Source organism: Cupressus sempervirens, chromosome 11 (assembly GCF_028749045.1).
Source record: "Cupressus sempervirens isolate cs-2001-9-10 chromosome 11, ASM2874904v1, whole genome shotgun sequence".
Classification (NCBI taxonomy): Eukaryota; Viridiplantae; Streptophyta; class Pinopsida; order Cupressales; family Cupressaceae; genus Cupressus; species Cupressus sempervirens.
Window position 1 is genome coordinate 361,637,005 of NC_143128.1, and position 144,179 is coordinate 361,781,183.

The 144,179-nt window shown below is 35.1% G+C and overlaps 1 protein-coding gene across 5 annotated transcripts; it reads left to right on the plus strand.

Moving 5' to 3' along the window:
* Positions 1–25,799: 25,799 nt before the first annotated feature.
* Positions 25,800–96,982, plus strand: LOC149529565 (cyclin-dependent kinase C-1-like). 5 transcript variants are annotated; one of them, XR_016359259.1, is made up of 14 exons: positions 25,800–25,958; positions 26,046–26,162; positions 74,602–74,683; positions 74,914–75,004; positions 75,160–75,189; positions 75,314–75,423; positions 75,538–75,610; positions 75,733–75,853; positions 75,956–76,073; positions 87,851–87,990; positions 88,292–88,349; positions 95,627–95,697; positions 95,810–96,460; positions 96,667–96,982. XR_016359259.1 is itself a non-coding variant. In XM_089811846.1 (13 exons), the coding sequence occupies exons 2-13, from the start codon at positions 26,053–26,055 to the stop codon at positions 96,333–96,335; spliced, it is 1,530 nt and encodes a 509-aa protein (XP_089667972.1). In that variant the 5' UTR covers positions 25,800–25,958; positions 26,046–26,052; the 3' UTR covers positions 96,336–96,982. The 5 variants fall into 5 exon arrangements, 3 of the variants coding, with proteins under 3 accessions (XP_089667972.1, XP_089667973.1, XP_089667970.1); XR_016359258.1 differs by having other exon boundaries at positions 25,800–26,162; XM_089811846.1 differs by having other exon boundaries at positions 95,810–96,982.
* Positions 96,983–144,179: the final 47,197 nt, after the last annotated feature.

The window sequence follows — 144,179 nt, forward strand, 5'->3', positions numbered from 1 at the left end:
CAACAGACCCACAAATTGAATAAGAAAACCAATTTAAAAGACAAAGAACATAATCAAACTCAAAGGGTCAAAATCTTGAATTCACGTAACTTGATGAATTCGAAAGGGTGAATAACTTAGATACTTGTCCTATATTCTAGGATAATTGGCTTAGGGTTAGGATTTGGACTTGAGAACTATCTCTCCTCTTTACCATTGAGATATTGTGATAGGGCACACTCATCCTAACCATTCAGGGAAGTTGATGCCTGGTACCTACAATCTGGATAAAAGTAAAACATGTACATATGCACATATATCTAAAATAAACAAGCAATGGTGGGAAGTGGTAAATCGTGTAGATCTTGTATAGTAGGTGACTACGACTCCCTCCCTCAACCTAATTAGAAATCTCAAACATAAATTAAAATATATATGTACATCATGCACGTGAAAGTATGGGGTAAGTAACCATAAAAACATATATAAATCATCCATCTAACTGTCATCATAAAAACAACTGAAATCACTACATGAACATACAAAGCATCATCATCGAAAGAATAACCATGAACACATGAAATAATTGATTATCAAGTACCTCATCAAATATATAATCTAAGTATGAAATAACATCAATCAAATTAGGTAGCCAAGTATTACTGAATCATAACACATACTCATAAAAGCTGGCCTAAAAGAAATTGACAATATAACATGAAAAGTAAGCTAGGGATAGACATTACACTTTTCATTTTACTAATGCTTATCAATTTTTCAAAGTTCACATGGCATAGCCTCTTATGCCATAACCAAATATCTTCACATTGTGCAAATAGACAAGTATCTTCAGATAGGTCTAGACAGAAGAAGTTACCTCTTGTTTGCTCTCCACTTCCAACTAGTTCTCTAGTAGCATCATAGATCTTTATGTTTTTGTTATGGAAATCAACTATGTAGCCTAAATTTATCAATTGTGCCACATTCAAAAAGTTATATATTTCAAACCATCAATCCAATATGCATTTTCACATTTGATCTTTTCATTCAGTTTAATTGATCCTTAACCCTTCACATAACATGGTGCACCATTATGAAACTCAACACTACTTCTATTATAATGTTCTAGCTTATCAAACTTACTTGTATCACTAGTCATATGATGTGAGCAACCACTATCAATTATCCATCCATCATTCTTACTCACATGTGAGATCAATGCAATTTTCTCATCTTCATTAGAATAATCTTTCATTGCAACATAAACAACTCCTTCATCATGATCATCAAAATTACTGTCAAAACCATCCTCTTCAACAATATAACAAAATTTCTTACCTTTGTCCTTGTACTCTCTCCTGTCTTTGTTTCCTCTATCATCTCTCCTTCCTTTGTACTTGAAATATTTCCTTTCCTCTTTTTCATCTTTGTTAGGGCATCTAGCTACAATATGACCAACTTTGTTACATGTAAAGAAAATAATAGGAAGTTTATTCTTGTATTTACCTTTACCTTTAGCAAGTCTTCTTGCCAACAATGCTTCAAGTTCGTCAAGGTCATCATCAGATCCACTATCACTTTCTACATACTTATTTTCTTCTTTTTCTTATATTCATCAAGAGTTAATTGAGCTTTGAATGCAGATTCAATGCTTGTAGGTAAATAAATATAAAAATTAGATAATTCAAATGCAGCAAGTCTACCAATCAAACTATCTAAGGTCAGATCATTGCCAGGTGTACACCTCAATTCTTGAATTGTAGATAGTCTAATTGCATAGATATGAAGTAAATTTCCCCTTTAAGCTTTTTTCCTTTCCTCTTAACACATTCTTGTCTCTACTATGGATTTTTTCCAAGTTGTCCCACAATTTCTTTGTAGTGGTGCATTCCTTCACATCATCAAATTTTGCATAACTGAGGGCTACTACAAGTTCAATCATCATTTGGTTGTGCTCCTACTTCTCTTTCATTTATTCAAATATCATAGGTTTGGGCACCTCAATGTATTCATTGTCTAAGTAGTAAGATGTGGAATCTCCAATACCAAATAAGTGCAATCTTATCAGCCTTTGCCATACTAGGAAGTTCTCTCCTTTTTTAGCTTAGGTATCTCTCTTTTGTACATCTTTATCTATGGCTTGAGTCCTTCAAACTTTCTTGGCAAGCACCAATGCTCTGATACCAATTATTATAATGATTTAGAGTAATTGAGGGGGGGAGGGGTGAATCAATTATCCTTAGGTCTAGATGTACCAATTCAACTTTTAATCACTTCAAACAACTTAATCAAACTCAGATACCCACTCGATCTCTATAGCATATCATCACGAATTTAACATTTCATGCAATATCTTAACTCATTGTCTCTATATGCGTTGTCTGATAGTAAATAAACTATTGTAAAATATAGCATTCAAAATAATAACATCCACAAATGAAAATACCAATTTGACACCATGATTTAACATGGAAACCAATATTTCACTCTTTTGAAGTGAGCTTGGTTAAGAGCCAACCGTATTAAAGCTTATATAAAAACTGTTAAATGTGACCCTATTAAAGGATTTAATCACCCTTTTAGGAGTGGGCTAGTTAGAGTACTTTAGAACATTCCATTAGAATGTCATCTTGATTAAAGGATTTACAAAATGATTGTTAGGTCAACCTTGATTAAAAGATTTTGAATTGATGCAAGGGTTAGAATGTAATAATAGGTTTGATCTGTGTATAAAAACTTACTTTGAAAATTTAGATCTCTATCCACTCATCTATTAGTTCATTCAATGGCCTTCATTGGCATGTCCATCTCTGATATGTTTTGCATCTCCTCAAGCAATCACTCTTCACACTTCACCTTTGTTGTTCTCCTCTTCCCAAATTCTTCTTAAGATTGCCAATCAACAACAAACCAACCTTAAAATTCATTCCTTATGCCTCCTTAAATAGTTAATTTTGATCTTTTGTCGCTTAAACATTACTGTTGATCTTAGGGTTAGGTCAAATTCATCTTATCCTTCCACCTTTTTTGTTCTCCTTCTTCTTCTTCTATAAAATTTTGATCAAATCCTTACCTTTGATTGCATAAAAAACTCTCATTATGCATTAAATATGCCATCTTATCAATCCTTATCTTTCATGTCCTTTGACTAATTCAAAATTCAAACTATGCCAGCCTCAAAATCAAATTTTCTCAAACTGTAACTTTTGTTGTAACTTAGCAATCATTGTGTTCTTTAGTTTGGTCATCATTGTGTAGCTCAATAGCCACTATATTGTCTCACTCGAGATCAATGTGCTTGCTCAACCAATACTACGCTTGGTCATAACTACACTTCTTCATATATTTTTTTACTAATAACTAGCGCTCAACTTCTACTTAAGTTCCTTAATCTTTTGCTTAAACTCATTCATTGACCATGCAATACTGATACTCAGTCAAGATTATCCTTTTGACTTTTTTTAACTCTTAGCTTCATCCAACTATCTTCTTCACTTAATGTATTGATTGAACAACACATTATCTTGTCAAGGACTAACTTATCAAGTGCCCACTGTATTTCTAGGATACTTAACACATCTCAACTCAACCTTTCACTAGGTCAACTCATGATGTCTTCTTTTCAAATCCTCTCCATAAATCAAATGATATGGCACTGTAGACTGTTAGTAAATGTTTCTCTAGTAGGTTTGACACTCTTTCTTACCAATAGACTTGACACCAATGACAACATTATAATTTCTCCAATTGTAGTTTCCAATAGACATTGGCTTAGTATGTAAGGGCAAAGCTACTATCTCATGGTGCTACTATCAGTGATATGTGCACAAATTAATTCCTACAACTTAGGTGAACAAAGTAACTATGGCTCCATCTCACTTCATACCAACACCAACAAGAAAAATGCATAGCAATAGTGCAATGCAATTATACACAACATATAATCATATTGACATTTCAATTGAGTTGAATCATTTAAATAAACCATTTCATAACTATTCTAAGCTTATATCAATAGAATAACAATTGAAATACCCAATAACATATATGGCACAATATATCATAAAATCCCCCTAATATAAGTTCAACAATTTTAAATGCAAAATAAAAAATAATAATCTCATAAGATATCATTATGCAATATGATCAAAATACAAATAACTAATAGGATCTAACATATAAATCAACACTACTACAGGAACTACAATAAGGTGTAGTAATCAAGTACATCACATAGTGCAACCATTGATCACATCAAAATGGTGCTCATAGAGTAACATTGTAGTAACTTCCAACTCTAGGTAACCACTAGTGCATACCTCAATGAAACCTTTTGGATGTATCATAAATCTCATAAGTTAGATACCAATCAAAACCATAGTAGACATAATCTATCAACTATATAGAGTGCATTTGATAATGTCTCATAAAAGCACAACATCAGGATAATCACCGCATCATAAGATTAGCTCAAATAATCACATAAGAGTAGAAATATACATACAAAACCAATATAAGACATATTAAATTATTTACCTAACCAACCAAAGAAACATGGTTCACGCAATAAGATATAATGCATAATAGTTGACTGATGTAATAACATAAGCTAAATCACCCTAAAGATGAAAACCACTCATGGGTCTAGCATGATCATGGAATAATAATGAACATCAAAGTTTTATCCAACAGGTTGACATTCAAAATGCAATGAGAGAAGTACTACACCATCCCTTCCAAAGACTATGCATACTCCTAGAATCATGTAAGTCAAACAAAATGAAGCACACCAAATACATGATCAAAACTAATAAAAAATAATTATTATTATCTGAATTCTCCACAAGTCTAACCAAATTTGTCCAATTTTTTAACAACCAATGCTACAAAAATAAAAATTATTAATCACACATGAAAGAGTACCAAAAACTCTCACCAAATCATCAAATAAGGAGTTCAATGTAGGAAAATACATCTACTAATAATCTTTACAATGAGAGGCATAACACAAGCCACTCTACCTCATTACGAGGTGTCTAATTGCAATATAGTGCCCACCATGATCTGTACAAAATCCAAGTACAACAAACTTACAAGTCAGACTTGGGATCATCAGGAAAAATCATCCCAAAATATTGAAAAACACTACTATACCCATCTGGAGCATTCTTAAATCCAAATAGAATCCCACTAACTCACTTACAATATCAAACAGGTCAATATTATTTATAAAAATTGCACAATTTGTAGGATTGATACATTTAACTCAAGGTATCAAGAGATATAAGTGTAGGTCAATTTGTATGACACAAACAAGATCACTCGCAACACATAGGTTCAATAGTGCACTCCTTCTTTCAAAGGGATATTCAAAGCACAACTAGAACACCAAGTATAGGATAAAATATGGTTACCATAAAGTTGAAAGCTCAACTCCATAATAAATCACATTAAATTAAGAGATGCTTAAAGATACAATGTCCTAGCCAAATTCTAGGAATATCGCTCTACAAGAAATCCTCTACCAACTTGATCTCCAATGTAGAGTCTTGTCAAGAAGGGATAAGTTAATCTCTCTCTCTCTCTCTCTCTCTCTCTCTATATATATATATATATATATATATATATATATATATATATATATATATATATATATATATATATATATATATATATATATATAATGAGATATAACTATGTGTTGTGATGTGGAGCCTAATTAGACTAGGAGATTAACTTCTCCCACTTTATTCGTCATAGTTTTTGGCCCATATTATTACTATGAGGGTTTGGGGACAACTCCCCCAAGACGAGGTTGAGGAGCACCACCCTTGTGGGTGTTTTCGAGGGTAGCACCCCTAAAAGCTCAAACTAACTTTATTATTGTAAAAGGTGTCAGTTGTTATTTTTTCTATTTGATGAATTATTCTAGCCCTAATTTTGTAAGTGGCAAAAAATATTGTATAAAATGGCTTAGGGTTAAGGATTTTATAATGTATGACGAGATTGTAGCTTCTTGTGGCAGTATTGAGTTATAAGGGATTGTGGATTACAATCACTGGATAATATTAATATTGGACTTACTGTTGGTGGATGTAGCCTGGGGATTGGGTGAACCACATGAAATCTTTGTGTCTTGTGTTCTCTTCTATGCTATTTATTTTTCTAATACTGGTTATATTTTCATGTAATTGTTAATTTTATCCATGGTTAATCCTTACAAGTGATATTAGAGTGAGGTGTTGTCATATTTTTAAGCTATCCTTTGCAAGAAGTTCTCATAGTTGAGTGGGAGTCTCACAGTCGAGTGGGAGCGATGGTATATGAGGGTAAGCTTAAGGTTGAGAATTTTAATGGGAAGAACTTTTAGCTATGGAAAATGTGAATGGAGGACTATCTTTATTAGAAGGATTTATGACAACCATTAGAAGGAAAATCTAAGAAATTGACAACTATGACAGATGAGGACTAGGATAGTTTGGACAAAAAGGTAATTGGAAGTATTCATTTATGCCTAGCATAATGGAATTTAATATTACAAAAGAAAAGATGACTTAAGACTTGATGCAAACTCTAACAAGGTTGTGTCAAAAGCCCTCCACTTCAAACAAGGTATTTCTCATGAAGCATTTTTTTAATATGAAGATGATAGAAGGTGGATCTATTGCAAATCGGTTAAATGAGTTTAATACAATTACCAGTTAATTATCTTCTGTAAATGTTAATTTTGATTAAGAAATTAGGGCTCTCTTGATTTTGTGTTCTTTGCCTAAAAGTTGGAATGGTTTGGTGATGATTGTGAGTAATTTTATTTATGGATCTAATACCCTCAAATTTGATGATGTAATTGGTGTTATTATGAGCGAGAAACTCATAAGAAAAGCTTAGGCATAACTACATCAAGGAGTGCATTGAACACACAAAGAAAAGACATAACGAATAAGTGAAGAAAAAAATCTAGAAATCATGGGAAATTAAGAGGAAAATTGAAGGGAAGATGTCTCAATCTAGGGGACCAAGAGATTGTTAGTACTGTGGAAAACTAGGGCACAAGAAGAAAGATTATTGGACTCGAAAGAACAATGAAGGAGACAAACAAGATGGAAACAAGGAAGCAAATGTGGTAAGTAACAAATTTGAATAGGACACTTTGCTTCTTTCTTTACAAAGTATTGATGATTCATGAGTTTTAGATTCTGGAGCTTCATTTCATGCTACTCCCTATAGAGGTTATTTTATTGATTGTGTCCAAGGGGATTTTAGGCTAGTTTATTTGGGCGATAATGAACCCTATCAGATTATTGAAGCTGGCATAATTAAGATTAAGTTGTAGAATGAGAATCATTGGCTACTACAAGAGGTAAGACATGTTCCAAGATTGAGTAGGAATGTAATTTTAGCTAGGCAACTAGGAGATGAGGGTTGCATAGTTACTTTTAATGATAAAAATTGGAAGGTTTCAAAAGATTCCCTTGTAGTAGAAAAAGGTTTGAAAGTAGGCACCTTATATCTTTGTACAGGTCATATTGTTCCTTCTACTTTAATTATTTCAAAGAAAAATGAATGTTCAGGAACAATTGGTACAATTGAGTAGGGAGAACAAACAGTTGCTATAGATTCTAATACATCTCTATGACACAAAAAACTTGGGTACATAAGCAAGAAAGGTATGAAATTACTTCATTTAATAAAAATTTTACCAGGTCTGAAATGTGTCAATATGGATTTCTATGAATTTTTTGTGTATGGAAAAAAAAAGAGAGTGAGTTCTATGAAAAGTGCGAAGGAAAATAAAAAAGAGAAATTAGAGCTTGTGCATACAAATGTATGAGGATAAACTCATGTATCTCCCCTTGGTGGCTCTCATTATTATGTTACATTTATTGATGATGCAACTAGGAAATTATGGGTTTATTTCCTTAAATAGAAATATGATGTATTTCAAACTTTTAAAAAATGAAAATGCTTGGTTGAGAATGAGGATGGTAAGAAGATAAAATGTCTCAAATCTGATAATGGTGGTGAGTATTGCAATAAAGAATTGGAATATTATTGGTCCACTAATGGTATTCATAGACAAAAAACTATTCTAAGGACTCTGTAGGAAAATGAAGTGATTGACTGCATGAACAAGACAATAATGGAGCATGCAAGGAGAATGAGGTTGCACGTTGGGCTACCCTTAAATATGTGGGTAGAGGCTATCAGTACTGATGTATATTTGATCAATATAGGTCCCTCTACTCCTTTGGGTTATGGTATTCTAGAGGAAGCATGAATTTGTAAGAAGGTGAGTTATTCTTTTCTCAAAACCTTTGGTTGTGAAGCATTTGCACATATAGATTATGAAAACAGAACCAAGTTGGAAACTAAGTCAAAGAAATGTGTATTTTTTGGATATGACATTGATTACTTTGGTTATAGGCTTTTGGATTTTCTAAATTGTAAAATTGCAAGAAGCGTGAATGTCATATCCAATGATAAAGTGGTGTACAAAGATCTATTACAACATCATGAGAAGAAAGAAAATGATTATGTAGTGTTGGATGATACACAAAAGGGTGATGTTCTAGAAGTCCCTCATGCTCTACAACAACAAATACCACACACCCCAATGAATACTAGACACTCAACAAGGCTTAGTAGACCTCCATAAATATTTTCTTCCTCATTGTATTCTATTTTATTAACAGATGTTGGTGAACCTGAATGTTATGATCAAGTTGTGCAGGTGGATACAAAGATTCTATGAGAGTCTACAATGACTAAAGAAATGGAGTTCTTGCTGAAAAAGTAGACTTGGGATTTATGTGAGTTGCTTGCTAGTAAAATGACTTTACATAATAAATGGGTTTACAGGTTGAAAGAACAAGATGAAGGTAAGAAAAGATTCAAAGTCAGGTTGGTTGTAAAAGGATTTGCACAGAAAAAGGGAATTGATTTTGATGAGATATTTTCTCTTGTTAAAATGACTTCTACTCACATTGTTTTAATTATTGTGGCTATTGAAGATTCTCCATTGGAGCAGTTTGATGTTAAAACAACTTTTCTTCATGGTTGTTAGGATGAAGAAATATATATGGTACAACCATAGGAATTTGAGGTCAAAGGTAAGGAGAACTTAGTCTACAAATTGAAGAAAAGTTTATATGGCTTGAAGCAAGCTCTTCAACAACAATATCTTAAATTTGACAGTCTTATGCATGAACATGGATACAATAAGTGTCATTCAAATCATTATGTTTATTTTAAGAGGTTGGATAATGACAACTATATTATTTTATTCTTATATGTTAATGATATGCTTGTAGATGGGTCTAGCATGGATCACATTAAGAGGTTAAAAGAACAGTTAGCACATTCATTTGCTATGAAGGATTTGGGGGTAGCAAAACAATTCTTGTTACGAAAATTTGCAGAGATAGGAAAAATTAAAAAATTGGCATTATCTTGGGATAATTATATTGAAAAGGTGTTGCAGCATTTCTCTATGGAGAATGCCAAAGCTGTCAACACAGCTTTGCCTGGTCATTTGAAATTGACTAAGGAGATGTGTCTAAAGACATAAGATAGGGAGAATAAGATGTTCAATGTACCTTATGCTTTAGTTGTAGGGAGCTTAATGTATGCCATGGTATGTACTAGGTTAGATATTGCACATGCAGTCAGAGTTATTAGCAGACATATGAGTTATCCTAGAATTGAGCATTGGAATGAAACTAAATGGATTCTCATATATTTGAGAGGAACATCCAATAAGTGTTTACACTTTGGGGGCTCTACTACTGACTTATAGGGATATGTTGACTCAGATTTGGCACGAGATATTGACATCAGGTAGAGTACTAGAGGTTATGTATTTACTATTGGTGGGACAATAGTGAGTTGGATTTCTCGGTTGTAGAAGGTTAATGCTTTATGCTCTATAGAAGAAGAGTATGAAATAAATATAAAAGGCCTCTACCAATTACTTGTTACACACACAGGTACTTTAATATGTTTGATTATATTGTAACATATAATAGTTATATTTTTCTTAATGTAAATAAATAAAAATATAAAAAATAATTTTTAATTAATAATTATAATTTTTTTCTCAAAATTCATTTTGATTTTATTGAAAAAATAAAGAAACATTGCATAGAGTGTGTAAGTGTTTCAAAACCAGCTTTAGGCTTACAATGATGGATTTATCACTATAAATAATCCAACCAAAAGCCTAGCAACTATACTAGCTTACATACTCATTCCATGAGTTCTACCACTGTCATTACACAAATATTTATAATTTAACATCACTTTCCCAAAATTGGGAGTTCAATGAAGCTTTAACACCACAAAAATTAGAGAATCATAAAAACATACATTTCATCCTTGACAATTAGAACTTCATCAATGATAAAATTCTTCAGACTTGCAATATACATAAGTTTCATTCCTTCTTGATTGTCTTGCAATTCACCATTATGCAATTTACCAAAAAAAGGGATCCAATCCCACTTCTAACCAGTCCTTTGTAAAATGCTATAGCCCATCAAATCTTCCAACAACATAGGTAATAAAACTTTTTCCATGAAGAGTGGTCTTCCAAAAATCCAAACCATTCTTACACTTCAAAAATAGCCTAGACTACTTAGCAATTTGACGGTTTTTACAAAAGCTTCAAAGAAAAATAAACAAGAGACATCATCCCAATCAAACCAAACACCAAAACATCAAAGGGAGAAGAGAGATCGTCCATACATCACCTAAGGGCACAAGGGACAAAGCCCTAGATTCTTGCTCTAAGCATGGCATTAATTCAAGCCTCAAACTAGTCTTCCTCACCTTTGTTTGTTTCCTCCCTTCCATGCCTAAACTCTTGAAACCTCTTTTTATATTCTAACCATCCCATGTGGGGCATCATCTGTGTAATTTCCTCATCAATAATCTATTGTATAACCAATAATTTAGGGTAAACCACACTTTCCTTACCTCCTTGAATCTTTTATGCCCCAACCTTTCATCAAACCTCCAAACAAATGCAATGTACTTCATGCCTATAATTTTTCAATTCAACTATGCTTCTCTCCTAGGTTAATTCCAATGCCAAGAATTGAGGCCTCAAGATTTTCATCTAAACCTAACGATGCTCTAGAAGAAACCAACTTTGTCATCATAAATCTAACTATGTCTTTACCTTCACCCAATTATAGTGCCTATGCCATAATCATTGAATAAATGTCTATGTTGGTGTGATGCCGGTTTTCATGTAATGCCCACTCATAGTTTGCTTTTCTATTCTAATTGCCAAACTCTTTTACACTTATTTCATGCATGTGCTAGTATTAGAGATATTTTAATTACAGTCATATGACATTATTCTGTGGCTTAATTTTATATCAAGGTTGATTACATTTCATAATAAAGATGCTTTAATGACTTCTAGTTAGTGAATGCAATTTCTTTCATGATGATGTCTTATGTTGTATCTTTAAAAGATGATTATTGTGTATTTGGAATATTGTGTACTTGTGAGTATTTATGGTACTTACCTCATACTTGCATGTGTATGGTGTGCATGTCTAAATTGCTAGGATGAGTGTACCCTATCGCAATAACTCAATAGAAAGAATGAGGAGATTGTTGGGTACAATTGTTAATTGTGTATTGTCTTTGATGTTACACAAATGTCATATCAACCATCAGACAGAGTCTACCGAGCTCAGATGGTTAGCAAAGCAATTTATAGTGACTACTGAGCATTCCTAAACATTACAAAATAGGTTAGCTTTTACCGAGCTCACTCAGTAAGGGAAGGAAGGTTAGCTTTTACCAAGCTCACTCGGTAAGTGAAGGAAGGTTAGCTTTTACTGAGCTCACTCGGTAAGCGAAGGAAGGTTAGCTTTTACCGAGCTCACTCGGTATAAGAAGGAAGGTCAGTGTTTACCGAGTTAACTCGGTCTCCGAAGGAAGTTGCAAGGTTTGCAGTGTTTACCAAGCTTCACTTTGTTGACATTGGGGAAACCATTCTGGAGCAGTGGTCACCAAGCTGGGTCGGGCAACAAAGAATTTTATTGTTCTAAAGAATTAAGTTTAATTGTCTTGTGCAACCGACTGATTTATGTTTTTCAATTGTTGTAACTTGTAATTGAGCCGACTTGACAATCTGTAAGGTATATATGAAAGGTCAAGTTGTGAATTTAAAAGGAGAGTATGAATGTGGATACATAAGAGTGTGAATGTATGAATGAGCGAATACTGAATATATGAGTGAATGTTGAGGAAGGATTAGATGTCCTTATGAAGCTGCAAAGTTGCATTCGATCAGTGAAGATCTAGTGAAGCTGAAAAAAGATCTGTATTCAACAAAGATAAGTTGCATATATTTCAGATCACTTCATTGTTGCTTTCTAATCATTGTAACAGTGATTCAAAACCTCTCAATAGAGTTGGTTTGACAGCTATTTTGTAAATCCTCTAACAAGGTGACAATTCAGTTGAATTGTTTTAAAGACCTCTAACAAGGCCACTTCTAACAGGGTGATCAAATCCTCTAACAGGGTCACACCTAACAGTGTGTTTTGTAACCTTTAACAGGGTTGGCTCCTAACAGGGCTCACTTCAAAAGAGTGAAAATTGGTAACTAGTTACTTGGTGGTTTTTCCCAAATTGGGTTTCCACGTTAAATCTGGTGTCTCTTGTGTTCATCTTATTTCTTTATGCATGCATGTTAATCACTCTAAATGCTTAATAAGTTAACATAACATCTATCAAGTTTCAACATTTATTTGTGTGGTTACCGAGTGTTAGCAGCAACTTTATTTTAAGACATCTAAGGATCTATGGATTCATTTTGTTGTAACTGATTCACCCCTTCCCTCTTAGTTACTCCATCTCTATTTCCAACAGAGATAATGTTAAGATCCAATCCCAACCATAGCGTAATTACTTGTTCTGAGAAGGATTTGTATCTGTCTATCTACCATTTTTGAAACCCATGAGTGATCTTTGCATGTGTGGTTTGATGTTGTATTCTAGTTGGTTTTGCTCATATGGTTTATTGGTAGATGACTTAATTATGAGGCTTGGATTTAATCTTAGATATTTGAATTATTAAATGTTATTTGGTTAAAAAGGAAAATATTAAAATAAGATGTTATTTTAATGCATTGGAAATTATTTAAATATATGTTTAATTTAAAAGTCTAATTTAGAAAATTAGACTAAAATAATTAAAATATTAAATAATATTAAAATATTTAATTAATATTGATTTAATAATTAGAGTTGCATTGAAATAATGCACTTTAATTATCACCATTAACTAAAATAATAAATATTGCTTTTAAAGTGCTTGCATTAAATAATAAAGCGGGGAAATAAAATGAAAGGATATATTAATTTTAAAAGTGGGTTAAGTGTGCATGAAAGGACTAATTAATTAAAGTAATTATTATTTTATGGATTTTTAGAAATTAGAGGTAAAATTCCTAGTTAGGGTTATTGTTCTTTATTAGAGGGTTCATAGGTCATTTACACACACAAGTTTTGGGGAGCAAAGTTTGGATTTGAAGTAGAAGAATTATTGGAAGCTCGAAGGGTTTTGGATTAGCAAGGGTTTCACTAGATTGTCCAAGTTATTAACATCATATTAAGGTAGGGTTTGAAACTTGTGGCAGTAAATTTATTTGAAAAAATCTGTATTCTTTGTCTTCTTGAGCGTTTGCGATTTGGTTGTTTGGTTTACTATATTAACTTGGATATATGCACATGATAAAAAAATTTGTATCTAGATTGGAGGAATTGGAAAACTTGTTCATTATGAAACCTTGAATGAAATTCTACAGAAGAAAATTATAGAGAAAACAAATTAAATTGATTAGGATTTGATTCAAAAATTCCACAAATCTAATCTACAGATTGGTTGTATCACTTTCCTTAAAATTATATATATACTTTCAAAATTATGAAACAATTCTATGACATATATATGGAAAGTTTTTTGAGAAATAAAACAACAATCATCTATTTTATTTAAAAGAAAGATGCATGATCAAGTAACCATATTTTTAGTTGTAGGCAAGAGCCTACAACACAACGGTAAATTGCAGCCTCTTATTGAAGAGGTCTTGGGTTCGAACTACTTGCAAATTAATAAATAATAATAATAATTAATAACAACACATAATAATTAATCTCGGCTACGACCTCTTACCGATAAAAAAAACACCATATTTTTAGTTGTGAATTTATCATCCTTTTTAATTTAAAATATTAAAATAAATAAAATAAATAAAAATATTCATTTTCTAAATAATTTTCTTTTATCAAAGAGGAATTAAAAGGCATATTTATCAGGTTGACTTGCAATTCAAAATATAAGGGGGTTTGAGAATAGTGGGGAAATCACCTTACTTAGGCAAGACTGAGGGTACTTGGAGGAAAAGGGAATAAGGGTCATCTTCTTTATTCTATTCATAAATGTTTTTTAGACCATGCCCGCATACTAGCAACTAACCTTAGACCCAAAATAGGTATTGGTAACTAGATATTGGTTCGCTTTTATTCTTTGATATATGAACATGTTAGTCAAATAAACAAATATAATATATACACAAATATATACAGTTCTAAAATAAGGTTTTATAAAAAAAGAGGCCAAAACATACTATTTATGTAGTTTGGAAATAATGCACTAAAAATAAATGTGGGGACTTTAAAAAAAATAGATTTAAAAATGAAACTCCTTCCGTATTTGCAATTTGTTTAAGTGTAGACATTTTTCCTTTAATTGGAGGGATTGGTTTTAGCGAAAATAACATATAGAGGAGTAATAAATAAAGTGCAAATTTTGTATAAATATACCCACTTCATTCTCATGTGGGAATGAGAAGGATGGGGTGGGACCACCATCCCTCCCAAAAAAAAGTATTTATTTTTTATAGTAAAAAGATAATTGTAATATTTTTATCATATGAGATTAATACATGTTTTTAATTGTAGTTAAGTTTGTTAGATATTTTATATTGTAATATTATTCTATTCTTATTTAGTGTAATATTATTATTTCTTACCTAGATTTTCTTTTTTATTGGTAAATGTATATATTATTTTAATATCAACAAGAGAGGATTACACTAGGATTGCCATGCGAGCCTTGACCAATCTGACTCACACCTCAAAACCCACAAGCCACCGCCATGACTACCCACAAATACACAAGACTATTTCCAATCACAAGCCATACATGCCAAAATATGGTTGGAATTACAAACATTAGACCAAAAATAATAGAACCACAACCATGAACTTCCCATAAAAACCAATGATATCGAAAACCAGACAAACCCGACCCACCAAAAACTAGAGGAAATGTGGTCGTTTGAACCACTTTGTTTCATCATCCTGAGAGAAATTGGGAATAACAACACCATGCACAAACTTTCCTTTTCCACCATGGGTACTTGCACAAATGGTAGATTCACCCTTGTCCTCCAACAAAGAGATGTCGACCTTCAATATTTCCTTCTACTCTTCAACCAAGCCAACGACACCTTCCTTACCCTTTTCCTGCACTTGCCTTAGAGGGATTTGGTGATGCACCATAGGCTGGCCCCACTCATCTCTTGGCACTATAGATTTCACCATTTTGGACTTTCTCTTTTGGGAGTTGGTTTCAAAGTTAAGAGCCCTAGCTTGAGCCAAATAGAGCAAGTAGAACATGGGTTTCCACCATCCACGTCAAGCAATTAACATGTGTACAATAGGAGGGTCCTTTGAAGACCAAATCAAGAGTGGTTGGAATTCATCCAGCTCATCACCTATCATGCGCCATGGATGATTGCCCATGTACAGACCTAACCCAATCTCAATCCTCTGCACAACATCCTCGACCCCCTCATCCCACTTTGTAACGAAGCAATCTTGAGCCATGAGCTTGAATTTCATCTTTGAATCAGCTACCATCAACCCCAACACCAAGAAAAAAGAGGAAATGTCCAAGTTTGATTGTGGTTTGAGATCATTATTCAGATACTCCTCACTAAAGATCAACTGGATTGCTTCCTAGAAGATATTGTCATCCAATTTGAACACATTGTATAATCGTTTGATAGAGATCGCATCCTTGAAGGCTAGAATTTGACTAGTAGTCTTCAAAGAGAAGTTTGATAAACAGAGAATAAAAAATAGAGCACAGAGAACAACAGCTGAAAAATAGAGCAAAAATTTGGCAGCAGAGTTAGAATAAAATGAACAGATATGGACACTAAAAGAGACATAATTTTATTAACAAGCACATTGCAATATTGTTTGTTACATCCATATGTGAGGAGTCTTTTCTTTTATAGACTTCCAATAGACTTCTAGAGAGTTCTATAGAAGCTATGGAGAGAAGGACAGAAAGATCTAGAGCTAAGTAGATATTTCTAGAATTTGCAATAAATGTTCAGTTGTCGATCACTTTTAATAAACATTATTCTAACGCCCCCCAATAATGTTTATTTGGAGAGGATAGGAACTTCCTTGAGTTGTAATAGATCTCTAATTTTAGTAATTTTTATAATAAACAATGCTTTTGTAAATATATCAACAACTTGATCTTTTGTTCCACAAAGTTGAAGTTCCATCTCTTGACTTTCAATTAGATCTCAAACAAAATGTTGATGCACTTCTATATGCTTGGATCTTGTATGATATACCAAATTCTTTGCTAGCTTGATAATACTTTGGTTGTCACAAAATATTATAGTTGGTGAGCCTTGTAGATGGTGCAATTCTTCAAGTAATCATCTAAGCCACAATGCCTCTTGAGATGCCTTTGATGAACCAATATATTCAGCTTCTGTAGATGAAAGTGACATCGTTGATTGCTTCTTGCTGCTCCATGAAATTGGTCCCGATCCAAGATGAAAGATATATCCTGAAGTTAACTTTCTATCATCAATGTCACATGCATAATCAGAATTTGTATATCCAACTAAGATAGGATCTCCTCCATATTTGTATTTAATGCCAAGCTAGTAAGTGCACCTAATGCATCTTAATATTCTTTTGGCTACTTTCCAATGTTCAATATGTGGATTTTCCATGTACCTAGATACAATACCAACTGCATATGCAATATCTGGTCTAGTTATGGTAAGATACAAAAGATTTCCAACAAGTTGCCTATACAATTTTCCATCCACCTTCCTTTGAGTAGAGTTAGCACTCAACTTTAATCCTACTTCACATGGTGTAGTACATGGTTTACAATCACTCATATTAAATTTCTTTAGCACATTAAGAGCATATTTAGTTTGAGAAAGCATGATCCTTCCTTCTTCTTGCCATACTTGTATGCCCAAAAAGTTGTGCATTAGTCCTAAATCAGTTATTTCAAAAACTTGTTTGAGTTGATATTTAGTTATCTCAATATCATGCATATGAACTCCTATAATAATCAAGTCATCCACATACAATATAATGATAACAACTTTATTGTCACTATATTTTATATACACATCTGGATCAACTTTACTTCTTTTAAATCCAACATCTAGAAAGTATTTATTTATTTTTGAGTACCATGCCCTTGGTGCTTGCTTAAGACCATAGAGTGATTTTCTTAATCTACATACCAATTTTTCTTCACCATATTTAATAAATCCTTATGGTTTTTGCATGTAAATTTCTTCCTTTAAATCACCATGCAAAAAAGCACTTTCTACATCCATTTGAAAAAAATTCCAACTGAACTTTGCAACTAAAGCAACTATTGTACGAATGGAAGTCATCTTAGCTACTGGAGCAAAGGTTTCAATATAGTCTATACCTTCTTCTTGTGAGAAACCTTTAGCTACTAACCTTGCTTTGTATTTTTCAATAGCTCCATTTGATGTGAACTTGGTTCTATAGGTCCACTTGCAACCAACCACATTTTTGCCTTCTGGAAGTGTTGTTAGTTCCCATGTTCCATTCTTTATCAAAGAATTGTATTCTTCTTGCATAGCCGCTTCCCATTCATCTTTTCCTTTTGCTTCTTCATACATGCTTGGAGTGTCAACCGGCATCACCTTGGTCATGAGAGCATAGTTAGCAAATATATTTCTATGACCTTATTGATAAATTTCTTGGATGCTTCTAAATTTTCTTGAATTTTCATTATCAGTTTCACTTGATTCTTCAACTTGAGTCTCTTCCCATATAGTAGTTTGCACACCTTGGCTTTGACTATTGGTAGAAGTAGATTTTTCTTCATCAATCAAAATTGGAAAGAAAGATAATGTTGGAGAGTCATCATTCTTAACATCTTCATCAAACCAAATATTTCTTTTAATATAGATTTCATTTGTTTTGGGATTGTATAACCTATATCCTTTTGATTCCTCACTATATCCAACCATTATGCACTTCTCACTCTTCTTCTCAAGTTTGCTCCTTCTTTCATCAGGAAAGTGAGCATATGCATTGCAACCAAAAATTCTAAAATGAGATACTATAGGTTTTCTTCCACTCCATGCCTCTTCTGGTGTTATGTTCAAAACTACCTTAGTAGGTGTTCTATTCAAGATATATACAACAATATGAATTGCTTCAACCCAAAATTTAGCTTCTAGATTTCTAGAATGAAGCATACACCTAGCCATTTCTATTATAGTTCTATTTTTCCTTTCAACAACCCCATTTTTTTGGGGTGAATAAGAGATAGTTGATTCCTTCTTTATGCCATGTTCTTTACAAAAATCTAAAAAAGCCTTGTTCATGAATTCAATCCCTCTATCAGTTCTTATTATCTTTAAACACTTTCCACTTTGTTTTTCAATCAAAGCTTTAAACTCTATAAACTTTTGAAACACTTCATCTTTCTTTTGTAAAAATACACCCAAATTCTTCTACTATAATCGTCTATAAAGGCGATCCTCCAATTGATGGTGTTTTAAAAGGACCCATTACATCACTATGAACTAAATGTAGAGGAGTTTTTGCTCTTCGTGATTTACCTTGAGGGAAACTTTCCACATGTTGTTTTCCTATTGTACATTCTTCACATACCTTGGGACTTAATGATATCTTTGGAAGCCCATGCACCATTTGTAATCTCTCCATAAGCTTGAGACTTTGAAAATTGACATGCCTCAAATGCTCATGCCATAACCTGCTCATATCATCATATTAGGCAATAGCACACATATGTTTATCTCCACATTTAGAAGTAAATTCTTGAAAATTATATAATCCATTCTCCATTTTACCAATTGCAATAACTCTATAATTATCATTGACATCCTTGATTAAGCACTTATCATTATATAATTCTATTTTATGTCCTTGACTTACAATTTGAGATACTGAAAGTAGATTTGTTTTTAATTCAGGGACTAACTTCACATTTTTGAACAGATCATTATCAGCTTTGACATCACCAGACCCTTTAACTTCTAAAGCACTATTATCCCGCAAATATATTTTCTCGATATTATTTTCACTTATTGATTCAAATTGATTCTTATTATGACACATGTGTTGTGTAGCACTAGAATCAATAACCCAATCATCTTTGAAAGTATTGTTTTATTTAAGTGCAACACAAAATGCATTTCTTTTAGAATCACCAAATTTTGGAGAATTATTTATCTTTTTTTCTGTATCTCTCTTCTTCTTGAAACATTCATTTGCCTTATGACCCATTTTACCACAATAATGACATTTCCATTTACTTTTGTTATGATCTATAGATGAAACACTCTTATTTTCATACTTCCAATTTTGTTCGTTAGATTGATTATCTTGTGATTCTTATAAATATTGTTTTCCTTTCATTACAAATGCTTGAGATTCACCATCGAATGATTCTTTTTCTTTAACTTGTCTTTTTTCTTCTTGAACTAACTTAGCACACAATTCTTTAGATTTAATACTTTTTAATTTATCCACAGTATCTAAACCCCTTATAAATGATTGATAAGATCCTTAAAGACTTTGTAGTATAATTTGCACAAAATCTCTATTTTATATATATATATATATATATATATATATATATATATATATATATATATATATATATATATATATATATATATATATATATATATATATATATATATATATATATATATCTTTTCCAAGAGAAGCAAGCTCATGCTTCTTTTCCTTTAACTTACTTAAATGTGGGACTATCTCTTGTGAGCTTGATAATTTCATATTATATAACTTAGTAGTGCGAGATAAGATCCGTACATCACCTAAATTTTGATATAAATCCTTCAAAATTTTCGATAATTTTACTCCACTTCTCTCATTATGAACTTTTGGAAAAACCTCTTCTGAGAGTGTGAGCTTGATCAGTGCTGCTGCCTTCTTGTCCCTTTTATCCCAGTTATCTTGATCCTTTCTTGGATTTGTTAGCCTCTATTCACTACTAGTCACAATATCATAACAATTCTGAAGAGTTAGAGTGATTTCGACATGAGATACCCAATCATAATAATTTTTCCCATTTAAGTTAATTGTAGACAAAGTCACACCATGTGATTCCATAGTCAAATTCTTTCATTTTTGGCTGAGAATGAAAGAAATTTCAAAAAGCTTTGATGCCCAAATTGAAATTGAAAAGTTCTCACCAAATTTTGAAAGAGTTCTTTCCCTTGTTGTAGTTTTCTTTTGCCCCCAAACAAATTGTTGCTCACTCCTTGGTTACAGCCTGCAAGTGTAAAGATTCACACAAAAAAAAAACACATATATTCACAGCCTAGAAACTAAGAGTGCTTTGATACCATGATAAACTGAGAATAAAAAACAAAGCACAGAGAACATCAATTGAAAAATAGAGCAAAAATTTGGCGGCAGAGTCAAAATAAAATTAACAGATATGGACACTAAAAGAGACAAAATTTTATTAACAAGCACATTGCAATATTGTTTGTTACATCCATATGTGAGGAGTCTTGTCTTTTATAGACTTCCAATAGACTTCTAGAGAGTTCTGCAGAAGCTATGGAGAGAAGGAGAGAAAGATCTGGAGCTAAGTAGATATTTCTAGAATTTGCAATAAATGTTTAGCTACCGATCACTGTTAATAAACATTATTCTAACAACTCCTCATTAAAGATCAACTGGATTCCTTCCTAGAAGATATTGTCATCCAATTTGAACACATTGTGTAATCGTTTAATAGAGATCACACCCTTGAATGCTAGAATTTGACCAATAGTCTTCAAAGAGAAGTTTGCTTCCATCTTTGATCATCAAAACCTTAGCCCTCAATTTCTTGCAAATTATGGATGCAAATGTTTGTAGTGAAGCAAGATTTAAAATCACGCATGGTCTCTAGAGGGTTCAAACATAACTCCTACATGATGTTGATTCAATATTTCACATGATCTCGTACATAGAATTAACCTTTCAAGTTAGCCAACCAGTGATCCCACCTCCATCTCAATAACATGGTCTTCCCATTGTATTAAAAAGATGCCAATAACAAATTCTGCATCATAATTTATAAGGATCATCATTCCACAATCAATTTAATCCTAATGTGGCATAGTTTCCCACAAGATTGTGTAGATATCACATGCCTAACTCATGTGAAAATCATTTTTGCAAGCATCAACTGGCCTACTCATTGTCCTTGCTCATCTTTTTGGTTACATGTCCAAGTCAAATGATGAGATGGCATTGAAGTCTTCCAATAATTTGAAGTTATCTTTGATAGAGCCCACCACCCCCATGTTTGATAGATTATCTGCTAGTGCATTAGCTCCCCTAGGAACATGAGACACTATGAAGTCTACATTATTGAGGATGATTCTAATCTATTTAATATATTTGTCCAAATACAAGGTAACCATAGATCCTTTTGCTATCCCATTTACCACAATCAAGGAGTCACCTTCTAGATGTAGTTTTTGAATACCTAAATGAGATCCCAACTTCACAGCTTCGACTATGGTTAAGCATTCCGATTGGTTATTCATTCCGTTTGAGCTTCTTTTAACACATAAAGCTAGAAAGTGCCCATCTTCTGTTCTAGTGGGCTACATCAATACTTGATGGGCCCAAATTTTCCTTTCACACCTCATCAAAGTTGATATTATTCCACCCAAGCTTGGCGGGGTCCAATGCACCTCATGCTTTTGTTAGGAAGAATCAACTCTCACTTGCCCATTAACAAGCATTGTTACTTTGATTTTGATTAATATTTGTTAACATTTATTTATTTATTATAAATAAAAATTTAATTGCTAGTATCTTTTTAAATTAAATTTAATTACTTTATAATTTAAATAATTTATATTATGATTAATTAAATCAAAATGATTATATGAATAATGTTATCAATGCTTTATTGTATGTATAAACATGAATTCATGAACCATATTTTTCTTATATTAAACATTATTATCTTTATTTATTATTTAAAAATATGTATACTATTGTTATCAGACACATCTTATGGTTTAAACTAAACCTTAGAAAATGATTTAATTAAATCTTATGACTAGAATCTTGTGCTTTATTTGGGGCTTGTGATATTTATTTTGTGGTATTTAATTGACCAATTAGGATGTGCATTAGAGGCTTGCAAAATTTACTTTTTTGGTGATTTTTCTCATTGGATGTTATGGTGGAATTTATGGTTTAACCATTGCATTTTGGTTACCTGTCAAGGAACCAAATTCGATCATTATGGATTTTGTGGTATGTGACACAACTGTGGTCTATGTGTTTAGGAGAGGCTGTCTAGGTACATGTCTTTGGGAGTGACTTACAATAGGGGTTTGGGACCTAGAGTGGTCAGTACTAGGGTAATCTATTGTAAGTTTTGTAACAAGTGATAACATAGTAATTAAATTATTTGCCTAGACCTCTCCTTGAGATACATTAAAAAGACACGTTAGAGATATTTCCTTGCCCATGCCTTGAGTACTTTATAGGCTACAGATGGGAATGCGATGATACCTAGTGAGAGGTATGACTAGTTTTACTCATCTTCATGAGATGGTATTATGGTTTTGCATGTGTCATGTTGAGGGTTCAAGATCTAGATTGACCAATCTAGGGTAACTCAATGCTTGAGGGTTTGGGGTCTAGTGTGAAACTAGTACAAGTTAACTCAAATAGTTAGACCATATGATGGCACTCCTTAGAATGTAGCTTGAGTCTCCTCCATATATTTTGTATTTGCCTCTGGTGGTGTTTTTATTATCGAATGTATTTATTATTGATGATTTTCTTTCATTGATGGTGCTTTTGACATTTGGTACTTGGCTTGGTAATGAATTGTTTGTCAGTGTTTTATCTCTTGGTTTTGATACTTGATCTATACTTGGTATGTGGTGTTGGTATTGGTTGAGTATCTTTTCAATTTTGATTATCTTTTCTTCATCACCCTTGAGGTAGAGTTGGCTATCGAGTTTCCTTGCCTAGGATTGTTTTATGGTTTGATTATTTGTACATGGATAATTCATTATCTTCCCTACACAAAGAGAGTGGGAGCCTGATTAGGTGATCACATGATCAAGAGGTAATGTCTTCTTACCATTTGGGTCCCCCTCAAATTGGTAGATGTTGGATGCTTGTTGATGTAGTTGTACCATTATCAATTCTATTCTCATCTCGAGGACTTCTATTCAAATAACGTATACATATATAATTACGTATCTTGTATTTTGATGTATCTATGTACCATGTATCTTGAGATCCTACGAGATGTTGTATTGTGTATTGATGTACTTGTATTTATTATTGCATACATTGCGACATGTGCAATGGATGTTTCTATCTGGATGTACCTTATCATTTAAACTTTTCTTTTGTAGTTACTAATGAGATCATTTGTATGTTATTAATTTATGATTATAGACTTATACTTAATATTTAAATTGATTAATAAATCTTTCTTAAATGGGACTCAACGTGAAGGGACCCTTGGGGAATGCAATCTATATTTGTATTGTATATGTAAAATTGACGTGTACGTATATATTGCTTTCACATTGTTACTTTGATATTGTTTCAATATTTAGAAAAAAAATATAGTTCAGTAAACTTTGTAACATATTAGGTTAATTTCTCCTGGGTTCTTGAGCACGGTGTTACATTTCAACCTAGTAGAACATCTCTCCTAATAACTAATCAACCACCTTTGCAAGTCTATGTTGGAAAAATTCGGACATTTTGACTAGGTAAATTTTTCTACTATGTATATGGAAGGGGTTTTATTGTTTTCAACATTGGAGAGTGAATGACATTTCCATTGTTCATAGAGTCAAGCTCTTTTTGCTCTACTAATTCTTTGCAAATTTATAATGCTTTTTTAGTTTGAGGCCACACATCTCGATTACTTAAGGTGGTTATTGATGGAATGCCATTAAGACTTGTTACATCCATCTTAGTACTCCAATAAGAAGGACAATCCCTCACTTCCATCTGTTCTGTATCACATTAATGGGAGGGGGAATAGTGATCAACTCAATGAGTAGGGGAATAATTGTTAGGTTGATTTCATTCCTCCCATTTGACATCAATGAAATTCTCAATGGCAATTTCAAGGAAGTTGAGATTTAAAGCCCAATTGGACATTATGTTAGCCTACTTGTTCCTTTGTCTTTTTATATGTGATAACTTAAAATCCTCAAAGAATGTCAACTCATCATTGATTTTGGAGATATAGTTCTGGAGGTGCCATGCCTCCATGTCACCTTTTATAATTATGTTTATAATTATTTGTGTATCACCTTCAACTTGTAGTTTTATGGCTCCTATTTTTTTTTTTTGAGGTTTTGATTGTCAAGAGAGTTACCTTAGCTTCTCTAACATTATTTATACCATCTATAAGACATTTACCTCCACAAGCAATGAGATCCCTTTTTGAATCTCTGATTATGAATCCTGCTCTAGAAGGCCAATGTTCCCTTTGGAAGCTCCATCAAAGTTATACCTCCACCATCCTTCTTGAGGTCTTTCCCAATAGATAACCTCAAATGGGGGGGAGGGGGAGGAGGGGGGGTGAGGGAGATTAACCCCAAAATAACCATTGCTAAGTAATTAATGATTTTAATATTTGTAATATAATATGATTAAAATTAATATAACTTTTCACAATTAAAAAATGAGAATTTCATTGAACCATCTCCCTTTATCTCTTTGTCTCTGTTATTCACTTCGTCCTGTCTTTGTCTTTGCCTCTCTTCCCCCTCCTCTCTTATATCCCCCTCTCTATCCCTCCCTCTACTCTCCAAATTTTGTTCAATTCATCTTTATTTCTCCGTCTCTCTCTCCCCCCCTCTATATCTCAACCTCTGCATCAGACACTCCCTCTCTCTTTTGGTTTTTTTATCCCTATTTCTCACTATTGATCTCTCCCTCTCCCCGTCTCCAATTTTTCTTCACTTAATCTTTTGTCTCTATCTCCCCCCCACTCTCCCTCTATTTCTCTCAAAATTTTGTTTTGGAGGAATGATTTCTAATTCTTTGTACACCATCTTCAAAAGATCAACATCAACATCAACTTCAACTATAAAGAACACATACAATCAACTAAGCATAAAATTATAGACATGTAACCAAATATCACTAACTACCAAAAAAACAAAAGAGAATAATCTTCCTTTATTTCTTTCAATCTTTATCTTTCCCTCTACTTCTTTCAATTTTTTGTTCAATTCTAGATCATGAGACATTGCTATTAAATTCAGATTTCAAATTTTCAAATTTGTATACTAAGATCTTAATATCTAATATAAAATATATTTTACTACAACATAACTATTACCCCTCTCTTCTTGTTTAATGCAAATGACAAAATTTTCACACTAATGTCTAAATACGCTCTACCCAATCCAAGTGAATCCAAAACATAGGGAATTTTACTAGCTCCCAGATATCGACAACTTCGCCTTCTGTCGCAGAGCGCCCATACTTTGGTTACCCGTTTACATCTAGCATTTCCAACCATTGGAGAACGACGCAGATTCCTTTAACTCGTCATATTATTTCTGTGATAATCCACTGTTCGTTATATCTCTTTCTTTCGCTCGATCGGATCATCTAGCCGATTATTCTGTCATATTTGAGACAACACATTGCTTCTCGTGCAGAGGGTTGATGGCGGTAGCAACAGCGGGACAGCTTAATCTGGAGGAGTCCCCATCATGGGGATCTCGCAGCGTCAGCTGTTTCGAGAAGCTTGAGCAGATTGGCGAAGGAACTTATGGGTTAGTATTATTCTTCACCTTTAATGTATCTACAGTACCCAATATCATTTGGAAAAATCTTGTCTGAAACAGACCCATCTATGAACTTTCAGTATGTGGGGGTCATGCAGATGCTTTTAGGTTTAGAGGCAATTTCATCTATGTATATGTGCCTATGTGTGTATATATACATAACCGCCAAATGCGGTTGGCAAATTTAAACTAGAGATCCCCTGAATTCTAATGGTAACATCTTCCCATTCCATACATATACATTCACCATCAAGTTTGTCAGTCAATTTCAAATACGGGATTTTTTTCCCGTTATCTTTTATATTAATCCTAATTTGTGCCTTTGGACTTCAACAAACTTTGCTATCTGTTACACCTGCTGTTTCTATATGTGTATTGTGTTTAAGATTATCCATACATGCATAATTTCATGTAACTGTATATGAAAACATACGTTCTGTGCATATTTGCATATGCATATATTATACGTGTATATGTAACTATACTTATTGAACAGTTACATCCAATTAGAAAAGAGCAAATAAGCTCTTCGCTATAAAATACAATTGGATTGAGTGTATTTTGAGTGGACTTCAAAGAAAATTCTTTACTTGAAATCAATTGAGATAAATTGCTTAGTAGTGCTTGTCTATGTAATGAGAAAAAAAAAAGAGAAGAGGGGATGATTATGAATGTTCACTAGGATGAGGTATGATAGATAACGTAGGAAGTTCATCCCGATGTTCTTCTTTCATAGATTGGAAGCAATATGTATTACGAAGTAATTGGAAAATATTTGCTTGTTATTAATAGAGACCAAGAGGTCATTATATACAAATGGATGGAACGATGTTTCCTTAGGAAATGATCATAAAGAAAGAAACATTCTATTTAGCTATCAGTTATCTACAACTAACTTAAATATTAGAAACATTCTAATATCTACAATAGTTTACAAATAGATTACCATTAACTAATAATAAATTATTATTTATTATCGTAATACCCTCCCTTAATAGTTAATCTCTCCACAACACCAAGTTGTCCTCTAAGTTTGACAAACTTATCAGGACCAAGAGGCTTGGTCAGAATGTCTGCAGTCTGATCTGTGTCAAGAATGTACTGCAAGTCTATTTTTCCGTTTTCAACCATGTCGTACGTAGTGACAACGAACATCCACATGCTTGGTTCGTTCATGGAAGACTGTATTTCGTGCTAACTTGATAAGGCCTTCGTTATCCACAAAAAGAGTAGTCGGTCCTGCTGGTGACATCTGCATATCCTCAAGCATCCGACGAAGCTAAACAACTTCACATCCTGCCTTGATAGTTCCTCTATATTTAGCCTCTGTGGAGGAGAGAGAAACTACTTGCTGCTTCTTATTGGTCCATGTGATAGCATTGGATCCCAAATTGAACACATATCCAGAAGTTGACTTTTTATCGTGAACAGAACTTGCCCAATCTGAATCTGTGAATCCACTGAGTCTAGGATTAGAACTTCGAGAGTACAAAAGTCCATAATTTGAAGTGCCCTTCACATAGCGAAGCACATGCTTTGTGACCATTCAATGATCAACCTTAGGAGCTGTCGTAAAGTGTGAGATATAGCTAACTGTGAAGCTGATATCAGGTCTAGTAGTAGAGAGGTGGATGAAGCTGCCTACTAGTTGCCTGTATGTAGTATTATCAATAGAAGGAGAATTAGACTTTGTGGATAACTTGAGACCTTTCTCCATAGGTGTAGATGTAGGCTTGCAATTCTGCATACGAAATTTGTCTAACAAAGCCCTGACATATTTGGACTGAGAGATGAATATACTAGAAGACTATTGCCAAACCTCAACACCTAGGCAATAATGCATGAGCCCAAGGTTGGTCATATCAAAAGACTAGCATAAATTCTGTTTGATTCCCTGAATCAAAGATGCCGGAAATGCCAGTGATGATCAAATCATCTACATAAATGACCAGAAGGATGATGTCAGTATCAGTAGTCTTGATGTACAAATTTGAGTTTGAAGAACTCCTCTGGAAGCCTTGATCACTGAGGTACTTATCAATTTTTATGTACCATGCTTGAGGTGCCTACTTCAAGCCATAAAGAGCTTTCACTAATTTGAGAACTTGATGTTCTTGTCCGGCAACCTTGAAACCAGTAGGTTGTGTCATGTAGACCTCTTCATGGAGATTTCCATTCAGGAAAGTACTCTTGACATCCATTTGATGGACCTTCCAACCAAATTGAGCTGCCATGGCTAGGACTAATTTGATGGTGCTCATCTTTGCAGCAAGAGCAAAAGTCTCCTCATAATCAATGCCTTGATGTTGAGAAAAGCCCTTTGCAACTAAACGAGCTTTGTACTTATCCAAAGTACCATCAAATTTGTATTTGATTTTATAAACCCATTTGCAGCCAATGGTTTTCTTACCAGGTGGAAGATCAGAAAGGATCCAGGTGTTATTTTTCAGCAAGCTTTGGTGTTCAGATGTTGTTGCCTGTTCCCACTTTGGAATTCCTTTAGCCTCAGAATATGTTTGAGGTTCAAACATACTGTAAATGTTGGCCATGAGAGCAAAGTTAACAGACTCTGTAGATTTGCTCTTTTTCTGAGCAACAGAGTTGCCGAAAACTCCTCTATCCTTTCTTGGGTGCACGTATCCCCTATCCAATTTGGAAATGTATTCGATACTGCCTAGATACACATTGAATATTGTACCTATGTCTATCTAAAAAAAGTTGAATTTCCAAGTGTGCCAAATACTACGTAATTTGATTTTTTAAAAATGTGGCATAAATCTTCCCAAATTTAATTAAAAAACTTTATTAATACAATTGTTTTAAAAGAAATGGTATAAACAAAAACCACACCAAAAGACAAATAAAATATTTTTCTATTCAGCAACCCATTTTGTTTGGTTATCTTCCAATGCAACTCTACAATTAATTTATAAATATTTATGTAGCATTTATGTGTCAATATTGTTTTTGAAGTAATGAAAAATTCCTCTAATAACTTAGAAAATTGTGTTAAATATATATGTATGTGATATTTATTAATATTGTATCCAGCCGTATCCATATTCGAGATCTTAGAAAATGGTTGTATCCGTACCCAATACCGTATCTGTATTTCTATCCGTATTCGTATCCATGCAACTTTGTTGAATAGTTCTCCCATCAATGAGCTCATTATCACGAAGATCAACAAGTGTCTTAGCCCACCACTTAGGCCGAAGAGGAGAACGAGCAACATTAGTATAAGGAGATGCTTGGTGATCAGGTTCCTCATTAGAAGAATCTGGATCAAACTCAAGTGAAGCATCTAAAAATTGAGGTGATCCTATAGGAGAAGCTAGAGGTGTCTCTATAGGGATCATTGGTATAATTGGAGCTACAGGAGCTACTGGAGCCTATCCATCAGGTGGACCTAATGGAAGCCTAACTGCCAAATTATGAGCCTTAGTAGGCTAGTTTGCTTGATCAGGAACAAGAGAAACATGCTTGAAAGGTCCTCGCTGCTCATCAAAGACTACATCACGACATTAGATGAGTCGAGATGTCTCAACATCGATCAGGCGATAGGCTTTGTGACGACTATTGTATCCAGCAACCATGAGTTTCTGACTCTTGGCATTCAACTTGGTGCGTGACGCATTAGGGATCCAAACAAAAGCAAGGGAGCCAAAAATCTTCAAGTGACTGATTCTGGGCTTGCGACCTGACCAGGCCTATTGCAGAGTTTTACCTTTGACTGCCATTGTGGGTGTATTGCTTCTACCCGAAATGTCTTTGGAACATGTCTGTGCTCGAGCATGGATCGAGCCATCTTGGTGATTGTTTTGTTCTGACGTTGAACTACATTGTTCTGTTGTGGTGTGTGTGGTGTGGTTAACTGGCATTAGATGCCATGAGTATCCAAGAAGCTAGGGAAATCATTAAAACAAAATTCCTCCCCATTGTCTGATCTAATAGTAATAATAGATTTCCCAGACTCTTTTTCAACTAGAGGTTTAAACTTCTGAAATATAGAAAATGCATCTAATTTCTTTTTAAGGAAATATACCCACATTTTTCTACTGAAATCATCAACAAACAATATAAAATACCTGGGCCCAAGAATAGGAGTGGCCATAGGGCCGCAAATATCGGCATGAACAAGCTGAAGTACTTGAAAAGCTCACCATGAATCGACATTGGTGAAAGGTGTGCGATGTTGCTTCCCAGCCTGGCATGCATCACAAACTTCAAGTTGCTGAGTCTGAATCTATAGCAATCCAAGGACAAGCTCATCCCAAGCAAGTTGAGAGAGATAATGCACATTTAAGTGTCCATATCAATGATGCCAAAGTGTGCTAATAGAAGACCATCGAGCAGCCATGGCTAAGTCCCGAGAATCACCAGAATCAGTAAGTCGAAAAAGACCATGATCCTCAAGATCCACTGCAATAGTAGACTAAGTCGCCCGATCAGTGATGGTGCACTGATGTGAACTGAAGGTGACATCCAAGTGTGAACAATGTCACAGTAATTGACTGACTGAGAGTAGATTTAGTTCCATCGCTGGAACATAGTATACATCGATGAAAATGAGATTCCTCCTAGCAGACTGAATCTGAATGTTGCCTTTGCCGATAATAGTGTACTCTTCTACGCTACCAAAGATAACATAATTAGAATAAGGCCAGTAGTTAGGGAACCGGATTCTGCGGTGGGTGAAGTGACAAGAGGCACCTGATTCAATGTACCAGGTAGACAACTTGACATGATTTGCAAGTCTTTTAGCCATGAAGGCATAAAAGGCAGATTCCATTTGCTCAGTGTGCTCTACACTGTTCGCTTTGGGGTGCAAATCGGAATGCTTAGATAGTGTAGTTATGTGTTTCCGACATTCAACCTTCATATGCCCAAACTTGTGGCAATAGTTGCATTGAATGTTTTTCTTTTGGGAGCAGAAGACTTCGGTTGAGACGACTACTGAAACTTGCTTATATCCTTCTGAGAGGTGGAGCTAGTACTGAACTGTTGTTTCCACTGATCTTGCTGAAGCAGAAGTGTGCAGAGCTCAGTGAATTGCAGATCAACACTAGTAGAAGTGATGTAGAGAGTCTCGATAAAGTGCTTGTAGGACTTGGGCAAATTTATAAGGGTTATGACCACAATGTCCTCCTCCTCCATCTTGCAACCAATGGCAAGCAACTGATCATGGATTTCCTGAATCCGATTTAGGTGAGTCTAGAGCAATGTGCACTCATCCATGAAAATAGAAAATAGAGTGGTTTAGGAAGAAGGCACTGCTTTTGTCAGAAGTCTCATGTAGATTCTTGGGATGTGCCCATATCTCGACAACTGTCGTACCGGATGGAATCTGTTCATCAGCTACAGATAATATTAGAAGCATGACCACTTCCTTATTAATCAAATCCTATGTGACCTGATTAGGACTAGGTGCAATCGGACACTGTGTAACTCCAAGAACAATCTGATCGGTATCTTGATATTCAAAGATTGCTAATATCCATTGCTTCCAAGTGCTGTAACTCCGACCATTGAATTTTGCATTGCCCTCAATCATAATGTTTGTCAGAGATGCCATGGCACATTCTTCGAGGCAAAATGATAAGACCCACAAAATTTGAAGGATGATCCAGAAGAGAGCTCGAAAAACCAAATAGAAAATGTAGTCGGTTTCTAGATTTGGTGGCTTGAAAATTGAGGCACCCAAAAAAAATGGATGACAACCTAGTTGAGCTCTCAAAAAGCCCACCAAGAATTTATAATCAAAAAAAAATTTCAAGGTCAAAAACTAGGGTTTCGAAGAAAACCCTAGTCAGCAGCTATGGAGGTTGTTTGTTGCAGAGAAAATGGCAGTTTGAAGTAGCAAATAGTCGATTGGTCCACAGAGATATGGAAAAATGTTGTTGTACGCAGAGATGTCACTGGATCATTAGATGATTTACCCCAAAAAAAACTTGTCCAGCCGCACATTTTTGAGGAATGGCTGCAGAAGGAGTCCTCTGCAAAAAAAAAGTGATTTGCAGAGACAAACGTGAGTACTTCCAAGAAGATGATGCTGTGATTCCAGAGATATCAGACATGCGTTGCCAAGGAATGTATTTGTGACGTGATTTTCAGAAGAAATGAGCTCTGCAATGATTTTAGATGTGACCAGAGACCAAGACTTGCGATTTGCATAGAGGAATTTCTCACAAGGACAGAAAAAACCTTAGAAATGATTTTGAAAAATCTGAACAAATAATTTCAAAAGAAATTATAACTTTTTCAAAAAAGTTTGAAGTATAGGCTCTGATACCATATTACGAAGTAATTGGAAAATATTTACTTGTTATTAATAGAGACCAAGAGGTCATTATATACAAATGAATGGAACGATGTTTCCTTAGGAAAAGATCGTAAAGAATATAAACATTCTATTCTAGCTATCAATTATCTACAACTAACTTAAATATTAGAAACATTCTAATATTTGCCATAGTTTACAAATAGATTACCATTAACTAATAATAGACTATTATCTATTATCGTAATAATATGATCCACTAGGCTCAAGGAGACTTTAGCACTGAATGAATGCAAGAATTCCTTCTCTTGAGTGGAAGATGACTTAAAATGGAAATTGAAATGCAAGATCTAGGGTAAGAATGGAAGAAAAGAGGAAATGATATGAATGCAAGCAAACAACAAACTATAAATCTAATCCTGATACCATATTTGGAAATCCAAAACAGTGACTGATCTGTGATCCAGATTTTAGGCCAAAATGGTAGTTCAAGGTCGACCAAGAGGGTTGGGGCGAGTCAAGTTGCCTTAGGTCTTGCAACTTCCAATATTTTTTTTGTCAAAATGTAGCTCTATTTTAGATCTTCCTTGAGCCTTTTCTGCAGCTACGCCACCCATCACTTGCACACAAGAAATGGGGAAAATGTTTGGGGAAAGTGGTTTGCCTAAGTCAAACCTTTGTTGATGAATTAACTTTGAAATTGAAATTGAAATACTTGAAAACAAAGTGTGTTGTTATGTAGTAGAGGCTTGATAAGATGCTTATACCTTCACATATCTTTATGGTATCAAATTGCTCATGAAGATGCTTAAAAGTGTTCTTGATATTGTCTTGACCTTGGATCTGGTGAGGAAGAACATGAATGCGATCACACATGCTTAGATCTAAATATTGCTCCTTGTCTTCCATGTTTGATGCTTGATTAGATTGATTACTTGAGTTGCCTTGATTGGAATTGAAATTCTTGAGAGACTTGACGTTGAATTCCTTGGCTCTAACTAGAGAAGAGATGATCAATTGCTCTCTCAAAATAAGGGAGGCAGCTTTGCTTTTTTACCTGATGTACCCATTTTGGGGCTCAAAACTCAAAGGAGGCTGACAGGGCTTTAAGATCCCCCTAAAATCTAAAGACCATTATACCTTTCAAATTTGGGTTCGATTTATGGGGTATGGGGTGACTTCTAAGGCTAATGGCAAGTTGACTTGCTCCTTACCTACCCAGTTGCCAAAAATGTTCTCAAAATCAAGTGTAGATAAAGTATAATGGGCATGGAGCATTGGACACTTAAATGGGGTGTAGCTAAGGATTAAAATTGTACATGGATAAATATAGGATGCTACAATCTGCATTTGAAAGTTTTAAACTATTTTTTAGATGTTTAAATTTACCTAGAGTAGCTGTAAACTCCACTAACCCTTTGTGGGTGCATGTATCCCGGTATCTGTTTATGATATGCATCTGATACAACCCAGATAAATGTATAGATATTGTACCCATGTGTGCCCAAAATCCCTTGATTTCCAACATTGCCGAATACTAAATGATTTGATTGTTTTAGTTGACATAAATCTTCCCAAGTTTACTTTTAGAAATCCTTCATCTATGCAAAATTTTTGGTAAACAAAACCTACACCAAATGAAAAAGACAAATTAAATATTTTTCTATTTTGGTGTTCCCCTTTTTGGTTTATTTTTTAATGCATCTCTACTATTTTTGCATATTGTGAAGTGTTAAATTAATTTATGATTATTTATTTGACTATATTGTATTTGAAGTGATGAAATCTCCCCTAATGACTTAGAAAATTGTGTTACATATATGTGTATGTGTTTGTGTTACATATATGTGTGTGTGTGTGTTTTTATTAATGTTGTATCCAGTCGATCCATATTCGGGGTCTTAAAAAATGACTGTATTTGCATCTGTTACTGTATCTGTATACATATCCATATCCATGCAACTTTGAATTTACCATTTTGAAATTCACTAATAAACTTTGGATGACCAAAGCCTCAACAAAGTATATCTTAATGGAATTGTCGTGAGTGACTTGAAAAGAATTATTTGACTTAAAATTAATTGCTAATACTAGCTGTATATTTTGCAGGGCTTTTATGCATAGTTGCTTCTATATGATTTGCATAGTTATACTTACATTGTATTTTTTGAAAATTATGGAAGAATAACAAAGACAACTATTGAGTGATATGTGTATGGAGGAATCAACTTTCTAGGAATCTTTTTGCATTTATAATTTATTCAATTTGTCAAGATATTTATACTAATGCATAATGACCAAAATGAACTAGACAAATTTGTTTTACATATCTTCCAAGCCAAGGTGTTGGTTTAGTTTTGGATATGGTGGTTTGGATATTTTTTACTTGGGGTTCAATGTGACTTGGGGAAAATCATGCAAACAATATAAATAGTAACCATAATACGTGCCTAATACATACAAAATTAATGACAAAACACAATTGATAATTAGGAACTCGTGTTGTAAATACATGATCCATTACAAATGGGGACCCCCTTTTTTTTGCTTAGTGTCTTAGTCTTTGGCTTAGTTTATCATAGGTGTTTGTTAGCTTGGTAGTAATTTTAGTCTTTTAGTTTCCTTGCAGTTGGGAAGATTTGTGGTATCTTGTCAAGTTTTGGTGGAATTTTGATTAATTTCGGTGAGAAGTATGAAATATGAAGTGTTGTGATTATCAAAATGAGAAATCAAAGGTGAAGTTGTGAAAATATCATTGTGTAAAATTGTCAAAATGTTTGTCAAGGGAGGAAGTTTTGAATGGGAGATCGCTCTAGTTTTGGAAATCAACACGAGGAACAAAATTTGAAATCAAACTGGAAATGCAAAGTGGGAACTAAAGTTCATTGACTAAGTGAGGAATAAGTGAAAAAACCGCAAAGACCTTAGTTGAAAATTTCAAGAAATTCAAATGAGTGGAGTGAAAGAAAGGAAAAATCGCTCATTCCAATACCTTATTGGAAATCTGGCCAGCTTGGGTACCATTTCCAACCTTCTCATGAAGCCTTCACCAAGAAATGTAAGGAAAATTGCAAAGCTTGAGATTGGAAAATGGACGATCTTTGGACTAGAGATGAAATTTTTTGTTTACAAGATTGAATTTTGAAGGAGTGAAAAGGATAACCCTCAAACAAACAAGGGGATTTTGGAGAACAAAGCAATGCAATCCTTGAAATGAAAAAGCATAATCTTAATGGGTTTCGAAGTGGAGAAAAAAGAGGTTATCAAGTTTACTCATTTCGAATACATATAAGGAAATCCAGCCAATATTTTTTGCTCGTTTTGAATACATGTAAGGAAATCTGCCCAAAACTTTTGCTTATTTCTGATATAGGTAAGGTAACTTGTGTTTGCATTATGATTTGTGTTGTCATTGATGTCAACCTCTGGCATGGTATTGATGTCAGCTTGTTGAAATTAGAGAGTTGTGGAGATTGTCTTATTGATTGAGGAAGAAAATTTAAGAACTAGTTGTTGAGGCTATGGTATTGAGTGATGAAGATTTGAAAGACTATTGATCGCTAAATGATTGATAAAGAAGATTTGAAGTATGATGATTGATGCTCGACATTGAGTGCTTAGAGATTCTACTAAGATAGTTTGCTGTATATATGGAAGATAGCAGTATGACAGGCAAGAATATTGAAGACCTTATGCGAGAATGCTCTGCATTAGTCTGTATGAGATAATGACAACTTGTGGCTCTGGTTATAATGATTGAGCTCTATGAATATTGCATTATCATGTATTTAGGTCCCCATCTGATCATTTGACAAAGATATAATGTGTTGTTTGGTTGATAGTAAAGGCATATGTTAGGAAGGGTTGGAAAGGCTCAAAGAATGAATTGTATTGCTTCGCAATGGGCTTTAAGGGTATGCAGTTTAGTGGACATGGTCAAATGGTTTGTGTTGTGAACTATCTTTTGATGGTTTACTCTGTAGGTGAAGATTTGTTGTCACAAGTGCTACATTGTTGTCTGTGTTGGCGCCTTATCGATTCAATTATTTGTGGTGACTGGATTTGAGTATTATTGGTTTGGATATAGGTTGAGGAAAGAAGTAAGAGGCTTATAATGATTGTACTGTGGCATGTTGTACATCCGATGATACTATTTGTTTTCGAGAGTGGCTTTTGGCTGATTGGTAACCTATTTTCTAATGCCTTTTTAGTTTTTACACATACCTTTAGGATTGGCTTCGGAGAATGTTGCGATGTGTATGGATGAATTACATTACTTGGGGAAGACCTTTAATGATGGATTTGGGTCCACTTTATCTCCTAGGGTGGACCGCATTAAGTGTTTGAGGTCAATGTGGTCGACATTGTAATGATAATGCTTATATTATTTTGGCCCACCTTGTTGATGTTTCTGTTAGACAGTTCTGTATATATCTGAATGGCAAAGGATGGGACGAATATGAGAGAGTGTGAGACAATTGCAAAGTGTGTATGAGTCAAGTGTGAGGGCAAAGATCATGCAAATAAATCAAAACACATGTATAAATTGCTAAATTAGACAAGGAGGTCACCACAGTAGAGTAGGAGATCCTCTTTTCATTCTTTCACTATGTTTACTGGGAAGTAGTGTGGTTCTTTTGCAGATTTTGTGGAGATCTATATTTGCTGTTTCCTTGAGGATTAGTTAGATCCTTGGTAGTACGCCTAAATCAGCAGGGACATTGAGTTCCTTGACTTTTGGCCTAAAACTTAGTAATTTAGTATTTGCATATAGTGAATATATTTATCACCGTGGTTTTTCCCATCTTTGGTTTTCCAGGCAAATGTAGTGTTCATGTGTATGTGTTATCACTGCTATATCTTTTGCTGATGGTTGGATTAAACAGTTTCTATAGAAGTATTGCAAAATTATTAAGTTTTTGTATGTCTTGATTCATTCTTCCACCCCACTTATAACCTAGTAGTGTTCAGCAATTAGTATTGAAGCAAGATTCCTCTAAAGAAGCTTAAGTGCTTGAGGCGAATAAAAAATGGTTGGTGAACAGAGCACCAAAGTATCTATGTTTGATGGAACAACCATACCTTGTGGAAGAAGGGAATGTAGTCTCATTTGGACTCTATACCGTATTGTGTTCTTGATGCTATTAGAAAGCGCTATATTCCTCCAAAAAGAGGTACATTTGCTGCTCAAGAATAAATTAATGCACACGAAAACAATGTAAAGACAAGAAATGCAACTATTAGTAGCTTGGGTGATTCAGAATTGCTAAAAGTCATGGGTTGCAAATATGCATCTGATGTTTGGGAGAACCTTGGTAGTATTTATGAAGGAGATATAAAGATTAATCAAATCAAGTTGCAGAATTCGAAGACAAGTTTGAGACACTAAAGATATTAGAAAATGAGAACACTGAAGGTTACGTACATTGGGTAAACTAAATTGTCAACTCTAATAGAGGCTTCACTGGATCCCTTGAAGAAAATGAGGTAGTCCTGTAAGTGACAAGGACAATGACTAAGACCTAGAAAACTCTATTGATCAATATTCAACAAAGATAGGATATGAAAAGTACACTTTGGAGGAGCTAATTTTAAGAAGTAAAGTCCACTCACAATTGAGAAGTGGGGGGAGGAGGGCGGTGAATTAGTTGTCAACAAATATAATTAGATCCAAACTTATAAATCTGATCTCCCACAATCAAAACAATGATGCACAATAATAAGAAACCACAATGATTTTTTGACTAGGAAAACCCTTGATCAAAGGGAAACCCCCAATGGGGATGGTACCCACAAGATAATTTACTAATTTATAAGTTTCTTGTGAAAGGATGTGGCCCTGTTAGGAGTCAAATACAATTTATTTAGTACAATAGTCCCTGTTAAAGGACAGATCCCTGTTATGAGACCTTGATTTCTTATTAGAAGGTTCTAACCCTATTAAAGGCTGAGAAGAACAAGTAAACCCATTGTCTAAGTGCTCCAACAAAAGTGAAAGATAAACTTTTAGGATAACATATCCAATGATATTGAATTGATAGATCTGCAACTTACTCGCCAAAACAATTCATTTGAAGTCCACTCAATCAACTAATATAATTTTTGCTCTGCTCTGATAATCAACATTGAGGCTTGCATCATATGCATACCATACATCACATGCATATATTCCATATCTCTCAATTGAGGAATTTTTTCCCCCCTTTATACCCTTAACAAATAATTAATTCAGTCGGCCTCTTAGAATTTCCCCAATATGCAATTAATTACATAGGACTATGCTAAGGCATACATGCTTATTTAAGCATCAATACAACCATTACTTTAAGTTTCCCACATGTTACAATGAGAATATTACATTTTACAATGATAATCCATGCGCAAGAATAACACAATTGACTGCCAGTAAAATGCATCGCATGTTACACACTCGTGACCTTTTCAGAATAAACCAACTGCTTCTCACTTCCAAATATACGTACATGAACAAGTCTTCTATCATCTTCCATGTTCACCAACATTAATTCCTATTTGCCAATAAGATATAGCAAAAATACCTTCAATTGTCTCTGTCATTATTTCTTGTAATGCTGGTCTGCTACCAATCTTCACAAAACAATCTATAACTCAATCAAAACATCACATAAAGTATAGCGAACATAGATATGATGTCTACACTCATTCTATTACACACATGTAAGCTCACAAATCTAAATTAGTTAACTACTGTACTTGCTGATATGATAAATAGCCTGCGATATACAAAATTTGAGTTTGTCATGAACACAAGAGCATATGTTATCATCTATGAAAAATCCTGCCATCAATACATCTTTGCATCTCATCCAAGTGCCAACAATGTCCTCAATTCCTAGCAGTTTCCCCCTTTGGCATTGATGGCAACATATGGTGAAAAACCATCAATCCAAAAGTAAGCAATAAATGCAATTTTTTGAATATCCTCAACATATACAGTCTTCAAAATTTAAACTTTCTATGCATATTCCTTCCTTGATTATCTCTAATACTTCCCTGCATATACCTTCCTTGATGAAAGGTTTTTCACTGATATTCTCCCTCTTTGCTAAGTTGCACGAGCACCTCCCTCCCCCCTCCGAACCTAGGAAACTTTGAACTGGTTCGAAGTTCGGGTTTGGTTCGAACTTGGCTCGACCAGGGTGCGATTTTTGCACTCCTGGTTCGATTTGGTTCGAACTGGGTTCGAACCTGGGCGAAACACCTTGAAAATTTTGAACCTAGTTCGAACTCGCAGCAAATTGGGCCCCATGGACGGCTGGAAAAGTGTTTTAATAGCAATTTAAAATGTTTTTTGCCATCCATAAAACCTAAAAGTTGTTATTAATTGGTTTTGTGCTGTCTCATTGTCATTTTATGTTTCTAAATAGGTTATTTTGTCTTAAGGGAGAGTACATAAGTTTTTGAGCAAGCATCTGGTTGTGGAAGGAGGAGTTTGAAGATTGATTTGTTGGTGTTCTTCAAGTGTTTGTGCATCATTCATACACATTTGCAAGCTTGCAATGGCTGAAAATGGTAAGATCTTATTCCCTTTGCTATTGTTTTTGTTCTAGTTTTTAACTTTTTTCATTTTTCCATTTCTCTTTCAATCTTCATATGTTCTTTGAATCTTTTCCATTATTCCAAAATTTGTCATTTTCTTGCATATAAATTATGAACATGTATCTAATTTCTTGCCATAGGGAAATGAATGTCATCTACCACTCCATCAATAGGCAACACTGAACAAAGAATGGAACCCAACTCTGATTCTCCTCTATGGAAGCATGTAGACATTTTAAACCCCTTTCAGGAGGTGGTGCATTCCGTTGGAGATGTCGAGGATGTGGTGTAGAAAGAAATAGTTCTTATTATTGTGTGGTAGGTCATTTATGTGGTTACACTAGAAGAGGAGTCAAGAAATGCCCTGGCAAAAAAGGTGCCCCTATACCAAATCAAACTGTGTAAAAATATATTGAAGAGCATGAGGCAACATAAGAGAGAGAAGGACGCAGGGCAGCAGAACACAGTAGCAATGCCAATAAAAGTAAAAGAGCAAAGGGAATGCAACCCCCCCAGATGTTATAGTACAAGACCACCCCTTCTTTAGTATCATAGCGGACAGTGACACTGAATTTGTCCCCATGGCACACAAAAGAAAGGGGCCACTAGAAACTACTTTTCAAAATAAGGGTCGGGAAATTGCTGACATTAAGGTGGGAAGGTGCCTGTGTGCAAATGGGTTGTCCTTTAATGTTGTCCACTCTCCATTTTGGAAGGACGTGTTGAGGGGTGCCAATGAAGTTCCAAAAGGGTATTGTGGTCCCAGGTATGAGAAAGTGCACATCACCTTGTTGGATGACGAGGTCCAACGGATTGAAAATCAATTGAAGCCCATAAGGGACTCATGGGTTGAGACAGGGGTGACAATTGTTTCAGATGGCTAGAAGGATTCCAAGAACCGTCCCTTGATCAATGTCCTTGCGGTGTCCCCTAAAGGGGCAATGTTTTTGAAAGTGGTCGATTGTGAGGGTAAAGTAAAAGATGGGCCATTTATTGCTGATATCCTAATTGGGGCCATTGAACAAGTGGGTGCAAGAAACGTATTGTAGAGCAACATGTTTGCTAGTTGAATCACGATATCAACATATCTTTTGGACACCTTGTGTAGTCCATTCAGTCAAATCTTATACTACAAAAGATTGGGAACCAAATTGAGTGGATCAAAACAATGTATGAAGAGGCTGAGGACATACAAATGTTTGTCACAAACCATCACATGACTCAATCTCTTTTCAAGAACTACTCAAAATTGGAGCTATTGAAAGTAAATGAACTTGATCTCAAGTTAGTAATTTAATTATTAATATTTGACAATTTCTGATTTTTCATATTTTACTTGTGCAACGTGTATACTTTTCTAAAATATGTATCTAATAGTTCTTGTTTTTTGCTCTAATTTATGTCACAGGTTGCTGAGATCTGTTTTGCCTCACATTAATCGTCTTAAGACGACTTGTTTGAGTGAAAGATGCACTTCAAGGTATGGTAATCAGCCACAATTGGGGTGTATGGAAGCAAAAGAACACTAAAAGGGCAAACACAATAAAGGATAGGCTATTGGCTGAGTCATGGTGGGAACATGTGGAATATCTCCTTAAGATTACCAAGCCCATAATGAGCATGCTTAGGTACAATGACATGGATAGGCCTTGCCTTGGAGAGATCTATGATGGCATAGACTTAATGATTGAGAAAATCAAGCAAGTTATAAATGAGAAGGAGCAAAATCCGTAAGAGACCTTTTTCAAACAAGTGCAAAAAATTATTAATGAAAGAACAAAATGACCATTCCATTGCATTTGCTTGCTTATGCCTTGAACCCCAAATACTATAGCTCACAATATTGTGATCTACCAGGAAGGTTGCCACCATATAGAGATATGGAAGTGTCTGACGGGTACCAGGCAACATTTAGAAGAATATTTCTTGATGATGATGTAAGAGATGTAATCATGGATGACTTCATAGAGTTTGCCAATGCTAGAGGTCTAAGTAATGATGCTCTTCGTGATCAATTCAAGAAGGATGCTCATGGTTGGTGGTACCTCCATGGACAAAAATTCCAAACATTGCAGCCCCTTGCAATCAAAGTTATATCACAAGTTCTATTTTAAAAAAATTAGCTCACTTTATCTTCAAAAGAATCATGACTAAAAAGTGATTTTAATTTTTTTATAAGATTGAATTAATTCTTTTTTAATTGCTTACCTTATGTTATCTTTATAGGTTGTTAGTTCTTCCGCATCAAAAAGAAATTGGAGCACCTATTCTTTCATCCATTCAATGAAGTGCAATAGGTTGCAATAAAAAAAGAAGAGAACCTAGTATTTGCGCATAACAACTTGCACCTTCTTTTGCACAAGAGTCAAGAATATAAAGAAGGGGAGACAAAGAAGTGGGATGTAGGTGTAGAGATTGGGGACTTGGATGCTTCCAGTGCTTGGCTTACAGTTGATCATTTTGATGACTTTGATGTCAATACCATTGTTGATTCTATTGCTGATCCCATTGGCCTTAGCACAAGTAACACTAGAGAAGAAGATGAAGAAGAAGAATATGAATATGAAGATAAGATAAGATAAGACTATTAATGTCCAACAAAAGACCACAAAAGGTCCATGGGAATGAGAGTTTACAACCAAAAAGCTAACAACAGCAGGAGCACCAAATGGTGTCCAAGAAAAGTGAACAAAAACAAGAAATAACAAGAGATAAGAAGAGAAAGGACAAGGAGAAGACTATGAGTCTTTCCTTGGCAAAAAGAAATCAATCACAAAAGGATAAGATTGTAGGTGAACATGAGCCTTGAACTGTCTTTGTGAACTCGTGGAGGAGTGTCGTTGATGTAAGTAACCACTGCGAGATTTGACGGATCTGGAATGACTAGCTAAACTAGAAGAAGAAGATGAAGATTGAAGAACTTAGAATTAAGAATATTAATAGATTTTCATTCCATTAGTTAAACAATGAAGGTGAAAGAATGATACTTGAACTTGATATTTTAAATGTTTTGAATCTTTGATGTTGAAGTTGATTGAACTATGTTACTATGTAATGGTATGATCACTATGATTACAAGTTTAACTGTTTATGATGTTTTAAAGTTTTTGTTGTTTAAATGTGTTTATGCTACTATGCTACATTCTAATTTTAACTCATGCTTTATTAAAATGTATATATATATATATATTTTTTTTTTCTTTTACATGTTTTTGTACTAACAAACCCAAACCCCTTTCCAAAATTTTGTCGAACTTGCGAACTGGTTCTCAAACTTCAAACTTGGAACTTGACCTGAACCGACAACTTAGCCTCTTTGACATCAATGGAAAAAGGTGCTAATATGCCAAATATTAAGAATCTTTTGCAATCTCTAAATTTCTCTTCCCTTTTGATTATGATTTCATCAAAGTTCCTACCTTGGATCAAGCCAATCTACAACCAAAAAGGTCAATTGCCAACAAATATTGTTATATAAAAAATCATTATATAAGAGCTCTAAGATTAGCACTGCACCATGTGACCACCCCCCCAAGGAGTAGTACCAAGTATCACATTTAGATGAATGAATGGGCTTTGAATACACTAGATTCATGCATATTTGTATCAATTACTCCTCATGGGGTGTGGTTATTACCCCAAGCATACCTCTAAGGTACTCAAAGGTGTCTTTAGTTAAAGGTTTAGTAAATATATTGGCAGCCTGCTCTTTTGTGCACATATTCCAATCAGATTTCCTTATTAGTGACTTTCTTTATCGGAACTTGATACTTAATAATAATATGCTTACTTTTTGAATGTAAAAATGGGTTCTTGGACATGTTAATTGTATTATCATAATGTATGATAATATGCTTAGAAAATGTTATACCAATATCCTTTAGCATCCGTTTCATCTACATTAACTAATAACAATTATTAGTTGCTACTACATATTTTGCTTCTGTTGTGGATTGTGATGCAACCTTGCTTCTTGCTTAACCATGAAACCAATCTTTGTCCAAGGAAAAATGCTGCTCCTTTAGTACTTTTCCTGTCATCAACATTTCTTGTCCACAGTACATCAATGTAAGCATATATGGAGTCATTTGATCTATCATACCACAAACCAAGTTCTAAAGTTCCCTTGAAATATTTGAATATTGTTATTATTGCTGTTAGATGTGATTCCTTAGGATCTGCCTGATACCTCGCCACAATACAAACTACTCTAGCAATGTTAGGCTTAGTATGAGTCAAAAATTGTAAACCGCCGATCATAGACCTATATCTTGTCTGAATAGTATTGGGGGAATCATCATATTAGTTAACTTACATCTTGTAACCACAGGTGTTCCAACTAATTTGCAATTTTCCATACCAAAACTTAGTAACAATTCCTTAAGATACTTAGTTTGGGATATAAAGATACCATCTTTGGTTTAAGTTATTTGCAATCCCAAAAAGTACTCCATCTCATCTATCATAGACATCTCAAATTCACTTTTCATTTCATTAGATTTTTTTTACTTACCTCATCATTTTCTTCAAAAAGTGATGTCATCCACAAAGACTTCTATAATCTGTTATCCATCTGAATTAACTCTTAGGCGTATATTACTATTTGCATTTCCCTTTTTGAATCCCATGTTTTGCAAGTGTTTATCTAACTTTACATACCAAGCTCAAGGTGCTTGTTTCAATCCATAAATTACTTTCTTCAATCTGCATACCATGTCTTCTTGTTGTGTAAATCCATTAGGCTGCTCAATACATACTTCTTCCTCTAATTCTCTATTCAAGAAAGCTGATTTGACATCCATCTTGTTAGCTGCATATGCCAAAAGTAATCTATTTGCTTCTAATGTTGCAACAGGGGAAAAAGTTTCTTCAAAATCTATACCTTCTTGTTGTAGATAACCTTTACATACTAGTCTTGCTTTGTTACTTACCACTTCTTCTTGCTCCATTTTGTTTTCGAATACCCATTTAGTCCTATAATATTCTTGTCTTTGAGCCTAGGAACTAATTCCCATGTCCACGATTCATCTTTGCATGCATCATCAGTATTCTTAGGTTCAAATTGTTCAATCAAACAAATCTCATTTCTCATTCTTCCTCTTGTCATTGCTCCACTACTTGCATTATCAATGATCTAATCATTGGGATGATTTAAAGAAACGTACCTTGGTGTTCTTTGTTTTTCTCTAGGTTCATCAAGTTGAGCATGAATTCCATTATCAATCTCAAAGAATAGTTCTCGTTCTGCATTCTGATTTTCTGCATTCTGATTTTGAACTGATCTGTGACTTGTACTTGCTTGATTTGTATCGTTATCTGAATCATACTCAAAAGCTCTTTCTTGTACCTGAAATATTTCATCAATTCTTATATTTGCACTTTCAACAATCTTCTTTAGCCTTAAGTTATAGCATCTGTAAGCCTTACTTTTAGTAGAATATCCAAGAAAGATACCTTCATCACTTTTAGAATCAAAATTCCCTTTTTCATCATCTCTTTTGATATAGTATATGCTTCCAAGGATTCTAAAATACTTAATAGTAGGTGTATGACCGAATCAAAGTTCATAAGGTGTTTTACCTGTTCCTTGTCTAATCTGAAGTCTATTCACGGTGTATATTGTAGTATTAATTGCTTCTCTCCAATGTACACGTGTCACTTTACCTTCCAGTATCATCATTCTTACTGCCTCACAAATAGTTCTCTTCCTTCTCTTTGCTACTCCATACCACGTAGTGTTTTAGAGGCTGAAGTTTGTCTGCAAATTCCATTATCCTCACAATATGCATTAAATTGATTAGATGTGAATTCTCCACCTCTGTTTACTTAAACATTTTATCTTTGATCCTGATTCATTCTCAACTTTTGCTTTAAAGATCTTAAATTTTTTATATGCCTGAGGTTTCTCTTTTAACAAAGGAACCCACATCATCCTAGTGAAATCCATCAAAAAGAATAAAATACTTCTCACCATAGAATGTTCTTGTCTTGGTATGTCCACATAAATTTGTGTGTCCAATCTCCAACTTCTTTTAAGTAGTAAGTACCTTGCTTTGAAATGTACTTCTTTTCTACTTTGCCATTATACATTCCTTGCACATCATGTTAGAAGGTTTCACAATCTTAGGTAGATCTTTGACTGCATTGGAAGACCTTTACTATGTTATCAAAGTTTATATGACAAAATCTTGTATGTCATAACCAACTGTCATCAATTTTTGCAATAAAACAACTTATCTCAGAAGGATTCAGCTGAGATACATTACCTCTGGTCTTAGTACTAGTTGTAATCTCATTTCCTTATCCTTGATTGAACATTTCTTACTAGTGAATTTTAAATGATAACCCTTGTCTACAAGCTGACCAACACTTAGCAAATTATGTTTCAGTCCATCAACAAATAAAACATCATTAGTGTTAGTCTTACCATCAAGTGATATTGAACCTTTTCCTTTTATCAAGTGGGTTGCATTGTTACCAAATCTGACAATATTATCAAGCTTTTCAACTCTACAACCCGTCTTGTGATGTGAACATCCACTGTCTATAATCCAATTTGTTCTCTTCTTCTAGATATGTGAAAAAAAGTGCCTTTATCTCTTTAATAAGACTTTCATCTTTAATAACAACAAATCCTAGTTCATCTTCATTATCACTGTCCTCAAAATTAATATCCCTAATCTCAATCTCATCATCACTAACATAGAGACATTCTTTAGGATATTTTGACTTGTAAGGTCTAGGTTTAACCTTAGGTTCTCTTGTAGGCCATCTTGATGCAAAATGACCAATTTTGTTGTAGTTATAAGATTGTACAGGTAACTTACCTTTAAATATTCCTCTACCTGTTTGTTCTCTCTTCACAATCAAAGCTTCAAGTTCACCCATCTTCATTTCTTCTTTTGAATTTCTACCCTTTCACTTGCATATTCTCCAAGATTTCTGCTACTGGTGCTCGTACTCTTGGTTAGTACTCTTTTATCCTTATGTGCACTAGCTCTAAATGTAGTCTCAACTCTAGGTAAAGAATCTTTCAATCGTATAGTTTCAAAAGCTTGTAACTTACCAATTAACATTTCCTTGTTGAAATATTCGATGAGAGGAATAACCTCTTCAATTGTATTGACCTTGTTCTCATGAGCTGATGTTAAGGATCTGAGAATTTTTTGAACAACTTCATCTTTTGTGATAGTTCCTCCTGTGTTCTTTATCCTTGTTGCAATTTCAATAATCCTTTGCACATACGCTCTAATGGTTTCATCTTCCTACATTTTAGCATTCTCTAATCTAGTTTTCCAATTTTGCAACTCCGCCTTCTTTGTATATTCATTATTTTCATGTACTTTTCTAATTTAGCCCAAATATCATGTGCTAGGTCAAGTTCCTTTACCTCAGTGAATTCTGATTTAGATAGGGTGCTTATCAATACTTCCCTTGTAATCACATTGCACTGGAATACCTACTTTTCCTCATCAGTGCATGAAGACATATTGCATTCAGTTTTGACATCAATTATATCCCTTGTAATCAATTAGTTAGCAATGCCCATACATATCAGAGGTGTTCGCATCTTGTTCTTCCAACTGTCATAATTATTGCCATCAAATTTAGGACTCTCTTTTTCATGTAAGCCATAGTAGATCTCCTCAAGTTGCTAAGCTTTATTCTCAAAGAGACCTGATGCTTTGATACCAATTGTTAAGAAGTAAAGTTCACACACAATTGGGGGGGTGTATTAGTTGTGAACAAATATAATTAGATCCATACTTATAAATCTAATCTCCAATAATTAAAACAATGATGCACAACAATAAGAAACCATACACTATAATGCAATAATTTGTCAAGTAGGGAAACCCTTGGATGAGAAGGAAAACCTTGCTGAGGATGGTACCCACAAGATGATGTACTAATATATAAGTTCCTTGTGAAGGATGTGACTTTGTTAGGAGTCAAATGCAGTTCACTAAGTACAATAGTCCCTGTTAAAGGACAGATCCTTGTTAGTTGACCTTGAAGACGTTGATGTTAGATAACTAGGGGGGGGTGAATCAGTTATGTCGAGTTATCCTACAAACCTTTCAAACACTTTAGTACCAATTCAAACTTCATAAACATCAATAGCAATAACTCAGTGATCACATTCAACTTCACAATTCAATCTTGTAATCAATTCACTTCAAATTGCTATCTTATTGTTGCTATTATTACCAAGTATTGGAAATGTAAGTAACTTTTACCTTACTGTTACTGAGTTGCAGTATTAAGTAAATACCATAAAAATCAACTTGCAACATAAAACAATTACACATTTGACACCATGATTTTAACGCAAAAACCCTATAAAGGGAAAAACCACTTGGGACTGACAATCCAAATAATTTCACTCTTCTGAAGTGAGCTCTGCTAGGAGCCAACCTTGTTAACGGGTTGCATGCACATTTTTAGTGTGACCTTGTTAGGGGGATTTATCATAAAGATCATTGAGACCTTATCATCTAAAGAGTGACTTGCTCTAAAGGACTTACAAACATCACTATTGAACGTTACCATATAGGATTTCACAGACTTGTTAGGCCTACTTGGTTAAGAGATTTTTTTGCTATGATGGTAAGAAAGTAACAATTAAATGACCTTTAAGATTTAACACTACCTTGCTTGTTCAGATTTCAGTTTTGCTCTGTCTTCTTCTCTGATCTCTGTTTGGCTGATTCATTTCTTCACACTTTCACTTTGCTCTAACTTTGCTTGATCTTCCTTCTGCTCTGCTCGGTTCACCTTTTTTCTTTCTTTCTCTTATTCTCTATCAATAATTCGCATCCATTCAACATTCAACCGACAACCAAAAACTTGCTTGAACATCTCCTTAAATAGTGACTTCTCTGCTTCTAGATTCTTCCAGGTTTTGCCGCTTAATCACATCCGTAGATCTTAGATTCAATGTATTTAGTCACTTAGAAAATATAACTTTCATTGAACCTTGTGCTCATCCTTATCTTGCTTCAATCTCCATCATTAGATCTTCATTGTATTTTTCCAGCCATAGATCTTGTAACTAACTTTGACTTTCGCCTTCAAACTTCTTGAACATTTTTTATTTCACCATAAGTTGGCCTCAGATCTCATCTTTCTTAACTTGTTCTTCCAGCTCATACTCGGTGAACATTGCATTTCACTCAGGTAATACATCAATCAGTTAACATATGACTTACTTGGTTAATATTGACCTTCTCTTTTCCAAACGCTCAGTTAATACTTTAGTAGCTCGGGCAATACTGTACTCTTTACACCTTGTCACTCAGTGTAGCTTGTATAGCTCGGTGAATATATAGACTTCATCATTACATTACAGAATTACATCATTGTAAAACAATCAAACCAACAGTACATTATCATTGTCCAACTCATTCAAGTGCCCATTGAATACCATACTTAATGACTCTGTCATCATCATTCTATCTTCAAATCCTCTTCATCAATCAAATGATATGACACTCTACCAAATTAGCATAATGTCTAGCTAACTAAGACTTTGACATTACTGATTTTTGCAACATCTATAGCATCACTAAGACTATGGCATATTGAATTTTGCAGCTTCTATAGCATCACTTGATTAGCAACACTCCTTCCGTATTAGCGCCCAGCACTCAGATTTTTAGGTAAGTTTAATGAACATCAATGATATAAAGATTTATGGAGGCACAAAATGGTATGTATAGGCTACTATTTGTATATTCTCTGTGAATTCAAACTACTGCAGACAATAATAGTGTGGTAATAGTTATTAAGTTTCTTTCTAGCTGTGATTAAATCTTATGCGAATAAAACTTTTTTGCAAATAAAGGTAATTTCAGTTATTTTGAATGATGTCCAAAGCAACTCTATCACTATTGTGATTTGTTTTATTCGTGATGATTTCAATTAAAAATTGTACACTTTCACAAGTTCAGGTGGATAGGATATTTCAGTGGTATTAGAGCCACGAATCCTGCCAACTTGCCAGGTTGCAAGGTTAGATCATTACATGTTTGAGTAGATGACAACTGTTAGCAGAAAAAACAGTGCATGTAGTTCGAATAAATGCTGTGAACCCTTGGGAGATTGGTCCACATAGGTACTACACTAGGCACACCACAGAACAATACAAACAAGAGGAATTAGTAGAAGACGTTGAGGATAACCCAACTCTTGTAGCAATGGGTGAAAGAAGAGGTGAAAGCCTGCCAAGGGATTTAAATAATCAACTTAATGATTTCTTGATCACCTTTGTCCAATGACAGAAAGAAATGCTACAACAGATTCAAGATCATATGATGACAACCATGGGTCAATTGAGAGTGGATCATACAAGATGTAGAAGATCAAGAGCGAGCACAACAGAAATGATGCCAGACGTGGAAATCAGGATAGAACAACTTCTAATGTTGTAAGGACAGCAAATACAAGGTCGGATCGATCACTATGTCCTACGTTTGTGCCAAGGCAAACTGAAGGAGAAGCAATTCCAGAGGTAGAGGAAGAAGAAACAGATTTTACAGTAGATGTTATGGTGCCCTATGATGAATATAAGAATCTCCCAGCTCATGCAAGACAATTAATGAACCTGAATCAGTTTATGAACCAGCGAAAGATAAGGCTAGGTACCAATTGGAAAGGAAAGACAGAAGTCCTAGGGGGCAAAATAGGAAAGGCACTCAACCTGTGGAGTATAAGGATGCATTAAATAAGGTTTCTTTACTGACCTTTGATGGAAGTGGAAAAATAACAGCCAGGTCATGGGTACATTCTTAGCACTCAAAACCCATGGAAGAAGATGAGGCTTTATAGTTTGCTACATTGCATCTTGAGGGAGTATCATATGACTAGTGACACCATGCCACTATTATCTCAAGATCATGCCATGATACACTCCTACAAAGAATTTGTTGATAGATGGATTAGTCGTTTTGACAGGAAAGATCTAGAAGTTTATTATAGGGAATCAGCTCAACTCAAATAAATGGGACATGTGGAATCATATATTAATGAGTTCCATAAGATTTTGGTCGTGGTTCTAGATATGTCACAAAGGAGGGTCATGATGCTATTTGTAGAAGTATCAAGTGACAAACTGAAAGGATTGGTCAAGGTTCATAGGCCTAATACCTTGGATGATACCATTAGGTTAGCTCTTGACCTTGAGTTCACACCTTTTTCTCAGCTTCATAAGAACTTAAGGAATAACAATTTAGATGATGAATTAGATGGGAAGACTCCTAATCAGCCCAAGGTCATGTCTCCTAAGGTAGAACCTTTGTTTTCCTTGTAACAAACCTTGGAAACCAGGATATAGGTGTCTTGGTAAGGGTAAGGCACATCTTATTGACGTAATTTTTGATGTGGACAGCGATGAGGATAGTAAGCATTATGACAGGACACATGGTACCATTGCAACCCTATTTGATGGTTCTAGAGATCTTCTCGTACTAAAGGGGATTGTCAAAGGATAGGAAGTTGTGCAGACGGTAGACATTGGTGCTACGTATAATTTTATTGATGAGGACTTTGTAGGTAGGGAAGCCCTACAAATAGAGGACTTTCCTAGATTCAGTGTCATGTTGGTGGATGGGTCCAAAGTCGGTTGCACAAGAAAAATACGAAGGTTGGCATACAATTAGATGAATATACATTTGGTGATGAGTACTGAATACCATGTGGTTGGTATTGGTGGGACTGAAATAGTAATGGAAATACCATGGTTGAATCCCCTTGGAAGACACATCCAGGATTAAACTGGGTAATGATGCATGGGATGATTGTGTGTATTTATGGACATTGGGTGTTTGGTCGAATTCGGGTGAGCTATAACATTCTTTCTTCTTTGGAAGGTGGTATCGTGTTGGAGGTACACCACTTCAGAGTGTTGGCTTCATCATATAATTCTGAGTGTTGGCTTCATCATATGGAGTAATGCACTTGTTTGGTTATACACTGTTCCAATTTATAACGACAATGTTGGGTGGATGATTTATGTTGACTTGATTAGATATTACTTCTTAATCCTATATGATGAGTTTAATAATTTGGCGTGGGATCTGGGTATTGATTTTTTGGATGCATTGCCCCACATGCACTGCTTCATGATTGTGGTGATTGGGCATTTATATCAGAGTGAAGCAGTAGATTGTTGTGTGTTTGCTTGAGGACAAGCAATCCTAGGGAGGGAAATCTGTAATGTTCCTTCTTGCCTAGCTTAGCAATAAATGAAAATAAATAATTATTATAGCCTATTTTATCTCCACAGGCTAAAGCATACAATAAATAAAGATATAAAGCAATAGATGATCATGGTGGGACATTGAGCCACTTGAAGGTGAAAATTAATTAAATGGAGCAAAAAACAAGTAATGATTCATTTGTACTTAAAAAAGAGTCTAATTTAAGTGAAGACATTATTTCCCAAGGCCAATATTTTATGGTGGGAAAATTTATTTATCCATGCACCTAAGTTAATTACTTGGGACAAATTATAATTATGGAGCAGTCAACATTTATGAAGGAAATCCATGGCTTTTTGTGAAGATTTATATAAAAGGCATCAACCAGGGTTTGAATTTCTTTGTGGTTCATGCATTATTATCGAACTCCCTTTGAAAGACGAATTCTAGGTATTTCAAGACAAAACCCCTGGTGTCTTCTTGCTTGGATGCAACCCCAAAGCCATACTTGGCGAGTTACAGTGATTACCAATGCACAAAAAGGGTGACAGAGCTTGTATTAGAGGCTGTATGACGTTGGACACCATGAACTGATCAGTTAAGGCTTGACCAGCATAGAAATATTCATGTGCACTTCCAGCATTGATCTTTTACAAATTTTACAGCTTCTGTTCCATCACTCGATCGGCAATGCTCCTTCCATACTATCACCCAGCTCTGAGATTTTTGGGTCTATTTAATGAGCATCAATAATATAAAGATTCATGGAGGCACAAAATTGGTATGTAGCAGCTACTATTTATATATTCTCTGTGAATTCAAACTGCTGCCAATGATCATATGGTAATTGTTATTAAGTTTCTTTCTGGCTGCTATTAAATCTGATGCAAAAAAGCGTTTTTTGCGAATAAAGGAAATTTCCAACTATTTTGAATGAAGCCCAAAGTAACTATAAAGTTATTGTGATTTGTACTTGAGATAATTTCAATAAAAATTCATAATTTCACAAGTTCAGCCAGATCAGATATTTCATTGGGTCAGCCTTTTTGATGGACTCCATACGTTCAATATTATATAAAAAATGCTGCGCAGCCTCCTTGGTCAATAGATGCACCCTAGAGCACTATATAAGGGAGTTGGAGATGTTATTTTTTGAGCTGTTCAAAGTTCCATAAAGCTGTCTTGTAGGTATATGCAATGAATAGCCTCCAAGCAGATCAAGTGACTATTGAGCTTCCATCCATTGCTCCGTTAGGGTACCCAAATTTTATGCTTCCACATTGAAGGGTGTTGCTTCTTCCTATACAAACTCATAGGGGTGCACTGAATTCTTATACCACACCACAACTATCCTACACTCTCCAATCTAGCCTTGGACTTGCTCAATGGAAAGATGTTATTCAAATAGAGGATGATTCTCTAATGAGGAATGACACTTGGATTTGTTAATTGCTTCAAGTATGTTAGCATTGAAGGATACAATTGGGTCGACACCACAAAATATGGTGCAAATTGTGCTATTGACAAACACAAGGAATGGGGATGCTCAGAGAAGCAAGGAGTTGAAAACCACTAACCTTTGCTTCTGCTATCTAAATTGACACTGTTTGCATGGTGCTTTCCCTAGCTGCCTCTCTTTAGTGGGGTTAATGAAATGGATGCAAGGAGTGTCTTGCTTCATAGTGATCTACATAGATCAGCCTCTTGATGTGATGTAGAGAGGCAACATCCCCCTTATTTGCAGATTGAAGAAGTCACTATATGTGCTCAAGCAAGCCCCTTGAACATGGTACCCTAAAGCTCACATTTTTCTCCATTTCTTGGGGTCTTGTGTGTTGTGAGGAGGATCTCTATGACAAATTAGGGTTGCCACTTAGTGTTTTTTGTGTTTATGATAAACTCATTACTAGTGATTTGTCCTTTGTCATTTGTGAGATGAAGAGCAAGCTTTGAGATATTTTTCTCTTCATCTAGAGAAGAAGCAGAATCATTTAGTGCAAAAGAAGGTAGGGTGTGAGCTCATGGAGTTGTTGAATCTGGCCTCTTAGAGTGGGTTTCCTTAGGAGATCCCAAATATGATTCATAATGATAGCATGACTATGATTCAGATGGTTCGCAATTTTATACACAATCATGTGCACAAGGTATGTCAAGGTTCACGTGCACAATCTCTATCGGTAATATCAGGAGGATAACTAAACAACTTCAACAAACCCTTTTTTGAAGAATTTGTTCCTTAAGCTTCATGATTGCATTGGGCTTAAAGTGTCTCTTGGAAGGGATGTTGAAATATGTTTAGTCTTGACTTTCACTTTTCATAGTGTAAATTGTAAAGTCAGTCTTGATGCCACTTGCAATAACTTCTAACATTTTATTCGGGCATATTGGTCCAATCTCATATCAAAGCAACTTGGATGTGAATTTATACATGTACCCATAGTTTGAAAACTCGCCAAAGCCAAAAATTCGCCAAGGTTTGAAAAATATATTTGGGAAGAACTCGGCCATTTTTCAGCAAAAACTCAACAACTTAAAAAATTGCTTAAATTTAATTAGAAATGCATTTTTTGCAAAATTCAATGAGAAGATACATCCAATAAGTCAATAAATGAGAACACAAAATAAACAAGCTGAGTCTAGATATATTTAAACACAAAGAGGGTACAAAATCACATTCTCTTGAGGAAGACTAATGGCTGGAAGAAAAATAGTATATAATTATGTAAAACTAAAAGTAAATACATCATTCCAATTACATCTTCCTCTTATGAGTTCTAATAAAAACTAAGGGAGAGGTAGAACTAGAGGGTCTAATCTTAGAAGCCTGCACTGGCCATGATTACCTTCTTGCTTGGTATGTCTAACTCAGTTTGTGGCTTGTCCTCAATCCTAGGTATGGCTCTGCCTCTAGCTTCTCTTGGCACTAGTAGTGACTACTCATTCAACTCAATGTCATTTTGTGTGAAATCAAATCCACACCTTCCTCCATAGCCTGCATCTTCAAATCATTGATGTCGTCCTCTTCAAAAACTTTGCTCCAATCCTTCTGCAAATGTGCTTTGTTTACCATACAGGGTAAACAAATAGTTATTGCATTTAGATACTAGAATGTAACACATAACAAGATAGTAATTTATTCATATAAGTAGAGTATACAATCACAAGTACAATGATACTTCATAATTCCATTCGGACGATGTACATATATCTCCCAAAGGGTTGACTCAACCGTCACACAACCTTTTAGACACTAACTAATCCCATTAGCTGCAGTATAGTTTTACTGACAACATCATCCCCCCCAAAAGAAAAGCTATCTCCGGATGACAAAATAGAGACAACTAAACTACTACGTATATTAGACAAAAACTAAGAAGGGTGCATCCCTGGTGGAGCGAGTGTAGTAGCCGTCCTTTGTGCCCGTAACTCGTTCAGATGTGCCCGCAACTCGTGCACTTGCTGCGTCTGGGTTTTCAAATCCACCTTAGCCTGCATTCGAAGGTCTAATGCTCTCTTCATCATCTCAGCTATGTTTTAGAGCTCCACCTCCTTTGCATCCGACTCCCTCTTCGTGTCCCCCAACTGAGATACGAATGTTGCCTACTCTGATTCCCTCTTAGCAATGAGTGTTGCTTGCTCTATCTCCCAAGCTAACCGTTGTGCGGCCAAATTGGCTTTTACTATGGCTAATCTGGTAGCTATCTCCTCCCAAGCCCTTGCAATTGCTACTTGATTTGCCTCACTTCTTTGTGGAGCATAGGATGCCTCACGATACACTTTTACTATCTCTTGCATTAGGTTCTCAACTCTGCTCTCTGCTACAAGCTCTTTAGTAGTCCACTCCTTCTGCATCTGTGGGATCTCGGTGTTCAGCCATCTTTGTGCCTTGAAATAGACTGAGAAGGCCGTTGGACAACCAACCCAAATGAATGACAAAAGATGCTCCAACTCCTACACCGCTGCCTCCAAAGCACGTACTTGTGCTGAAATGACTACTTGACGACCTCGAGTCACCATGTCCTCTAAGTACGTCTTGACATCCTCCCCTATAGCTATCAAGAGGCCTGATGATGTGGGGTGCTCCATGGCCATTGCTGACTTTACTACTTCTAACATCCTCTCTGCAGTACTTCCTGTCGGAGGTGGGGGTGGTAGCTCAACTGCAATGGTAGGATGACCGTCCTCTAGTGGGGCTAGAGGGTCCATCGCCTGAGATACTTCTCTCATAGGTGAGAGAGTGCTAGATATCGGTGTTACTGGTCTAATGCTGAATCTTCTGCTCAAGTACGCGCTCAAGTCCTACTCACTCAAGTCCTGTGCTGCAGTACCCTCATTGGTAGCCAATAATGCATTATCTATAGTGATCACCACATCGGATCCCACTACCTTCCGTCTGACCTATGGTGTCCTCGAACTCTCAGGAACCTCTTGTGCCGGTAACTCCATCACCTCGTTTGGCAAGGCTGTAGGCAGTGATGGGTGAGACTCTATCTGAACTATAGCCATGGCCTTCGAATTGGTCGAGGTCGTTGCAGGTGGCCGGGCTGCTACTGTGACAAGGGTGGTCATTATTGGTTGTCTGAGTTGTCCAAATCTCGGAATGTGTTCACTATGCGTACTCATAGGGCCAAATGTGTTGTTGTCGAGAGTGCAGGCCGTGAGAATAACAGTGGTGTCACCGTAATGACTTCCACATCTTCGTCATCCTCTTCCTCTCCATTAGTCTCACTATCATTAGATGATGTCTCTTGTCGGCCGTTATCTGTATTCCAATGCTTCGAACCTGTGTCCAACTCCTATCTAGGTTGCTTTTGCTTGGCTATGGCCTTCTGCCGGCCTGGTGTGTCTAAATGTCTCCATTGCATAATGGGGGGCTTACGTGGCGCGAGCGAGCCAGGCTTGACCTCTAGCCTATCAAGAGGAATCATCCGCACCGTCGCATCCAAGAATAATCCAATAGCGTAGTGGGGCATGTAGAATGCCTTGTGCTGAAGTGTCATGAACTCACATTATCTTTGCCAACAATGCGGCCTAGTCGTACACTCCTGTTCAGTATCCCATTCATCATTGTTACGTGTGGAAAGGAGATATCAGAGGCATGGCTCGATCCTGTGAGGCTACTCTTAACCAGGTCCATGAGACAATGCCAGTGTCCTTCTTGGATGTTAGACTTCTTTAGTCCTCTGCCCTTTGAAGTGTCCATCAAGGCTTCTTTTTCTACCTGAGACAGTTCACCACACACAAGCTCTATCAACTACGCCTTAACCTCTGGACTTAACTTCTTTGGTTTGTTATCAATTTTCTTGCCTCCCTGTGTATGACCGGACAGTTCACCACATACTAGCTCTATCAGCTGCACCTTCACCTCTCGACTTAATTTCATTAGTTTGTTATCAATTTTCCTGCCTCCTTGTGCGTGGCTAGGTATGCCAAATACTCTAGTGAAGTCTGGTGCCTTGAAGGAGATGACCAAGTCTCGCCCGAGATAGGAAAACGAACTGGTTCTGGAGAACCAATTGTAGGTCTCTACCATCGTGCACAAAAAGCCCTTGTAATCACAAATGCAAAAAACTAGCATTCGTATTGCTCATTCTACTCGCGCCTTCCTGATGCTATTCTTCATTGGATGGTCCACAGGAGTATCCTGCCACCATCTCTTGTAGTTGACTCCATTTAGACCTTGGAAAGAAATATTTTGTGGTGAGAGTTGCACTGCTGCAGCCGTTGCCTACGTTGCTTGTTTGCCCTTCTTTTTGCTTATGTTTGTGCTTGTGCCTCCTGCAACACGAACATGTGAAGGCAATGTCTTTGCATTTTGATTCATCATTGTGCTAGTAGTGGAATCCTCCAATCTCTTCTTCTAGGCTCTCTTCCCAACCGGCTCCATAACTGTCTCTTCTTTTCTCTTTTTGTTTGGCAAAACACGGTTAGGGTGTTTTGCTTCAACTCAGCCACACCCCTTTGTCGGCTATGTTTCTACGGTGCCTTTGTCATCCACGGTACGATGCCTCCTTGATTTCCACAGCCTCTTTTAGAACAATCACTTTATAATTTGATATGCTTGGACGTACAAAGCTTGCTTTTTTAATGACCGTACAATATTCACGTCCTTGCCATGTAGAATCACTTCATCCTTTAGTCCACTTCTGTACGGTACATTTGCATCTCACGCAGTAAGCTATACTTCTCTAGCCATACGATATGTCTTGATAATCCGTACAATGTCCTTTGCAGTTTGTATGGTGTTCCTTGACAATCCATATGGTAATGGCTCGTATCTCTTGTGGTTGTACTGTGCTTCTTTGTAGTCGTATGGTGCCTCCCTGTGGTCGTACGATGCTTTGTATATGCATTGCCTTCTTGTGACCGTACGGTGGACAATATCTTTTGAAAAAATTTATCCTCTTGGGTGCCGTACGACAAGTCTGATTTTGGTTCTAGTATAGCTGTATTTGTTGCCTCTTGTTTATATTGTACGAACACGTGACTTTCCTTTGCTCATATCATACAATGTATGACACTCTTGCTTGCTTACATGTCTTTCATTTGCAGGCCGTACGGTGTATGGTGGTCCGGTGTGCCTTTAGCGATGTCGATGTTCAATGTTCATACAGTGTACGATGAGCTGGTCCCTTCAATACTACCCGTACAATGATCTTTTCATCCAACTTATGTGCGAGGTTCTCTCTATGCCTTCATGTTGTGTTATGCCGTATGGTCATCCATAGTGTTTACTTTTGGCCTTTTCCCTTCTCTTGTGTCCGTACGATGTAGTCTCGATTGATCTTCTTACACCTTACGGTGGATTTCCTCCTTCGATGTATTGGGTTGTATGGTAGCTTCTAATGTCTCATGGTTCTAATGCCATTTAAAAAAAAAATCTATTTATCCTACTACTACTATTATTATTTACCTATTTACTATTATTAAATATTTATATTCCATCTGAAATGTTCATTCGAGTCTCCTTATTTCCCTGGTCTTCACTTCGCGCATGGTACATTTTTAACTTCAAATTGTTTACTGGATTAGTCACTTCCTTCCGGTCCAATGTCCATAGTTTTATTGCTCCATTATCTCCCACTTCAGAAATCTTGTATGGCCCCACCCGCTTCACCTTAAATTTGTCAAGTTTGATTTCATTACGCCTGTTATATTTCAATACTAATTGTCCTGGTTAGAACCTATTCAGCTTCATGCTTTTGTCATGCTAGACCTTTCGCCTAAGTTGTGAAACCTTTGTAGCCCATTTTGCTTGTAATTTTGTTCCTCGATCTTGTTCAAGTTATATAGCCTCTCTCTGAGACTTTCCATGTCTCCTAATTTGTTTCAATCGCTATTTGCAAGCTTGGTACAATGAACTCTGCTGGTACTACGATTTCTTGACCATGCATTAACTGAAACAAAGTGTGTCCCATGGTAACTTTGTAAGAGGTACGGTACGCCCATAACGCCAATGACAACTTTAACTCTCAATCTTCAAGTTCAACTATGCAAGACTTGTAAATTACTGCAACCGAGATTTTATTTGTCGATTCTACCTGCCCGTTTGCTCTCGGGTAGTATGGGCTTGATAGGGAATGATAGATTTTGAATTCTGTGGTGAGTACTTAGATGACATGGTTGACAAAACGTCCTCCACAGTCATTTGTTAGTTGTATCTTGGTTCTGTACCTTGTAATGATCTGCTCATAGATAAATTGCGCCTTAGTGCAGAATTGTTTGGTAGGGCCTCTATCCACTTTGTAAGGCACTCAGTTACTACAACAATGTATCTACATCTCCAGACTTTGCTTACCTTTAGTGGCTCGACAAAGTCCAGCCCCCACTGTTTGAATAGTTCTTGTGCATGTGAGGGGTTTAGAGGCATAAAATCCATATTTAGTGGTTTCCCGACTCTTTGGCATGTATTACATGCAACAACCCACTCCCTGGTGTCGTTGTGCACAATCGACCACCACAATCCTTCGAGAAGTACCTTACGCACAGTTGTGTCTGGCCCATATGTCTACCTTCAGGCCTTTCGTGTGCTTCTTTCAATACTTCCAATATTTCTTCCTCCAGAACGCATCATCGTAGAACCTAGTCGGGTCCCATCTTGTATAGCAATCCGTTGATCAATTTGAACATTTGACTCCTCAGCATGAGTTTTCTCCTTTCGTTTGGTGGCATTTCTTTAGGGAATTGCCTTGTTGAAAGGTACTCCCAATACTCGTGTACCAAGATGGTAGTATGATGATTTGAAATAGTTGTGCGTCCGGAAAGTCATTATCAACTCCATCCGGAGGTTCTCTTGATTTGATCTTGGATAGATGATCCCCACTCACATGGCTTTTCCTGGGCAGTACCACAATTTGAAATTTGAATTCCTGCAAGGGAAGTATCCATCTGCTTATCCGTCCTTGAATGATCAGTTTATTGACTAGATATAGCAAGGCCCGATGGTCTACGTAGAACACAAATGGAGTCGCTAGTAAGTAGTGTCTAAACTTTTATACAACGTACACCATTTCGAGAGCCTCCTGCTCCATCATGTTATAATTCTTTTTTGCTTTTGACAATAATCTACTTGCGAAGTACACTAGGTGATCCAATCCGTGATTGCTTGTTTGTGCCTGTTTTGGTGAATTCTTAATAAGCCTCCGATAATACTCAATGTTCTAGGAATGATTTTACTTCGGTCACATCTATCAAAGGTGGCATTTCCAGAATCATTCGGACCTTATTCAGATTTGTCTTCAATCTTGCCTTGCACTTGATGTGTCCCAACAATTTTCCCTGAGGTACCATAAATTTGCACTTCTTAGGGTTTAGTGCTAGTCGTGCTTGTCTGCATCTTTCCATACATTCCTTGAGTGCGGTCAGATGCTTGTCCTCCACACTGAAAATTGACCAGTCGTCCAAGAACGCTTTGAAGTTTCCTACTGACATCTTGTCAAAAATGTGCAGAATAATTCTTTGAAACGTTGCCGGGGCATTGCACAGACCGAAAGCAATCTTGTTGTAAGCGTACACTCCATCGTACACCACAAAAGTTGTTTTGAGGTTATTTTCTTCGGCGATGGATATTTGGTTGTAACCGGAAAATCCATCCATGAATGAGTATATTTCATGTGCCGCAACTTCCTCCAAAATACTGTTAGTAAACGGTGCTGGAAATGGATCCGTAATTGTTACTGCGTTCAGACATCGAAGATCTACGCATATTCTTATTTGAGTGGTGTCCTTTTTCAGTGATATCACAATTGAGGATTCTCACTCAATTCTCTGTACTCGAAAGATAATGCCTACATCAAGCATCCAATTAATCTCATCTGTGACCTGTGCGACATAGTTTTTGTTCATGCAGTATGGTCACTTCCATATGGGAATTGCTTCTTGTATTAGTGGGATGCGATGGACACACAAATTTGGTAGTACCCTCTTCAGCTCTTTCTATGTCCACACGAAAACATCATTATACTCCACGAATATCTTAAATGCTGCTGCTTTCAAAATTGGATTCTAGTCTTCTCCCACAAATATGTTTTTTGGATTGTTTTTTGGATTAGACTTTTCTCCTAAGTTCACCGTCTTCATCGTGGATTCTTTGTATTTAATAGGTTTCTTGTCGCTAAATGTATGTGTAGGTGTTTCATCTATCTGCGCTTCCCCTTCTTTGACTTCTCTGTATTCCGTTGGAAATTCGTTCTTTTCCTCTCCCTTACTTCCTTCTTCAATCCCTAACATGTGATTGCTCAAAAAGAGCTCATAGTCCTCCATTTGCTAATGGAGTAGGCCATTCATCGAGTCCAAGTCGTCATCATTGGATCCCGCTTCTCGTTTCAGGATTCCTTCTTTGTTGGGTTCCATTCTTTTCGTCGTCTCCTTCTTCACCTTTGGAATCTGACGACGCCGCATCTTCTCCCCATTTGGGTGCGTAGGTTGATTACGAATTGACGACCTCCTTTTTCCATGGATAGAGTGTTCTTTTTCCAGTCGTATTTCACCTTTTCCTGAACCAACCAACCCCTTTCGAGGATGGTGTCGTAACCTTTCCTTTTTAACTAGCTGACCACAAAGTCGAGTAAGAAGGGTTGTGTCTCGATCGTTACGGTTTGTGCCATTAGAGTTCTGAGGGGTTTGATTCCGTGTTGATCAGTGGCAAGCACTTGGAATGTGTAACAAACGGTTTTTCATAACAAAATAAGATGATCGGTAAAGAGTTTTCCCCAACAAATTATTGAACAAATAACTGAATTCCTTTCCATGGAACATTAATTGCTTTTAACTACCAACGATTAACTGAAATAATTATAATAATGATTAACTGAAATAACTGTATCTATGATCAACTGTAATAACTATAGTAACGATTAATTGAAATAACTGTAACAATGATCAACTGAAATAACTATAATAATGATTATCTGAAATAACTGTAACAATGATCAACTGAAATAACGATTATCTTTCATACAAGTAAAGTAAATGCTTAACATGAAAAGAAGGAAAACATACAAGTAATATCTGGTGAGTCTTTGGTTGGTTGTGCAAGCCTCGACTTTCGATAAGAGGAGAAGCATTGACTTAGGCTTAACCTCCCAACCTTAGACCATACTTATCCCCATACAATCTATTGAATTAGAAAGACCCTCTTTACTTTGGGATCGAGCTTGGGATGCTTTTAGTCCAGCCACCTAAGCATTTCGGTGTTTAGAATGTTCGTACAGTTATGGACGGACATGTCTAAATAACTGGCACCACTGATATCAAGTGATCATAGATGGAAAACATGCCTTAAAACGACCTTGGCCAAGGTTTTTTGATGGATTCAATGACCTGATCACCACTGCTCAACTTGACAACAAGGGAACAATAAAATGATCGAGCATGAGCTATTAAATGAAATTATTTTAGATTTATTGTATCATATATGACTTTTATTTTTATGTCAATGTAGATTCCATCTCACCTCTTCACCTTTTCCATAGCTATACAGCCGGTGAGTCCTAGGTGCTCGGATCTCAGAGCAATCGGCTCTGTTTGTTGATTCATGAATATTATATATTTCCATCTTATCACAATCCGTGCTTTGAAAATGTGTTCTTCAAGACTTGTAGAAAATATCATTTGATTCTGATTCCAATGGCATAAATATAACATGGTTTCTTGGCTTTTATTTGCCATAAACAAACTAACTTAGAGAAGGTCAATCCTATGATGTTAAGTAAAATGATTTGCATCATCTTGTAAACTGTAGCTTACTGCTGTATAATTAAATGCAGTATCAATTGATAAAGAAAATGTATAGCAATACTTGGGTTTCAGTTTAGCACATAACTTGATATAATATGGAAGGAAAGATGATGTCTTGCTGGATGCTGTGAATCGACTCTTCCTTGAATTGATCTTTAGACGGCAAAAACTAGTACAAAATATGTCACGTTTTCAGCAGGAAGATTTGTACAAGGCAGAAAAGAGATTAGCAATAGACATAGAGATATATCAGATGGTATTGCAGAGATATCGGGTGGTAGATGGAAGTCGGATGCTTGGAAAATATAGAAGTCGGCTGCTTGGAAAATATAGAAGTCGGATGCTTGGTAAATAATGTCTCCTCCGCCTCTCTCTCGACTTCTTAAATAAAAAGGTAATGTGTCTCCTTGGCTTCCAAGAAGTCGTAACATAAAAGGAATGTCTTGGCTCTTGAATGCCAAGTGTTACAATCGGTTTCAAGTAAGAAAATGTAATAAAAAAGATGGAAAAAGATTTGAAGGTTGTAAATCGAAAGTAATTATGGTTTATATCTATCTACATGCATGTAGATATAATTATGGGGTAACATCATACTATTATAAAAGAAATAATAATATTATGGTGTCATTTTATTCTTATATCTATGTGTATGTAATAGGTATTTATTATAATTATGTGATGGAAAGGTCAATCAAAATCCTTTGAGGTACGTATTATATTTTCATTAAATTATTTTATGTTTTAAAATGTTTGCTTAATAACTCATGCGGGTCCTTCAATTGTATCTTGAAGTTCAAGTCGCTAGGTCCTTACCAAAGCAATTTAAGGTCATACCTGTCATCCTGATGATTGGACTAAGCTAGTATCCCATTCTGTTGATCCTGTTTAGCAATGCTTCCCCCTTCATCTTCTCCTGCAATCACCCCTACAACATTTCCACGATAATAACAAGTTCCATAATAATTTTCATATTAACATTTAAAAGAATCTAATTATTAACCATAATTCCAAATTTAAGCAACTGCTAAACATCACATGACAAATAATGGATAACGACCATCTTCATTAAACAGTTAATACGAATATAAATAACTACCTACTTCACATGATTATGAAGGAAAAATTTGTTCAGTCTAACGACTATGAATAGATTAAAATTAGGTCAAAATTTGGGATGTAATAGAATGTAGGTGGCCATAGGGTAGGTTGTCCCAACTTCTTCCACGTTTCCTCATGCAATACATTTATGCCCGACCCTCCATCCACAATGTTGTCCGTGAGGATAGTTCTAAGAATACCCATCTCAACTATTGCGGGGTGTCTTCCTGTGTTCGGTGCGAGTAGCATTGGGTTTGTCGTGGTCATTTCCGCTTCCATTATTGTGTTCTTCCCTAGTTCGTCCATCGCCTTCGGTGATGGTGTCATGGTGAAGATTGTTGTTCGTAACTAAGGCATTGCAAGGTTGTTTAGTTTCATAGGCACCTTAGCTTGCATTACCTGCCGTATGATGTTTTGTTCTGTTTAGTTCCTCCTTGAAGTGTCGACAGTGTCCATTTGCGTTTTTTGGCCTCCATCTCTTTTACTATTTTTGTTTTTCCCTGCTACATCCTTCTCTTTTCCTCTTTCAAATCTGGGTATGTTGCCTTCTTTGCTTGTGCGCGAGTGATTGCTAATGTATCTTCCTCACATCTTTCTATGGTCAACAAGTTCACCCCGAGTTTGGGGCATTTTGAGTCATCGTGGTCTCCAAGACCACACCATCTGCACAACAGTTGCGGTGTTCCCTTTGTAGTATAGTTTCTGGCGAAGTGGCCCCAGAGGTTGCACGCATGACATTGTATCATTGGCCGTCCAATTGGATCGTATTTATCTGGCTACGACTCTCATTATTGTTGTTGTCGCTTATTTTGCATTAGTTTTTGTTTTGATACCCTCCTGAGGTTGTCGCACCATTGTTTGTATTTGTTCTTGCTCCCGAGGTGGACACTTCTTGCGTTAGTAGCACTTGCTGGTGTCCTTTTGTTTTCATATTGAACGGACATTCCTTGGTGGAATGTCTCGTAATCTGACAGATATCACAAAATTGGTTCTTATGCAAGAGCCCTTTGTGTGGTCCTCTTCCTTGCAACCCGTACACCATAATTCCCCTTCCTTGTTTTGGCCAGGGTTCTTTTGCAAGTTTTTAAACTCTTTCATCATAGGTAGCATATATTTTTGTAATGCCCAAACCTTTTTACTCGATTCCTCATCGTTGCTTTCAGAGGATGAGTCTTCGGTATCCGAAGATCTTTCTTCGTTTTGCCGATTTTGTGTTTGCTCTCTAAGTCCATCGCGCAATTATATGCATCAATGTATGATGCTGGAGGTACTATTTTCATCTTTTTTCGTAGTATTGGTCATAGCTCTTCGATAAACCATCTTCTCTTCAAGTCGTCCAGTGGTGGGCTTTCCATCTTTCCTACTAGCTCCTTTAGTCTCCTCATGTATACGCAGATTGTTTCATTCTTCCCCTATTTTGTACTGTAAATTTCTGCTACGATCTCATTGTCATCCCTGAGTAGTCAGAACTCTGCTGTAAATTCTTTCGTGACGTTTGCCCATGTAGTTAGCTTCTTTGGGTCAATGTCTAAAATCCAATCGATTGCTACACCTTGTAGGGTAGCTAGAAATTGTTGGACGAAGTCATCTTAGTTCGTTACGCCATTCAAAGTCCATATCGTTTCGCACGTTTTACAGTGTTGAACAAGATTGACCATCCCATCGCCATTAAACTTTGTAGTTATTCCTTTGGCCCTGCCATTGTTATCTTTTTCCTTAGTTGTATTTGTTGTGTACCCACTCTGTTCTGCACACTTGTGTTGTTTTGAGTACCCACGTTATTCTGCATATTCGTGTTGCTCTGCACAACTGCGCTACTCCAGACAACCGCGTTACTTTGGATAACCACATTACTTTGTGGTGTGAAGAGGTCTTATAGAAGTGAAGTTGTTTGGTTCTCAACTTGTATCCGTTCGTTTGGTGTATCGAGAACGAAGAGTTCACCCCACGCTCATGCTCTTTCTTCACCTCGAGCCATGCAGATTTCCTCTCTTCTGTTCGGATTCTCCACCCTTGGCATATGCAAGTTTAGGAACTCCTCTCTTGTCTTTCCACTAAATTCAATCTTGGCCGCATCTCCTCAAGCAAGTCCTTGACACTCCTCGGTCTGCTAGGTGAATGCACTTTGTCAGTCCATGCTTCTTCACTACTTCGGTGCTCGTCAGCAAGACCTATTGAAATTTCTGCCTTCGTTCTACTTGTGTGAGAATTAATGCTTCCCGTGCTATGTGTAGATCATCCTTTTATTTTATTTTATTTCAATCTTTATTGAGCTTATTCGACATTAATCTTTAGAACTCATCTTTTGTACCCGTTTCAACAGGCAATAGTGCCAAATGTTTATCGTATAGGGTAAACGGATAGTTATTGCATTCATATACTAGAATGTAACATAGAACAAGATAGTACTTTATTCATAAAAGCAGAGTGTACAATCACGAGTACAATGACGCTTCATAATTCCATTCAGATGATGTACATATATCTCCGAAACGGGTGAGTCAACCATCACGCAACCTTTCAGACACTAACTAATCCCGTCGGTTGTAGTATAGTTTTACTGACAACATGCTTCAAACTTGCCTCAAGTCCACTTCATATTGATCAAAATCAGTTTGCAAGTGTTTGGAAGACTTTTCCCCTCTCAACAAAATACAAGTGAATAAATGAGAAATGAAACTGATTTGGGCTGTTTTTTGCCTTAAATACTGTTATAAAACTACAACCGAGAGTACTCAACAAGTTCTTACCAAAAATTCTGCAAGTTTTTGGCGCCAGCAAAAGTCATAAAAACTCGCCAAGCTAGGAAAACTCGAGTTTTTTTGTAACTCGGAGAGTACTCTGCTAGTAGTCCATGTATGCATGTACCAACTTCATTGTTGTTCATCTTATTCATATATATTGGTATACAAAGTATTTTGTTTACGAACATATTTAAAATCTCACTTTTTTGTGTTGATTTGAATCTTGCATCTGTGTAGTTTAAGGATCTTAAATAATTATATAGAGGAAGGCTTGAGAGATATCACTCAAAATGACTTTACAACAGCTTTGCAAATGAAGATAACAGCTGAATTGGTGCTATTGTGTCAATTGAAAAATTAAGGTGGTGCATTGTTTAACCCAAGACCACTATATTTTGGGAGCAGGTTTTGGATAGACAAGGTGGTTCTTCTTTGTTGTTATGCAACTTACTTTGAAGTAATATAATGTCCCATGCTTGGAGGTTGTCAGTTTTCATGTTTAACAAACATTATTATGCATCCAAATCTATTTAATTCAAGGCAATTATAAATATTTCATATTACAGTTGATAATTAACTTATTCAAGCCCGCTTCCTTACTTCTCTCCTAAACTCAACCCTAAAGAGAGCATGGATTTACTTGTCATAGGGCCCTTGGCACCAATATATATTAGGTTCCCTCAAAGCTTTGGGTCCCCTCCCTATCTTGTCTTGGGATTCGCCTACCTTCCCGTGGATTTACTTTGCCTTTCCCTACACAACATCAACTAACACCTCCTTGGGCTATAGCAAGAGATCAAGGAGTAGGCTACAAATATATTAATATCTCTTTAATTGTAAATATAAATATATTTGTACATCTATATTTTTATATATTTATATATATAAATATATATAATTATATCGTTCACATATATTCTCCATATATATATATAGATATATAATTTCAGATATATTTGATATCTATATAATTCTTATATAATTCAAAATTATCTTTTGTACTTGAGATATCCATTAACCTATATAGTTCATATATATATATGTTATTCAATGTTATTAATCTAAGTTATACCATGGTACCTCTCCCTGCCCCTCGGACCAGGAAAAGTTTGAACCTGTCTGCGGTTTTGGTCCAGTTTGGGCAGGGTTTATTTTTTGCCCTGCTGGTACGATCGGGTTCGAACTAGGTTTGAACTTGGGTGAACCAACACCAAAAAGTTCGAACCCAGTTCAAACCCGTAGTGAATTGGGCCCCACATATGGCTGGAAAGTGTTTTTTGGGGCAAAAATGAAATGTTTTTTGGCACAAGAGTAAAGAATACAATGAAGGGGAGACAAAGAAGTCTTATATAGGTGCAAAGATTGCAAACTTGGATGCTTCCACTGATCGGCTTACAGTGGATGATTTTGACGACTTTGATATCAATACCATTGTTGCTTTTGTTGCTGATCCTGTTGGCCTTAGCTCAAGTAATACCGGACAAGAAGAAGAAGAAGAAGAAGAAGAAGATTGAAGAACTTAGAATATTAATAGTTTTTCAGATTTTCATTCCATTAGTTGAACAATGAATGTGAAACAATGATACTTGAACTTGATATTTATAATGTTTTGAATATTTGATGTTGAAGTTGATTGAACTATAAGATGGTATGATTACTATGATTACAAGTTTAACTGTTTATGGTGTTTTTATTGTTTAAATGTGTTTATGCTACTATGCTACATTCTAATTTTAACTCATGCTTCATAAATATGTATATATACATATTTTTTATAATTTTAACATGTTTTTGTATTAACGAACCCAAATGAACCCAAACCCCTTTCCAAAATTTTGACGAACTTGCAAATTGGTTCTCGAACTTCAAACTTGGATCCGAACCCGAACTGACAACTTAGTTATTAATATATGTTTAAATATAATATATATAATAATCTTAATAAATATTCCCGATCCATTATTACTTATAAATACTCTATATATGCACTTTCTTATTCTCTGGTCTATATCCATTAATCAATATTCAATATATTTCTGAGCTATATTCCATTGATGTGTTTCCTATCAATAGAGTATTTTCTTCCCTCGTATCTGTCTATCTATCTATCTTCTATATATTGGGTGTAGTGACTGTCTGCATTTTAATAAGACTGAATGCACATACCGTGTTGGTCACTGTTTTCTGTAACTCTTCTTTAGTACTGACTGTATTCTTTTTACTTCCTCCCTTGATCAGCATAATAAATTTTATATTTATACTCCAGTTTTGTTAGTCATGTACTGTGCTGATCCCATCTTTCTCTCCACTGCCTTTCCATTTTATGCTTTTGTATTTGATGGGCCGCGACCCCTTCCAAGTGCGGGTTGCCCTAAATACTTATCTGACATTTTGACTACTTTTGTTGATAATATAGTTAGTGGGTATTTTGTTTTATTTATATTTTGTTAATTATGCTATTTAATGAATGTATATATTATTTGTCTTTATATATATATGTTAATACCAGTAATAATCAATATATTATTTGATTTTAATTTATAATATTGTTAATATGATCAACAATAATTATATATTTTTCTTGCTAACTTGGGGGTCAATTTAAACTAAAAAGAATTTGGTATGGGAGGACATTTTGGTTGATGATGTTAAGGCCCTTCTCTTGTTTGATCAAACACATGGTAAAATTGGCAAGTTGCATTCTATTTCAAAGAAGACACCTATTAATAATGTGATAAGAGCTATGCATGGCAATTGTCTGAATGACCTTGAAGTCATTAGTATCATTGATTATATGCACGCTTTCTGGGTTGTTCTTGGTGATATTGGGGTTGTTGGCTTGATTGTCCATTGTTTGAGTATCTTCCATCTCTGTGTTTTTCCCTGAGATTGGTGAGATGGGTGGGGAAAGAAGGGTTGAGCCTGTTAACTGTCAGCTTTGGAGGAGTAATGCCACCATTTGGTATTGCTTCGAGAAAGGTGGGGTGATATCTTACTTGAGGAGGCTACACGAGTATGACCAAAGAGTGATGAAGATTGTGGTGCATGAATGGAGGAGTGACAAGCTTAATCTGTTTGGCAAGTCAGTTGTGGTAGATGAGGCGAAGGTAACTGAACTTTCCTGAGGGTATTAAATTTTACACTGACAAGAAGCTTCCAAAGGGAGATGTTAAGAAATTTCCTAAGTTGGCACTGAAGAAAGAAAAATTGGCGAAGGCAAACAAGTCCAATTTTGTGCTGAAACAGGTCAAACCCATCTGGAGGGAACTCCTTAAGCCAATAATGGAGTACTCCACTTTAGATGGCAGATTCTTGAGGGTTTATGGGTACCACTTGGTTATGCCGAGCCACTTTAGACATAAGATTACTATCTCTTTTCCCTTTTACTTGCTCTTTTTTTTGAGAGCCAACATTATAGAACATATAGAGAGAGCCCTCATAGTAACCCTATTCTGCATCAAGGATCGATTTTGCTCTTATATTAACATTTCAAAACTAGGGTCTTTGAGAACTCTTCTAGGACTCTGTCTGCCTTTGAGGAAGATAGGGAAGAGAGTGGAAGCTTTGAGGGTGAGGGTTGGGACATGGCGGATGGGGAGGAAGAGGCCTGTCCCCCGCCTCCTTAAAAGCCTAAAATTGTCCCAAACAAATTGTCTGCCGGGCCAGTAAGGAAAAGGATTCTCCTTTAGGTGGTGGTAATAAATCAGTGAAGAAGGATAAGGGGAAGGGAAAGTTCTTGTTCATGAGGAGTTTGATAGTTCCCAAGACCTTGATGTCCTCATTCCTTCCTCTGGCTCTAACGATTATAGGTACCCTTAGTATAAGGAGGAAAATTCTCTAAGTTGCTGGTTTGGGTTTGGTTCCAAGTTCGAGAACCGGTTTGCAAGTTCGACAAAATTTTGGAAAGGGGTTTGGGTTCGTTAGTACAAAAGCATATATATATATATATATATATACATACATATATATACATACATATATATATATATATACATACATATATATACATACATACATATATATATATATATATATATATACATACATATATATATACACACATTTTTATGAAGCATGATTTAAAATTAGAATGTAGCTTTATTTTGCCATCCAGTTCCCTTTGCCTCTCCTTCTTCTTCTTCATTGATCCCTATCCTGCTGCATCCAGTACCATATATCATACAGTTATTGGAAACAATATATGTAAAATTATACCTTTACAGCAATAGCATTTACACAACTGAGTGACAAGAAAATCCAAACAGTCCTGTGAATCAGAATCATAGCATCATCAAAAGAATGATATATCATGCAACTTAAAAACAAAAACAGAAAAAACAATTCTTAAGATTCAAAGCAGCATTAGTTAAGTATAAAATTTTCTACCAGTGATCCTTGTTCCATAAGCTATTATAAAAATCAAATCTACACTTGCTGCTTTACATATAATATTGAAGCAAGCTGTGTACTATGAAATATAAAACAGATAGCAGAATGTGAAGAAACCTAAGGGTGTATAGCAATAACTGAGAGTCTTGATATACAAACCTCATAAGTAAACCTTCATCACAATAATAATAGAATCTCTTAAAAATGATTTAAAATATCTGTTAATATGTATACTGTGCACAGTTGAGAACAGGGTGAAACCTGAGAAAATTTGTTTGAAGCATCCAGATTTTAAAAGCCATTTAAGCTTTGTCAACATCGCTGTTTGACTGGATTTTAGGCAAGTTATCTTACCTTCAATTATGTAATATACCTTCCAATTCAAGCTGACCTTATTGGCCAAGGACTTGATATAGCTTATAAAGATAGAGCCTCCAATTTCTTGATGGATTCATTACATAATTCCACAAGGCCCATGCAACATATCTCTTGAACTACTAAACCATTGTGCTTGCAAAAAAAAGAAGCCATGTGTCACACGGGAACGCAAGCTTATATTTTGTGGGTTGACTTTGCTTATATGTCAGTTGACGGTCCTGTTTATAACTAGAAGAGATAGCAAATTCAGAGGACAAGATCAGTTTCTGGGAATGCTATAGAATGAAACTTCAAACCTTGGAGTGTCCTTGGATATGGATTACCATGAAATGTGTTTATAATGTAGTATTTAATATTGAAAAAAATGATAAATAGTTCATTATGACTGAGAAGCTTAGCTGCAGGTTCGAACTGGGTTCGAAAATTTCAAGGTGGTTCGCTCGGGTTTGAACTAGATCGAACCAAGAGTGCAAAAATCGCACCCTAGTGAACCAAGTTTGAACCAGACCCGAACTTCGAACCGGTTCAAACTTTCTTGGGTCCGGAGGGGGGGGGGAGGTACCCGTGCAACTTAGTAAATCAAATTCTCAGCCGTTTGAACCAGATCGAACTAGGAGCGCAAAAATCGTACCCTGGTGGAACCAAGTTCGAACCAGATGCGAACTTCAAACCGGTTCAAACTCTCTTCAGTCCGGAGGGTGGGGGAGGTACCCATTCAACTTAGTAAATCAAACTCAGCCGTTTATGTATTTAAGCCTTCAGGATTTTCAGCTCAAAGAAGAGATTGCATTTGGGGTCTTGCAGACTGCCAAGTATAGTTCTGTTTATTTTTTTAGAGTTATCAGGTGGGCCTTTCATGCGATCATAAACCTTAACCTCAAACAGCATGCCCTCTCCTCTAGATTTTAGGAATTGTAATGCAAGGAGGGAATGAAGGATCAAGTGCAGAATGCTATGGAGTCACTCCTACTGCTGTTGATTAGGAGAATCCACAAGGGTCCTCTGTTTGTGCCCTTTGGATGGATAGTGAGAAGGAAGTTATGGCTGACTGCCTGACTAAGAATGTTGAACCGTTGAAACGATGAGGGAGATTTACGACGACAAGAAGCTTGGGGATATGGATTAGAAGATAAATAAGTGTGACTCCATCCTGTGTGAGATTATGGAACATAGCCATAGGGTGGTTAAGTCCTTTGCTGAAAACTTGAAGACTCTGGTTGCTAAAGTGGAGAAAATCCACCATGATAGGACTTTGTGGACTTGAATAAAGAAGCTGGTACTGAGGATATGACAGGTCAGAATAAGAGAGCAAGAGCAAGCACGACGAAGAAGACTTCCACTCTGCCTTAGTTAATCCTGGAACTGAAGAATGCGGCCCAGAAGATGAATCAACTGAAAGGTTTCCCTTGCTGGTGTTTTGCTGGGTTTGGGGTGGGCTTTTCCTTGTTTGTTTGATTCTCTGTCTGGTTGGTTTTTGGTATTGGTGTTGTTAGACCTTAATAACCTGTTTTTGCCATAATCAAAAGCAATAATTATATATTTGTAAATGAATATTTATTATGTATATATTAATATAATCCATGCAAAAGAACATTTATTAATGACCTTATTTATTATTTATATAATCTTTTACTATTTATATGGTTATGACATACAGTTCTATATTATTATTTATTATTAAAATTTATTTCAAAAGCAGGATATTACAAGTAATATGCAAGGAGATTAAGTACGAATATTTGGGGCTCAGATGCATATTCTTATTTGGAATGGAGAAATTCTCGTCAAAGCACACTTAAAGCTCATAAGAAAACATTTTCTGCAGCCTGTGTTTATTGCTGAAATTAAATATGAAATGATCCTCACTGTATGCAAGAAATACATATTTACATAAGTTTGATACAAGTCCAGGAGTATAATATTTTTTTCTGTTTTTATTACATAAGTTTGATACAAGTCCAGGAGTATAATAGTTTTTTCTGTTTTTAGCTGAAATATTAAGATCATTCATTGGTTGGTGGATATTGACATCGTTTGAAATTTTAAATTAACTGATACAACAATGGATACAGTGCAGATAAATATGCGCATCTTGGGTTTGGCTTCATAACACTCTTTGAGTTTGGACTAATTTCTGTTTTGTTTGCATCTGAAACAAATTTGGCATCTGTCTTTCTTGGATAGTTTAATCAGTATTCAATGTTTGGTTTTGTCCCCAACTCACATCATTTGCTCTACTATTACAAGCAGACTACATCTGATGGCAATGGAGATATATCTAATAAACTTGCACTTCCAAGTTGAAAATATGTAGTTTAAGTGTACAATCCACATCATTCATTTGGATCTATGCTTAGCTTATATAAAATCTTCTAACATCCTTTGCTTGAATGTGTCATTTTTAATTGCCATGAATAACAAAGACTTATTGCAGATACATTTTGTTGTTGATCTACACTCAAAATTGTTTTTAGTCTTGTGGTAATGTTCCAGTTCCTGATTGTTGCTAGTATGCATTGCAGGCAGGTATATATGGCTAGGGAAATTCAAACAGGTGAAGTTGTAGCTTTGAAAAAAATTCGAATGGACAATGAAAGAGAAGGGGTATGTTTATGTGATTCAATGAGTGCCCTAGAATGATAAAGTTCCAATTCGACTAGCAAATAACTTCTACATAATGTTAGAATTTGTGAATTATATTTATTTCTTGTGATTTCCTATTGACAGTTTTTGGCATTTTCTATGTAGTTTTGATATGTTGCAGTATTACTGAAATTGCTTAAGTATAATGTTTGTGTTAAAGTTCTTGTGTCTGACGAGTGTACATTTTTCAGTTCCCAATAACTGCTATTCGTGAAATCAAAATTTTGAAAAAGCTGCAGCATGATAATGTTATTAGGTTGAAGGAGATTGTAACTTCTCCTGGTAATTTCTGAACTTGGATACACATGTAAGCATATAAAATGGCAGTTTAAGTAACTCACATTAACATTTTTTAAGTTGATGCAGTTCATTTTGTAAGTAGAGTGATCTCAATTTAAAAACAACTAAACTGACAGTGACATCTTGATTAATTGTAGGTCGAGATAAAGATGACCAAGGAAAACCAGGTCAGAATCCAGTTTATATAGTATGCTAGTTTTCCAAGCTTTCCTTCATAGAAATTAACCAAAGTTCAGGCATTCCTTTATTTTATCTATCGGTTCTCAAAATATCTTCTTGTGTATAATGCAGATAGTAATAAATACAATGGGAGCATTTACATGGTCTTTGAGTATATGGACCATGATCTTACTGGTCTATCTGATCGGCCAGGAATGCACTTTACTGTTCCTCAAATAAAGGTATAAGAATCATTTATGATCAACCGTTATAGATAGCTTTGATCAACGATGTCTGATTTGCAATGCTATCAGTGAAAACCCTGCTGCAAATTTGTTGACATCTATGCTTCTCAGTGTTATATGAGGCAACTTTTAACAGGGCTGCATTACTGCCATGTCAATCAAGTACTGCATCGTGATATTAAAGGTTTGTTCATATGTTGTACTATAGTCTATTGTCTCTGTCTTTGGTCTTTTGCGAAGATAGTGTTGTTCCTTGTTATTGTTGACTTATTAAACCCGCTTCTGAAACTATAGCTTTTTATGCAGGATCGAATCTGCTTATTGATAATGAAGGAAACTTGAAGCTTGCAGATTTTGGCCTTGCAAGGTCATTCTCTAGTGACCATAATGGAAACTTGACAAACCGTGTTATTACATTGTGGTACAGGTAGGATATTTTATATGCTTCAGGTGGTTGAACTTAATACAATTTCACATTAGAAATGTTTCCAATTTTTAATGTTGGCTTTTGTTGTTACATGGCAAACAGGCCTCCAGAGTTACTGCTGGGCTCAACAAAATATGGACCAGCAGTTGATATGTGGTCTGTGGGTTGCATATTTGCAGAGCTTCTCTATGGAAAACCTATCTTGCCAGGGAAGAATGAGGTAATGTACAATAGCTATTATTTTCTGATGGGTAAATGTGAAGCTTCTATGAGGTTTTCTGCTAAAATCTAGCATAGTTCAAACTCAGTTATATGGACCTAGGAACATTCATTCATAGTTTTGAATGTGAGATTGTATAGGATGGCCCAAAGGTATTGGTTCATTGCAACTACAGTGATATTTATAGGTAACAGGGAGATCTAGGACTTCATAGGTGGGTGTCTTGTCTTTCACGCTTTTTGCTGTGCGAGGTCTTTGGATATGTCACCAAGGTTCAATAAAGTATGAATTGACGCAAGCCTATGAAGGATCTGCAGGCAAACTGAACCCTCTTAGTGCAAGGATACCCAATTTTAGTTGTCATTGACTGTCATATCCCCAAATTTAAAATATTAAAAGAAATCCAATTAAAATAAGTTTTAGGTAAAGATTGAAATTTATTTATATCATGCACATAGTAATCTCCCTGAATGACTACTATCATTAATCAAATGAAGTGAAAGACAGAGATTAACCATACCAATAATTATAAAAAATGCTGTAGAAATATTGTTTAATGGTGGAAGCAGCTAATGTTATCAATTGATTGCAAGAGACAACGATGATAATTTTGGAAGATCCAAGCATCATCAAAGAGGTATACTAATGTCGTCCGGGAAGGTGCCGATAAGTATGGCCAGCGATGAGCATTCACATAGTGAACAGGTATCAAAACTTTACAGGCTATCACTATTGTATCAACGATAGAAGAAACAATGTAGAGAACCGAACCATCAATACAAATAGGAGGATAACTATTGTCGCAATGATGATTCAATATTAGGTAGATTCAACAATGATGAAAGAGGATAGCAGAAACCAAAGCTAATGAAGGTACAAGTCAGCCTACTGATAATACAAATTGCTAGATAACAAAATTGTTGCAAACTGAGGACCGACATTAATCTACTATTATGGATGGTGGCCACAAATGACGACTTGAACATATATATACTTGGAATAAAGGAAACTAGACATATACATGAGAGCTATTAGTATCAGCAATCAGTTAATGACAGCTATTGATAATAAAGATAATTATGATTAATATGAATATCTAACTATGGTTACTATGCTTCATCCGCACTTGGCTATTCTATTCATTACATATGATTAATCCTTAATCGTATTGTTATTGCATAACAAGTTGTTCACAACAGACAATCTAATCACCATATTTATCATTAATCATGATGGTAAAGATGGACTAAGGTGGCAGCAGTTCATCATGCCTTTTCAAATATTATAAATAACCAAATCTGATTGGCTATGAGAGGTGATTGAGATTATATTTTATAAATTGTTCCCTTGTGGACTTCGCTTTCTGAGCATACAGTTTCTATCACAACCTTTAAATACACTCAAGTGCAAGTATTTATATAGCAGATCAGAGACGGCACATTTGCAGAGCATAATTTACATCAGCATATCAGAGATGGCTCAGTATAAGCAGATTGCATTGTCATATAAAGAATATCAGAGATGGCATCGTGCTCATAGATATCCCTGTGATAACAACATATAATTCATTGCCAATCAGAGATGGCTTGCAGGGTTTGTGTGTATTCTACATTGTTATACCAGAGACAGCCTATATTCAGATTCAAACTACTATTGCAGTCTTAGCCTTGTAAGATTCTTGCATTTAATTGTGGCATTGGAATTATATATATATATATATATATATATCCCTTCATTGTCATTGCATTACTCATTCTATGCTACTACACATAATACAATAATTGCATTTCACACCACATTTGCATACAAATTCATTAGTTCATATTATTCATTTTAGCATTTGGAATTACCAGTCACATATAATTACTTTATCGCAGCATTTGGAACTGCCAGTCATACATACTTTTCATTGTCATGGCATTCATATCACATTGCATTAGTACACATTTGTAGACGGAATTTGATAATTCCCATAGTGTCCTAAATAATCTAAAAAGGGGACATTACACTGACTTACTAATACCGTTTGACACCAATATACCTGAGAAATGTAGACTAGAACCTTAATTCAACAGGCGAGGAGAAACTTGATATCGATCTATTCATAATGGAAAGCTTTTAAGTTTACAATTGCAAATTACTAAATATGATATATCATATCCTAGAGATTGTTAATGTTTTGCCCAGAAAAAAATGAAAACAGCAATAAGAAAAGTAGAATAAAAATGCACAAAAGATACAAGAGGTTAACTTAGGAAAACCCTTCCAGTTGAAGGGAAAAACCCAGCCACGGCAGAAAAATATCTCTTTTTTGGATAATAGAGGTTCAAGTACAATGCTTTCCACTGAATACAAAATTGTTTCTTCACATAAGGTAGTTACACATATATAGAATTGAGAGACTCTTCTTATCACAACCGAAGGTCTCTTAAATTTCCAAAAACTAGTCTTTTCATATCTCCAAATGCATGACTCTTTGCATGACACGTCTCTCAATATAATAATATCTCAAATATTATCAGAGGTATCTTCTCCAGCTGTAAACACATACCTAGGTATTATCTCAATTTCAATATATAGCAAAATCAGAGATAAAGATCTCTATTGCAGCTACAATCTTCAACACTCTCTCTTAGCAAGAGATCTTTAGCATGGTAGACACACATAGCTGCAACCAAAGATGTCAATGATAAATTCTCGACACATAGATTCTCATTAAATCATGTTGTCTCAACATAACACAATCCATCATAGAGCTAAAATTAAAGTCATGGAGTCACACACATGACTTCCACCATGCCTCATCGCAGAGGGTGGAACAAGGGCTTTCACCTCACACTTTTCCCTAAGAAGAATGCATTTCCATCATGCCTCAATGCCTCATCGCAGAGAGTGGAACAAGAGATTTAACCTCGAACTTCTCTTCACAGAGAAGAATTCATTAACAAGGGATTTTACCTCGAATTTCTCACAGAGAAGAACTCATTAACAAGGGATTTTAGCTCGAATTTCTCTCATAGAGAAGAACTCATTAACATAATGTATAAGAATGGATGAGATTCCACAGGCACTCCATCTCAATAGGGACAACTTTGATCACCACAATAGGATAGTTGACATAATCTCCCTTTGAAGCTGAAACATCTTCCATTGAATATTATTTCTTGTAAATGGTATCATCAAAGCAACATCCTCATGCTCACAATCTTACCTCATCTCATTGCTTCTTGTTGCACCCTGCAACCAATAGACATTAATGAAATCAACCTATCATAAAGAGATATATAGAGATTAATGCCAAAAAAGAAAAACCACTCTTTCCAGTTATAGAATACGTATCTCTTTGTAGTCTAATCTCCAACACACATATACCCCTGAACAATAACATATGCCTTTATCTCCATATACAAAACATTTGGCTAACTTCAAAATATAGAATTACCAATATTAAACTCAGAGTTTTGTGACTTTATCGGAAATATAATGAAGATGTATAGAACATCAAAACAGTATAGTAAATTGCTCTTTATACAACACACACAATCAATGGACCATGCACGATATAAAGCAATTAAAACAATGCTGAGAAAAAAAATCTCCAAAGGCTGAAGTATCAAACACATCTAATGAGATTCCACAGACATAATCTCCCTCAATGGATGAGATTCCATAGACACTCCGTCTCAACAGGGACAACTTTGATCACCACAATAGGATAGTTGACATAATCTCCCTTTGAAGCTGAAACATCTCCCATTGAATATTATTTCTTGTAAATGCTATCATCAAAGCAACATCCTCATGCTCATATTCTTACCTCATCTCATTACCTCTTGTTGCACCCTGCAACCAAGAGACATCAATAAAATCAACCTATCATAAAGAGATATATAGAGATTAATGCCCCCAAAAAAAACCACTATTTCCAGTTATAGAATACATATCTTTTTGTAGTCTAATCTCCAACGTGCACATACCCTTGAACAATAACATATGCTTTTATCTCCATATACAGAACATTTGACTAACTTCAAAATATAGAATTACCAATATTCAACTCAGAGTTTTTGTGACTTTGTCAGAAATATAATGAAGATGTATAGAACATCAAAACAGTATTGTAAATTGCTCTTCATACAACACAAACACAATTAATGGACCATGCACGATATTAAGCAATTAAAACATCTCTCAGAAAAAAAAATCTCCATAGGCTGACGTATCGAACACATCTAATACGACTAGATGAGAATATCTTGTCAAGATGAATTAACACCTGTCAAGATTGTCTATTAATAAGAATATGGTTAAGCTTGAATGAAAATGGCACACAGGAAATAAATGAGCATTGATGAACCATAAGGAAGATTGATGAACTGCCAAAAAAGATGAGATAGGCCACACAATTGCCAAGTCGTCAATAAGACAAAAATTCTCCACATAGATCTGCCTGAAACATGATACCACAAGTGAGCCACGAAGAAGACAAAAAGATAAAAAATTAGCAGATGATAAACACCATATATGAATGTGAAATCATAAGGTATAGATACATGATAACTTAAGGCACAAACAAATATAATGAAAGCCGAGAGTTGAAACACAAACAAAGGAGGCCGTAAGACTTTTATATTAAATGACAATCATTATAAAAGAGCCAGCATTGATAGAGAAGGGAAATCAATGAAGACAATTGAGAACTTATTGCACCCTAGCCAACAATTAACAAGAGCAGAAAAGATGCAGAGATGAACATTATATATAGGTAACACATCACTCTTGCAGCTACAACTGGTTTCAACACTCATATTTTGTTATCTAACCTGGCTCTGATACCATGTTAATGTTGTGCTGAGAAAATAATGAAAAATAACAATAAGAAAAGCAAAATAAAAATGCACAAAAGACACGAGATCATCTTGGGAAAACCCTTCCACTTGAAGGGAAAAACCTAGCCACACCAGAAAAAATCTCTTTTATTTATAATAAAATTTCACGTACAATGCTTTCCACCGAATACAAAATTGTGTCTTCACAAAAGGTAATCACACACATAGAATTGAGAGAATCTTCTTATCACAACCCAAGGTCTCTTAAATTTCTAAAAACAAGTCTTTTCATATTCCAAACTAAAAACAAGTCTTTTCATATTTCCAAATGCATGACTCTTCACATGACACATGTCCCTTCATATAATATTATCTCAAATATTATCATAAATATCTTCTCCAGCTGTAAACACAATACATAGGTATTATCTGAATTTCAATATATAGCAAAAATAAAGATAAATACCTCTATCACAGCTACAATCTTCAATAGAGATAAACTCAGAGTTAGCTGAGGACCAACTTAGATTGGTTTGAATGGACTTAATATTCAGTTACAACTTACACAACTTATAATGTAACCTCATTAAGTAGGAAAGAAACACTTTCTGCGAAGATTGATTAATCTCATTGTATGCCAGAGTGGTGCCTAGCTCCATTGGGCAAAATATTGGGGAAAATCATTTGATCATCAAAGCACTTTACACCTGAAGTACCTTTACTAAGGTTGCATCACATCATTGAATACTTATGAATTATTATGTAAATTTTTAATAGCCTCAGTTAATGTATGATCCCTCTACTAAATTGAATTAATAATGCATTAAAACCTCCAAAACTGCACATAAATTTTGTCTTTACAAGTCGAGAAATTTTTTCTATCTTTTTAATAAGAGCACCACATATCACATCCTCATTATATAATGAAGTGTTTCAACCATTCCATACAACACTAGAATATGAGAATGTTCAAGAGACCATAATCTATTAGGGTCTATTAGCTATCACCGTTCTAATTCCCATAACCATTTCTCTTCACACAAGATTATTTATTTTAATTTTTATGAATTCAATGAATTGAATTTCCATCTAGGTCACTAGCCCTAACTAATACTATTAGTGAGTATCTCATGGAATTCCTTCTTCTATATGCAGCCTATACATATAGCCCCTTCCTCGTTAAGTTTTCTTTCAGTTAGATAACTGGATAAAATTCACTAGTTTAATACCTTTTTTTTGGTGCTAGGGGTATCTTGGCAACCCAACCCTCTCCCTAAACTGCCTTTCCTTGGTCTTACTTACTGCCAAGTTGGGTTTAGGAAGGGACGAGCTGGGACAAGATTAGTTTCTGGGGATGAACACAATCGCCCACAAACCATGTTTATTGGGTGAGTCTGAGGCCTAGTGTTGAACCCAAGACTAATTTGGAGCAACCAACAACCCAAGCCAACTCCACTACTCGTGCAGGCAAAAATTTAAGCTAGAAATGTGCTCCTTAGGTGGAATGCAAATGTCCCAACCACATCTTGTAGATAAATCAAGATACAAGATCTTGGGGGTCCCTCAACTGTTTATGTGGTAGAGAGTAATCCCGCAAGGTTTGAACCTTGGTTGTAGGCAGTAGGCACTACAAGCAAGAAGCTCCATCATTTCACCAAAAAGTTGCTCCTTAAAATTTAAGTTAGGGATGTGCTCCCTAGGTACTATGCAAATGCCCCTCTCCACACGTTGTAGATAAATAAAAAATTCAAGATCTTTGGGGCTTTTGAATTGTTGATGCAGTAGAACCACACGAGACTTGAACCTTGGTCATGGGCACTATAGGTAAGAAGCTCAACCATTTCACCAAAGGTCACCTCATAAAATTTAACCTAGGGATGTGCTCCTCGGATGGAATGCAAACCACTCCACATCTCGCAGATAAAATAAGATACAAGATATCAGGGGGGCCCTCATCACAAGGTTTGAACCTTGGTTGTACAAACTACAGGCAAGAAGCCACACCATGTCACCAAAAGGTCACCTCCACTAGTTTAGTACTGACAAAAGATATTAATGCATGCCACTTCTTCATTCTTTTGATCATCGTATATACTATGAAGGGATACAAGAGAACTCTAAAACTTAATTTTGAGGTCAACTGATGTTTGATACTAAAATTCAACTTCAGCAGACAGATTAGATGCATACTTTACATTCAACCCATGTAATTGAACATTCTTCTGAACTTAGGGAAACATATGCTGTTTTATGACAAACCTACGTACAGTTATAGTAAATAGATATCTTAGTACAAAACTGCCAACTGCAAACTTACAAACAAGTACACAGCTCTAGCATTGAACCTGGTTGCTCATGAAGATTCTAGTCTCTAGCTGAGGCCTTGGTACAAACTGTAGTGTCCAACCTGGGTTTCGGTGCAGAGATTAGTGCCCAAAAATGGCTTTGTTGCAAACACTAGTGCCCAACAATGACTCTAGTGGAGACATTATCACTCAGCAAGGATCCTAGTGTAGACTTTAGTGCTAGACCTGGGTGCTAGACCCCTATAGAAACATTTTCAAGATCTAATTACCTAGATCTGTCCATCATACTTCCAACAGGTCTCCTGTCGATTCAATTTCAGTTATGACAATTACAGTTGGAATTTAAATGCAAGTTTTCCTAAGTACCAAAGACATTGAATTTTTGGGAGATGACGGCATACAAATTTCCTATTTTGCTTAACATTCTCTACCAACCAAACATTAGTTTTTTAATCCCTTATACTCGATTTTGATTAAATCATGTTTCTAGGATACATTTTTCCCCACTTCACCCTTTAATTGAGATTTATTGAATTGACCTCCCAGTGCTGTCCAAAACAGTAATTCAGTCATCTATGAACAAAGTAAACCATTTTAATTCATGTTATAGCCTTTTATTTCAATTTTATTATACAAATGTTTCAAATTAAAATGTAGGTTCTAGTTTCTCTTTCCTACATGGTAAAAACCTAGGTTTTTGGCTATAGTTTCCAATTTCAAGTTGATCAATTTAACTCAATTTTTCTTATGTTCTAGTTACATCTCATTCAAATTCTATATAGGGTCGATAGAGACATTAACAGGTTCAACATAGACTTCTACAGGACCTATTGCATTCTCAAACCCAGGAATCTTAAAATGTTTGATTAATTGGCGCTTTTGTTCACTTTTATAATCTTTATATCTTCTAGCTTGGCAATTGTGTGACTTTTGGAGACCTCTAATATGCCATGATGATGCAAAACATCTAAATGCTTCATCGCTAAGCCAATTTCCTTATAGGATCATCCAACATTATAATATGCTTCATAGATAACTTTACTCTGGTGTTGATGAGCTGCATCTCTATATCTTGTAGATTACTAATACCTTTCCCCTACACAAGGATGTTACCTAACAAGGCAAAACCTCCTCCTTTAGTTCCTTTACTTCCTCTATCTTCGAGTTTTCACTAGCTTTTCCAGACTTAAAGATCTTACACTGGCAACATTTGCTTATGTTTGACAAAGTGAGGTCCCATCACTTGATGCTATCATCTTGGCCAAATGCTGCCTTTATCACCTCCTAACACTTTGGAGATTAGTAGTTAAATATTTTACTTAATCAGTCATTGTAGACTCTGCTATGGCAGAGAGGGTACCTGAACAAGTCATTTGCCTATAACTCTTTAAAATATAAAAGCCCATAGCTTGAGCATGAAATGGAAGACTTAATAACCAAATGCAAACAACAATGGCTGCCACTATCAAACATACTCAGCACACGGTGCTTCGTATTCGTACACAATCCGTTAACAAGCAACTATGAAGAAGCATTGATGGTATTCCCATATATTTGCTAGATGTTGTTTCACACCTCATCAATCCCAATACAATGCATCCATATCAAGTCATAATGAGTATTCTTAAGCACATTTAAATTATGAGCTGGGAAAGGGCACTCATTTGATAAGCAGTTAGGTACATGTTCCCAATCCTTAACTTCACTAGTTGCAAAGGTAGAAAAATCATCTAACTTGGTTTGCTAGATCACTCTATAGCAGTGAGAATAGTCTTTTTGCCAATTTAGGAGTTATTCTAAATGACCCTAAACTTCCAATTTGGACAATATTTTTTACTCACCAATTGCACCACAAATTTTGAGTTGTCTTCTATCACTGCGATATGATGTCCTGCCACATATGCTACTTGTTCCCAAAAGCAGGGCTTTTTATTCAACTTCATTTTTCAGTTTCTAGTTTAGATATTTCAATACTGCCAACTCAAATTCATCTTTTGTGATTCTTAAGACAACCAACCTTGCTAATGTTAAAACTGGAGCCTATAAATCAAGGATCAGCAATATGAAAAAGCCAAAACTGAAACAATAAACACCAGAAATATCCTGGGAAAACCCTTCTAGAATGAAGGGAAAAACCCAGCCACACAACAAAAAAGGTTCAAGTGTAGAATATCCTTGGCATGATGTGATATATATATATATATATATATTACAAGAAGAGAGACTCTTCATATTATAACGGAAGGTCTTTTTAGTTTCTCATAACTCCTATAATTAATTACAACTCTTTGATTATCCATGGCTCAACGCATGTGAATGTCACGTGTCATTTATAGTTAATATTACAATAAAAGTCATTTTCAGGTGAAGGTGACCATAACTGTAATAACATTTAAATTTCAAGAGATAAAGATCTCTATCGCAGCTGCAATCTTTAACAGCTGACCTTGGTCTACCTCTTGAATCCCCTTAATTTTTGATTTCATATGTGCTAAAGGTGTCATCCAATTTAATTTCTATTATTCTTATTTACTACTAAAACATGAATGGGAATCTCTCTTTGTTTTGCCCAAGATTTTTGTAAATGCACAGCAATAGATGCACTTAGTTTCGGAGAAGAATCCTTTCTACCACATACCTTAACATCTGCATCTGTCTAAATCTGAGGTACCATTTGAGCATAGAGAAAAACCAAAAGAATAATCTGGAACTTAGAAAATGCTTTCAATCTAGCAAAAACTGCATATGGTAGAGTTGACAAGAAAATGAGTAGCTATGGTTAAGCTAGGTGGATGCTTAGCTACAACTAAAGCCATAAAACTGCAAAGCTCCGAAAAACAACATTTTATACAAACGCATGGCTTAGTATATTACAATCAAATTATATGGATGTAATTCATAAACACTCTTTAAATTAAACTACTACAATATTTAATTTTGTTTCCAAAAATTATTCTCAGTCTTAATTTGCCTTATATTTAAATATACAACAAATGCACTCTCACTATTTAATCAATTTCATTAACCAATAAATGAAGTTTGCATAGTCAAATACACAAATTGTATACAATTACCAAGTGAGGTCTGTTTGGCCTTATAATAGAAACAAAGAAACAAAGAAACAGACAGACAAATAAATAACTAAATCTAATTAATACCCCATTTTCAGATTAATGCATCCAAATCAATTTTAAAGAGAACATCGAAAAACTTCATTTTTCTGATTAATGCGTCCAAGTCATTTGTACAGAATCAAAGTATCTAACATGCTAAATAATCAAATACTAATAATCCAACGTCCGCACAAGGTAATTGGCTGCCAAAGCCGTAGCCTTACAGATGGCATCCATATCCATTAAAGTTCAAATTAACAACGACATTACAAAAAATAAAAGCATCTTCAAACTTGAGGAGAAATGAATCAATTGCTAGGCATAGAATGCAGATCAGAAAGTGCAAGATTTGCTAGAATGATAAAGAAACAAAATAGCAGAGAGGCATTGGTTATGGTACAAAAGAAGACTTGAATAAAAAGGAAGCTGTTTTTAGGGAGGAGTAGATCTTAGAATGCAGATAGTCTAGTGCAAGAATTACCAGAGAGAATAGAATGATAAAGAGAGAAAAAAAGTGGAAGATTTTACTTCTTGAAAAGTGGTTTTATAGGATGCAAAGGGTGGGGAGAGAGGGTTAATATCCTCTACTCATACTAGATAGTAATTTTTTTTTGAATTTCAGTGAGGATAGGACACATGGTTTCACATGGATATAAGTTAGAGAAGGCCGTTATTTGTAGATTTGTTTATAAAAAAATGCTCTCTCTCTCAACCACAACCAATGTAAATGCAAATAAATAGATTTTTAAGCATATAAATGAAATGAAATGTCAAATATTAAGATGGAAAAATGCCTGATCAAAATTAGTTATAAATTAAGTTGACAACATTAGTGTAATGAACTTTCTGTAAGAATATTGCCAAATAGACAAGTTTCTGTGACTTTTCTCTTGTACATTTCTGCAAGATGTTTGTCAGAAATATTGATTCCTATTTGCCGGTACAAATCTCTTAGACAATATTGGTCATTCTTTTGCAGTTGAAGCAACTCAAGTTTTTTGATACTGGCCAGGGGTATTTAAGATTCCTTTAAATAACAATTTCAAGCTTCCTAAAATCATTTTGACGACCAGTGTGATATAAAGTGACAATGCAAGTCATGGTTTCGCATGGATGCAAGTTAGAGAAGACCGTTATTGGTAGCTTTGTTTTCATTAAAAAATCTGTTTACGTCAGCCACAACCAAACATACCTATGCATGTTAAGCCAGAGCTAAAAGTAAATAATTAAATGATGCCAAAGGGTAAGATGGAAAGATGCATATCCAAAACTTATCAGAAATTAAGTTTAGAATATCAGTATAATGATTTTATTGTAAATATTCTAATGAATAGACAAGTCTTTGGGATGTTTTATTCATAATTTCTGCCAGCATGGTAGGTAGAAACGTTGATTCCCATTTTCTTTGTATGAATCTTCTAGATAATACTTGCAATTATTCATAATTTCTGCCAGCATGGTAGGTAGAAACGTTGATTCCCATTTGCTTTGTATGAATCTTCTAGATAATACTTGCAATTGTTTTGCAGCCTGAGCAACTCAACAAAATTTTTGAGCTTTGTGGATCTCCAGATGAGGGTAATTGGCCAGGAGTGTCTAAGGTGCCTTGGTATAACACTTTCAAGCCACCTAGGCCAATGAAGAGACGCCTGCGGGAGGTTTTCAAACAGTAAGCTAAATTCCCCCAGTTTTTGTTTATAATTACAAATGGTAGGTTTGGAGCTTGGGCATTTGATTGTAATTGGAGCTTTGTGAGCTTGAAGATGGCTCATTGGTCTTTGGGAGTATGAAGTTTTCTTACTTATTAGTTATTATCCCTCTAGAAGTTTTGTTCATTAATTTTTTAACATTCCTCTTCATAGGCTACACAGTGTATTAGATTTGGTGCTCAGAATTTTTTTTTGCCCCATTTGGGGTCTGAAGTATATCTTTACAGCAAAAAGTAACTTCGTTATTTTCGTGATAATCAGTTTTGATCGGCATGCATTGGAACTACTGGAGAAAATGCTAACTCTGGATCCAGCTCAGGTATTACCAACAACTAACATGATAGTTTAGTTTTGTGGTTCTTTGTCTTAAAACCATGGCCAGTTGTAGCTAGAATTTTTTTGTACAATGATTGATTCGATTTGGAACAAACTTCATTACAAAAAGCATGGAAAATAATGGTTGATATAGATATATCATAAAACAAAATATCTGAAGCAAATTATTAATATAAAATTTAATTATAAATAAAGTCTAATAATCAATGAATTGGTGTATCTAACCAATATATTGTGGATCCATGAGGGAGGGTTTTAACAAACTGATGCAAAATTTGATTTTTCATACTTCAATTCTCTCAGAACATGTTATATTAATGAATGTGAAGCTTGGATATATATATATATATATATATATATGCATGCATGTATGTATGTATTATCCCTAATATAAGAATATGTGGTATAGATTTTGAGGACCAAGATATTATTTGTGACGGACTTGTAGATAATCAGGTTATACAGTGCTGCTGCTGAGATTTAAATGTGTAACAAAATATGCTTATAAAATCTTTATTTTTGTTTCTTTATGCCATGTGGTCTATCTGTGGTAATACGGTCCACAATTTTGTTTTGTGAACTGGATGATTATTTTAAATTTTTATATTACACACTCACAGGCACACATACATACACACAGCATATGCATGCCTGTGTACACACATATTGAAGCAGATTTGACGATATAGTTCTTATGGAAGATCAGATTGTTATGTATCCTTTTCTTCATGGGCATGATTATAGCAGGTAATGTCAGTCGGTAACATGCATACGTGCACAAGTATGTATGCGCTCAAGCTTGATAAACGGTTCTCAAGGGAGGATCAAATTCTTATATATTCTTTTCTATCATGGATATGGATTCTAGTAGGCACTATATAATTATTAGATATATTTATTTTGATTATGTTGTTTAATACCTAGACAAACTGGGACCCCCTAAATACTGCTTTAGGTGCTCTACTGAGCTATCATTCCAAGGTTCAAAATTTGGAGTTCAATCTTTCATAAGGTGAATATTTCAATTTCATAAGCTTGACACAACCAAATTTATTTATTATTTTAATTTATATATTGCTCTCATTAACTTATTAACATTTTGTGTGAGACTGGTATTTGGGAGTGCCATGAGTTCATGTTCTAGCCAATTCATTTCAGCTAGGTATGTTTAACCCATAGAATCCAGACTTGTCGTGAGTCGGGTGAGCTTCCTGGATTGGTGAGTCAGGTTAGCCTTGCCGGGTCTAGGGGACCCGTGACCTTGACACATCTAGTCACGGTGGCTGAAGGAAAATACCCTTTTTAAGGTGGCTAAATTTCAAGGGATTTTTTGCTTTGCCGAGTCACGGTTGAGTTTGAGCTGGTTCACGAGTCGAGTTACCCTTGCTGAGGCAGGGCCAGGTCCGAGTCTGGGAATTTTGGTTTAACCCCATTGTCCAGATATGTAACCCATAAATGAATTTCTTCTTTGAAGGTTATGAATTGAAATAGGTGTTTGATTAGAGTTTGCTTTCCTTAATGACAAGTATAACAAAAGTGAAAAGGTTTGTATGTATTTGGGAGGGCCTTGGGTTCAAACTCTGGCCAACCCATTTTGGCTTTGGTATTAACAACATTATCTAGAAATATAATTTATAAATGAATTGGGTTCTGTGAGGCCGTTAATTAAAAGGGGTGTTTGGTGTTAGCCATGTTGATATGTGGTGATTGATCAGGAAAGTACTGTACACTTCATAATTCATTTGCGGTTCGGGGCAGCACCCTAAATTTTTATTTTTTTGGTTGACTCATCAAGTGTTTTTTAGGTTAACTTGTTAAGACAAAATAATCTAGCCCTAATTTTGTAAGCAGCAAAAAACTTGTATAAAATGGCTCAGGGTTAGGGATTCCGAAATGTGTGATTTGATAGTAGTTTCTTGCGGCGGCATTGAGCTGTAAGGGATTGTAGATTGTAATCACTAGATAATAAGAATATTGGATTCATTGTTGGTGGGCATAGCCCAGGGATTGGGTCAACCACGTTAAATCTTTGTGTCTTGTGTTCTCTTTTGTGTGGTTTATTAGTTTTTGATATTGGTTATATTTGCATGTAATTGTTATTTCTGTCTTGCTAATCTTAACAAGCCAAAGATAAAATGTCTATACATATTTGTTTTATTCTTTCATTGGAAGGACTGTTATTTGATTAATTTTTTAGTGCCTTTCCCTAATCAAGGAATGCCATCTTTTTGACGTCTAAACCCTTGTGTGGAAAATAGTTTTCAACTAAACTACAATGAACTTAACAAAAAGGAATGTACTTTTCCTTTACCGTGCACATGCTCTCAGCCAATTACATTCATGATTTTATGCAGAGTGCAATTTTTTGTTGTCATTGATATCCTCCCTGTCTTTTGAGGCAGTCTTCCAGTTGGGGTCAAAATTTTTCATAATTATTTGATCAAAGAGTAGAGGAATCCAGAATATTGGATTCATTGTTGGTGGGCATAGCCCAGGGATTGGGTCAACCACGTTAAATCTTTGCATCTTGTGTTCTCTTTTGTGTGGTTTATTATTTTTTAATATTGGTTATATTTGCATGTAATTGTTATTTCTGTCTTGCTAATCCTAACAAGCCAAAGATAAAATGTCTATACATATTTGTTTTATTCTTTCATTGGAAGGACTGTCATTTGATTAATTTTTTAGTGCCTTGCCCTAATCAAGGAAATGCCTTCTTTTTGACGTCTAAACCCTCGTGTGGAAAATAGTTTTCAACTAAACTACAATGAACTTAACAAAAAGGAATGTACTTTTCCTTTACCATGCACATGCTCTCGGCCAATCACATTCATGATTTTATGCAAAGTGCAATTTTTTGTTGTCATTGATATCCTCCCTGTCTTTTGAGGCAGTCTTCCAGTTGGGGTCAAAATTTGTCATAATTATTTGATCAAAGAGTAGAGGAATCCAGTTGCCTAAAAAGGTTAAAAGAAAATGTGATTATCATTATATACATGCATGAGAAGATATTCAGAACCTCGAGAAGCATGATATCAAAGTGCACCACAGGAGCCATCAAATTTCTAAAATTGAATCTTATGAGGTACATAAAAAGAAATTGAAAATTAGTCAAAAGCTGACATGGAAGTGGAGCTGTTAAAAAGTATGCCAAATTACATGTAACATCCAGATTTTCCAGGTCTAAATTAACATCTAAGATAAGCATAGAATACGATTATAACTTCAATTTCATAAGAAGGCAGCTACATCATTCATGTTCATGTGAAGAAGATTTACCGTTAAAGTCAGTTAAACAAAAATTTCTTAACTAAATACTTGAAATACCTTTTAATGAAATTACTTCAGAAATTGAAATCACATAGCTCGGAAAAACTGAGACTGAAAATCATCTAAGTATGCTTTTGCAACCACCCGGGTTAGTCCACAAATACACTATAACAATTTCTCAAATCAACTGCTATCTCAAAAATCATTTGATGAATACCACTAAATACCAATATAACTTAAAATTAGGGCATCACATATCATCTTACCAATTAGGGCATCAATTACCATCGGTTTATTTAGGGCTTCTGGTACTGGTTTACCACTTAGGGCTTTTGTGACCACCGATTCAATTTAGGGCTTCCACGATGATGGATTTTATCTAGGGTTTCTGCAACGACGGATTCAATTTAGGGCTTCCGCAACCACGGATTCAACTAGGGTTTTCGATACCACGGATTTAGTTAGGGCTTCCAATACCACTATATCAATTAAGGTTCCAGTTGTCACACAATCAATTAGGGCTTCAGATTTCTTTTCCTTCTGATTGCTTATCTGTGACAATTTCTCAAGATTAGATAATTACTTATATTCAATATTCATTTATATGAAGTAAAATGATGATAACAATGAAATACTTCAATTTAATCTTACCTTCTCATAAACAAAAATGATAATACCTATTTCCAATAAACAATTGATTTCATGGCTTATCTCTGTCTGACGCATATTTGACATCTTGAGAGAGGTGAAACATTGCCAGGGGCTTTACCACCCAACCTCGGACCACAATATATATCCCCACACGATCCCTAACGAGAAAGGCCCTCCCTACCTGGAATTGATAGGGAACATCTTACCATTCACTGGGCATCATGATATATAACACGCCATACGACTTGGCAGTAGGAGATCATCATAATAGGAATATGCATGAGCTATTATTAATTCATATTAAATGATATATATTAAAATGTCATAACTGATATTACTGGTTTTTATTATTGATGAATCTTTCCTCACACCCCCTCACCCTCATTAGGCCTCCAAGCCGGTGATTTCCAGGTGCTTGTTTAATATTAATAATTTCACTCTTGTAGGGTATGAATGTTTGTAATACATTCTGAACTGAATTAGTTAATCACAGTTTTTCATTGCATATCCATATCTTTTATACATGTTTAATACTCTCTTATGAATAAAGAAACATTTATGGTTTAAGGCAGCTTCCAAGAACTAGAATTCTTTTACTGACCACCCTGATTCAGTCTGCAATTATATTAATGAAAAAGAGACACATTGAACATTCTTGATTCAACAGTTGCATTAGAAAGAAAATACGACTGGCCATTCTAAATTCGGCAACATTCTTACTTGTCTCCTACGCTTATATCTTCAACCAATTTTCAATATCTATATCCTTGAAAACAAATTCTCAATACACACAGATACAACAGATGAACTCATATTATATCCAACTTGCAAACTAGAAAAGAACAACTCATTGCACTCACTAACCATTTTGAATGCTCACAAAATATTCTCTACCACATCACTAATAGATTATACTAAAGATACCTATATTTCTCTGTATCAATCGTTAATTTGAATATTAACTTTTCCTGTGGAGGAAAGACAATCCAAGTACAATTTACAATTCCACATGTAGAGTTTAACATGATTTGATGATGGAATTATCAAAAGAAAATTACAAATAATGGCATACAGTATTACTTTGAGAAAGAAAAGAGCAATCAAACTTTAATTTTGTCACAGTCAGCATTCTCTATCATTCACCCAACTATTCAATAACCGTTTCATGGATGTAGACTATAAGGCATTAACAAGAATTCAAAATATAAAGTAAACAACATGATTGTTACAGTCTGAAGTATTACATAAGGTTTGAATCAAAACTCGACTCATAAAGTACAAGAATCTGTAAATGAAATATGGAAAATAAAACTCAAACACATCCTTACTTGACTCACGGCTACATAGTTGGGTTAACTATATCTATGCTCGGTTGCTTCCTTCAGATTTTCGCAGGTACAGACAACAACTAGCAATATAAAGATGAGAGTATAATGGTGTTATGGGTACCGTGGCTGAGCAGGGTGGTAGACGTTTTTCAGAATGAAAGGAAGACGGATATTCCTCTCTCGATAGACGACAAGGCCAACATATTTATTAAATTAAACCCGACCTTACGGCTTCCTGCCGTTACAAGATCTCAATTTCGATTTGCATTCCATCCGTTGGAAAAGAAAAACTAAGTTACTAGTGCTTCCCCTTTTGACTTCACATACGGGTACGGTACGTATTGGAATCAGATACGTCTAAAATACCCCGTGGAATCGAATAGGGTTCGATTTATTCTTATTTGCAATGAATCCGACTGTTTTTTGGATGATGTGGCGATTTGAATGGCGTAGAACAAAACGAAAGTGCAAAACAAACATCTGCCCACGTCAAACGACTGGAATTGTAAATCGACGGCAACAACAACTGGACGACAATGCCAGACCTGCAACTGGGACGACGGGAGCTCGTGAGCGGGAGTTGACTGGCCGCATGTATGTTCATTTTATTTATTTTTTAATTTATTTAAAGTTATAAACTTTTAAACAAAGTTTTATCTATAGTTTATTGTAAGTTTATAATATTAATATTGGGTTTACAGTTTTTTCATATGTTTATGTTTATTTTAATTTTTAAAAAAATTATTTGAAGTTATAAACTTTTAAAGTTTTAAATACTATATATAGTTTATAACTTTAATATATTATTGATATAAAAGGTTTTTCAAGTTTTTAAAAAATTATATATATATATATATATATTTATGATTTTTATATGTTATTTGTACAGACGTATCCAGATGTATCCAAACCCCCTTCTCAAAAAGTTGTCGTACCCACGTATCTGTATCCGTGCCCCTACCCGTACCGGTAACTTAGAAGAAAAATGAAAAGGAAGATATACTAAATCGAAGGTGAAAGATGAAAGTTTTTATTTTATTAATATTATTTAATGTTTAATTCAATGACTAAGTGCTAACATTAGAGACTATTAAATTAGAAATAATAGAGTTGGAAAGTGAAAATAACACAAATATTATTATAATTCGAAAATTATTAAAATCTTATAAGTACTTTTAAAACATCATTCTATTAATTTATTAAAATATAAAGATGCCAAAACATTTTTATATTCAAATGCACATATATAAACTATTATTAAAAATAATACGACGAAAGATAATTTAAAATCTTTTAAGAACACGTTTATATTTAAACTTAATTAATTAAATTAAATTAATTATTAACAACTCATGCAGTTCCAGAGATGAGTCTTGTTACAAATCACTAGGTCCTCTACTTGTTTGTCCAACGATGGTGATGCCTTGCCTAATTCTTTTCTGACAATGCTTCCACCCCTTCGACGAGCTCCCTGCAAGGAATTTTTCTGTAGTTAAATTATAAATTATAAATAATCATATCAGTTAACCTTTGTCTTAATTCCATGAATTCGTGATTAACGAATAACTAGCATGTCATCTTCACTTGAAATCATAACGACTAACTATCTTACCATTTCGCCAGATTATATCAAATTAAACTGCCAACTGACTTCATGTGAACCTCAACGTCCATATTTCAAGCTAGGTCAAAAAATTGGGATGTAACATTACAGCTTCGGAAAGTAAACAATTTTCACAATCTGAAGTAAATGTGCCTTTTGAAATTCATGGTGATTATAAGAAAGGAATTGTGAACAATTCAATTGAAGTTAAGTCATTGCTTCGACTTAATTGTTTAGAGTTTGGTGAGCATCTGCTGTATTTTAGTTCCCGTTAGTTTTCATTACTAATTGTAAAACAATATATCAAAATGTGTTAATCAATTATGTAAAGTAAAAAGCACGAGAAATACATTTGTGATTACAACTAGTTTTGTGAATTTCTGATTGAATTAATTGCCTTTTTTGCAGAGGATTTCTGCAAAGGATGCTCTTGATGCAGAATACTTTTGGAATGATCCTTTACCATGTGATCCTAAGAGGTTTTTTGATTTCAGCATTGTGTACTTGTGACATTGATTGGCTGTTTTAGAAACTGGCTGCCATTTCACTCTGATATCCTGATGTTGTTAATGCTTTATGTTTCATGTACAGTTTGCCAAAGTATGAATCCTCACATGAATTTCAGACAAAGAAAAAACGCCAACAGCAGCGCCAACAACATGAAGAAATGGCAAAAAGGCAAAAAATACAGCATCCCCAGCAACACGTCCGTGTTACCAATAATCAACAAACTGTACAGGGTCACCTACCACTCAGGGCTGCTCCTAATCAACCAATGCACAATCCCCCACCTGCAGCTGCAGCTGGACCTAGTCAACATTTTGGTAAACCTAGGGGACCTGCAGGTCAGAATAGGTATCCTCAGGGCGGAAATCAAGGAGGATATAATGTAAATCGAGGAAACCAGGCTGGTGGCTATGGTGCCCCTTATCCACCTCAAGGTAGAGGTGGGGGATTTCCTGCAGCTGGTATGCCTGGTCAAGGACCAAGAGGAGGCGGAAATTATGGGGTTGGTGGTCCTGGTTATCCACAAGGAGGTTCTTACGGTGGAACTGGTGGAGGGCGAGGTCCAATGGGAGGGAATCGTGGTCAGCAGTTTGGTGGGTGGCAGCAGTAAACATATTGTGTTGTGATATTGCTGACACAAGAGTTACTTTTGTGAGGTTGGACTTTGCAAGCAAAATTTCATGTTTTATAGGTTCAACCAGCTTTACATCTTACTTGTACACTGAAAGCCGAAAGGTTAATATCTTAATACCAAGCATGCATTTGTTTCTTATCCAGTCCTTAAAATATATATGTGCAAATATGCAACATATATGCATGGCGAGATTTTGTAACCAATTTATTTGCATCTGCATCATGTTTTGTTATATGTCAGTATCACACGGTTGCATTGTCACCGCAGTTGTAGAGACCCTCTTAAAAGGCATTCTTGGTTTTTGCAGCAAATGCAGTTTATGATGTTGATGGAACATATGCTCGCTTATCAAATTCTGGCACATATTGGTTTTGTCCTCTGCACTAGTAGATGAATTGCTGATTGGCAATTGCAGAGTTTTTTGGTCAACATGGGCTTAAAGTATTGAGTAATTTTTCAAGGGATAGATTCTTAATTTGATCTTTATTCCATTCTGCCTAAGAAGAATGGCAAATAACATTTTGTAGTCCATTGGACTTTGTGTGAGCTTCTCATACCTGGCCACAATTGGTATTATTAATTTGTGATATAATTATTCAAGGTATAAAGCTTTTGTGCATCGATATCATCTTGTTTTCCCAGATGTAAAGGCTGTTAAATGAGTTGCTATAAATTGTGCTGCAAGATTAATTAATCGCCAATGGGAGATTTTCCTTTTTGCTAATATATGTGTTCTAAATTGTGCTAGCGAAATTGAAGTTGCATTCTAGTTTTCTGACATGCAATACTTGCAGTCCTGTAAGATTGTCAATGTAGTTTTAGGCTGGTGTGTTAATTTTCTTGATTTTTATTTAGTTTGGAAGGTGGAGTGGAGTTGCTTTAAAACTTGAGTTGGATATATCATAACAATTTTACATATTCAAAAGAATATTTCTAAGTTTGTGAGGTTTATTAAAGCTAAGAGTAATTTTTTATACGATTTTAAGCTAAAAGGAGGAAAGAAAGATTCAGCTGAGTAAAGTAGTTAGGCTCTATATATGTTAGATTGTTGCAGCAAACTTGCATTGTATATTTGAAGAGAAAGTTTGCTGCTAGGCTGAATAAAAGATCCAACATTTGTAAGATTTTCTTCATAGTGGAGGTTTCTGGGTCCATCTGTGTCATAATATTTTGGTGATAGGCTTCTGTAATTTTTATACTTCTGCTACTATTTGTTGTAAATTAATCCAGAGTATTGATTGTTATAAATCAGATAGAATTTTATCCTATAATTAATTTGTCTAGTTTATAAGAAAATATCACGGTTTTAGAGCACTAAACTCTGAATAGAAAGCTAAGATTTGTGACTTAGGTTTAAGGGGAAAAAGGATTTTTGTATCTAGTGTCTTTTGTGGCTATGACAACCAGTGTTTGATATGAGGACATGTTTGAGGGCGTGTCTAATTTCCTACAATGGAAGATTCAAATAACATTTGTTCTCAAGAAGAAAAAGTGGACGTGTGCTAGTACAAAAGTGACACCACTTGTAACAAGACTAAAAGTCAATAATCAACCAAAAGTCAATAATCAACTAAGGACTCGACTACAATTCAATAAACAGATTTTAGATTAGAAACAAGAATTTCTATCATTACCTTTTCATTTACGACTATCCACACTTTAAAGTGTATTACAATTATAAACTTAAGATATCTGCACATATAAAAGAAAGTAATGAGCAAATCAAATGCTATACAATTTAAGACGAAATTAATTTGCACAAGAAGTTGAGGTTGCAGCGAGCCCTTGATGGCTTGGCTGCAATTATCCAAGAATGGGGAAATCCAATACTTGTGTTTATCCATCCAACCATGGATCTTAACTTGACCCCTTTGCTCATTTCAACTCTTGAAGTGGACTCAATCTTTCGTAAGGCCCCGTTTGGTTGTTGGAAGATGAGGGGTGGAATAGGGATACGAGGGCCAAAATTAGGTGTTGGAGCTAAAAACGAGTGTTTGGTTCATTAAACCAATAACCTGATTTTCACTTTCATCTTCCATTTTTGACCAAAATTGGAAGATGCATCTTCCAACAAAATAGGTGGAATTCCAAATTATAACTTGAATTTGGGATTTTATGAACATGTTTTAATAAAACCATTAGGTCTGCCAAAATTGTGGTTAGGTTTTTAGAAGATGAAAAAGGTATTTGGGAATAGGGTTTCTTGGGCGACATTGTTCTCTAGCGATCGCCGAATAGGGTTTTTCGACATCAACAATGAATGTGCATGTGGAATAGGGTTTCTCTGCATTGATGATGACTGTGCATTTGGTAATAGGGTTCTTTTGCATATCTATTTGCTTTGGACGACGACAACGACTTTGAACAATGACTTTGGACTCGTCTCCGCATGCGCAATTCTCTTCTGCCACCAATCTTTTCTTTTTTGGTTTTTTGTTGTGTGTTTGGACAAAATACTATGATGTTCTGCTATGCCTAGACAAAATATTCTCTTTCCACTTCCCATTATTGTCTAAAAGTTTGAAAAAAGATAGCATTGTGGAATTTATATATGCTTTCACATGCTTGATAACAATCATAAATTAGTAGACAAGTGCTAAAAAAGAGAGTTTGGAGTTCTGAAAAGAAATCGGCAGATTTCACACACCTACTTGGGTGTTATTAATTAACTATTCATACCTTAAGTTCCCTGTTTTACCTGATATAATCCAAAAGCCTCTTTTATTCAATCTAAGGCTAACAATGCATCCAATTCTACAAAAACATAGATTCAACTGAAATTTTCTTTACATTCAAGACATAGATCAATTCAAAATGATATTCCCTATAGGGCTTCAAACTTGATCCTAATATCAAATTATAGACCCTATACTAGTATGCCACATATATGTATAAAAATATTCACTCACCTAATAATGGAAACTTGGTGGCTCAGTTGTGCATAGTTTGTGAAAAATGGTAACTAACACTAAGCACATATAAATCTTTATAAAACATAACCACAAACAGTAGGCTTGCTATCAAATTAAAATCTTGAAATTAATGGATCCCCATAAATCATATTCACAAAATTTCTAAAAAACTAAGATCTGTTTTACATCTTAAAATAGTCATCTAAAGTTATAACTGTTTGAATGTCATCTGAGATCAATCCATGAAGCCTAGGCACATTAAAACTTGCTAATACAAATACATCAATGCAAACACCTTGCAAAAGAATGAGTTGATCTCATAACTGATAGTGCATAATCTGTCCACATTTCAGGCCGCTGATGGATCCTATGGATAGTATAGAGGTTTAAGGGCGCATTGTTAGGAAGATCACATACACCCGTATTCTCACAATTCTTTTCTCTTTCATTTCCGTAGCCAAAGTATTGGTAGCCTGAGAAGGTAGTCAAATGGGTAAACAAATAAGAAAAGAAAATTCTTTTTGTAGAGACATTATTCATTCCAATGAGGTGGATTGCCATTATCAGATTTAGATGAGTAGGGCAGCCTTCTTTTGTCTAGCTCGTATTCTCAAGCTAAAAGGAAGCTTGAGAGATACGATCCACTTGAAGTTAGAGGAACAACTAGTGATGTTCCTCCACACCCTTGGGCACAATATGAGGAACCGCAAGATTGCCCATAACTTTGGGCACTCAGTAGAGACAGTTAGTTGGTACTTCCACAAGGTGTTGATGGCTGTCTTGACCCATTCTAGTCCAAGCACTCCTTACATGTACATACACTCCTCCCGAAATTAGTGGGAAGGACCATTTTGATCTATTCTTCAAGGTAAATAGTGCATTGTTATAATTTTATTGTCTAGATTGTTATCCTTATCTTATTATTGCTTGAGCATACATTTGATTAGTGTATCATATCCCATAAGATTGTGTTGGAGCTATCGATAGAACCCATATTCTAGTCACTATCGATGTCGACATACAGGGTAAATATCGTGATAGAAAAGGGAACTTGTCGCAAAATGTTATGGGTGTTTGCTCCTTTGATTGTAAGTTTCAGTACTACCTTGCTAGTTGGGAAGGCTTTGCTGCAAATAGTCATTTTCTAGCTTCAACTCTGTCCATAGCAGATCCACTTGTAGTTCCCCCTGGTAAACCAAATCACATTTTAATATACTCAAGGGTATGCTAAATGTTTCAAGTATTGACAATATACTTTCTTTATGTAGGAAAATATTTTCTAGTGAATGCTAGATATCCAAATGCACCTGGATTTCTCACTCCTTATCGGTGTACACGCTTCCACTTGACAGAGTGGTCAAGAGAAAACCCAATAAACTCTGCACATGAGTTGTTCAACCACCTATACTCCTCTCTTAGAAATTTAGTAGAACGTACATTTGGTATTCTAAAGCAGTGTTTTCCAATCCTGATACATGCAATGTCTTATAGTATCATGACACAATCCTCTATTGTTTTGCATGTTGTATACTTCATAATTTCATTACGACAGAGGATGGCCTTCCATCGGAAGTAGCTATTGAAGAGGAAGATGATTGTGATGGGATAGAGGTACCGGTGCTTGAGACATATGGGTTGTCTCAGGAGGATAGAAATGAGTGGGCACAATTTCAAGAAGATATAGTAAGTAGGATGTGGGAAGATTACAGATCCCGATAATAATTGAACTTTTATGGGAAAATGTTTTTTATTTGATTAAAGTATGTATGCATATCTAATGATAGATGGTTCCTTTTTTTGATGTTAGTCCTTGTTGCATTCCAATTAAATTTAAAGAGCATTAACTTTCAATTTCAATAATATTATTTGTTTAAATTGCAATATGTCTATAGCTATTGAATATGTTAGCATCGTTGCATTAGGATGTATTAAAAATTAAAATTTAAAGTTTATCATCTTCAATTTTAAATGAAATACAACAAGGAGTACCAAATGATGAAGATTATAAGCCCACTATTAATAAGAGAACAATGAATTTGCTGAAAATCTTATTTTTCTAATGTTAGTCCTTGTTGCATTCCATTTAAACTTAAAGAGCATTAACTTTCAATTAGAATCATATGATTAGTTTAAATTGTCATATGTTTAAAGCAATGACAATAATATATACTTTGTAAACAAAAATTGTAGAGTATGGCATATACTGAGCTCATGATGAGCATGGACAAACTCGTTAGTGTGAGCCAGATGGATTCTCCCATTAGTTTGAGTGAGATGGATGGACCCCTCAATGCGAGCCAGATGGATTCTCCCATTAGTTTGAGTGAGATGGATGGACCCCTCAATGCGAGCCACATATCTTCTTCTTCTTCAAAGAAGATAATGTGGACAAAAAAGATGTCAAACAAGTTTTGAGACTTGCTCCTCGAACAAGTTCATCTCAGACAAAAAGGTGAAGGTGGTTTTAAAAAAGGAGCATGGACCACCATAGAGAGGACATTCAATGCAGAGATGAATTTGAATCTTTCACAAGTTAGTTTTAAGAATAAGCTGAAAACATGGAAATTAGGATATAGAGTAATGAAGGACTTGAGAAATACAAGTGGGTTTGCTTGGAATGAAGCAACTCAAACTGTGGATGCTGAGGATTCTGTGTGGGATGACCTTTTGAAGGTAGGATGATCTTTGTACTCTTTTGATTGAAGAAATATTGCCTTCTTATTTTAATAATGAAAGATTAACAACCTAATCCATTTATTTATGCTTACATATAGAGGAGAGAATTAAAAAAAGAAAAAAATTATAAGAGATCACCCTTCCAATATTTCAATGAGTTGGTTTTAATTGTCGGCAATGAAATTGCTAAAGGCTATGCAGTTAAAATGCCCCTTGATGCTGAAGAAGGGCACCCTATGAATCATGCATTCCATCCACCTGATGAAGCTGATACTGGTTGCGGTACACCTCTTGACAACCAACCGAATTTGGATGAAGTACAAGTGGTAGAGGGGCTCCTCTACCATCATCATCAAGAAGGGGAAAGAGGAAGAAGACAACTTTGGTTGCATCATTGGATGTGATATGCGAAAGTATGAAGCAACTCAAAGATGGCCTTGGTAAGCCTCAGATTGTAAAAATGGATAAATTTGAAGAGGATAATGTTTTGAGTGTTGCGTATACCACTCTCAAAGGCATCCCTGAATTGAGTCAAGGTATTTTATTGAAAGCACACAACACCTTCATGCTTCAACGTGAAAGAGCTAGAGGGTTCTTAATGATGGATGAGGCGGAGAGAGAGGACTAGGTTGCAATGACATTTGGTGCAATTTAGTTATTTCAGTTGGTGACTGCTACTTTTAGAGTTTCTTGATTTACTTTGACTGTTACTTTGATTTTATCCATTGACTATTAGTTCATTTACTTTTTGTTTCTATACATAGTTTATCTCATAAATTGACTGTTACATAGTTTATTTATTCATTTCATTGGAATGATTGGCATTGATCAATACATAGTTTAGTTCATTTCATTGGCATTGGCATGATTGGCATATGAAGAAATTCTAGTTTATGAGTTGGCTATGTTTAATGGTATTGCATTGATCTCTCACAACACTAAATTAAAACTCATTACTGAGAACATATTGACTATTTTGTTAAGAAGATTGGCAACAAACTATTACATAGTTTAGTTGTTCATTTCATCGCCATTAGTATGATTGGCATTTGAAGTATTCCTAGTTTATGAGTTGGCTTTGTTTAATGGTATTGCATGGATCTATACATACTTGATCTATCCATAGTTTAGTTGTTCATTTCATTGGCATGATTGGCATTGATCAATACATAGTTTAGTTATTCATTTCATTGGCATTGACATGATTGACATCTGAAGTAATTCTAGTTTATGAGTTGGCTTTGTTTAATGGTATTGCATTGATCTCTCACAACACTAAATTGGAACTCATTATTGAGCACATATTTGACTATTTTTCTAAGCAGAATAGAAACAAATTTTTACATAGTTTAGTTGTTCATTTCATTGGCATTGACATGATTGGCATTTGAAGTAATTCCAGTTTATGAGCTGCCTTTGTTTAATGGTATTGCATGGATCCATACATTCTTGATCTATACATAGTTTATGACCTCGTAAACTATTGATATAGTTGTACATTTCATTGTTGTTGGTACAAATAATCAGAGCTTTAACTATGATATATACAAGTAATCATAGGTAATGACATAAAAGCATTGATCTATACATAGTTAATGAAATCATAAACTATTATGTGTAGATGAACTATGTATAGATCAGAGCCAAGATTGTCATGGATCTATACATACTTGATCTATACATAGTTTATGACTTCGTAAATGTTTGGTATAGTTGTTCATTTCATTGTTATTTAGATCTATAGTTGAACTATACTTACGTGGAATACACCAAGGAGTAGAAAATGATGAATGCTTAATTGTAGAACTTGAGAGCATATGCTGATAGAGATGTGTTTTGGTAGATGATTGTATAGTTCATGATTCTGTCCCATGTTATAAGTATATTCCTGATTTTCTTGGATATTTTTTAATTTCTTGTCTTTTTTTCACTATTTGGTTTCCTATGTATGTGCTTCCTGATAGGATTGTCAACAGTATTGACAAAGTGTCTTTCTTTTATATTTTTCTGATTGATCCTAGTTTGCTGATATTACGAGACTAGAAATGCTGATAAAAAATGAGCTATCTAATGATTGTTTATTGTTCATGTTTGTAAACAGTCAATATTTTTGATGCTACTCCTTGGTTTATTCCATTTAAAAGAATCAAGTTTTACTTTTTCAAGCATGTTTAGTTTGTTTATGTAGGATTGACCATCTAACAATATAGACAATAATGGGAAGATTGAGCAACATATGAGAGTGTTGCTCGCCGAATATGGGGCATAAGGGTGTAGAGTGCAAATTTCCTTGCATTTTTATATTTAACGATGTGTTTTCACACCACCATTCAGATCACAAATATTGTTCTTTCCCATTAGTTCATGGATATTGTTTGTGTAGAGTGTGGATTTCCCCGCATTTTCATATTTAATGGTGTGTTTTCACACCACCTTTCAAATCATGGATATTGTTCTTTCCCATCAGTTCATGGATATTGTTTTCCCATCTTCTATCTCATGCTACATATGTTACTTTGAATTATCTGTACCAATAGCAATGTAATGTACAACTATATCAATTATGTTAGATCAATGAATAGTTTATGAGGTCATAAACTAGAGAGTTTATAGGAAAAATGGTTATTGATGATTGAAAAATAGAGAGTTTTTGTCTCTTTTTCTTGTCTATGTTTTATTAACATAATATTATGATAGCTTTTTAAAAATAAATAAATCTCACCTATCTTATCTTTCATTGATTTTATAAAGATTTTTCATTTTATTGTAGGTTACAAAGAAGTGAAGGCAATATATATATATATATATATATATATATATATATATATATATATATATATATATATATATATATATATATATATATATAGTTTTTCTCTTTAGCTTATAAGGAATGCACAACATTCTAAGTAAGCCAAAAAAGAGAGCATAAGATCTTGTAGCAAAATTACGGTGTGGATTTAAATCAACTTATGCAAATGATAACAAAATTAACTTGTATGAAAAATCTCTCTGCTAACAATTTGCTTATAAAATGAATCTGTTATAGTTTGTTAAGGATTCAACCAATTTATGTCATTTTAATCGGGTTCAAAATGATTAAGGTTCAATTTTAATGAATAGAGTCATTTGATGTTTTTTATGATAAAGATTCTAAATTAATTGTAGGTTACAAAGAAGTGAAATTCTTAGAAAGCCAAAAACAAAATCACAAGATCTTGTAACAAAATTATAGAGTGTGGATTTAAATCAACTTATGCAAATGATAACAAAATTAACCTATATGAAAAATCTATCTGCTAACAATTTCCTTATAAAATGAATATGTTATAGTTCTTTATCATAAAAAACATCAAATGACTCTATTCATTAAAATTGAACCATAATCATTTTGAACTCGATTAAAATGACATAAATTGGTTGAATCCTTAACAAACTATAACATTCAATTTTAATGAATAGAGTCATTTGATGTTTTTTATGATAAAGATTCTTTATCATAAAAAAACATCAAATGACTCTATTCATTATAATTGAACCTTAATCATTTTGAACTCCATTAAAATGACATAAATTGGTTGAATCCTTAACAAACTATAAAAGATTCATTTTATAAGCAAATTGTTAGTGGAGAGTTTTTCATACAGGTTAATTTTGTTATCATTTGCATAAGTTGATTTAAATCCACACTCTATAATTTTGTTACAAGATCTTATGCTTTTGTTTTTGGCTTTCTTAGAATTTTGTGATTTAAATCCATACTCTAAAATTTTGTTACAAGATCTTATGCCAAAAAAAAAAGCATAAGATCTTGTAACAAAATTACAGAGTGTGGATTTAAATCAACTTATGCAAATGATAATAGAATTAACTTGTATGAAAAATCTCTCTACTAACAATTTGCTTATAAAATGAATCTGTTATAGTTTGTTAAGGATTCAACCAATTTATGTCATTTTAATCAAGTTCAAAATGATTAAGGTTCAATTTTAATGAAGAGTCATTTGATGTTTTACCTCAAATCAGAATACTTATTTGAAGAAAAACTGACATATTTTTGACCATATACAATTGTGTAGTTTTAGGAATTCTTGAGTGAATGAAAACATTGTGCAGTTTCATGCATCAAAGGAGCTACATCAAATGAGTCAAATATTGAATGAATAACTTTTTGCTCATTCAAAATTTGCAAGTTGAAAACTATGATGCATTTTTGTGCATGTGCAGGATCGCAGGACTGTTTGAAGTGAAAGGACTCCTTGTTGCGATCTCACAATGTTGTGCAGTTTTGTGTGTCGAAGGAGATACATCAAATGAGTCAAATATCTAACTTAATATCTTTTTGTTCATTTGACATTTTCTATAACACCTAGTGATTATCGGCAAGTGGAAATGACATATAGTCATCTTGGCAATGAGTGATAAAGATATTATATCACTATATGTCTCAGCGATAAGTGCTTTTGGTGATTGAAAAGGGGAGAATTGTGTTGATCGCTGTAACTTATGGCAATGGTAGTATGATCTCTCAAAAGGTGGATTTTTCGTGCCTGTGCAGGATACCAAGACCTTTTGAAGCGAAAGGACTCCTTGTTTCAATCTCATGATGTTGTGCAATTTCCTACATTGAAGGAGATACATCGAATGAGTCAAATATCGAACGAATATCTTTCTGCTCATTCGACATTCACTATAACACCTAGTGATTATCGGCAAGTAGAAATGAAATATAGTCATCTTGGCGATGAGTGATAAAGATATTATATCACTATATGTCTTAGCGATAAGCATTTTTGATGATCGAAAAGGGGAGGATTGTGTTGTGGTGATCAATGATAGAAAATACACGATCATCAAAACTTATGGTGATGGCAGTATGATCTTTGAAAAGGTACATTTTCATGTCTACGCAGGATCACACAAATTTTTGAAGCAAAAGGACTCCTTGTTGTGATCTCGCAATGTTGTGTAGTTTTGTGCATCGAAGGAGATACATCGAATGAGTCAAATATCAAACAAATATCTTTCTACTCATTCAAAATTCACTATAACACCAAGCGATTATTAGCAAGTGGAAAGCTATATGTCTCAATGATAAATGTTTTTAGTGATCGAAAGGGAAGGATTGTGTTGTGGTGATCAATGATAGAAAATACATGATCGTCATAACTTATGGTGATGGTAGTATGATCTCTCAAAAGGTACATTTTCATTCTTGCGCAAGATCACAAGACTATTTGAAGCGAAAGGACTCCTTGTTGCGATCTCACGATGTTGTGCAGTTTTGTGTGTCGAAGGTGATACACCAAATGAGTCAAATATCAAATGAATCTCTTTATGCTCATTCAACATTCACTATAACACCTAGTGATTATTGACAAGCAGAAATGAGATATAGTCATCTTGGCGATGAGTGATAAAGATATTATATCTATATATGTCTAAGTGATAAGTGTTTTTGATGATTGAAAAGGGGAGGATTGTGTTGTGGCGATCAACGATAGAAAATACATGATTGTAATAACTTATGGAAATGATAATATGATCTCTCAAAAGGTGTATTTTTGTGCCTGCACAGGATTATAGGATTATTTGAAGTGAAAGGACTCCTTGTTGCGATCTCATGATGTTGTGCAATTTTGTGCATCAAAGGAGATATGTCGAATGAGTCAAATATCGAACAAATCTCTTTCTACTCATTTGACATTTGGTATAACACCTAGTGATTATTGGCAAGCAAAAATGAAATATAGTCATCTTGGCGATGAGTGATAAATATATTATATCGATGTATGTCTTGGTGATAAGTGTTTTTGGTGATCAGAAAGGGGAGGATTGTGTTGTGGCAATTAGTGATAGAAAGTACATGATTTCCATAACTTATAATGATGGCAGTATGATCTCTCAAAATGTGCATTTTCATGCCTATGCAAGATCGCAGGACTATTTGAAGAGAAAGGACTCCTTGCGATCAGGATGTTGTGTAGTTTTGTGTGTCAAAGGAGATACATCAAATGAGTTAAATATTGAACAAATATCTTTCTGCTCATTCGAAATTCTCTATAACACCTAGTGATTATTGGTAAGCAAAAATGAAATATAATTATCTTGGCGATGAACAATAAAGATATTATTGCTGGCATTATGTTGTATTTGTCATTAGTGACAACACTTATTCAAATTTGAATGGTTACTGAACTCATCACTCAGTCTATAGTTTATACTAAGCATTGAGTGGTTGCCAAGTAAGTTTAGTAGTTAAACAGTTCTCACCGAGCATTACTAAAGCTACTGAGCGAATATGTAGTCTAGCAGTGTTTACCGAGTTTACAGTGTTCACCAAGTAGATAATGGTCACTGAGCTTCTTAGTGTCTACCAAGTTATTAGTTTGTGTGATGAGAAGCTAATATCTATCGAGTGATGGATGTGTAGCATTTACCGAGTGAAAACAAGGTAAACAAAGAATTTAGTATCTACCAAGTCTCTAATGGTTACTAAGTTTGAAGCTACATTATGTGATTAGTATGGATCAAGCTTCTACTTCTATCGAGTGCATGACGATGCTAAGTAATGCAGTGGACACCGAGTATTAGAAATTCACCGAGTCAACTTCATAACCCAAGTTTTCTACTATTTGGCTGACTCAGTAATATTTTGTTTACTTCTGTTTTAGCCGACCTTGTAATTGGAAATATTGAAATGGTATATATGTAATGTATTGTATCATTTGCAAAGTAGTACGAGAATATCAAGGAATGGATATGTAATGTTTTGAGAAGAGTGAATGAAAATCAACAATAGAGCATAGCATTCAACAAGGTCTACAAGGAGCAGTAAAAGACATATCAATCACAAGAGGTGATCTGCACTTCAAGGATCTATACATCAATCGAGTTGTAAGTCAGATCTACTGTTTCATCCTGACAGGTGAATCAATTTTATAAATCCTTTAATAGGGTAGACTTAATAATCTTTGTATAAATCTCTTAATAGAGTGCATACTTCATTATATGTTTGTAAAACCTCTAACAAAGTGGATCTAGTAGTCCAAATTTCTCTTAACAGGACAATTATTAGAAGTGGTCAATGTAAGCCTTAACAGGCCAACTTTATACTGCAATAGTGAAGTTTTGTGGGTATCATCCCCACCCTAGTTTTACTTTCTATTTGGAAGGTTTCTGGGTCACCAAACTACTGTGTTCATGTGTTATGAATGTTTATCTTTTCTCATGCATGTAGTAGACTAGATGAATGAATGATGAATGATTTATATTGTTAAGTTTTGAATTGATTTAAAGTTTTTGAGGTTACTGATTCACCCCTCCCATCTCAGTAACCTAGCTAGTCTTGATTATTTCCAATAATTGGTATCAGAGCATTGTGATTCTTAGGATAAAGTTTGATAGCTTGAGCAAAGATCAAAGGCAGTGGAGATATTCAGACTTGATAAAGCTATTGAGAATGAGAAGCTAGATCTAGAGATGGCCATAGCTCAACTCAAGGAAGAAAAAGAGCATCTTTCCCAATCCTTGAAAAGAAGGAAGGAACTTGCAAAACATATGAATGACCACTAGTATGTTGAAGAAAAAGATTGAAGACTTTTTTCCCTCAAGCAATTCAGATGAAGCAAATGAGGCAATCAAAGAACTGCTAGAAAAGAATGGCTCTCTGTAAGAAGAGGTAAGAAAATTGAAAAGAGAATAAGAAATTCAATCAATAAGGATGTGTGAAATCTTGGAACAAAGGAATAAGGCAAGTGAAGAATTGGAGACAAGAAATAATGAAACTCAAAGTCAATCCCTTTAGTGAAAAAGTCTTATCAATCAACTCTCCAATGCAAATGAGGAAATCATGAATCTGAGATCTGAAAATGAAAGCTTAAGGAATGATTTAATCACTAAAAGGAAAATCAATGAAAGACTGAAAGCTGATCTAATTTTTGAAAAGAAACTCAATGAAAGGATGATAAAATCTCAAGCAAACATGGATCAATTGAATCAACAAAGTGAGCAGAATCTTCATAGGCAAAAAGGTAAAGCAAGACCTGGATACAAAGAAGAAGGTGAATCTTCCAAAAAAGGTACCAAAAAGAATCAAAGACCTACTTGCAATCACTGTGGTAAGTTAGGTCATACATCAAACAAATGTTGGAGCAATGGAAAGGAAAAATTCAATGAAAAATGCTACAATTGTAGTAAACATGGTCATAAAGCTAATGAATGCAAGAACAAACCAAAATTTGAAGGCAAATCTCACAAATGCAAGAAACAAGGTCACAAGGCATCTGAATGCATATCCAAATCATTCAATATAGCTGAACAAATTGTCAAAGCAATATTTGGTTGGGACTACACTACTTGGTGTAGATGTCACTATTGTGTAGAATGTGGACACATTGGCATAAACTATACAAGGCATCACTTGAGAAAGAGGGATTCAACAGTAAGATGTTATACATGCATTGAACTTGGTCATATAGCTAAAAACTGTGAATATAGGAAGAGTTGAAGATGAAAAGAAAGCTAAAGCTGATAACATCAGGAAGCAAATGAGACAACAATAGATTCCCAAATCTATCGAACAAAATAGTTCAAATGATGGCAATATCACTCAAGAAGTGGGTGACTCCACCATTTCCAATTAGATTCATGAAGGAGGAACTGGAACTGTATCATCAAGTCATATCTCAATTAGTTCCAAATGAAAGAAAGTAGAAGATCCAAATCAGTATTTTAGATACAATGGGATCACATGAGATCAGGTCTTACCGAGCAAGGTTGGTCATAGACTCAATCGAGCTAGGTCGGGAGTAATGAAAGTTTTGTTTGATCATCGAGTCACAAGCTTCTATTGAGCTAGTGAGTGGATGACAGTCTATCACACACTATGTCATTATGGTACCTAGCATTAATGGAGAAATTTTTCATAAAAAAGGAAAGAATTTGACTTCATTTTTCATTGTGACTTCAATATACATAGAGCTAAGTGATTCTAGGTGCATCTAGGCAATTTTGAGCTAATTTAGAGCGAAGAATTTGTTCAAATTTTTTTTGTCATTTACTGAGTAGCCATGGCATTTGGGAGCACCAGTAGTAGCAAGGAAAAAAGAGGTTCATAAATGTTGGTAAAAGGTGTGGAATGGAAAGCGCCAAATTTCAAGCTAGTTACAGTAGTTGCAGAGTCACTAGACCCTAATGGAGCTCAATCCCATATTCCACTCAAGGTACTTCTGATTAATGATATACACACTCATTTTAAGCATTCTATTCAATAAATTGGAACCCTAGAGATGGATAGTGCCTTAGAAGAAATGTGTGTTGATGGTTTGTTAAAACTTGAGCATAAGCAGTTAGAATTTTAAGGTTTGACCCATACCACACACATGCCAAGGAGCTTTTAGATTAAGTGGATTAGGTACATTCTTAGTCATGTGCACAATGGACAATTATGGTTAGAGTAGCTAGTGTTAATCATGAAGAAGATGATACATAAGATTATAGGTCTCCCCATGTTGAACAAAGCAAAATCTACAAATACCCTCAGTCGAGATGAACTCCAGAAGAAAACCCTAGCCGAGTGGGATGGTAGAGGTCTAAAGATTAGCACTATTTCTAACGTTGAATTGAGATTTGGTATTCACATCATTTTCCATAAGATTTATAGCTCCAGTCATTTGAATAGTGTGCCATGTGAGGTAGTGGATTTAACATTTAAGGTTGTGAAGAAAAATATGGAATTTGACCTGTCAAAATCACTGTTGAAGCAATTGAACAAAAATATGCACAATATTAGGACATCAAAGAACAACCCTTGCAAATTTGGTTCTTTGTTGACATGCCTTTTCTTTTATGTACAAAAGTTTTTCCCATCTAAGGGTTTTGTAGTATGGAGAAAAGATGTTCCTATCTTGTATCATATAAATGAATTTATTGTAGAAATGGGTATATATTTTGACATCATTATGGACAATTATTTTGAAGATTTCAAAGAGAAGATGAACAACAGGTTCAGGATTCCTCCCAAGCTTGTTGAGGATTACAAAGATAATGTATGTTTTATGGTTGACTATGATAAAGTGTATATTCAAGTAGTCAAGCCCTGAGTTGCATGGGTGAAACCTCTTCCTTATGAGGTCAATATTGATGAAACCAGAGATATTATTGAAGCATTGGTGAATGAACTAGTTGATCCTAAGCTACCAGTTTTTGGAATCTTCGATGAAGCCAAAGCAATAATTGAGCTTGAAATCAAGCTACCCTAGGCAATAAGCAAAGAAAAGAGGAAGATAGCCAAGATGAAAACTGCCACCAGCCCTCTTATGCTTACCAAGGGTAAAGGTGAAGATATTAAGGAATCAGAAGAAGAAGAAGAAAAAGAAGAACAGGAATCTGAAAAGGAGGTAGAGCCAGCAAAGAAGAAAGGAAGGGTAATCATTACCAAACCTCCAAAGGCCTCCACAACTATATTCACAAGAAGATCAAAAGGGAAAGGAAAAGGAGATAGTGAAGTTGTGCTTGTGAAGCCCCTACTTACCTTCCAGGACAGGTTAAAATAGATGGAAGAAGGAGTAGGCATAACAAACTTCAAGGCCCTAAAATTTGAAACAAGGACTGATGCTAAAAAGATGTAGATTGAGGAGCCAGTACTCAACAAAATGGAAAAATGGAAATATTCCCTGGATCAGATTGCTCCACAAATTTCAAAAGAATTGTTGGCAAGATTGCAGCGAAGGTGGGAATCAGCTATACATACAACTAAAGATATATATGAGCAATCTTTGAGAAAGTTACTGCCTAATCTTACAGATACAAAAGTCAAGGCAGTAATGAAAAACAATGAAGGAAAAATGATGATTAGATTCCATACATGTTTGATTTTGATTAAAGACATTGAGCATGTTGTTAGAGATGCAACAAACATGTGGAAAAACATCTATCATTTGCGTAAGCCCAATGAAGATCCAGTGGAAATCAAGGATGATGACGATGACAATGATGATGAGGAAGAAGATAACACTCCATGTGTTACTTTTGATGTTGAAGATTATCAGGCACTGAAGGTTGATGATGAAGAGAAAGAGGAAGAAGCTAAAGAGGAAGGAGATGAAGAAGATGATCCAATGAAAATAGCAGCACAAGTTATAGCCTCCCTTCCTCATTCTCCACCTAAGATAGCTACATCATCTGGGTTGGAGCTAGTTTCAGCAAGTATGATTGCAACCACTTCAGATTTATCATCTACAAAATCATTATTTGCTTCCTCATAGCTCTAGGTATCTATAATGGAAGTGTCTACCACCTCATCTACCGAGCTACAACCCTCTTCATCAACTCTTGAGTCATCTACTTCAGCAGTATGCATAGCTGCCAGTTCTTCAATTGTGTCAACTTCTATAGTAGCATGTATCGTAAGTTTACTAGTATATTCTATAGTTTTGTCTACTACAGCTTTAATAGAATCAATTTTTTTTCCAATTAGTTCTTTATTTGTAAGTACTCTAGTTTGTGCTCCACCTATTGTTACTTCATTTCTGGATAGCACATCAGTTTTGGATACAGTTAGCACTTTTTTCAGTTTTCCTTCAGTTGGACCCATTCAAGTTTTTACTTCAAGTCCAACAATTTCTACTTTTGTTTCCATTTCTAAGTCCAAGGAAGTAAACTCAGAAGTAAAACCAAGGATTCCTCTAAAACTTCTGCTTACTGGTAAAGAAATTGATGAAGACATTGATTTGGACAAGGAAATTGTTATTCCTAAGTTGGATCTGGATACTGCCACAACTAATGAAATGATACTAGTTAGTCAGCTTTTGGAACAAAAGGCAAAGCAGAAGTAACTTAGAGCTGAAAGAGATAAATAGTTTACTATAATTGAGAATGCTAAAAATATAATAACTAAGGCTATAGGTGTTGATGTTGACTCATCTCAACACATTTTGCTACAATTAGAAGAAGTTGTAAATAAGTTCAATGAGGATACCTCTAGCCAAGAAAAGTTAATTGAGAAGGCAGAAAATAAATTTGATAATAAGGTGCTTGAGCACATTGCTCAACACATTGCCATTAACCAGGTAGAGCTATCTACAATTTCGAACAATCTTGAACAATCTTTCAGCAATGTAACATCACTTTTTGGAAAGCTTTGGGATGTTACCAAGTTCACCAAGGATATAAAGGAGAAATTGAGTAAGATTGATGTTGATATGAAGGCAAGCGCTCAAAGGCTACAACTTGACCCTAGTTCAAGCTCAACACATCACATCAAGTTGAGTTTTTTGTCAGATTTGCAGGTAGAATTGTTAAGAGAGGAAGCCAGGATCAGGTCTACACTGATTGATATACAAAATATGATCCTTCCAGTTATGGACTCAATGTAGAAACACATTGCATATTCAAAAACATTGGTCAAGGATAACAATTTTTTCATAGCAAATCATATGATTGAACTTTCTGTAGAAGTTCAAGTGGCAATCTCTACCTACAAAATTTTGCAAGACAATTGGGATAAGACATTGGCTCTTATTCTCAAGGTACACTTTGAATTTCTCTCACATTTTGGTGTCTCTATTTGAATATTTTGCATATCTCTTTGGCATTATTGTCAAAAAGGGGGAGTAAGAGATGATAAGAGACTTGTGGAGACAATAAGGGAGAAAATAGATTGATTTATGAATAGAATAAAAAGGATGAAAGACTCTGTATATATTATGCCATATGTATGGGGGAGATATGTAAGATATGTATATACAACAACTTTACAAAGATCAATTTTGAAAAATCAAAATAAGTATGTCAGTGTACATAAGGCTCATATGTGTTTTTGTCACTAATGCCAAAGGGGGAGATTGTTGGCATTATGTTGTATTTATCATTAGTGACAACATTTATTCAACTCTAAATGGTTATTGAACTCATCACTTAGTCTAGAGTTTATACCAAGCATTTAGTGGTTGCCAAGTAAGTTCAGTAGTTAAATAGTTCTCACCAAGCATTATTGAAGCTACTAAGTGAATATGCAGTCCAGTAGTGTTTATCGAGCTTATAGTGTTCATCGAGCAAATAGTGGTCATCGAGCTTCTCAGTGTCTACCGAGTTATCAATTTGTGTGATGAGAAGCTAGTATCTACTGAGTGATGGATGTGGAGAATTTATTGAGTGACAACAAGGTAAATGAAGGATTGAGTATCTACCGGGTAGCACTATATCTACTGAGTCTCCAATGGTTACCGAGTTTGAAGCTACATTGTGTGATTAGTATGGATCAAGCTTCTACTTCTCCCAAGTGCATGACGATGCCAAGTAATGCAGTGGATGTCGAGTATCATAAATTCACCGAGTCAGCTTTAGAACCTAACTTTTCTACTGTTTGGCCGACTCAGTAATATTTTGTTTACTTTTGTTTTAGCTGATCTTGTAATTGTAAATAGTGAAATGGTATATATGTAATGTATTGTATCATTTGCAATGTAGCATGAGAATATCAAGGAATGGATATGCAATGTTTTGAGAAGAGTGAATGTGAATCAGCAACAGAGCAAAGCATTCAACAAGGTCTACAAGGAGCAACAAAAGACATATCAATCACAATAGGTGATTTGCACTTCAAGGATCTATTTAGCAATCAAGTTGTAAGTCAGATCTACTATTTCATCCTAACAGGTGAATCAATTTTCTAAATCCTTTAACAAGGTAGACTTAACAGTCTTTGTATAAATCTCTTAACAAAGTGCATACTTCATTGTATGTTTGTAAAACCTCTAACAAGGTGGATCTAGCAGTCCAAATTTCTCTTAATAGAGTAGATCATCAGAAGTGGTCAATGTAAGCCTTAATAGGCCAACTTTATACTATAGTAGTGAATTTTTGTGGGTATCATCCCCACCCCAGTTTTACTTTCTATTTGGAAGGTTTTTGGTTCACCAAAATACTGTGTTCATGTGTTATGAATGTTTATCTTTTCTCATGCATGTAGTAGACTAGATGAATTAATGGTGAATGATTTATTTTGTTAAGTGCTGAATTGATTTAAAGTTTTTGAGGTTACTGATTCACCCCTTCCCTCTCAGTAACCTAGCTAGTCTTGATTATTTCCAACAATTATATCGCTATATGTCTGAATGATAAGTGTTTTTGTTGAGGGGAGGATTGTGTTGTGGTGATCAATGATAAAAAATACATGATTGCTGTAACTTATGATGGTGCCAGTATGATCTCTCAAAAGGTGCATTTTCATGCCTGTGTAGGATCGAAAGACTATTTGAAGTGAAAGGACTCATTGTTGCGATCTTCTGATGTTGTACAATTTCGTGCATCGAAGGAGATACATCGAATGAGTCAAATATTGAACAAATATCTTTCTGCTCATTCGACATTAACTATAACACCTAGCGATTATCGACAATGGAAATGAAATATAGTCATCTTGGCAATGAGTGATAAAGATATTATATTTCTATATGTCTTAGTGATAAGTATTTTCGGTGATAAAAAAGGCGAGGATTGTGTTGTGGTGATCAGCAATAGAAAATACATGATCACCATAGCTTATGGCAATGGAAGTATGATCTCTGAAAAGGTGTATTTTTGTGCCTGTGTAGGATCACAAGATTGTTTAAAGTGAAAGTACTCCTTGTTGTGATCTCACAATGTTGTACAATTTTGTGTGTTGAAGGAAATACATCAAATGAGTCAAATATTGAATGAATCTCTTTTTTCTCATTTGACATTCGCTATAACACTTAGCGATTATTGCCAAGAAGAAATAAAATATGGTCATCTTGGCGATGAACTTTAAAGATATTATATCATGATGTCTTAGCGATAAGTATTTTCGGTGATCGAAAAGCGGAGGATTGTGTTGTGGCAATAAGCGATAGAAAATACATGATCGCCGTAACTTATGGCAATGGCACTATGATCTCTGCAAAGTTGCATTTTTGTGCCTGCGTAGGATTGCAGGACTGTTTGACACGAAAGGAATCCTTGTTGTGATCTTGCGATGTTGTACAATTTTGTGCATCAAAGGAGAGACAACGAATGAGTAAAATATTAAACGAATCTCTTTCTGCTCATTGGCCATTCTCTATAACATCTAGTGATTATCAACAAGTGCAAATGAAATATAGTCATCTTGGTGATGATTGATAAAGATATTATATCGCTATATGTCTTAGCGATAAGTGTTTTTGGTGATAAAAAAGGGGAGGATTGTGTTATGGTGATGAGCAATAGAAAATACATGATCATCGTAACTTATGGTGATGATAGTATATCTCTCAAAAGGTGCATTTTTGTGCCTATGCAAGATCATAGGACTATTTGAAGCAAAAAGACTCCTTGTTGCAATCTCGAGATGTTGTATAGTTTCGTGCATCAAAGGAGATACACTGAATGATTCAAATATCAAATGAATCTTTTTTTTCTCATTTGACATTAATTATAACACCTAGCAATTATCAACAACAAAAATAAAATATAGTCATCTTGGCAATGAGCGATAAATATATTATATCGCTATATGTCCTAGAGGTAAGTTTTTTCAGTGATTGAAAAGTGGATGATTGTGTTGTGGCTATCATCAATAGAATATACATTATCATCATAACTTATGGCGATGACAATATGATCTCTCAAAAAGTGCATTTTCAAGCCTGCGCAGGATCACATGACTATTTAAAGCGAAAGGACTCTTTGTTGTGATCTCGGGATGTTGTGCAGTTTCGTGTGTCAAAGGTGTTGGTGTAAATATGTATTTACTATTTACGCTTACTTAATTTTACTTAAGTTAATGCATATTTTTTATTATTTATTTATTAGCCATCTAGGAGTATGCATACTCTTGTGACTTGTCATGTTGACAACACAGGAGTCCGCACCTCTTTTATGCACATGGTGTCTACAACACAGGAGTTAGCACACTAATTAAGGACATGGTGTCTACAACGTTGTCATGCTTATCCACTAATCTAGAATGATGGATACGACATGTGCTTAGTTGTCATGATGCTTATCTTATCTCCTGGTTCTTTCTAGAGACATTCTAGGTGCTTCTTGTGAGTCCTTTATAAACAGTGTTGGATACAATTGTTAATTGTGTATTATCTTTGATGTTACAAAAATGTCATATCAATCATCAGGCAGAGTTTATTGAGCTCAGATGGTTAGCAAAGCAATTTATAGTGACTACCGAGTGTTCCTGAACGTTACACAGAAAGTTAGCTCTTATCGAGCTCACTCGGGCATCAAAGAATTTTGTAGCAGAAAGTTAATGTTAACCGAGCTCCCAAGAGCTCACTCGGTAAGTGAAGGAAAGTTAGCTTTTACCGAGCTCACTCGGTAAACGAAGGAAGGACAGTATTTACCGACTTAATTCAGTCTCCAAAGGAAGTTGCAAAGTTCGTAGTGTTTACTGAGCTTCACTTGGCTAACACTGGGGAAACCATTATAGAACAGTGGTCACCGAGCTGGGTCGGGCAGCGAAGGATTTTTCTAAAGAATTAAGTTTAACTGTTTTGTGCAGCCGACTGATTTTATGTTTTTCAGTTGTTGTAACTTGTAATTGAGCCGACTTGACAATTTGTAAGGTATATATGAAAGGTCAAGTTGTGAATTCAAATGATGTAGAAAAGTGTGGATGCATAAAAGTGCGAATAAGCAAATATATGAGCAAATGTTGAGGAAGGATTAGATATCCCTATGAAGCTGCAAAGTTGCATTCGATCAGTGAGGATCTAGTGAAGCAGAATAAAGATCTGTATTCAGCAAAGATAAGTTGCATATATTTCAGATCACTTCATTGTTGCTTTCTAATCATTGTAACAGTGATTCAAAATCTCTTAACAGAGTTGGTTTGACAGCCATTTTGTAAATCCTCTAACAAGGTGACAATTCAGTTGAATTGTTTTAAAGACCTCTGACAAGGCCACTTCTAACAAGGTGATCAAATCCTCTAACAGGGTCACACCTAACAGTGTGCTTTGTAACCTTTAACAGGGTTGGCTCCTAACAGGGCTCACTTCAGAAGAGTGAAAATTGGTAACTAGTTACTTGGTGGTTTTTCCCAAATTGAGTTTTCACGTTAAATCTGGTGTCTCTTGTGTTCATGTTATTTCTTTATGCATGCATGTTAATCACTTTAAATGCTTAATAAAGTTAACAGAACATCTATCAAGTTTCAACATTTATTTGTGTGGTTATCGAGTGTCAGCAACAACTGTATTTTAAAACATCTAAGGATCTATAGATTTATTTTTGTGGTAACTGATTCATCCCTCCCCTCTCAGTTACTCCATCTCTATTTCCAACAATAGAGATGGACAAGAAAAAAGTAGAATTGTGCATCTCAATCCACAACAGAGGCAGAGTATGTTGCTGCAACATTGTTTGGTTTAAACAATTGTTGGAAGGCATGAAGATGGAAATCAAAGAACCAGTTGTTATGTTCTGTGATAATACAAGTGCAATAACATATCTAAGAATCCAGTGATGCATTCCAAAACCAAGCATATTGCAATAAAATATCATTTTGTTAGAGAATTGGTGCAAGATAAGGAGATTAGATTGGAATATATTCATACAAAGGACCAAATTGCTGACATATTCACAAAACCATTACCTAAGGATGCATTCTTGTATCTAAGAGGTAAGTTAGGGGTCACTCCCCTATCTGAAGTTCACTAAAATAAAAGTTTTAATGATGCATCAACTCATACCAGATTGAAGATCTATCAGTTGATGCGACATAATCAGGAAACATTGCATATGAATCAGTACTAAAGGTACACCAAAATTCATTTGATTTTGAGTTGTCTTTGGCATGTGTTGTCAAAGAGGGAGAGTTTATTACTATCATATCTCTCTGAAATTTGTTTAAGATATAGAGTTTGCTATGTAGTTCCTTCACAGAGGGAGATTACTGTAAGAGGGAGAGTTTTCTATCTTAGAGGGAGAATTGATATGTTGACATGTTGAGTTTCCATATACAAAAAAGACTTGTTGTCAAATTTCATTTCTGCTATGACATGTTGTGTTGCCATCAATGCCAAAGAGGGAGATTGTTGGATACAATTGTTAATTGTGTATTATCTTTGATGTTACACAAATGTCATATCAATCATCAGGCAGAGTTTACCGAGCTCAGATGGTCAACAAAGTAATTTATAGTGACTACCGAGCGTTCCTGAATGTTACACAGAAAGTTAGCTCTTACCGAGCTCACTCGGGCAACCAAACGAAGAATATGAATTTGTATATTCATTTTTCGTGTCAACCAAATAGTCCAACTATCTTCCCAAAATGCAAAACTAGGTTTTCAAAAACCTAGTTATGAGATAATAAGGTTTTGAGCCAAATTCATCTTCTTACAATTTTAGTCAGTTGTTCCCTTTAGCCCATCTGCCAACTTAGTCCAACACCAAACTAAAAATTGTATTTGGTGAACTTATTCTGACTATCATCTAGTAGTAACCTTGGCCAAGGTTTTTCTTAGTAGGGAGCCATTTGATTGCAGGAATGATAGACTAGTTCCTCTACCAGAACTAATGACAGACTTGAGAGTTTGCAATGAGATTCATGCTAAGGAATATTGTTCTTTAAAGACATAATATTTATTACAGTTATTCCTTCTTCTAAGGAACAAGCGCTCTTATATAGAGATAATAGTTTGCAATTTCTTGTTGCTGAAAAGACAAGGAAGATCATCTACCAAGCTTCCCAGTAATGGACACTTAATTGAGAGAACTCAAACAAGCTATTTAATTAACTTAAGAAAATATAAAAACTACTGGGAAAGAGAACCAATTCTTTTTCTTCTTGTAAGAAAATGTGAACTACAGTTATCAATTTTTTAAAATTACAATTCTCATCCTTAACAAAATAATTACAATTATCTATTTTTAAAAATTACAATTAGCAAATAGCTCACTTCTAAAGAGGTTATGTGGTAGTTTCAGTAGAAGTTCAATTATGATAAGAAAATTGAAGGCAAAAATTATAAAATCATTAAAATTTATAAATGATATTATTTAAATATACTTATTTATTAAATAAATAATTCTTTTTTCCCTTTATATTATTAAATAAAGTTTAGTTTGATAAATTTGGGAAGAAAGAAAGAAATTTCTCTTCAAAGAAATAAAATGTTAAGAACTGATCTTCAACGTTGAAAAAATGAGATGGTGAATAAACCTAAGAAGGAACAAAAGAATTCTACTACACAAAGTGAGAGGATGATAACATCACTGCTAAAACCTAGTGAGCTTGGCCACTAGGTTGCACATGATGTCAGATCTTACTAGTCCCTTAGATTCTTGTCTCTAAACACAACCATTCATCACTTCACTTTCCAGTGATACCTTTTCCCCTTTAGGATTGACCACAATATTCCTACGTCCAATTCCAAGAAAAGAGTAGCTAGACTAATAATGATTAGATGAAACAACAACAATTTCGACATACATAAAAATTTACTCTACTTAAAAGAGTGGTTTTCAATTCATTTATGATATCATTAGATCAAATCCACTTCATTAACTCTCTTAGCTACAATAATAATATTACAAATTAAAATTTAGACCATGCAAGATACATTTCACACAATGTTCGTAAAGCCAGAGATCAAAACCTGCTTAGGGCACAATTTTCAAAACCATGGTTTAGTCCAAATAAAACTATTTAGGGAACACTTTCTTAATCCATGTTTAAAGAAAAACTAAAACCAATTAGTATATAAAAACCATTATTTGAGAAACTACGAACTGCTTAGGGAACATTTACAAACCATAATTTAATGTAGAGACATACCATCTAGGACGCAAAATAATACATGTTGTAATATATAGTAGTCCCCAAAAAAGGGGTGTGACACCATCAATAAATGATACTCTTCATTTGGAATCACATTGAGGCATTGAGGCCAAGTCTTATAGGATCATTCTTGATGTAAGAGATCATTTAATTCCTCATCCATCAAATAAAGACACCACTAAGGAGACCCCTGATACAGTCACAATAATTTATTGGACTAATGATTATAGTCAGAAGATGATGCTCAAAGACAAATTGGATAATACTACATGTCTAAAGGTGAGAGTGTGATCTATTACTTGCCCAAGCTGACACAAGTGAGAGATGAGCTCGATGTTGTTGGAGAGATGATTTCTAAAGATGAGTTGGTGCATATATATAATTGAATGGTGTTTTGAAGCACTGAGAAATATTTGTTGAGTGTTGTCGATAGGGATTAACAACCTAATTTGATGAGGCTTTGAGATAGTTTTGTTCAAGAAAAAATCCTTGAAGGTGCTCATTGAGGAGACCATGTGAAGAAGGGTCAAGAAGAAGAAAATGTTTCTCTTCTAAGTAAGAGTAAGAAAAAGTCTAATAAAGGGAAAACAAATCATTCTTCCAAGAGTAAGAAAAGAAAGGTCTAAGCAAGATAAAATATTTTTGCTAGCATAAAATTGATTGCTACGCTAGTTAACGTCTGAATAAGAAAAATGAGGATAAGTAGAACAAGTGACTTGCTGCTAGAGTCGAGGTGGATGAGTTTACATTACAATTTAAGAATGCCTATTCACTCTTTGCTTGTCTCTCAAGTTTAGTTGCCAATAAGGTACAATATATTTGATAATGTGGCTTCTTACCCCATGACACGGGTTAGCAAATATTTCACCAAGTTAGAGGAGAATATGTTGGATTCTATATTAAGCTCAAAGGCAGTGCAGAGTATCATGTAAGTGGTGTTGGGATTGTTAAGTTTCATAGGGAGTACAAAAAATCCTTGTTGGTGAAAGATGTGTTGTATGTCCTTGACATGACAAATAATTTAATCTTAGGTTCTACTTTGCAAGATAAGGGTTTGTCATGCCCTAAATTTATCAAGGAGAAAACACAACCAATTATTTTTAAAAATTATTATTCTTATTAATATTATGATTATGATTATTATTATTATTATTATTTATCTATTGTAATATATAAAACCATGTTTTACTGACACCTTGAAAATTTACAAAATATGGTATGGTTATCATCCAGATATGTGTTCAGGAAACCTTGACACAAGGTTTACCAAGGAACTATTACAATCCCTAAGTGTTCTAAGGGTCATTCTCTTAAACATGGGAATTCCCTAGTGGTTGGATTAGAAGGAGGAACATTACTCCTTGAGTACTCAATTTATGATTGTTTGACGTGACAATTAGAGAGTTAAATTCCAACATGGCTCAAATCACAATTTTTTTCTTCTTACTACTAGGGTATACATATATTCTTGTCTTGATTGATTGCCACACTTACTAAGGCATGTATTATCAAGGCTTGTATTGATGAACTTACTAGCCTTAGGATCTATTCATACAATATATAAATATATCACTTGCGAAAATAATACACCCCTCTTACGTCAATGTAGATCCAAATCATATGTAACACTACTTTAATTAGTAGCTTATGGAAGGATAAGGGGGTATGTTCATCAAAAATGCTTTAGCTAGAAATAGTTTTGGGGTTCGCAACCTACACACACACACACACACACACACACACACACATTCAAGAATCTTAGATATACTTGTTAAATATGTAAATATGGATTGTTATTATTGTGTACCAAATAATGGATAGCACTAAGTACAATCAATCCTTGGTCAAGGTTATGAACATATAAGTGTATTGATGGAGTTGAATTAATAAAAACCCTATATCAACCATGTCTCCATACTTGAGAGCCTGATGATATTAAACTTCTAATAGTGTTTATACATGTGTATAAGTAAAACAAATACGGTTAAATATAAAACATAAGGGTTTCTCAGATTATTACTTAGTGTCGAAATATCTACCCACTGAAATTACATATGGAAATTTCAATAGAAGTGGTATACGACTTTGATGTATATTGTGTAGTACATGAAAATCTTAGTACTAATTCACTTCTATCTTCACTTTCATTGTAAAATAGTTCGAAAAGTATATCTATGTGTTCGTATTTAGGATATCCTTCTATTCAAAACATCACATATCTCATTACAACACTAGATATTTTATTTATTATATGTTTGTTAGTGATCATTAATAGTTATACCAATTTACGTAAACTATAGTTCTATTACACTCCAATCATTTGACCATACTAAACTCTACAATGCGGCTATACAAATATATTATTTTCAACAACTAATTTCTTATTTCTTTTATCAATACCATTTCACTAAACATCCTAATATCACAAGGAAAATTGAAATAATTAAATTAGTCATATCAATTTTACCCCTATCCAAATAAAATAATATAAATCTACTATTACTAATTACCAATTACTATTCTCCTCATTAGTTAAGGTAATAAAAATAAAATCTTATTAACACACTAATTTTCCAATTAATACTCAAATACCCCACTAACTATACCCCACTAACTTTACGCTACTAACTTTCTAACATGTACACTTGTAGTGCCTCTCCCATTTGACTTTTGTAAGTCATCCTGATGGATGCAACCTTGTTGATCTTTTGTTGTGATGGGATCATGATTGTGACCCTAAGTGGTATACACCGTCGAGGTGTTTGGATTTATGTTTCTGTATTAGTTGCTTTGATTATGCTTTTGACTTATCTATGAGATTATGATGTGATTTTTGGTTCACTAAGGTTTGTGCCAGTGATTACCAAGATTGATGTGGTATCATGAGGTTGTTCCATGATTACCTTGAGATGTGTGTAGAGATTGCACTGTGTACTTTTTACCATGCTACACTGGACTAGGTTCCTGTAGCAGTGATTAGTCAAGTTTATGACGGTGTTTGCTTATGTGTTTTAAGTGCCTTTTTGTTGATTATTTAAACAATCATTATTTAATGCTTAAGTAATTTAATGGGTTGTTCTTGTTGGATTCTTTGGGTATGTGTTGCAGACATTTACCTTGTTATATTTTGATCTGTGAGATATCTGTTGCTTATGTGATATTTTACATTTGAGATGACCTAAGGGTCAGATGCTACACTTTGATTCCACTATTATAAAAAAGATTTAAGACTACTATGCTATTCAGTTAATCATATTGCATGATGATGCCATTTTGAGATGACAATGTGTTTTATGATGATATCTAGTTATTTGGTATTTGGACATAACTCTGATTATGTTAGGTAAAGGATTTAATGCTATGGTTATTTACTTCATTCCTACGTTGTTATGCTTATTGCAAACATGAGTGATGTAAATAGATTATTTTAATATAATTAAATAAATGGTTAAATTAGGTGATTTAATGCATTTATTTCTTCGGCTATGTTATTATATGCAATTGCACTTGATCGTGTTGTTTAGTGTGTAGGATTTATATCCCTGGCAGTGGCACACGGAGTTAGTGATTCAACCATTCATATTTTACCAATGTCGTCCTTATATGGTCGACATATCCTTAATTAAATGTTTAATTTAAACCTTTCGGTGATTATTAAATATGAACTCATTTGCATTATGTGATTTGACCAGTGAGCGTGTCTGTGCATTTAGAGTTTCGCATTGTCATGAAAGTTGTTAAGGAGATTTTTATGTTTGGGTTTTCGGGTTTTTTAATTGTTTTATTTTAATTTCTAGCAACTTTTCCATAGATGAATTCCTATTTATAGGAATAGCCTATTTTCGTCTGGGTCGATTCGGGGTTTAACTAGGTTGGCTGGTTATTTGCCCTAATCGATTATTCACTCAAAAAGTGAATAAATATCCAAAAAAGAATTTAATTCCTCACTTCTCACTTTTGAATTAGAAAGTTGGAGAGTAAAACCCAAAATCCTCTTCATGAGGATTTATTGTTTTATTCGTTGTGGGAGCTATAGGCGTAAGATCATAGCGAGGTTGGGCTTGTTGGATCCAGCTTGAGGAAACCTTGGATTGCCGTGATTTTCAGCTACTTCTGTAGGATATTTATTTTATAGTTCAGATTCCCGTTTTTCCCCTTTTGGCTATGAGGTAGGGATTTCCTGTTTTATTATTTCTGCGTCGTTTCTGCTTCTATTTTTGGTAGCCGTTTGTGTGGAGGCTGAGAACTAGTGTTCCCCTCCATTTCTGTATGTTAGTTCTACCTGGTTGGGCGGGTATGAACATTTCCATATTTTTCGGGATGAGGGTTTGGGGTTTTACGTCGTTATGCTGGCCGTTTTTGCATACAATGTTTGATTCCTTTTTATTTTTGGATTTTTGGGGTTTTGAACCCAAAAGCCAAATGGGTTTTAATTTTGAAGTTTTCCAAAAATTGGAGTTTTTACCTCATTTTGCGTGCCACCTTATTTTCTCGAGTTTTCTTGGCACAATATGGGTCATGGACTTGGATGATCCATTTGAGCATCAATCAAACCACTATTGCACTTTTTGTTGCATTGAGATGCGTGTTGCTTCTGTACTCCCGATGTTGTGTTCGGTTGAGTGATTTTATTCCTGGTGTTATTGTTTCTTTTAGACCTTTGCTTTTGTTTCATGAGTGTTAGGATTCGTATAGAATCCATACTCTCGGATTGAGGCTAGTTGAGTAAGTTCATGATGTTTGGTCTTGTTGCATCACTGGGATTCATGTAAAATCCATACTCTTGGATTGAGGCTAGTTGAGTGATTTCATGATGTATGGTTTTATTGGCTTTGGGATTCATGTAGAATTCGTCCTTCCCGTGTTGCTTTTAGTTGGATGTTTTCTTTGCATTTTGTTCTCATCCTATCCTTGTGTTGTGATCTTCGTGATGGTGGTGTGCCACACATGAGTACGTGCATGTACATTTTTTGGGTGACTTGCAAGGCCTGATCTTCCATGGTACTTCTAGAAGTTATGATCATTGGGGTTGGGATGGGAGTATGCATGCCCACGAGCACTTGTCATAGGATGAACATGGGTAGGGTAGGGTAGCATATGGAGTGGGCTTCTATCTCGTAGCTCGACGTTTATGGTGCTAGAGGTTGACGAAGGATAGGAAGTTTTAAGTAAGTGATAACTAAATTAAAATGTGCGAGTGTTAATAAATTTAAGAAAATAAAAAGATCCACATTCGTGTGATGGTTCCAAGGGAGTCCCTTGAGAGTGTTGCCACACGTGATTCGAGCTTGGGCTTTTGGATGCCAAGCGACTCTCCATGATGTCAGTCCCTACTTAGTAGCCTTTTGAGTATTTGACCAGGACCTGTACTCCTTACATTGTCTTAGGTTCTTGGTTGCAGCCATCATACTGTGTGGTGTGAGTGTTAGCCATGGATGTTCTTTTGTGTGTTTGTGGTTGGATCATTATCTCCATCAGCACAACAGGTGTGGACCTAAGGGTTTCACATGGTTGGGAGGCATAGCTACCTTCACCACTGCTAGGGATCGATGGACAGAGATGGTTTTTTGTCCTAGTGCGACCATTGCTGGATGTTTTCACTTGGTGCTTTGGATTCCAGAGTATGCTTTCTTGTGATTTATGCTTTCATTGGAATGCTTGGATATCATGTTTAGATGATGTTAGTTTATTTGACGCATTCCCATATTATGATGTTTAGCATATGATTAGATGATGTGAATTGCTGTAGTAGCATTTCTTTTGCTTATTTATGTTCAACATGTAATAGGTGATGTTATCTACTTGTAGGATTATCTGATGCTTTACTACTAGCATGTTAGATTTCCTTATACTTTTGTTGGTAGCATGTTTAGTAGTGATGTCCCTATTATGATAGTATCAACGATCAGATCGATGGTTTGGGATGTTACACGCAGGGGATGGCTAGGATCCATGATGGTCTTATGATGCTATTGACGATTGGGAGGAACTGCGCACTTAATTTGGTTGTTTTGTAATTATGATTATTATCTCTGTACATTGTGATGTTGCTTATGTTCACTGTGATGTTGCATTCAGTATGTTCATTACTACTATGGTTTAGATGGATAGATGTTCCTCTTTCCTTTCTGTTGTTTCTCTTGAGTGTTCATTCCTCGATTTGCATGGACCTGGTGCTCCTCGGTGTGGAGGTTTCCTTATTTTTAAGCTTTTTGTTTGCATTTTTTTGTTGCGCTGATTTGTTTTCTCATGTGGAAAGGTAGTTCCTCACGTGAGAATGTATTTCCTCATGCAAGAGAATACACTTCCTTGTGCGAGAATGTAAATCCTCGTGCAGTGTGTAGGGAATCCTTGCGTGAGAGTGAAAGCCCTTGCATGATGCTCAAGAGTCCTCACGCGAAGCCATGCACTTTCTTGCGTGCAGTGGTGCACTTTCTCGTGCAAAACTCAAGACCAGTGTACTTTCTCATGCGAGAAATAGGGGCTATCTAGGCTTGTCGAATGAAAGTTTGGAAGTTGGTTTTGGACACCCTTTTGGTTTTTACACCTTCCTAGTTCAAAACAGATTTTCCTAGGGGTTTAAAATATATCGTTTAAGTATAAGTTAATTCCTTATATTTAAGATATATTTTAATATATGCAACAAATCTTTTGAGATAGGTTTCAGACCTCTCGGAGACAAGTTAAGGATTCTAAGAAATTTCAGGGCTTCGAAAATCTAGACCTAGCCAATTTTCAGGGCTTCTGGATTTCAGACTTAGCCAAATTTTAGGATTTTGCATTTTACCCCAGCTTGGTGTTTTGTTGATGAGTGGTAGTTTCTTGAACCCTCATCTTGTTTGTGGTGGTTGTTGGCTTTTGTTCGTGTGTGTCAGTTTGGTAGTGGCGTTCAGAGATCTGTTGGTTGCCAGGATTGTGGTGAAGTCTTCCATTGCGATCTTTGTGATCCCTGTATGATGTTGTCTTGTGCATTCATACTTGTAAATTTTTTTTTTTTGGCTTGTATTTCATCCTTGTTTCCAAGGATCTCCGAGCGGGGCATTACAACACTAATCCCAATTATACCCCAACCAACTACCCCCTAACACCTTTTTCTCCCTATCCAACTATGGCTTACCTTTTTCCAAGGTGCCAAGTCACTAAGAGGGAGCATATTTCTCTTTCCAAGGTGGAAGTAACTTTTGTCATAGACTAAAATCTGTCATGGACCAATCCCCAAGCACCCATTTCCTCCTCCAAGGCATGTTGTGATTGTAAGGATGGGAAAGGGCTTTAACAAGTTTTAAATACAAACTACTTTCACCTTTTTCAAGGAGTAGTTGCCTAAGTTGGAAGCTCTGACTTATGTCAGAGACATGCCTCCCTCCAAATGTTTATAATGTTTTCAAAAGGGATATGGATGCCAAGGTGGGGTGGGGCCCCACTATCCTCTAATCCCAACAACCTTTTTTTTTCCTATTTATTCATTAGTGTGTGTTCAATTATGCTTTTTTTAATTTATTCATCTTATTTTCCTTTGTACCATACTTGGTATAATATATTTACATGTGTCTCTTTCAAAAAAAATCTTGTGATTTTAGGAAAAACTTAGGAGACCTAGGGTTAGCCACCTTATATTATAACTCCTAAGCCTTATAGGTTCCTACTAGGAGTATCATTGTTCCTTTATTATTTTATTGGATTGTAATCTTGGGGGAGGAATTATTTTCTTCCCCTATACATTTTCTAGAGAACCAAACACACACCTACAAGATTGTTCTTCTGCATTTGGGCTATGTATCTTTTTCAAACAAATTTTCTTTATTCTTAACATAGAATTTAAGTGAATATAGTTGATGATGTGATGGTGTGATCTAACCTAGAAATTTATTAGAACCATGAATCTAAATGAACTAATTTTCATACACATGCAATGAACTATCAAATAAGATAACTTTCTTCCATTAAATTGAATGCATAACATTTAAATTTATAATGCAATCATCTATGTTTTTGATTTAAAACAAATATATCAAAAGAAACATAACCACTATGAAATATTTCTATCAATTGATTTATAAGGAGTGACTCATTTACATGATTCTCCATACTACACTGTTTCACATAATGCAAAACTTACAATGAATATTTTCTTACTAGTAACTATATACAATATCTCAATCTTTCCTTACACCATTTCAATAATTTAAATAATAAGGGACTTTTTTTGTTTCTTTACATCACATGGGCAAATAAATGGAGACACAACATCACAACTCAATATGAGATGGCATGGAAATGATCTATCTCCATACAAACACTTAGTTCACCAACATATCCAAGATGAAAGTAATATCTTCAAGGAATCCATCTCCAGATAAACTTGCCACACACACAAACTAGGAACCATGTAGGTTCACCTCCCATCCTAGGCTTTTATTAAGCCACCCATTGAGCAGGGGAAACAAGATCCAAACATGATACACACATACAACATATGATAATGCATGAGAAACTTACAAGGCAACACATGATACTCCCTTCCAAGGTTTACACATTGATTCACTAATGGAATCATAAGAACATTGGGTGAAGGTGGGCTCTTCCAAGAGGATATTTGCCATGTCAATACAATTCACACTCAATGAATTCACCATACCTCTACAAGGCTTGCAACATACATGCTTTCCTTCACAATCTTCTACTTATCATCCCCCAATTCAGATTTCCACTTATCACCCCCAATCATAATATCAAAACAATGGCTTCAATGGAGCCCATACTCCATGAAATTTTCTCCCTTCTCTCCAAGAGACGAGGCTCTCTACTACATTGTTGAGCCCAACTGACCCCTTCACCCAAGGCTTCTCTTCCCTACCAAGGGTGAGTGAAGCCTTCGCACCCATAATCACATTGAACATTCAAATCAAATGAAAGAAAATCAAGAAAGAAAAGCCAAGAAATTTACATGAAACACAATACACATTCCCATTGACACAACACAATGCCAAAATCTACAAAAGAAAGATTCATCACACCATGCATGATTCCATGACACATACTCCATGCTTGCAAATTAATTATGCAATTGTAAGAAGAAGGAGAATGAACATGGTTTGAATTAACAACCTTGGTCCAAGCTAAAGGCAATGATAATTGTTGTAGAGTTCCCTTAATCTCTCTCCAAACTCTAATTGTCTCTAAAGTTAGAGAGTGGGTGAACAACTTAGTAATTTGACCAAGACTCTCTAATAAGACCTTCTCACTAACTATTTTAACAAAGACAACTAGCCACTTCCTCTTACACTGCTCTGAATTCTCTATATTTGACTTAGTGGGAACATGGGAGAAAACACATGTGACAACTCCAATTTTGAATTTATGGAAGAATGCATGCGTAAAGGGGTCCCCTAGGCTTTCTAGGCACTCACATGTTCAAAATTAGGTCCCTAACATGATATATTATTGTACATGGGCAACTTATTTTTACCTAAAAGATACTTTGGGACCACCTAATTGTAAGGAAACTCAGGTGCGAAAACAACTTCCTACACTAATCTCATAAGGAAAGTATGATGCAAATCCTATTAAAATCTTCTACACTTACAGATTCAATATCATGTAGACAACAATATTGCAGCCAACCATGCATACAGAAAATAGATAGAGAAAGAAACACATAACACAAGTATTTGCTGGTGGGGAAAAACCTTTTGGTAAAAAAACCCCACCCCTTCAGAACCTGCACAATGTATTATCTTCAACACAAGGTTAGAATACACTTGCAATGCAAGTTCAACATCAACAACAGAAGACTCCAGTAGCTACTCGCAGTACCAAAAATACACCTTTTTCGTAGATGTCGACACATCAACATTATTTGCAAGAAATACATTTTACAAAACAAATAATAAGAATAGGAATTATACAAGGTTGAGACACCTTATTCCTAACATTCTCCCACTTGTCGAACACCTTGTAAGAGCAACAGGAACATAATAGGAACTAACCGCTATAGGCCAAAAGGCCCATAGACTCCGAACACCATCTAAACTTCTTAGTGCCCACTGGTTTCGTTAATGCATCTACAACATTCTTCACAGTATCTACCTTTTCCAAATTTACCTTTCCATCTTCCACCATATCTCTCACAAAGTGATAGTGCACATCAATGTGCTTCGTTCTGGCATGGAAACTTGGATTCTTTTCAAGGCAAATAGCACTCTGACTATCACACCAAATAGTAATCTATTATGCATCAACACCAACATCAGAACACAATCTCTTAAGCCAAATGGCTTCCTTACAAACATGAGTAGCAACCATGTACTCAACTTCTGTAGTGGAAAAAGCAACCACAGGTTGTCGCTTGCTCATCCAACTGATGGCACCACAAAACATAGTGAACACATAAGCACTGGTGGATCTCCTGCGGTCAATATCACCTACCCAATCTGAATCCACAAAACCATGAATACAACCTGAATGCAGAGATCTAGAAGAGTTACCATGATAGCATATGGAGTAATCTCATGTACCCCTCAAATATCTGAATACTCGCTTAACTGCATCCCAATGTATCTGTCCAAGATTAGCCATAAATCGACTTAGGACTCCCACTGCTTGGGCAATGTCTGGTCTAGTACAGACCATAGCATACATAAGACTGCCAACTGCACTAGCATGAGGTACTCTACTCATGTCCTCCACCTCACTAGGAGATTTTGGACAATCATCTACAGATAACTTTGTTCCCACAGGAATAGGAACACATAGTGGTCTACAATCTGCCATGCTGAACCTATCCAACACAGACTTCACATACGTACTCTGACTTAACCAAAGTTTTCTATTAGACCTGTCTCTACTAATTTCCATACCCAAGATGTACCTAGCTACCCCAAGATCTTTCATCTCAAACTGTGCTAACAACTGAGATTTAAAATCAGAAATCATACCCTTACCCTTCCCAAACAACAACATATCATCAACATATAATGCAACAATAAGAAGGCGATCATTTTCAATTCTGAAATAAACACAATGATCTAATTTTGATCTTACAAATCCAATTGACAACACAAAGGCATCAAACTTAAGGTACCACATCCTAGGAGATTGCTTTAAACCATATAGAGATTTCTTTAATCTGCAAACTACGGATTCTTTACCTTTAACAATGTAGTACTCAGGCTATGACATATAAATCTCTTCCTCCAAATCACCATGAAGGAAAGTTGTCTTCACATCCATCTGTTCTATCTCTAAATCATATGATGTAGCAAGAGATAACAAAAATCTAATGGATGTCAACTTTGCAACAGGAGAGAATATTTCACCATAATCTATTCCCTCTACCTGTGAATACCCCTTTGTAACCAATCTAGCTTTGTACCTTTCAACATTGCCATCTACACAAAATTTCTTCTTGAACACCCATTTACAACCAACCAATTTTCTCCCTTTAGGCAAAGGTACAAGGTCCCATGTTTTGTTTTTTTCTAATGAAGCCATCTCATCATCCATAGCCTCAATCCAGGAACCTACATCTTCCATGCCCAAAGCCTCTTTCACAGATCTAGGCTCATCAATGTTAGTAATCAAAGCAAAAGAACAACTGGAATCTAACATAGAATAACCAAACCTTTCTGGTTGCTTTCTTTCTCTCATGAATCTCCTCAAGGGCTAAGGTTGATTTTGTTCTTCCTCTTCTTCTAAACTATCAGAGCTGCAAGAGCTCTCCTCATGATTAGACCCAACATGGTCTCTTTGTTCAATCTTCTCAGGGGTAGGAGGCAACTGAACAACATCTTTTTCCTTTTCTTTTTCATCTGGTTGTAGCACAATAGGAGAAGATGTTAGCTCTCTAAAAATAACATTTCTACTATACAATACCTTACTAGTCACTGGATCCCAAAGCTTGTATCCTTTCACACTAGCATTGTACCCAATGAAAATACATTTAACAGTTTTGTTTTCCAACTTAGATCTTTTCTCCATTGGAACATGTGCATAAGCTTCACAACCAAAAACATGAAGATGTCTAATTGAAGGCTTCTTACTAGACCGCACCTCCATGGGTGTCTTACCAACAAGGGCTGATGTAGGAGATCTGTTAACCAGATAGCAAGTAGTGGCCACAGCTTCGGCCCAAAACCTTTGTTCTAAACCAGCTCCACTAAGCATACTCCTAGCCTTCTCCATCAGTGTCATGTTCATTCTCTCTGCAACTCTATTTTGCTGTGGGGTATACGGAGTTGTCTTATGCCTCTCAATACCTTTTTCTATACAAAATTGTTTAAACTCTTCTAAGCAAAACTCACCACCATTGTCAGTTCTCACACACTTAATCTTCTTACTAGTCTGATTCTCTACAAGGGCTTTAAATTCCTTGAATCGACTAAAGACTTGTGTCTTACTTTTAAGGAAATAAATCCATGTCCTTCTACTATAATCATCTATGAAAGATACAAAAAACACAAACTTGGAGATGGAAGGAATTTTTATAGGACCAAATACATCGAAATGAATAAGATCCAAAACATCAGAAGATTTGTGAGAACTAGAGTAAAACTGAACACGATTTTGTTTACCATATACATAGTGTTCACAGAAGTCAAACTCAAGATTGCAATCATTTAACCCCTCAACGAGATTTTTTATTTTTCAAGGTTCTAAGACCCTTCTCACCAATGTGGCCAAATCTGATATGCCACAACATTGTCTTTTCTGCAGGAAGCTTTCCTTCCAAAGTGTTTGCACCCTTAGGTACACTTGTTGCACTACCATCAGAACCACTAACCATAGTCTTCTTTACTGCTCATTCAGATGGTGGAGATGAAGTGATAGCTACTCTCTTCTTTGAAACAAAAGAACTATTACACTGAGAAATGTATGCATCAAGCTGAAACAAAGTACCTCTCCTAGTACCCTTAGCAAACACCATAGCTCCTCTCATCATCTTACATCCATCTTTAGAAAAAACAACTTGCACACCTACATCATTTAGCATACTTACAGATAATAGGTTTCATGCCAAACCTAGAATGTGCATAACTCCATTGATTCCCTTTACTCGTCCATCAGGAAATTTGATAGTGACCCTTCCGCGTCCAACTATCTTTAGGTGAGAATCATCACCCAAGTACACCTTTCCACCATTGAACTCTTCATATCTAGAGAACTAGTTTCGATGAGAGGTCATGTGAAAAGATGCACCTGAGTCAACCAACCACACATCATCAGATGCATGGGCTGCCAAAGCTATGATGAATGCATTGCCATCTTCTTGAGATTTTTTAGAACCAGAATCTGAGGCTTTCTTCTTCTTCTTAGGCTCTTTACAGTCTTTACAGAAGTGCCCAGTCTTATCACAGTTCCAACATTTTACCTTAGACTTATTGGAAGTCTTTGACTTCCCACGGGATTTGGATCTACCCTTATTGTCAGACTTATTGTCATTTTTCTTTCCTCTTTTCGTGGATCTCCCACGAATAGCAAGGGCTTCTTTTTCCAAAATGGAAGCCTTTCTTCGCATCTCCTCTGATAGCAGCGGAGACACCACATCATCCATTTTGAAGGTAACTAATGTGCTTCCGAGAGCCATCACAAGATGGTCCCATGTAAAGAACACAAAAGTGTGTAGCAACGATCCTCCTCCTCTAACTTGACACCAGCTGATGTCAACTGTGCAGCCAGAAGATTAAATGCATTTAAATGATCCATTAAGGATCCACCTTCCTCCATTCATAGAGAATAAAAATTCTTCCTTAGGAACAACTTGTTCACCAAAGATTTGGCTTGATACACGGCCCCAAGTCTCTCCCACAAACTATATGCAGTTTTCTCATCTAGAACATTCAAAAGGACTGCATCAGTTAAACAGAGTCTTATGAGACCCTTAGCTTTACGATCTTTGATATCCCAATCTACTTGAGCTATAGTTGCTGGTCTTGTAGCACATGTAGTCGCTTCCCATAGGTCACGATCTTCCAACATGTCTTCCATCTTGAGTTTTCACAACTCAAAATTAGTACCATTAAATTTCTCCACCTCCATTGTTCCATATGATGAACTCGCCATCTCAATCTGCAAATAAGATTTAGGATGCTTTGCACAAGACTCCCACTCAACTTGAGATTAGCTCAAAAAACCCTACCCAACAACTAGGATCAAAAGTTGATCAAGCTCTGATACCACTTGTAAGGAAACTCAGGTGCGGAAACAACTTCCTATACTAATCTCATAAGGAAAGTATGATGCAAATCCTATTAAAATCTTCTACACTTATAGATTCAATATCATGTAGACAAAAATATTGTAGCCAACCATGCATACAGAAAATAGACAGAGAAAGAAACACATAACACAAAGATTTACCGGTGGGAAAAAACCTTTCGGTAAAATAACCCCACCCCTTCAGAACCTGCACAATGTATTATCTTCAGCACAAGGTTACAATACACTTGCAATGCAAGTTCAACATCAACAACAGAAGACTCCAGTAGCTACTCGCAGTACCAACAATACACCTTTTTTTGCATCGCTTCTCTTCGCAACCCTAAAAATGCTTATATCATGTGCTTCACTTTAGGGCTACTCCCAAAGGTAAACTGTATTAGGGTTTTACCATTCTCCGAGAAAATAGGAACCCCCACTATTGGGGTAGAGTGTACAGTACTCAAATATCTTAGTTGCCACATGTGTTCACCTATCATTGAATCTTCCTAACATAGCTCTTACGTGTCATAGGAATTCGTCATAACCGTTTTAGTCATCATCTCCTTACACACAATTCAAGATGTCAACACATCAACATTATTTGCAAGAAATACATTTTACAAAACAAATAATAAGAATAGGAATTATACAAGGTTTAGACACCTTATTCCTAACACTAATACCCCTCAAAACCCTAGGAAAGTCCAAATTCGAATTTCCTTTGATTGTGACCCATCCTACCCCTTGTCAAGTGGGTTTACTTACTTATTAACAAGGTACTTAATTTTAGGGTAAATTTCCACCATGATCAAAACCCTAAATGACATGTCAACACACACAAAATCCACAAGTTTCATGTGACACATGAAAACACATTCCATATCACCATGACATGTCCTTAATGCATCCTTATGATTAAACACTTCCACATACAAGAAAACTTACATTTACTAAATAAAATACATCACAACAAGGCTTTTGAATCTTCCAAAGATTCACCTCGGTTAAACTGTGTTCATGTAGGTTTGGAACTTGTTTCCCCCAAGAATTTCCATGGTTCCACTTCCTGTACATTAAACTCAAGCATCAATAGTCCAAGGAGGTCATATAAAATATATGGCATAAATACATATAATTTCAAATGTTATGAAATCCCTATCACTTATTTCAATTAAATTTCCTATTCATTTCAAATAATTCATTCAAAATGTTAAGATATCAAAATCTACATATCATAAATCATCCTAATCAAATTAACATTTATCTGCATATCATATTCATCCTAATCAAATGAACATTTATCTACATATCATTAATCATCCTAATCAAATTAACACTTATTTGCATATCATAAACCATCATAATCAATTTAACATTTATTTTCATATCATAAATTATCCTATCAAATTAACATTTATCTGCATATAATAATTGCAAACACTATTGACATATCAAAATCAATAGATAACACAATCCACCGTCCATCTAAGTCTCAAATAACTGTCAAAATATCAAAGTCCTCTAATATCAAAATGCAAGTAAAATATCTATGCTATGACGGGTTGGGGTGAGGCCTCCCAGGGTTGCGTCGTGACCTTTGAGAGGGGAAACATTTATATTTATCTTACGGATTCCAAAGTTGTAAAGTGATTGGAGTAAGGCATAATGGATCATTTTATTTATATTTTGAACCAAAAAATATGTTGGTAAGAAACTTGATGTATGATCATATTGGGTGTAAGAGAGATATTGGATCACCTAAAAATATATCCTTTATATTTCTTGAATAAGAATTGTCTCAATCTAGAGTTGTATACAAGCTCAGAATGTACTAATTTCAAAGCTAGATGTGGATCTTAGATATATCATCCTACAAGTTTAGGTTCACTATCATATCATGAGTATTTATAAACTTATTATGGAGTTTTGGTGTTCAATTTTAGTGTAAAAAAATTTAGGCTAAGTTTTGAAGGCCTTAGAGGACCTAGAAGGGTTCTGAAATGGGGTCAAATGGAGCTTGTGCCAAACAAACTTTGTAGATCAAAAGCTAAGGATTCTAGAATGGGGTTATAATAGCCAATTAGGTCAATGGTTCACAAGTTATGGTTTTCTAAAGCTGGGACACCCAAAATTTCCAAAATAAATGTCATAATTGTTTTGAGCCAACTCTGCATGTAATTTTTATGGTTGGTCGACCTCAAGGGTTAGGATTTGGTGTCTAGAAACTTCCCAAGTGGTGGAAAAATGCCTATATAAGGAATACTAGTGGTGCAAGAGCACCTAGAAAAGGCATAAAAGGAGTCTATAGTGGAGTAAAATTGAATTCATATGTAAATTCAAGTACATTTTCATTTTTAATGTCATTGTTAGTCAATATAAATCAAAATGAATGATAAAATTGCCAATTGTAATGAGTTGTCCAAGTTGTTCTATTATGGTCTTGAATAAATCAATTGGTAAAGTTTGTATAAAATACTCATGAAGGGGTAAAATTGTGATTGAAGACATTAATAGTCTATCCTAATATGTTTGTGAGGTTCTTGTGAAGTTTTAAAGTCATTTGAGTTACAATTTGTAAAAAGATAAATTGAGAAGTTGTATGGTCATAAGAGGAAGTTGAGTAGTTGTAACTACCACATGAAGATGAATGGTATAAAAAAATTTCTAATGGTAATTCATAGGCATGATGTAAAATTGGAGAAGGATTGGAGAGCATTTGGTATCATATTTTCATTGATTCAATCCATTATTTTGTTGTCTTGAAAGTTTTTCTTCTTGTTTCCAGGCCTTGTATGACCATTTAAAGCTTGGAAACAATCTATTTCTATTATGTTGGTGTGGCCCATTGAATAAGCTTTCTATTTATTTTGGTTTAATTTTAGCATGCATTATTGAGAAATTATATAAGTTTTGGTGAAAACCATTCGTAACTACTCAAAACCTTGATTCATAGTGACTAGTTTTGGAAATACAATGGTAAGTTTTGACTGAATTGTTGGATCTTGCTATAAATTGGATAAAATATATGTAACTACCCATTATCAATTATGAATAGTGGGATTGGCTTGGTTATAATATTTAAGAGTTATGAATGACTATTTATGATTGCATTTTCATGACTAGAATAGAGTATATTTCATAGTTGGGCAATTCTTGGTTTTCTTTTGTGAGAAATGGATATATGAAAGGTTTAAATGATGTTGAATTCATGTATAATAGATGGATATAAAAGTATATTGTATTATATCTATGTAAAATATTTTATAATGGTGATTTGATTAATGATTGTATTTGGGTTATAATAGCCAATTAGGTCAATGATTCACAAGTTATGGTGTTATGAAGTTGGGACATCCAAAAATTCCAAAATAAATGTCATAATTGTTTTGACCTAACTTTATATGTAATTTTAGGGCTGGTCAACCTCAAGGGTTCGGATTTGGTGCATAGAAACTTCCCAAGTGGTGCAAGAGCACCTAGGAAAGGCATAAAAGGAGTCTATTGTGGAGAAAAAACTAAATTCATATGTAAATTCAAGTACATTTTCATTTTTAATGTCATTGTTAGTCAATATGAATCAAAATGAATGCTAAAAGAGCCCATTGTAATGAGTTGTCCAAGTTGTTCTATTATGGTCTTGAATAAATAATTTGGTAAAATTTGTATAAAATACCCATGAATGGGTAAAATTATGATTAAAGACATTACTAGTCTATCCTAATATTTTTGTAAGGTTCTTGTGAAGTTTAAAAGATATTTGAGTTCAAAGTTGTAAAAAGATAAATTAAGAAGTTGTATGGTCATAAGAGGAAATTGAGGAGTTGTAATTTCCACATGAAGGTGAATGGTATAAAAACCTTTTTAATGGTTGTTCATAAGCATGATGTAAAATTGGAGAAGGATTGGAGAGCATTTGGTATCATATTTTCATTGATTCAATCCATTGTTTTGTTGTCTTGAAAGTTTTTCTTCTTGTTTCCAAGCCTTGTATGACCATTTAAAGCCTAGAAATATTCTATTTCTATAATGGTAGTAGAGCCCATTGAATATTCTTTCCATTTATTTTGGTTTGAGCACAGTTCATGCATTATTGAGAAATTTATAAAAGTTTTGATGAAAACCATTTGTAACTACTCAAAACCTTGATTCACGATGACTAGTTTTGGAAAAAACAATGATAAGTTTTGATTGACCTATTGGATCTTGCTATAAGTTGGATAAAATATATGTAACTATCCATTCTTGAATATGAATAGTGTGACTGGCTTGGTTGTCAATATTTTAAGAGTTATGAATGACTATTTATGACTGCATTTTCATGATTGGAATAGAGTATATTTTATAGTTAGGCAATTCTTGGTTTTCTTTTGTGAGAAATGGATATATGAAAGGTTTAAATGATTTTTAATTCATGAATAATAGATGTGTATAAAAGTATAATGTATTTATATCTATGCATATTATTTTATAATGGTGATTTGATGTGATTAATGATTATATTTGATTAATAATTGTATTTGGGTTATAATAGCCAATTAGGTCAACAGTTCGTAAGTTATGATCTTTTGAAGCTGGGGCACCCAAAATTTTCAAAATAAATATCATAATTACTTTTAGCCGACTCTATATGTAATTTTAGGGATCCTTCTCATCCTGCAGCTCCTCATGGACTACTTGTTCCTTTCCCCTTTCCTGATCAACACTCATTTGTGAGAACAATATTATTAGTGGTATAATTAAAATAAATCCAAAATAGTAGTGAAGAATAAAACATAATAAAAATACACAATAACATATTTTTTGTATCTAATTTGTACAATAACAATTAGTTTTACCTTTTAGGAAGAAGAAGTCTTGTGAGAACCATCATCACCTATAATTTCATCAAAATTTTGATTAAATATAGGGTTGTCTATTTATTGACGAAAAACCCCATAAAAAATGAGCCAATCTCTATTGGGAGGTGACATCAAACCAAAACTAGCAAACGTCAAAACTTTGACAATTAGGAGTGGTTATTGATGAGCTTGCCATGCAATCAATGACAAGCCTTGTCAAAACATCATCAAAATCCTATAAGATTCCAACGATGATGCCATGTCATTGACAAACACTATAGGTGATAGATCAATATACAACCCCATTCAAAATGAGCACAATCTCTGTCAGGAGGTAGTATCAGACCTTAACTAGAAAATGTTGAAACTTTGACTATTAGGAGTGATTATTGATGAGATTTCCATACCATTGATGACAAGCCTCATTGAACCATCAACAAAATTTCATCAAAATCCTGTGAGATTCTAACAATATTTCCATGTCATCGACAACAACTACCATTGATAGATTGACTAATAGTCATTGAAACTTTGACGATAACCTCAGTTTGTAATTTTTTTTTGCGTAAGAATCCTATTTGTTTGGTGATCCAAGGTAATTGGTGATTGTCATGCTGGCTGATTACATGAAGAAATAGAAGTTTTATTAGCCCTTTTTATGAACATTTGTTTATAACATGCTAAACTTTATCATCCTTTAGTATAAATGTTTTGAACTCTTTGATGTATAAAGTATGGACATAGGGTATAAAATGATAGTCGGAATTATATTTAAAAAGGGATTCATTTTGTGGTAAAAATCTTTCTTCATGAATGTTTGATATGGGTAGATCTTCTTGCAGCCGAAGAGATTGCAAAAATTTTTAGTTGAATAATTAATACGTTTTCTTTATAAACTAATAAATAAAAATAAATGTTTTCGGGAAGTCTTGTGTGTATTAAATGTTGATGCAGGATACAAGATGAGCGGGAGTTAAAAAAAATACGTAGGAATAATACTAAAGCATTGATGACATTAAGGAGAAGCGTTATGACACCGTTGCAACTAGAAGACTTGGCGGCAAAGTCAGAAGGGACCTGTTTTAATGAATAACCAAGCGGGACTTGATACGGCGGCCGAGCAAGGAAGTAAGCATTAAAGAAATCAGTTAAACATGAAAAGCACGATACCTGGATTCTTGGAAAGCTGTTTGAAGAAAGATAAATGAGAAAATCTAGCATTCGCTATGATCTCTATATTTGTGGGGAATTTAAGGGAGAACTGATGTCTTTCCAATTGCATGTTTGCAATCTTAAAGTTGTAAATGACTTTTCTTCATGATGAAGTCATAGTTTTAGGAGTTTGTTGTTCTTCTCTATAAATAAGACCTCATTTGTATCTATGAGGTTAAGTAGTAGTGAATAGACAAACAGAGTTGATAGACATCTTACTGTTTTTCCTGAGTTATTGTAATACCGCATATTTGATGAATACATGCTTTTGCTGAGTTTCTACACTTTTATCTAAGTTGTCTTTCCTTCATTCTTCCGTGGGGGCCCACACGAAAGGTGGAGTTTAACTTTAGTAAGTAGAAGTTAGACTCAATTTTCTAAGTTAAAGTTAGAACTGTTGTTCCTACAGCCACTGGAAAAAAAACTAGTCACTGTTCCTGCAGCAGTAGGTGCATAGATGTATGGCTAAATAATTAGAATTTCCTTTCGAGTATTTAATAGTCATCTTTCCTTTGGATAAACTAGATTTCCTTAACAGTAATTACATTTAAAGTAGTAGTGAATTTTAGCGAAAACTAGAGCATATATTTTGCAGACATCATCTCAAGTTCACACTCTTGGATTGACATTTAATGAAAATCAGCATAGTACTTTGGTGGTAAGGGATGTCCAATCCTGCAACTAAAAGGGTTTTATATTGATTAGACATATTTATGGCACCGTTGCCGGGGATGGTGTCTGATGCAGGAGCATCCAGAAGTATAAGGGCAATCCTGTGTCACCCAAACAAATGTACTTAGACTTAGTTTCTGTTTCATGTGTTCCCATTTTTGGACACCCATTTGGATCAAATAAAGGTTCCAACTCTCACAGTACCACTATCAGTGTGCTAGTAAATCCTAAAAAAAAGGAGTATGTAATTGGGCAATCATTTTGGTAAACTAGAAGGTGTGAATTGGCCAGATGAATGTAATTGTGATTTAGAGCATTCCAGAAAAAGAATCAGGTCAAAAGACCCCACGGTTTGAAAGTTATTGCAGCTTTTCGAGTTTTGGAGACCTCCTAAGAATGCTTCAAAGTCAAGTTAGGGGCATTAAATGACCTTGAAAAGGGCCAAAAAATGGGGGATGAGCAAAGTTGGTCCATAGGGCTATAAAGTGCTTCGAGAGCTTTTCGAAAATGTAAACGGTTCGTCAATCGAAACTACGATTCAAAAGTTATGCCTCTCGGAAGTTCGATTACCATTTCTAGATTCTTCTAGATTCGCGCCAACTTCTAACGCAGCTTTTGGAGCCTTCTATTTGGTCGGTGGATGACTACTAGCAGTTTCTAGAATATATTCCTAGTCCTTAACCCTTTGGGGTCTATTTAAGGAGATTCCTGGCATTGTAGAAGGCAGTTCGGAGTGGAGTTTGAGAGGAGGTACTGAAAGGAGAAATTATCTCCACATTTATGCTATTGTAAGCCCTTAGGGAATGTTTTGAAGTTTATTTTCTCTGTACTGAATGCAATAGCTTATTTTTCAGTTAATACAATTTCCCTTTTTTTGTTGTGTCCATTCTGTTTTTGGGTTGTGTCCCCATCAAGTGGTATCAGAGTTGGTTTTCCTGAGTGTGTAGACAGAGCGCCGACTGTGAGGCAGTTTGCACCAGGACTGTGTGGTTATGGGTTCGAGTTAGAAGATGTCTCCATGAAGAGAGCATGGCGGAAGGGCTAGAGCTATTAATCCTGAGGAGGTTAGAGCCCTCCAAAGGCAGGTACAAGCATTGCAAGAGGAGCTCCGTAGAGGAGCAAATGTTGCCGTAGGTGACGATAGTGAGAATGAAAATGAAGAAGAAGAAATGGGACCAAAAGGGGAATTTGATGGGGAAGTTTTGAATAATGCAGAGGAAAGGCTTTTTAGGGCCATTACTAAGTTTGGTAAAAGACCCACAATTGAAGTGGGTGTATTTTCAGGAAATCTGAAATCAGATGAGTTGATCGATTGGATCAATGAACTGGAAGAATACTTTGAGTATGAGGATATCAGGGACCCAGATAGGGTTAAGTTTGCAAAGACTAAACTAAAAGGCCATGCCAAAATTTGGTGGCAAGAGGTTCAATTGGAAAGAAATAGAAGAGGAAAGGAGAAGATCACAAGATGGGATCGCATGGTGGACAAATTGAAGAAGCAGTTCATT

What these genes read in the sequence shown, in the direction of transcription:
- LOC149529565 (XM_089811844.1), top strand. Translation starts at nt 26,053, where the DNA reads ATGGCGGTAGCAACAGCGGGACAGCTTAATCTGGAGGAGTCCCCATCA. An exon ending in TGGACAATGAAAGAGAAGGG is followed by an intron (nt 74,684 to 74,913) that starts GTATGTTTATGT and finishes TACATTTTTCAG; the next exon opens with TTCCCAATAACTGCTATTCG. An exon ending in TCTTGCCAGGGAAGAATGAG is followed by an intron (nt 76,074 to 87,850) that starts GTAATGTACAAT and finishes ATTGTTTTGCAG; the next exon opens with CCTGAGCAACTCAACAAAAT.